This window comes from Ictidomys tridecemlineatus, chromosome 14, assembly GCF_052094955.1.
Source record: "Ictidomys tridecemlineatus isolate mIctTri1 chromosome 14, mIctTri1.hap1, whole genome shotgun sequence".
Lineage (NCBI taxonomy): Eukaryota > Metazoa > Chordata > Mammalia > Rodentia > Sciuridae > Ictidomys > Ictidomys tridecemlineatus.
This window is the reverse complement of record NC_135490.1, coordinates 13,378,856-13,522,303: the sequence shown is the minus strand read 5'-3', so window position 1 is coordinate 13,522,303 and position 143,448 is coordinate 13,378,856. Positions and strand designations below refer to the sequence as shown.

The following is a 143,448-nucleotide window of genomic DNA, read 5'->3' as shown; positions in this document are numbered from 1 at the left end:
GTCCTGGGCCTGCTCTTATGCAGAGTCACATGTCACCCTCTCAGGCCAGACTCTTGACTTTATCACAACTTTGCACTTTTGTGAAAACAGATGCAGAGTGCACTATGGGAGTCCAACCAACCCATGCTTCCTTTCCTGAGAGCCAACCTCCTTCCCACACGGTCCCCTGTAGCCATATTTATGCCAGTGACCCTGTCCCCAGCCTCTTAACTACCCCATCACTGATCATGATAGATTGGGCCTGGGCTGAGGCATTCAGAGCTCTTCTTACAAGAATTTGAACTTGGGTCAAAGAGGAACCAGCCAGACTCAGTTGGTCCCTTGAATTAACGGTGGGAAACTTTCATGCACTTTGCACGGGATAATAGCTTCACAACTCCAAGATTTTCATGAATCTGGAAGAGTAGGAGGGAGAGGAGAGTGAAAGTAAGAGGGGAAGGATTGTGAATGGAGCGGCTAACACAGAAGTGTGAGGTGAGTCCAGGAGAGGACACGTCCTGAGGGCCAGGGATGGGGGGCAGGGATGGGGCAGGAACCCTGTTCCCGGTCAGGGCACCCTAGCCTTGGGTTCCATGAGACCCTGTGTTTCTATGTGGCCTGAAAAAGAGTGTGGTATTTGGTTTCTGTTTTCTTATGGGAACACATTGGGGTTGGGTGAGGAGGATAAAACCTTACCTATCGAGCACCAAAAGATCCAAATCAAAACGTCTCTTGACTAAAGGTCTTCCTGAGTGGAGCAAGGGGCTGCACTGAAGCCTGCAAACATTCCTAAAAATGCTTTCACCCATTCATTGCCCTTTGCAGGGAAATGCCTCTCACAGGATCACCACCCACATCACTGGGCCCCTTGGTCTTTCTCTCTCCTACAAACACATCCAGATGGCAGCCCTGGGGCACTATGGCCTCTCTCTTGAGGAATCTATCCCCATCTCTGCTCACCACCAAACACTGGAGAACAAAGCCAAGTGACTCATTCATTCATCCTGCAGGAGCTGAGCAAGTGCCACTGCTCATCCCCGAGCTCCAGGGAGATACTGCTCAGTCCAACACGGTTCTCCCCATTAGATCTATGATGCAGGCCCCATTTTTTGCTGAGCTGACTTGAGTTTCCGGTAAAATCAACCAACAGGACCTTGCTCCAAGCACACCTTCAGAATGGGCACACACTTTAGTTCCCTCCTGCTTCTGGAACAGCAAAGAGGAACCTTGGACGGTTCAGAGCTGGATGGACTTGCACCTGCAGGCAACGATGCTCACATTTTCCACCGAGTGTGTTTTGCTGTCAGCTTGGGACAAGCAGCCTTTCTAGAGACAGGCAGCCTCCTTCTGCTCTGGGTTTCCTGAGAAACCCATGATGATCATTGCCGTAAAGGGGCGTTGAACTTCATCTTTTTTATTATGATTATGATCATTATAAATGGGTATTGAACTTCATCAAATGCTTTTTCTGCAACTCTTGGGATAATCATATGATTGTTTTTCTCTGATGGCTTGTGAATGTGCTCATTCTGCTGAGAAACCACCCTGCGTTCTTCCCGTAGACCCACCAACACGACTGGGTTTTTAACACCCTTCTGGATTCACTTAGTTTTATTTAGGATTGTTTTCATCTATTTTTGCAAGTGGAATGGGCCTATAATTTTTTTCTTCCCATCCTTGTCTAGTTTAAGAGTAGCAATTAAACTAGCTTCATTAAATGAATCAGATAGCCTTTTTTTTTTTCTTTTTCCATTTCCTGGAATAGAATCTATAAGATGAGGGTTATTTACTCCCTACGTGCTTGGTAAAACTCAACTGTAAATTGATGTCGACCTGAGTCTCTAAAAGGACTTCAATTCCCTTACTCATTACTGGACTGTTAGAGTCAAATTTTGAGTCTTTGTCAAAATTTGGCACTTCTTATTCTCTCAGAAAGTTCTCCAATCCATCTATTTTTTTCATATTTATTGGTATTTCATGGTATTTCTTTGTAGTATTATTTTGTTATTTAAAAAAATAAAAAACTTGGGTAGGGGATATAGCTCAATGGTAGAGTGCTCTCCTAACATGTGTGAGGTCCTGGGTTGAATTCCCAGTATTTAAAAAAAAAAAAAAAGTGTCTCATTATCTTCTTTTCATCCAGTTTTATTTTATTGCATAACTTTTTTCCCAGTCTTGCCAGCAGTTTATCTATCTTATTAATCTTTTCCAAAGACCTACTTTCAACTTTGCTAAGCTTCTGTGAATTTCTGTTATAATTTGCAATTCATTTATGTCCTGCCTTTATAGCTATTATTCCCTTCTTTTTGTTTCAGCACATTGTTGTTACTTTTCCAGCCACATGGCATCAGTGCTCAGCTTCCCAGTTTGCAGTACTCTGTGCGTATTTTCTGCTAAATGCTGTTTTATCTGTGTCCTGCAAATTTTGCCATGTGGTTTATTCATTCACTTAGTTTTAATATTTTGCAATTGTCTTTATTATTCCTTCTGTAATCTTAAAACTTAGGTTGAACATCCCTAATCTGAAAATCCAAATACTTCAGAACCCCAAACTTTTCAGCACTAACACCGCAGTAGAAGATTCCTCATCTGGCCTCATTCGACAGTTTGCAACCAAAATTCAGGTGCCCTAACAATAACGTGTAAAATACTTTAGGCAATGTGTGTGAGGCGTGTGTGAAATCTAAATAAATTTTGTATTTAGACTTTGATGCCATCTCTCAATATATCTCATTAGGCATTTGTCAATATTCTAAAATCCAAAACACTCTTGATCCCAAGCACTTCAGATAAGGGATGCTCAACTGGCAAGTCATATTTTACTTCCCAGACAAGGAATTTTTCTAATTTAGTTATTTATTCTAATTTTTTTGTACATGACAGCAGAATGCATTTCATAGTACACATACAGAGCACAATTTTTCATGTCTCCAGTTGTATACAAATTAGAGTCACAACATTCATGTCTTCATACATGTACTTCGCATTCTACCATCTTTCCTATCCCAATGCCCCCTCCCGCCCCTACCTCCTCTTTGCCCTACCTAAAGTTCCTCCATTTTCCCCATGCTCCCTCCCACTCCCATTATGGATTAGCATCCACATACTAGAGAAAACATTCAGCCTTTGGATTTTGGGGATCAGCTTACTTCACTTAGCATGATATTGTCCAACTCCATCCATTTACCTGCAAATGCCATAATTTTATTCTCTTTTAATGCTGAATAATATTCCATTGTGGATATATACCACAGTTTCTTTATCTATTCAACCTAGGGCACCTAGGTTGGTTCCACAATTTAGTTATTGTGAATTGTGCTTCTGTAAACATTGATGTGGCTGCATTACTATAGTACGCTGTTTTTAAGTCCTTTGGGTATAAACAGAGGAGTGGGATAGCTAGGTCAAATACTGATTCCATTCTAAGCTTTCCAAGGAATCTCCACACTGCTTCTCATATTGATTGCACCAATTTGCAGTCCCAACAGCAATGTATGAGTGTACCTTTCCCCCACATCCTCTCCAACACTTATTGTTGTTTGTATTCTTAATATCTATATTCTTAATATCCAGTGGAAAGAAAAGTATGGAAAATAGAATATGAAATAAGATAATAAGCACAACTCATACAACATCAATTGTAATGATATAAATGGGTGAGATAAAGTGATTTAAATGGGTGAGATAAAAATCTTAGATTTTATCAGTTTTGATTGCATTTCTCTAATTGCTAGAGATGTTGAACAATTTTTCATATATTTGTTGATTGATTGTATATACTTCTGAGAAGTATCTGTTCATTTCCTTGACCCATTATTGATTAGGTTATTTGGTTTTTGTTTGTTTGTTTGGTGTCAGATCTGAAACTCTACTACAGAGCAATAGTAACAAAAAATGGCATGGAATTGGCACAAAAAGAGACATGTAAACCAATGGTACAGAATAAAAGACACAGAGCCAAACCCACATAAATATAATTATCTCCTACTAGAAAAAGGTGCCAAAAACATATGTTGGGGAAAAGATAGCCTCTTCAACAAATGGTGCTGGGAGAACTGGAAATCCATATGCAGCAAAATGAAATTAAGCCCCCATCTCTCACTATGCACAAAGCTCAACTCAAAGTGGATCAAGGAGCTGGGAATTAAACCAGAGACCCTGAGCCTAACAGAAGAAAAAGTAGGCTCAGATCTTCATCATGTCAGATTAGGCCCTGACTTCCATAACAGGACTACTATAACACAAGAAATAAAATCAGGAATCAACAAATGGGATGGATTCAAACTGAAAAGCTTCTTATCAACAAAAGAAACAATCAGTGAGGTGAAGAGAGAGCCTCGAGAATGGGAGCCCATTTTTACCACAGGCACATCAGACAGAGCACTAATCTCTAGGACATATAAAGAACTCAAAAAACAGACATGGAATTTTGATTTGAGTTTTGGTTTTGTGGATTTGAACAGATAATAACTGTACATCTTTTTGAGACCTGGTGTGATGTTATGGTACAATATATACTATATATTGATCAACTCAGGATGATTGGGTTACCCATCATCTCCCAAAGTTATCATTACTTTGTGATGAGGATTTTGTTCAAAATCCTCTCTTCAGTTATTTCTGTTTGCATTGAGTGATGCTGATCCTTTGGAATTTATTAAGGGTGTTTTTGTGCCCATAGTTTTTTGTCATTTTGTGAATATAATCAAAAGAATGTGTATTTTCTATTTGCATGCAACTATATATCCATATTGAGGCTTATTAAGCAAATTGTTCGAATATTCTATTTACCTAATAAATTTGTCTGCTTCTAATACAAACTTACGAGATGATTATGTTTAAAATATTTAAATAAAATGGTAGATTTATCTATTTCTCCCTATGTTTCCACAGCTACTTTTTATATGTGCATGCCTATGTGTAAGTATATATGCACACATATATTTGAGACTATATTGTTAGGTTGTATGTATTTTTCATGACTTTTATAGTTTTGCTATCTTTTATTCCTTTTACCAGAATATAACATTCCTCCTTTTATTCCCTATGAATTTCCTTTTGCTTGTTATCACTTCTTCTATCCCTTACTTCCAACCCTTTATTATGTCTCTCATAGAAAGTATATTCCTAAATCTTGTGTTTTTAATCCAATTTCAGAATCTCTGAACTTTGAATTACGAATTTAACCCATTTACATCATTACAGTTGATGTTGTATGAGTTATGCTTGTTATCTTATTTTGTATTCTATTGTCCATACTTTTCTCCTCCTTTTGTTCTTTCCACTGGATAAAGTTTCCCTTCACTGATGTGAAAGCTCCGTTCTCTATTACTCGGTGCTAATTTCCTCTAGTTATTCAGGCCAAAGATTTGACATCATCCTGGACTCTTTCCTCTCTTTCTCTCATCAGTCCATAAGAATGTCCTATGGGCTCCATCTTCAGAACACATCCAGTCAGCTTTTTTGCTGCTGTGACCAAAAGACCTGACAAGAACAATTAGAGGAGGGAAAGTTTATTTGGGGGCCCATAGTTTCAGAGGTCTCAGTCCACAGGTGGCCAACTCCATTCTTTGGGGCCTCAGGTGAGGCAAAACATCATGGTGGAAGAGTATGGCAGAGAAAGGGCTTCAGGATATCATACCAGGAAGTAGACAGACAGAGACTCCACTCACCAGATCAAAATATAGACCCCAAAGGCACAGCCCCAAGGACCCACCTCCAGCAGCCACAACCTACCTGCCAACAGTTACCACCCAGTCAATTCCTATTAGTGGATTAATTCAATGATTGGGTTAAGGCTGTCATGATCTAATCATTTCACCTCTAAATCTTCTTGCATTTTTCTCACACATGAGCTTTTGGGGGACACCTCAGATCTAAACCATAACACCTTCCTTCTCACCATCTGCACTGATGCCATCATCGCTCACCTGAACTAATGTCATTGCCTCCCACCTGGTCTCCAGGCTTTCACTTAGCTGCTGAGGATCTATTCTCAACCCCAGAAGCATGCTTCTAAAACGTGAAGAGCTTGTCGCTTCTCTGCTCAACCCCTCCACCATCTACTCATGTCACTGGGAGCAAATCTGAGCCTGTGCAATGGCCTCCAGTCTCCCCTAGGCCCACTCTACTCCTGCCACTCCAGCTCCATGCTGCTGCTCACACGTGCCAGGCACCCTGCCACCTTGGGGCCTTGGTGCTGCTCCCCAAGTCAGGCAAGGTGGCACAGGCCTATCATCCCAGCTACTCAGAAGTCTGAGGCAGGAGGGTCACAAGTTCAAGGTCAACCTAGACAATCTAGCAAAACCCTGATTCAAAATAAAATAAAAAGGACTAGGGGTACAACTTGGTGTTAGAGCACTGCCTAGTATACATGAGGCCCTGGGCTCAATCTCCAATACTGCAACACACACACACACACACACACACACACACACACACACACAGAGCTGGATCTTTGCTATAAGAAGCATAATGACCAACCATCTCAGCTTGGTTCCTTGGGACTCAACCACCACATTCATGTTGAGTCTATGCTTCCCTGGGCCATTTCCAGCCAGCAGCAAGGTTATTGATGCAGGTCCATTCTGCCAGAAATGCAAGGCGTTCCAAGGGGTGACTTTGGTTCAAGGACTCCCAACTAGCCTGGCCAGACCATCCTGGAATCACACTTCAACCTGAGTCTCTTTCTACCTGAGAGATCCTCTCTTCTACAGGTGTCAGACCCGCATACCATCCAAGGCTCCCTCCCCAGGAAAACTAATCGCATCATGGCATCTTCTAAGTAGCATCTTTTGGTCACTAATGTATCCCAAGCACCTAGATTTGGAGTAGTTGTCAGTAGTATCTGAGGAATGAATGTCTAATAAAGGCTAAATGCAAACCAGTGGCATTCATGTTAGAAGCTGCCCCCTCACCTAGGGTTCCTGATAGAGAAGGTGAAGATGTGTCCTTCAAAGCCTGGTCCTTTTGACTAGTTAATTGAACAGTAAGAAGAATATGGAGATCCCAGGGTCCAACTGAACAATCCCAACCAGTACTTGCACAGTGGTTTAGAATGTTATTAAATATCTTTACAAACACTGTCATATGACACTTAGCTCAACCCAGTGAAGCACATTTTTATTTTAAATTTTAAATGTAAAATACACATATACACAGAGGTTAACTGAGTTGCTCAAGTTAATACCAGGTGACACCACAGAGCCAGGATTCCAACCCAGATGTGGGTGTCCTGGGCTCAGGCTCCCCCCACCTTATCACACAACCCACCCTGGAGTGAGTCCCAGGATCAGAGAGTGGGAAAGGGCAAAAGTTGGTGACTTCTGAAGTTTCATCAAAGACTAAAATAGGCATGTGGCTAGACCAGTGCAGGCCTGGGGACGGGCCATGGGGACGGGGTTCCCAGGTGCATGGCTCTAGGACAGGGCACTCCTGGTGCTCCCTGGAGTAGGTCCTACACAAGAAATTGCTTCCTGAGACTCAGGGGTGTACAGAAGACTTAGCTACATAAGAGAGAAATATAAAAGGGACACAAAGGGAAGGCAGACTGGGAGAGAACACAGAGACCTCTAGAATCCAAAGCTCGCCAAAGATGCCTTTCACCTCCCCTGATTAAACTGAGGCAATTTCTCTTCCCATCCTAGGACCCTGGGGTACCCTTCCTGCCCACCCACCTTGATGAGGAGGTTTTGCACCCCATACAGTGGAGCAGGGTCTGTGTGGCTGACTCCTGAAGCTGTGCTGTTGAGGAGGGGAGGGCAGACGGGAGGGGGCAGCACTTTGATGAGTCCCCTGCAGGGCATGCAGATGAAGTGCTTCACTAAGTGGCCACAGGCATCCAATCACCAACCAGCTCTGTGATCAGGAGCACAGGGGGAGGAGACTAAAACCCATGGTCATTTTGTGCCACTAACTGGACGAGGTCCCCTCTTCCTTTGAAGCCTGGAGTAGAACCCAACAGCCTTGCCTCCTGCTCCTCTGGACCAGGGCCCCGGACCCTCAGGCCTGCGTGTGCTGCCATCCAGCTTGCAGTCCCTGTGAGGATGAGCTTTCCAACAGCCTGCAGCGACACAGTGGCGGGTAACAGTGGGTTACAAGCTTGTGGATCCCAGGCCTGGCCTGTGTCTACAAGCAACCGCCCTGATTTGCCTAATGTGCCCCACAAAGGTTATCATTTTCTACACAGGCCATGAGAACGAATGGGAAGAAGGGAGCAAGAGAACAGGGAAGGCTCTGGAGCGCTGGTTGAATTCCCTCCTTCCTCACCCACCTCCAGACACTGCCCCCTCCCCATTCATTCGTCTGGGAAATGCTTTGGGCACCTGCCATGTGCCAGGAACACTTCAGTGTGTCATCTGCAGGCTACTCTTCCAATGGGCGTGGAGGGAAGGTTCTGCCACTAAAAGCTGCCTGACTGTGGCCTCCTGTCCCCACCCAGAATCTAAGGGAGCTGCATTAAGGTCTGCCTAAGTCTCTGTTGACTCCAGCCTTTACAGGTGGCAGGAGAAGATTCGGGGAGAATCCGCCACCCTCCTCCTCCTCCTCCTCCTCCTCCTCCTCCACACTGCACTCCCCTTCCCCACTCCATTCCAGCAACTCAGGCTTTGCTCACCACTGCTTCAGGGGACAGAGGGACAGGCAGGCACTGTGGGATGGAAAACCAACAGGCCCAGAGTCTCCTCTGGCCTCTGGAGTGTCAAAAGCTCCTGTCCTTGGGGGAACTGAGAGGACCCCGACTTTGCTTCAGTGACCGAGGGTCCAAGGATGCCCTTTCTAAATAATTCCTGATCGTTTTTACCCAGGCTGAGTGGAGAGAGGAGACTCATCTGCAAAAGCCAGATGGTGGGTTGCGGGATGCCCCTGTGGCAACCTGATGAACAGGGGTGACCAGATGGGGAAGATGACATCTCCGTGGATACCAGCATGGGCAGTTGGTGTCAAGGACCAGATGGGCCTTCCCCTCCCCCACCCAGACCCTACAGTTCCACAGAACATCTCACTGGCACCTGGCTTGCCCAACATGGGGGTGAACTGTGGAAGCCTGTGGGCTGAGAGGGTGGGCAGAGCAAGGGGAGCTGGAATGGCTGGGCCCTTCCTGTCACAGGCAGGACTTGCTCAGAGGGAGGGCCATGAGTGGGATGAGCCCTGTGGGACCTGTCTAAAAAGAGGCAAAGAGTGGAAAGTGCCAGGCAGTACCTCCCAGGGACATCACCAGCAGACTCGCCACCACCAGCTCCCTCGGAGGCACCTGCTGCCTGGTTGGATTTTTGCCTGGGTTCTGCGCATGAGGACCCTCACCTCCCCAGCTCACCTCTCACCCTCCCCACTCCCATCTTGGCCTCAGTCACCCTAGCTAAACCCAGTGCCCAGCCACTGTGTCTGCCAGAACACAGCCACACCAAGCCAACAGCCTGCCAATCAACCGGCACAGTATTCCTGTGGACGCTGTGAATCCAGTTACCCCAGACTCATCCTGGGGACAAGAGACAATTTCCCTTTCCAGATCTGCCACCTGCCACTGTCCAGGCTGCTTCTGCCATCGCACCCCCACTGTACCCCATCCATCCAGGTAGTCCATGTCCTGTTCTATCCTGGAGCCGGGCCAAGGCCCCAGGGGTTGCCTATCTATCTCTTGACCTTATTGTGTGGCTCTAACAACTGGAGTGCAATTACATCCCCTTCCAGGCTGCCTGGGCGGCAGTTCCCAGGGAATTCTCTCCTCCTCACCGGGAAGCGTTGCTAATAGGAAGCAGTAGATGAACAAGTGCCGGCTGGCCCCCCGCTTCGTTCCCTTAATTTACAACAAACCACCTCTGTTTATTGAGCCGGTAACATATTTGAACACTGACTCATAAGAGGCCCTTCTCACAGACACCATATATCTGGCAAATAACTCCCCTTCCACGGAGGTGTGTGCAGAATTCAGTGCAGGCAATTTACAGTGCTCTGTGGAGAGAGGCAGGAAGAGGCCACTGGAGCTTGGGGTCAGGCTGCACAGCAGCCAGGTGGCCCATCCTGTAGGATGGACTCTAAGTCTCCCCACAAGGGTAATTGCAGGGAAGGCCCCTATGTTCATTGGGGTACAAAGTGAAGGGATCAAGGGCAGGTGAGCCCACAGGTCAGAAGCCTGTGTCCCCAGGGGATCCTGACAAGGCCCCAGTGTTGGCTCTGTCCTCGTCCAGCCTCATGAAGAAGGCCACCAGGAATGGCCACCTCTGTTTTACAGAGGAGAAAATGAGGCCTGGAAAGCAGGAGGGAGTGGTCACCTAGCCCACAGCCCCAGGAGGACCGTGTGGGTCCCTTTTTTTTTTTTTTATTGATAGGGCAGGGAAAAGAAGGCCTCAGTTGTCCCCTCCCTGTGACTCCAGCTGATGAGAGGCATGACAGCATCCATAGCTGCTGCAGAGACCTTCCACAAACAGCAACCATGAGGATCCCAAAGGCTTCTGATTGTGATCAGCTCGTGACAGATTTAGATTTAAAAAAATCTAGTTTCTCTCCCCAGTTTGTCACTTTCACCGCGCTTGGAAGGAAGCTGGTAATGAGACCTCATTAGAGAAGTGAGAAGGCACGCTGCTGTCCACCCTCCACACGCATATACACACACGTGCACATACACGCACACAGACACACACACGTGCACACACACATGCACACACACCACTCTCCAGAGGAGAAGTAACAGGACGCAGAGATGGGACTGGCGGGTTGTGCTCAGGCCCAGGGTAGCCTGAAGACATGTCTCACTTACAGGTGGCCCCCAAGCCGTCCTCAGGCAACTCAAACCCATGGCAACAGAACAAAGCCAAAGAGGCAGGGCCTGAGCTCCAACTCGCTTGGTTACCTGGATTAGTTATTTTAACCCTCGGAGCCTCTGTTTCTTCATCTTTAAAATAGGAAATATAGCATAAAGATGCTTTTTTCGGGATCAGATGAAATATCGATCATCAAAAATATCAGACATCAGCGCAGTAGCTGCACACAGTAAGTGCTTAATAATTACTCAGCATCTTCTTTCCTCCTCTGTTCACTCTTCTTTCCTTGCTAATACATAATAGCCCATCATCTCCAAAAAGTTTTCCCCAAAACTCAAGCTCCCAGAACAGACCCTGATGTTCTGAGGCACAGGATTCATGAGCCAATGACTTCTTAGCGGGGTGAATAGGCTGGAGCTGGAGGCTGGGGGCTGCGGCCACCTCTGAATCAAGAATTCTCCCCCACCCCTGCCAAAAAAAAAAAAGCATTCTCAGGAGAACTGTAGGGATGAGGAGCACACACAGCAGGGTGGGGAAGAAGCTCAGATCGGCAAAGTCCTGTGTACGTGACCTCGGCCATCACCGGGGTTCGGGGGGGGGGGGGGGGCACTAAGTGTCAGTCAACCTCAGGAGTGTCCTGCCCAGAAGCTGGCTCTCACTCCGGTCCACTTCCCAGTAAGAGAGAGAGACCACGGGGCACACTGGGAGCCGGCTCTGGTGCCCCCCAGGACTGTCCTCTTAGCCATTTCAAGCAAAGGATCCTCCAGTCGGGGGACTTACAGGACAAGGAGGAGGCCCCTGGGGGACAGGGGTGGAGGGAAACCAGCTGGCAGTCAGACCCAGCTTTCCAATTGGAGTGGGCCGGGGTCACCCAGTGTAGGAGGACAAGCAGGGTGAGGCTTGGCCCCGCGAGTCCTTTCCAGGCCCTGATGCCGTCTACACAGACGTGCTCACCCTCCACAGCTGCGTTTACATGGTGGCCTTCTATAAAGTCGAGGTCCAGAGAGATGGGATGACCACCTCAGGCACAGAGCTCATTAACAGCAGCCTAATTCCAGGTTTCCGGACTCCTGGCACCAGCCTCCTTCCAGAAACAACACTGAAAGGTGCCCACATACATCCACGTCCTGTGGTAGCCATCTCTGTGAGAACTTGGCAGACTTTCAGAAGTGAGGTGTGGGCTGGAACCTCTGAGGAGCTTAAGTCCTCAAGGGCCACAAAGAAGGGTCCCACTCTCCAGGGCATGCAGTCCTCCAGGTCGGTTCACAAGCTTCGTTTGTAGGGTGGAGGTCCTCTGGGACTGAGATGTCACATGCCAATGAAGTTCCCCCATTTGTCCCACACTTCCCGATTCTGTGGAAAGATAAGTTTCGGGGTGAGGGGGAGGGACCATTTCTCTTCCTTCCAGAAGCTTTGGCTGAACCCCAAGGATAGGGTTGAGACCCTGCCACGTGTATCACACAGAGATATCATTGCTTCAATTATTTTGTCCTACACCTGACCCCAGTTCCTCCAAGGCAGGACCGGCTACCCCTGTACCACTGTTTCCTGACACACAGTAGTCACTCAACGGAGTGAAAGCTCATCTGACTTTGGGAGTAGGACTGGGTGGGTGGGGACCTCAGGAAATAGGGGGCTTATATCAGTGAGCATGAGGGATAATCATGGGGATCGAAGAGAGAAGAAAGAACTAGGAAGTTGGAAGAGGGACACAGAAAGGAAATAGGGAGGTTCCAACCACATCCTTGGACACTCAGCAGTGTCCTACAAATATTTCACTGTGTGCTGTCCCATTTGGCTTCCTCGGAGTCCTCTGGAGGACTCATAAGCATGAGAACCTTCATAACAGTTTGAGTCTCTTTGGAAGTTCCCCACAAAGCTCCACCTGCCAAGCTCCCCAGAGCTCATACTGTAGAAGGAAGGAGAAGCAGCAATGGAGGTTGAACCCAGCCCTGAACATCCCTGGGGTCTCTGGAGGCCTGAACACCCACCATGTCAGCCTGGATCTCTGCCCCCCACTCCCCTGCTTGCTTTGGCTCAGGAACCCCTGAGAAGAGCCAAGACAGGGCAGGGTGGCAGGAAGTGGGCCCGAACTCTTGAAAACCAACAGAAATAATAGAGGGGGTAAAACATCTGCTTCCAGATGGGGTGGAGGTTGGATGCACTGTGTATTCCCCCTGGGTGCAGAGGGACAAAGCCACACAATGGAGGGTGGGGCGGCCAGGCCTCCTGCTTGCTGCATTCTGCCTGGGCCTGGGACAGCCAGCATTGTCCTTGGGGGCTCCCTGTGTGGCCCCACACCCTGAATTCTGTACTTGGTGATGCAGATTAAACTGTCTGGCACAGCCAGGGAGGAGGTCCTGCAAAAGTCACTGTGCCCTCTCCACAAGGGCTGAGAGAGGCAGCCTCACTCTGGGGCTTGCTGGAGAGAGGACCAGGCAGGAATGAAAGTCCAGCTGGAACCCCTCCAGGGATGGCCTAGAGCAGCCCTCACTGTACTGGGGGGAAACTGAGGCCCTCAGAGAAGAAGGGGTCGCCCCAGGTCTCATGGCTCCTTCTCCTCCCCTGCAAGACTTTGGGGCCACAGGAGCAGCCAAGCAGCAGGGGCTGGAGGGGGTGGGGGTTGTCACAGGCAGATCCAGGCCAAGCAGAATGGAGGGGAAACGGGGAAACATGGAGCTGCTCTGGCCAACACCACCCACCAGATACCTACCGCAGGCTGGGGCTTTGCAAAATGGATCCTCCTCGCAGTTCCCAGATTCTGAGAATCCATCCAAACCCCCAAGTGTTTCCAAGACGGGCTTTCATTAGTCCTTGGGGACCTTCAAGGAGAAGCAGGAAAGAAAGAGACATTTTTTCCCCCAATACTGAAAAACAAACAAAAATAATCTGGAAAATTGAGTCAGGGGAGGGGAAGAGAAAAGGGCCAATCTTCGGTGGGCCTGCACCACCCTGAGCAGATGGCTGGCCTGGGGTCAAGCACGGCTCTCCCGCACCCTCCCCACCTTGGCTGTGGGTCAACAGAGAGCCTGGCTGGAAAGCTCTCAGCCAGGACCCTCCTGGGTCCTCCTGGCCGAATGCTCAGCCCCTAGCAATTTAAGGGGCCAGTGCTTGGGGCCAACTGTCCCACAAATACCTTCCTGAGTTGTAGATAACTACAACTAGACTATTGTCCAAAGACCAGGCTAATTTCCCCAACCTCTGCACCTCTCCCATGTCATTATTTGGGTGGCTTCTTGCAATACCCTTAAGAAAAGAGCCTATACTTCTATCTTATCTTCACCACAAATAACCCTTGATCCATTTCTTGTTTATCTTTCCAATGTTTCTTCACGCAAATACAAGTACGAAAGTTTTTACCCATTCCTATTTCTTCCCCTTCTATCATGAAAGATATGATACCATTTACCTTGCTTCCTTAACAAAATAACATGGAGACCTCTGCATATCCACATGTGGGGATTTTCCTCTTCCTTTCTTAGCCCTGTATAGTTTTCCACTAGTAAAATGTTCCAGAATACATTCATTCATCCAGTTCCCCGTTGACAGGCACTGGGTCACTTCCAGCCTTCTCCTATTAAAAACCTTGCCCCAAAGAAAAAAATCTCTCCACATTTGGCTTCTTTTTGTACAGGTGTTTCTGGAGCAGAGGTTCCCAGCAGTGAGATCCTTGAGTTAGAAAGGTAGACACATCCATGATGTCGGTAGACACTGCCAGCCTTCCTTCCTAAAGTTCTTCCATTTTCCACTCTGCCAATGATGATGGAAACCATGTGCTTCCCCACAACTTTGCCAGCACTGAATTGTGTCAAAGTTTTGGATTTTTGCCTAATGGGAGAGGTAGGAAATGGTTTTGATTTGATTTCTGTGTGGTTCTGATTTGCATTTCTCCCATTATGAATGGATTGCACATCTATTCACATGGTAAAGAACCATTTGCATTTCTTTTCTGTGAATTCAATGTTCCTGTCCTTTGCCCATTTTGCTATTGGGTTATGGATCTTCTTGATTTTTGAAGTCTTTTCATATTGGAAGGATTAGCTCTTCACGATATGAATTGCAAATACTTTTCCCTTGTCATTTGCCTTTTGACTCTGCAGTATGGCATTTTGAACATGCAGAAAATCTTTTTAATTTTTAGATAGTCAAATTCATCCATCTTTTCTTTCATGGCATCTAGACTTTGAATTATAGTTAGAAAAGCCACCCAAGGTGACCACCATGCTTCCATTAGAACTTTTTTGTTTTTAACATTTAAATCTTTGCTCCATTTGGAGATTGTCTCAATGCATGGTATGAAGCATGAAGTCAGATTTATATTTTTCCAAAAATGGCTATTGTTCCAATACCCTTCGTTAAAAATTCATGTTCACCACACTGATTTGAGTTGCCATCTGTATCCTTGACCAACTTCTTACATATATCCTGGGCCTATATTGGCTCTGCGGTTCTTCCCCACACTGCCTTAACAAGTGAGACCACACAGTGTTTTCAAATTATGTGATAGAGCTAGACTCTCCTCATTGCCCTTTTTCTTTCAAATTTTTAAGATTTCTTGCTTGCTAATATAAACTTCAAAATTACTGACCAAATTATAGTGTTCTCTTGTGGCATATACAAATATGTAACAAATCCCACCAATATGTACACTCATGCACCAATAAAAAAAAATATGGAAAAAACTTTAAAATACTTCTCTCAGTTCCAGAGGGGGGAATAGTATCAGAATTGTATTAAATGCATAAATTAACCCCACGGGGCATGGACCTCTTTATGATATTGAATCTCTCCATCCAAAAACGTGGGGGAGGGGTGGAAAGAGAATCAGATCCAGCTGCAGGGTCCTAAGACTGGGACAAATGTGTCATGGAGGATCAGTGACATGAATGTCAAGTCTGAATTCACACATTACCCAGCCATCCCTGATATAATAGCATCTGTGACAAAAGTTCACTCTGGCTGTTCCTACTTTCCTCCTATTATTTGAGACTTTTATAAGAGGACATAAGGGACATTGAGAACGTTTAGCAGGACACAATTGAACACATGATCTAATTTCATGATCCCCTGACATCCAGGCTAAAATTAGGATTGCTCAGGGTCACTAAGGCATAGGGATTTTCAGACGCCCCCAGAGCACAGAGCTGGGTTCAGCAGCTTGTGATGGTTTAATGCAGAGTGTCTTAGTCCAATCAGCTGCTATAACAAAGCATCTCAGCATGAGTAATTCATAAGCATCAGAAGTGTTCCACTTCTGGAGCCTTGGAAGTCCAAGATCAAGGTGCCGGCACACTAGGATCTGGTGAGGGTCTGCTCCTCATAGATAACATCTTCTACGTGGCCTCACAGCCCTCTGGAGCCTCTTTTATCAGGGCACTAATCCCATTCATGGGGATGGAGCTATCACGTTCTAATCACCTGTGAAGGCCCCACCTCTTCATACATTACCTTGGGGATTAGGTGCAACATATGAATTTGGGGGGGAAAATATACATTCAGACTACAGCATGGGAAAGGTGGGATCACATGACAAGGACAACAGGGAGCTTGATAACAAATTGGGCTTTCAGTTCTAAAGGCTGGAAAGAGACGTATTTGTGGACAGCAGAGGTAAGCCTCAGCGTGAAGTTGAGACCCATGAGATGAATGTCCCCTTGTCTTTGCACTCAGGCCCTATCTCTTCCTTCCAGACACGTAGTCTCTAGCTGGCTTTAGGGTCCACTGTATTCCTGCTGCACCAGGCTGCTCAGGGAGCCCAGAGGCAGCAATGGCTCTCACTTCTGCATGCTTGAAACGCTGTTTCCTCCCCTAAGATACCATTCCTCCTCTGCAGGCCTCTCTTGCTTAGTCTCCCAGGCACAGCTGCAATGCCTCATCACCACCAGGAAGCCACCTGACCCTTTTCTTCTATACTCAGCCACTATGATAGTCACTTTTATGTCTCAACTCGACTGAGCTATGGAGTGCCCAGACATCTGGTGAAACACTATTTCTGAGTCTGTGAACTTGTTTCCAGAAATGCTTAGACTCTGAATCCGTAGAATAAGTAAGGGAAATCTATGTCTAATGGGTGGGCATCATCCAGCTCTAGAAAAGGCAGCAGAAGTTGAGTGCCTTCTCTGTATCTGACTGCTGGAGATAGGACATCAGTCTCCTGCCCTTGGACTGGGACTTACACCACAAGTGCTTCTGGTTCTCAGGCCTTTGGCCTTGGACTAGGATTTACATCACTGGCTTCCCTGGGTCCCCAGCAGGCAGATGGCAGGCAGATCCTGGGATGCCTCCTCAGTCAGTCTCCATAATCACATGAGCTAATGCCTTGCAATAAATTTCATTTTACATAAATATCTTATTGCTTATTTCTCTCTGGAACCCTAATGCACAGCCTTCTTGGAGGGAGTGCCCCAGTGCTTTGTTCTATGTGCAACCCTTCACTCTATAACCACGTTGGTTTTGCATCAAAGGTCTCCTCCATTAGACTCTCAGCTTCTCCAGGGAAAGAACTTCATTTGTATTCCGCTGCTGAACATGTAAAAAACATCCGATTGTGTTTGTAGAAATGATAGAGCAATCGAATCAATAAGCAGGGAGCCCTAGGTGCAAAATTCCCTCCTCTGCCACTCCTGCTCACACTCACCACAACTAAGTGAACTTGGACAAGGTATTCGTCATTTCTCAGCCTGTTTCCATGCTTGTAGAATGGAGAGAAGGACAATAACCCCCTGGATGGATTGTTAATAGGATTTAATAATATAATGCATGTTCAAGGCCTGGTGCACTGTCTGATGCCAAAAGAGCAATCAATGGCTGGGTGTGATGGTGCAGGCCTATAATCCTAGCAGCTCAGGAGCCTAAGACAGGAGAATCGCCAGTTCAAAGCCAGCCTCAGCAAAAGCGAGGCGCTAAGCAACTCAGTGAGACCCTGTCTCTAAATAAAATACAAAATAGAGCTGGGGATGTGGCTCAGTGGTCGAGTGCCCCTGAGTTCAATCCCCAGTACCTCCCGCCCTCGCCATCCAAAAAAGAGTACCAATGTAGCCAATATCACAGCCACTAAAGAGATTTTAGTTAATGGGGTTTCTAGCTTGAGAAACAAAGGTGTCCCAGGCTGGGCTCAGGTGACAATGGCATTTCCTATAAGAAGAGTTCTAGTGTATTCTGCCCCTTCCCAATAAATTATTGGCCAGAGCCAGGTGGACCGAGCCTGCCTCTCCAGATGACTCAGAGTTCCCGGATGTGTAGCCAAGCAAGGGCCTCCCTCCCCGTGTCTGAACACATCACAGAGGCTCTGCAGTCAGGAGCCCCCGTGGGGTAGAAGCACAGTCCCTGCACCATGGACTTTCGGGAACATTCATCAGAAACGCTTGCTGAACAGCAAACCCCAACTTCACATAAGGTCCCACTGGAAAAGCGCTGTCAAAGCTCCGGTTATGTAACCGAGGCGGCAAATAATTAGCACAACTGCTCCCCAGCAGAAGTGGAAGAACACCCCCTCAGGCTCCAGCTATTCTCTAGAAGGAGACGGCGGGAAGCTGCTTACATTAACCCAAGTATCAGGAAAGGATTCGCCTCCCTAGACCAGACTAAAATGAGAATCTTCTGAGAACAGCCTGCTAACCCAAGGGAAATGGGGACAGGCCAGGGCTTGGGGATCTTCCTGGAGGGGATGCAAAGGCTTCTTCCCTCCCTGGGAAGGTGTGGGAGAAGACTGGAGTGCGAGGGATTATGGGCTAGTCTCCCAAACACCAGCGGGGGGGAAAGCCCAGGCCCTCGGCTTGGCTGCATTGAGGACTTTTAAAGGGTGTTTTGCCTTGGGAGCTCCAGGGGTTCCACACACACTAGGCTCTGGATAAGAGGTTTCTTTTCTTTCCTTTTCAGCACTGGTGGCTGAGTCTAGGGATGCTGTATCACTGAGCTACACCCCAGGCCTTTTTACTTACTTACTTACTTACTTATTTATTTTTATTTTGAGACAGGATCTTGCTAAATTGCCAAGGCTGACCTCAAATTTGCACTCCACCTATCTCAGCCTCCTCAGTAGCCGGGATCACAGGTGTGCACCACCATCTCAGCTGAATAAAAGGTTCTGAGTGGATCAATATGTTTCCCTGCATCTCAGGCTCCTGGCCAGGAGGGATTTTCAGAGGACCACAGGAGTGGGAGGGTAAAGGTTAGGCCATTAGCAAAGAGGACTGAGTGGCAGGCAGGTCACTTCAACCACTGCCAACACGTCTCCACTGCCTCCCTGATGCAGGAGCGACTCCAAGTCCTCCTTTGTCCCTCAGGCCCAGGGTCCTGAGACTGGCTCTGCTGGAGCAGGGGGAGATGGATTCCTCCTAGTTAAGGGCAAAGAGCCAGCTCTCAGCCCCGCGGAGTGAGTTAGTACCTACTCTGCAAATCGGCAAGGGCTTCAGTGGGAGCTGCTGAATGAATAGGCTGCGGTTTAAAGCCTTTGAATGGCTTTAGTTTTAATCTGGGATTCACATTTGGAAAGTCGCTAAATGCCATCCACATGTGTGTCCAGCGTCCACTCCAGGAGGCGGCAGCGTGAGTGTGGCGACAGCTGCAGAGGCAAGCCTCACCTGCTCTCTGCACACAGGCCTTCTCCAGGGCCACCATGTCCCTGCTGTCGTCTTTGCAATGCTGCCGGGTGGAGCCTTTGACTTTGACCCCAGCCCTGGAGACAAGTCAAGGCCTAAGCTGGCCCTCATCTTCCCCAATGCCATCAGGCCATGCCAGCCAAGGGCAAAGGTGGCTTCATCTGAAGACCAGGTCCCCTCAGCTTCCACAGGGCTGGGGGCTCAGGCACTGACCTTCTTCAGAGCAAACTTCAGAGATGGTGCCCACTGCCCCCACAGGGGCCCCGGCAGCATGGCCACCACCAGGCACAGGGCAGAGCGCACTGACTGGGGTCCCAGGCTGCAGTGCTGGTCCCAGTCCTGTCGCTGCCTCCCATCACTTAACCTCACTTACCCTCCCTGGCCTCCACCTGCTCACGTAGAATCCAAATCAAAAGAACTGGCTGATTTGCTTCACGTGGCCATATAGGGTGAGGAGAGATGAGCTCACAGCTCCGACACAGCACTTGGATGAGCGCCCCTGCCCACCACAGGTCAGCACTTCAGCCCCTGCTGGCCGGGCTAGGCCTTGCTGCTTTCAGGCAATACTGGAAGCCACCTGCTGGGCCAGGCCAGCAGAAGTGGAAGAACACCCCCTCAGGCTCCATGGCCGGAAGCAACAACACAGGCAGGGGGGGCATTTTTGTCTGGCCAGGAGCCCTTGCTCCAGGCCAGTAATATCACAGCACCAGCTAGATCCCCATTTCTCCTGCACAACAGGGAGCCAGCCATCTGATCTCTACAGCTCCTCCTCCATCTCTGTGCTACAAGTCTTTGAGCTAATCTGCAGGCCTGGACCTTCCCCCCAGTGATGTCCAGAAGTTTATTCCAGGATTCGAGAACCAATGTGCCCAATGCCAAAGCAGATGGTCAAGGTACCTAAGAGGAGGCACCTGGCCTCAGGGAACACACATTTACGTTCGACTGCCACTGCTCCCGGGACTCTGTCACCATCATAAAGCCTTGCTGAGCACTTAACCAGGGGCCACGCTGATCCCCGTTTGAACTTACGTGCATTTGTGCAACTTCCTCTGTCTGAGGGAAATGTCATCACGCCGTGTTACCAGAGGAACCACTGAAGGTTGAGCCGTGAAGGATTTGCCCAGGTTCCCACCGTTGTTAAATGACAGACCTCTGCATTCTCGAGCACCAGGGCTCAGTGGCTGGTGTTTCCGAAGAAGGTTTTGTGATGTTCAGGGGTTTATTTATTTCTTCATCTACTTCCACTTCCACCCCCACATGATTCCAAAAAGCTTTAAAGTCGTGTTTGTGTTAAAGGTTCGCACACACAGCCCACAGAGTAGAACGGGAAGCAGAACTGTACCTGAAGCCTGGACTCCATGCTCTCTTTAACCATTCGTCCATTCATTCACCATTCCTGGCATCTGTCCAAAGTGTTAGAAACAACTGCTCCTCACTGGAGGCCCTGGGATGAAAGACCCACACCCCCTCAAGGTATTTAAAATTGTGCATGTGCAAGTGTGTGTGTTCATGTGCGCACGCTGTGTCAATAAAAAGGGAATGGGACAAACCGCCTGAGAATCGGCCTGAGAGTGTTCTGTTGGAGGTGAGCACAGGTCATCAGAGCAAGGAAGTGGGCCTCTTTCCCACCGCGGGGTCAGAGACTTCCTGGAAGGATATGTACAAGGAGGGGTGTCCAAGTATTTCAGACGTTACAGCTCCAGAGCACAAAACTGAACTCTCGTTTGGTGCCACAGAACAAAGGGGAAAATACAGGGTTCCAACATCAAGGATGACTTTTCCTCCATTACAAGGGTCTGTCATATTTATCCATATTTAAGGGACATTGTCTTAATGGACAGTGTCTTGCAGAACGAGTTCCCAAGACAATGCAAACCTGTGAAGTGGCTGTGACTTAGAGCAAGCCCCAATAAAGCCACGCTGCAATGCAGCCCAGGCTGCCCCCTGACTCGGCTTTCCAACGGTCAAGCTTGCTTCAGCCACTGCACCAGAAGAAAGTTGAAGTGGGCAGTGAGGAAATAAATAAGAAAAAGGAAATCAGAAGAATCAAAAGGGAACCTTTTTTTTTTTTTTTTTTGTAAGAGCCTGCTATGTACCAGGCCCTGCTCATTCAATACTCCCTACTCTTAAAATCGCATGCCACTCAACCCTCTTTACCAGGGGCAAATCGAGATCTTAAAGCTAGAGCTTACAAAAGCTCCTAAAATTTGAGCTGGTCCACGTGGAGATGGCCCATCTTCATGAGTTAGCCACCCACCCCTCTCACCCACCCACGCATTAGAGGCTCTCTGGAGCTATTTACCTGGTCACCTGGTCCAATCCACTTATTTGACAGAAGAGGAACCTGAGACAAACAGAAGGCAAGTGACCTAGACCAGGACAGGGACCATAGCCCGCTTTCCTGACTCCTCGGCAGATACTTCCTCCCTCATGCCTTGTCCCCCAGGGTCCAGCAGAAGGGCTTGCCTGCAGGAGCAGCAGGTCCTGGGACCCCCACCAATGGCTACTTGTCAGTGGGAAGGAGCTTAGGAGGCCCCCTCTGCCCTTTGCCTGCCCCAAGCCTCCAGGACAAAGCCCCTGCAGTACAGCTCTGCCGGTCACCCAGTGAACTCCACAGACGGTGGGTGGATCCTGGACCCCAGCTGCAGGGAGGTGGTGATCAAAATCCCAGCTGTGTTTGGTTCTGGGGCGATGCCCACCATACGCAGCAGGGACAACCAAGAAAGGACAAAGGACCCTCCTCCCCGCCCCGCCACCTCTGAGGACCTTTCCATCCACTCTCCCTCTGAGTCCTGAGTCCATGAGCAAGTCCTTATGGACCTTTTTCAAAGCCCCAGTGAGAGACTTAGTGAAATTCTCCACTGGTTGCAAATCCTCACTGAAAGCATGCCATCATGGGGCCACTGGGGGAGATGGCCCTGGACTGGCGGGCTCTCAGCTGGAACCCGAGACAGGAAAGCAAGCAGACAGGGAGCAGCACTGTCCACACAGAGTGGTCTTCCCCCAGCCCTCTGCCAGGCCCAGTGGCCTCCATGGTCACCTTGGACCACAAACAACTGCATCAATACAGGGCCAGGCCGAGGAGGTCTGATCTCTGGGGCCTGGTCATTGTCCAGTCCTCTTTCCTCTGATCCGACAGTCACTCTGCATCCCCCAAAGAAACTCAAGGTTCGATTCAGAGAATTGCAAAGGAATCAACAATTCCACCCACCCTCTACTCTGTGCCAGTGAGAACTTCTATCTCTGTGCAAATGCGTACCCACTGACAGTGCCACCCGACCACTGTCCCCCCACTACAATATGGGAGCAGAAAAGACCCTGTGGTGGCCTTCACCCAAATGAGATGGCTTTATGCTCAAGGGCCACTTGCAGGGTCTTTTAGACTCCCCATCCCCAGGGGGACAGCACAGTGTCACACACACGAAGAATTGTTGGTCTCCTGACTGTTAGGAAATGGAGGAAATTTGAGAGCCAGGGCTTGCTGCCCGGACTTCCTCCCTTTTCCTTTGACTTTACAAGAGGCCAGGGAGCCTGAAGTGTCCTGCAGCTAGTGTCCCTTCCTCTCATCCCTGACCCTTGGCCCCCAACGGATGCCCCTGCTCCCCTCCAGCAAGGGCTGGAGAAAGGTCATTACCATAAGGAGGCCGCCCACCGGAGTCGCCTCCTCCTCAAGTGGAGTGTGTTTGCCTGGCACATTAGAATCTTTCAATTTGATCGTCCTCCAGAGATTGTATCTATTTCCTCCCCATTTTGAGAGGCAGCTGCGGATCTCAGTTCTAATGGCCTGGTGATTTCCAACAAGTTCCTCTTCCCTCTGCTGATGGCCTTTCTCAATCACATACCTGAACAAGCAAGACTGCATGTTCCCCTCTATTATCATTAGCTCCATCTTGGTAAATAAAACCCACCTGCTCCCTCCTCCCCTCCTCCCAAGGCACCACTTAACCCTTTCAGGCCCGGGGAAAGTGCTAGGTAGATATTTTTCTAGCTCACCTCGCAGTTTATGTACGCCAACAAGTGGCCGCAACGCAGGACAAGGGATTCCCTGTGCCCCCTCAGGAAGAGGCTGGTGACCTCTTGGTGGTGTTTTGGAGCTGGGACATCATGATGTCTTTTGTCGGGGGTGGGGGGGTGAGCCTGGGTAAATCAAGACTAGCAGCAGTTCAGAGGGACAGGGTGGCCAGGTGAGCTGAGAGCTGGGTTGAGAGGTGGGCTGCCGCCAAGGGACGCAGCTGAGCTACCCACACAGACGCCCGAGGCTGCAGCACAGACTCTTCCCACCCTGGAGGGTCTCATCTGAAGCGCCGGTGCTCCGCTGGCCCGTGGAAATCTCCCTTTGCTCCATCCTCAAGAAGAGCTTGCTAAGCCAATTAGTGATTCCATGTGAGGGTGCAGGGGCTGCGTGCCACTGCCTGAGAGGAGGCACCATTGCAAGGGAGGACAGAGGTGGTGGGGACTGGAAACCAGAGCCCAGGATTCTCTCTCAGCCCTGCTGTTGGTAACCTGTGTGGCCTGGGGTGAGGGGCAGGTTTGAACAGTAAGGCAAAGGCATCTGAGCCCTCACTCTTCTTTGTTGTGCTTTTGCTCTTTTGTGCTAATTCGGAATCCCCCTGTGCCTCCCCTCGCCCATTTTCCCTGAGCACTCACCTGAAACCCACTGACACTCACTCCTACTTTCGAACAGTCAATCAACAATCACTTGTTAAAATCCCCAAGCACTGCCTTCAGGACTAAGGATAAAGCCAGGGGTGGGGTGGAGACTGTCCTGCTCTCTTGGAGCTTATTTTCTAGTGGGTGGAGGTAGATCCAAAACAAATAAATACATGCACACACGGTCAACTGCAGCATAACAATGGGCCTTATATGATTGCAATGGAGCTGAAAAAGTCCTATCTCCTGGTGACGTCATAGCTGTCACAATGTGATAGAGCAATACGATGATGCTAGTGAGAACACACCTGCTCCACCTCCAGCCGTAGGAAGGTCTAACATGGCAACTACGCACAGTACCGGCCACTTGATAAGGTAGTAAATTCCCATGTTACTGGTTGATGTCTTTTCTCTACTTCATCCTTTTAAAGAGCTCGCCTTCATAAACAGTGGGCTGGAAAGCAGCCCCCGGGGGCCACCAGCAGCAGTATCACACAGCTCACGGTCCCTGCATGGAGCCATGTGGAGGGTCCACATGGACCATCTAGGTTGGTGCCAAGTGCTCTGTGACATCCACACCAGGACCAAATCGCCCAACAGTGCAGTTCTCAGAAGAAGGTGGCCCTGTCATTGAGCACCTCATGCTGCACATGAACACGTGTGCATCCGTGGTCGTGAGTGCTTTGGAAAAGTGTCAGGAAGGGGAAGTCCTGAAGTGGGGGGTAAGGAAAGGTGCCCCTGACGGGAAAGGTCTCTTTAACTAGCTGACATTGAGTGGGGACCTGAATGAAGCGAGGGAGTGGGTTTTAATGATGAAGAAGAGCATCCCAGACAGATGAGCAGCCAGAGGTGAGCCTCAGCAGGGACGTGCAGGGCCCAGCAAGGAGGCCACTGGTAGAGCAGAGTGGGCAGAGGAGGGGGCCTGGAGAAGAGGTCAGAGAGTTAACCAAGGCCAGCGCACAGAGGGCCCCACAGGCCATCATCAGGGCAGGCCTCACTTCAAAGAGATCATGCTACATTCCTTTGTTTAAGCAAAATTTTGTAACTCAAGATTTTTTTTATAAACTTTTGGAGGAATCTCACTTAGAACTTCCCAATTAATTCAAGTGAGGGGCCTTTTGCCCCAGATTGATGGAGAAGTGCAAAATGCACAGTGAATTTGGAGAGGCTAATTACTGGAACACATCTGCAATCCCTGGGCAAACCTCACGGGGGGAGCGAGGCTGCCTGACACAGTCACAGGTACCCAGGAGGCTTCTGTTCTCCACTCCATTCCGCGAAGCAGAAAGGACCCTCCCAAGCGGACTGAACCCGGGGGAGAAGGCAAGAAAGATGAGATGGAATCAGAGGAGAGTCAGCGAAGGGACTTTGGGAGGACAGTCCCCCAGCTAACCACGACGAAGAGTGACTGTGACCTGAAGCAGAACCCCTTTCCAGGCACAATGACTGCGCTAGATAGAAGGGCAAAAACCCAGCCCAGTAGAACAGATTCAAAAGCACAGAGATGAGAGAGGGAATTCTGCAAAGAGTCTATGCTGGGCCGAATTTTTAACAGGACCCAGAACCAGGGGTGCCCTAATCTGCATGCACTTGGCATACCCACATCCCATGCTGTGGCTCAGACCCTACACTTTTGTGCTTAAGCATTTGGGAGCTCTGGTCTGACAACAGTGGATAGGGATGGAAGTCAGAGGAGTGGCAGAGGACAACAGGACACTGAGGGAGTCCCCTGGGAAAGTCTCCTGTTCAGAAAGACTCTTGCTGCCAAAAACCAACCTGTCAATCAACCATGTTGATTACGGACAAGGTGGCACCCACACCCTGCACCCAGCCTTAAGTCCTGCCACTACCAAATACATTCTGAAGTCCTAGATGCCCAAGTCCTCACAGAGATGCCCAGGATCTGGGCCCTAGGTCCAGCTTTTCCCATGAAGCACCTGGAAGAGGGTAGTCCTGCTTTCTGAATAGAGTCCGTTGCCAGGCCCAGATTCAGTGAGGCAGGTAGGTCCCGCGTGGTGTGACCTTCCTAGTTCTGCCAGCTGATGGCCAAAGAACAGTGACACTCTCAGGACTAGTTCACTCCTTACCTCCCACCTGCAGCAGGTCCCCCAACAGTTGTGTCTGTCATGTGCAAACGCTGCTTGGACTCCCACGGGTTCTTTCTAGACCTGTCCTTCCTCTCCAAGGCTGCCCTGGGGCTGCACAGTGCATTGCAAGAAGGTCTGTTGGAGCATTTCAGTGGGGAGGCATCACTGTGGTGGGACAACAGTACCCAACCCTTCTCCCCTCCAGGCTGAGTGGCAGCTCCACTTGTCCTTTTTGATCGTCAATAAGGACAGGTCTCCTCTGTTAGCCCAGCATCCCCCATGGCCACCAGGCACTCAGTGAGAGATGCCCTAAGTCCCCCGCCCCAGGAGGAAGCGTTTCAGGACCGCTCCTGTTACCCTGGCCCCATTCAGCCAGCTCTCTGAGAATTAAGAGTAATTGGAGGTTGCTGGGAACCCTAGAGAAGCCCTTTCATCTTCCACTGGGGATAGAAGTGACCGATGGCCTGAGCCAGCAGGTGTCAGCCCACAGGAATTTATTTGGCCAAGCAGGCCAGACTCTAATTTTCCAATGAAATGGGGGAAAGCAGTGGCTTTTATCCTAAATTGTCAACCTCTTGGGTGGAGGGGCAGTCACTGTGCAGCCTGGGGACAAGCAAGGAATTGTCCTTGCCGGAGGCCGCAGGAGCTTCACACCCCGGCCGCTCACTACGGTGGTTGTGCAAACTCCCGCCTGCAGACCTGGTTCAGGGAAGGAATCCCTTTCTCCTGAGACTTCTCCATGACCTCTGGCTGCGGGATGGTTTCCAGGTCAAGGTGGTGTCTAATGTGCTCTCTCCTAGGAAGGGAGGACAGCTGGGACCGGTCACTGTTCCACGTGGCCCCAGGGTTGGCTTCGTCTAGAAGGAGTGAGGTGCGCAGTTGTCAGCCTTGCCCAGGGCGAGCGCCATGGCAGCCATCCAGGGCTCTGCCCAAGGCAGTGGTGAAAAATCGAAGCAACCAAGCAGGGTGGCAGTATTTGCTGAAAGAGAGATGAATTGTGTCTCTTTGCAAGTCATTTTGCAATGGACTGGTGAGTTGAGAAACTGCTGGTGACATGGACTCACAGAATCCTGCTGTGGAAGGAGCCTGAAGAGGAGGCCGCCCTGGGCCCTCTCCCTTCACAAAGGAAAATAGGGTTCAGACAGATAAGCCCAGGCCGAGCTTCCTCCCTGCACCCAACCCTTTTCCCCTCCAGCCTGAGTGGCAGCTCCACTTGTCCTTGGCCTTGGGTCCTCCACTGGCTCACATAGGAGAGTCTGTGCCAATTAGGGAACGAGGACCCCTCCTCAGGGCCGAGGCCCAGAGAAGGGGCCCAGATGGGTGAGCTGAGTGTGGCTGATTGCAACCCCATTCACTCTGCTGGCCGCTGCACAGAGCACAGCTTCACAGTGGCACACACAGCCCCCACATCCCAGCATACCCCATGGGGTCTGTCCCGCACCCCCGATACCTGGCTACCTGATTCCTTTCTTGCACCTCAGCTCCAGCCTAAGTCCATTCCTCCCAGCTTCCTCCACCACCAACTCGGCTGTGTGTTAGAATCCCTTTCCACACTGGCCAACCTGCCCTCTCTCCCTCCACTCGGAGGCTGATTTCAGCCCCATCCATCAGCACCCTTCCCTGCGGCCACCACTCCATGTTCCAACTGCCTGAGATTGACAGCTTGGACTCAAAAGAGCCGTGCATGGGCCAACTATAGGCCATGGGCCAAGCTGGCCTGCACGTGATTTTTTTGCAAATAAAGTTTTATTAGAACACAGCCTGGCCAGGACATTGAGATTTTGCCTGTGACAGCTTTTTAGTCACTGTGGCAGAGTTGGTAGTTGCAACTGAGATAATGCAGCTCACCAAAACCCGTCGTATTTCCTGTGTAGTCCTTCCTAGAAAAAGTTTGCTGATCCCTGATATACAGCAATCTTTCTGAGGTTCGGGGAAGTTCAGTGACTTAGCTAATGTCACTACCCAATAGACAGCAGAGCCAGGATTTGATCCTGGTCCCCTGACTCCTACCAGCATACCCCCAGATTTTCACTATAGGAAAAAGCACACAGAAGACAGCTCTCTTCAAAAAGCCCTGGGTGACTCAGAATTCTCCCAAAAACAGGCTCCGGATCCCTTCCTGCAGGAAGTCTCTCAGAGCCCGGAGTAGCAAAGCCCCCTCTATCTTGCCTTGGGCACCACCAAGGGCCAATGGCACACCAGTCACCCTCCCAGAGGTGCTGACATTCCCCTCAGTTCAGCTCCTGTGACTAATTGATGCTTCCTGTCCTCAGTTTTGAGCTGGTGCACTTACTCCAGTGGCACGTCCTCTGCCTTCACGCGTGGAGAGGGGACAGCCAATCAAAGGTACTCCAGAGAGCGTGACATTTGGATGTTCTGTAGCCACGGTCCCTGGGGACTCTCAGATCAAATCAACTCTGATTTACAAATAACACAAGGACATTTCCTTTTTTTGTCTCCCCACTCTTCCTGCCCTCTCAGCTCCACTTGGCGATGCTTCCAAGAGAGCAGCCCAGGGGGCTGATGACAGCCGTACTCTCTTGTCTGCCCCAAATCCACAAAAGCTTTTTAGGACCCAGAAAGGAAGGGAGAAGCTTCAAGGATGAATCTAAGAGAAGGAGCCTGTTTTGCAGAGCAGGTGCTAAGGAGTCATGGAGGCCCAGGCTAGTGGGCGCACTGGGTAAGGGAGTATCATGGCTGGGAGCCCACTGTGTGCCAGACGCTTAGTAGGATATCTCATGGGATTTCCACACCACTCCTAAGAGGTAGGACCAGTGTCATTTCACAGACGAGAAAACTGAAGCTCGCACTGGACATGACCTTCCAGTTGGTCGGGGGCAGATATGGAATTCAAATCAGGTCTCTCTCATTCCTAAATTTGTTCTCTCTCCTTTTAGTCAGGAGGTCCCCAAGATAAGAGCAGCCCGAGGTCAAGCCAGCAGGACCCCATCTGGTCAGTCTCCTTCCTGGAAAGGCTGACTCCTAGCCAAAGCCATTTCCCAACAAGGTCATCAGCCATCCCAGCAAAACCAAGGGGCAGGTGCTGAAGCAGAATGCCCCCTCCATCTTGCCCTGCCCCACCAGAAACGCCTTGAGCTGGGGGGGACCTGTCGCTGAGCAGCCTCTTCCCTCCCCTTCCTTGGCCCTTCTTCCAAGTCCACACGACTCTTGATTTCACAAAGTTGTTTACAGAACTCCTTCCCCATTGCCCTGTAGGCTCCCAAAGGTACATTCAGCCTCTTGATGGGCTGTTCCCTGGACCCTGCAAGAGGCTGGAGAGAGAGAGTGCAGAAGCACCAACGAGCCCGGGTTAACAGGACCCTCCCTACCCGCCTGGGCAGCCACAGACTAGCCCAGGCAGGGCACACACACATTCAGGGTGACAGGACATCCCAGCACAAACCCTGGAGCCAGCCCACCTGGGTGTGTGCCTGAGCACTGCCACTTCTGCTCTGCAATCTTAGGCAAGTTAGGAGCTTCGCTTTGCAGCAGTCTACCCATCATAGAAGGGGACATGGCGCCAGCTCTGAGTCCCAGTGGGGATCCAATAAATTAATATTGATACAATTTCAGAAGAGCATGTAGCCTATGGTGAGGGATGTGAGCAGGAGTTAAACCTTAAGATATACACATTTTAAAACAATTGTTTTTGGGTTTGTTTGTTTTGGTGCTGGGGATTAAACCCAGGGGCACTTAACCACTGAGCCATCTCCCCAGCCCTTATTATATTTTATTTAGAGACAGGGCCTTGCTGAGTTGCTTAGAGCCTCATTAAATTGCTGAAGCTGGCTTTGAACTTGCAATCCTCCTGCCTCAGCCTCCTGAGCCATTGGGGTTGCAGGTGTGTGCCACTGCACCTGGCCTTATTTTTGTTTGGGTTTTTTGTTTTTCAGTAAAACTATCAAAGCCCTGGCACAAAAACCCATTTCACACAAAATTGTGGGATGTGGCAAGGAACATTCTGGGCAGGTGATGCTCTGCAGGGCCCTGATTCTGTTCAGATCTTTGTGAAGGTTTCAAAGCCCTTTCTGTTTACTTACTTGCTTCAACGTATATGAGGAAGTAGCACAACTGGGTTTTTAGAAAACTCATCACAACTGAAGTATTCAAAGCCGACACCCAGCAGGCTGGCCACTCTCTCATTGTCCAGAATATTGGAGGCACACTCAAAGGGTGGTGGACACCCTGGACAGGAAAACCAGGCAGAAGGCTTAGCTCCCACCTCAGTCCATCTCAGTGACCCTCTCCTCTCTTCAGTACATGTTTAGTCAAAAAGCGCTTCAGTCATCATCTAATGCAACTTTTTAGGTGACCCGACCAAGGTCAAACAAGGTGACAAAATTTCCCACATGTGACTAGACGCCAGTCTTCCTGACATTTAGCTCCACCACAAAGAACGGGAATACCTTATTTACCAGTTTGGGTTCCAAAATGATTTTGTCTTTTCCTAAAAAAAAAATAAAATGAATCCACATTTAAAAGACGATCACCTACTCCCAAGGAGACTCAAAAGAATGGACACTGTGCTATCTATTGATTTACATTCCCTTGTATTAACATGAAGCACGTGGACAGTTCTATCCTCTGACGTCCCAGCCCCTTGGCTGATTCAAGCTCACCTCACAGATCAGAAAATGCTGGCAAAGGGTTTCTCCAACCAGGAGGCAACACTGAACCTTTGCTCTCTCCTGTGAGTAAGGAATCCATGTTTCACACAGGTATTCTGGTGGTCAGTGGCCAGAAACTAGGGACACACACACACACACACACACACACACACACACACACACACGAGACCCTTTGGCGTGAGGTTAACCATAGCAGGTGGCCCATCAGACTCCGGGAGCCAGTTAGCAGGCCCATCCCTGAGGAGCGTAAAGCAGGGCTGCCAGGTGGGTACCTCAGTGAAGAGGTGAACAGGGACAGGAGTCTGGGAATGGTGACCATCCTGGTAGGTCCGGAGTTGGTTGACCTCAGGAAGGTCTGGTGGAGGGGATAGCAGAGCCCAGCGAGGGACTGAGAATCCCAAGCAGGGCTGATTTCCCAGAATGGCCGGAAAGAGCAGGACCTGGCCCGGGTCTGGGACACGCACATTAGAAAGGGCCCAGGGTGCCAGGAACTAAGATGATCCCCGGTGACTAGTCTTAATACACAGCAGAGGCTTGGTTATGGGAACCACTGGCAGGTCACCGAGGGGACAGCGACCCTGCTCCCTTCATGTCCAGAACTCTGAAGTCCTCCATGGACCTCCCCAGGCCTCCCACTGCAGATCTCCCTGGCCCGGCCTGAGTGGCCCCCATGAATTAAGAGGAGGGCCATGGGGGCAAGGGCCAGCAGAAAGCTGTCTATGCTCCTGCCTGGGCATAACTGCCCGTGCTGGACGTTTCCCCCGACAAAGAGAGGAACACTCCTTTGTGGCTTCTGACTTGGCAACGTACTGGGGCCAGAGCACAAGCTAAGATGGCCTTGCAGACAGATGCACGCCCCAGATGAGCCGTGGCAGCGAAGGAAGCGAGCCTACACCCCTTGCTGACTGAGCTCGGTGCACAGAGTCTGTACTGCACATGGGTGTGTTCTGCCCAAAATAACTACCAATTAAAATCTGTCCCTGGTGGTCCCTGCCAATTTGCTCCTGGTCCCACTCCTGTTTCTCTGCCCTTGTCTGTTCCCCAACCCCAGTCTCAACTTCTAAGCCCAAATGTCCTAAGGTCACTAAGAGTCACTTTCACCATTAAGTCAATTAACATTAAGATAGGGACATTAGACTCTTCCCAGACTTATTTACATATTTTTAGAGGAACACAAAAATCGGCAATCTTCTCAAGCAAAGGAATGATTGCTTAATAATAAACTGTCAGCTGTGGGCTGCATGGATGAGGAAATGTTGTCAGCCATAGTAAAGCTGCCCAGTGTCCATTCCTCCGTCATGATGGTGCCTCGATTTCCTTGTGGGGTACCTGCCCACTTACTAAGCCCAAGGGCTTATTTCCTATTAGGAACATCAGTCATGACACATCCCCCATCTCCCCGCCAAGAATAGAGGGAGGAAGGCATAAGGCCCCATCCAGCCAGTAGGACAACAGTGGCTGGCCACTGGTCCCTGACTCTGTAGATCCTGCCTTCTAACCCTTCAGCTGTCCCCTGGTCCTTCTCTTTGTGGGCCTCCTCCCAAACCTCCCAATAAGTCCCTGTTTGAACTAGCCAGTCTCTCCTATTTGCAAGGAACACAAATTCCAGGTGGACATCAGTCATCCTGTCCTGCAGTAAGGCCAGCAGAGGCTGGGAAGAGAGACGGTTGCTCACTGTCCTCCCTCCAGGCAGAGGCTAGAACACAATCTGCTGCAGCGTGACCACCATGAGCAGATGTTTCTGACACATGTGCAACCAGAAACCAAAGCTGTTTGATTGGACCCAGGGTCAGGAGGCTGGAAAATGACATCCCAGCACCAGGAGTGACAAGACGGGATCACAGGAAGCCCTGAAGGCACAGGCCAGCCTTCCCCTCTCCCTCCTGCCACCTTGTGCGGGCACACACAGACATTTGTGCACACCAGTACACCCTCCTCCTGCTGCTCTCCAGGGAGAATCTCCGGAAGATGCAGGCCCAGTGTCTTGGAAGACTGGGTGGCAAATAGAAGGATGGATGGATTGTTCTCTTGGACTCAAACACTGAGAGTGGTCTTCCTTCTCTGATGGGAACCAGGAGGCCAGGTCCCTGCCTTCTCCATGACACACCTGGATCAGCCCAGGGGTCCCAGGGAGAGACGCCCTCCACTCTACACAAGGCAAACCATACCCAAGGTGACAACAAGCCACCACTCCCTCCCACCGGCCACCTCTCCTTTCCCTGTCGGGGAGCAACAAGCACTCCAACTAACCGGGAAGGCGAGGTAGGAGAGAACAAGACCCCACAACAGCCTAGCTGAGACCTCAAACCTGCAAGTATGAAATCACTGCATGGGATCATCATCCACCCACCCTGGGACACACGGGCAAGACCTGTTGGGGTCCAAGTGGACACACACATGCACATACACATGAACGTCCCAGCCCCACCAGGAACACCCAGCAGGCGGCAGGGGCCAGGAACGCAGGGGGGCGAAGGCACAGAGCAGTGAGGCACGAGGCAACTTTGCTTCCTAGTATTTTATTGGAGCCTTGGTTAAGCGTGATGCGCATCAGGAGTCCCGGCCACGGCCCGCGAGCCCAACTGCAGCGGGGCTCCCAGGTCGATTTCCTGTTTTTCCTTTATAGACAACATTATTAAAAAAAATAAACTTTACAATAATACATTTTCGCTCATCTGTGGGGTATTATTTCGATAGTTTTGTTTCTTAAAAAAAGGAAAGAAAAAGGAAAGCACAGGATATAGGTACGTGGACATGTATATACACACGTGGAGAGAAGGGACAGTGCTGACGATGTCTCGGGAATGAGGAAAGAGGGTGGAAATGGAGGGGCAGGAGAGAGGAGCAGCGAGCTCGAGACCACGTCCAACTGTGGCCTCTTCTGCCCCCTTCAGCGGTCCCCAAGGGGAAGGCCCGCCAAATGGACCCACAAGAAACCGAGAAGCCACCGAAGCATCATTTCTCTTTGACTTCAAAATTCCTGCCACCAAGGAGGAAGCGGCTTCCTGGTGCCCAGGGTTTGCTCCCTCCCTGCAGGGGAACTCCCAGGCAGGCCGAGAGGCCCAGGCCCTACAGCCAGGAGGACCCAGCGCGGCCACGGGGCTCCACGCACACACAGACCCACCCTGAGGGCAGTGGGGGAGGACAGGCCATCTCCATCCTTGAAGCCAAGGGGAGGGCTGACAGGGCCCAACTGGAGGCATGTGGCCAGCTCCATTTCCCCCTGACAGATGCCCTCGGCTGGTCCCCCAGCAGGTCCCCAGAGTGGGCAGCTCCAGAGCAGTTGCCACTGTCCTGTCCCCAGCCTGCATTGGGCACAGCACAAGTCCCTTCGGCAGTGGGGGTCTCAGCTTGGTCTCTTACTGCAGAAGGGTCCAGAGAGAAAAACACCGGGAGACAGTGAAGGGCATGTCTAGAGCCTTGTGCCCCTCAGGGCCGAGTGTCCCTGAAGCCAGGGGACCTCTGGGCAGCCCTCAGGCTCCCCACCTGCTGGTCTGTTTGGTTTAGAAAAACTTCTCCAGAGAAGGAACCTGGGAGGAGACAGGTTCAGAGACAAGGTGGGGGGATTTTTTGCAAGGGGTGTGTGTGTGTCTGGGAGCGGTTCCACTTTGCCCGGCGGGAGCTCTCCTCTGTGCCGTTGGTGGAGATCTTGAGACGCATCCCCAGGGCCTACAAGGCCCACTTCAGCAAGAGGAGCAGGAGCGCGGTCAAGGCTGCCGACGGCCTGGCTCTGCAGGGGCCTGAGTTAGGTCTGATCACCTTGTTGCTCCCTGGGATGATGTTGGTCGTGAGCTGAGTCCACGGCAGAAGGGAAGACAGAGAAAACAACAAAAATCCCGTCAGCGGCCTCGGCTCCAGCCTCCTCCAGCCCTGCCCTCCCTGGCCACCCGAGACCCTCTCTTGCACTCTGAAGGCACAGCCAGGCTTCGAAGGGAAGGGCAGGAACAAAGTGATGCTCTGTCCCCTCTGGGCTCCCAGCCCTCAGGTCAGGGCAAGTGGGCAGAAGTCCCCAGAGAACAGGCTGCACCTCCCTGCTTCAGGGCGGAGGATGATGTACATCCTGTGGGAGGGAGACGGCATAAAGACCCCAAGGAGAAGCTCCAAGGTCCACAAGGACTTGCCTCTGGAGAGGAGACGAAAGGGAAGCCACTTTCTCCCCATTTCTGAAACTCCTCCTCCACGAATCCTTCCCTACGAGTCTCTGACTGAGCCACTCGCTCCCTCTGCAGTCTTTCGCCATCTCCTCACCTAAGCTACCATGGTGGCATATGCACTCCTATGTGTGTGGGGGGGAGTTCTTCAAGGAAGGGACCGTGTCCTTTTTCATTTCTGTATCTAATAAATATCACAGGACCAGTGCTGAGCAGGTGCTCAATATGTTTGTCTTTAAAGATAAGGAAAGTATGGGAGGGTCTCTGCTTGGAAGGCTCCTCCCCCAAGGAGGTGGCCACAGGTCCTGACTAAAGCCTTTGCACTCCCCAGGCCCACCCCAGAAAAGGGAGTGCCCACTCAGTCCAGGAGGGGCCAGAAGATCAGCTGGCCCAGCAACTGGATTCTAGAGTTCTAAGTTCAAGGCTCACCTAGAAAACAACCCCCAGTTTCCTGCACCTACCCACCCCCTTCCTGCCCCTACTCACCTCTGTGAAGCACATGCTTAACTCTTTGGAGTTATTGGCCTTCAGTCCCTGCTCCTGTGGGAGAGAAGCACTAGTTAGGAGAAGGCACCATGCTTTTTCTGGCCTGGCTTCGACTAGCGACTCCAATAACATTGTTATAGCCCTGCTATAACAATGCCATCACTGTTAGCACTGCAAAGCTGAAGGTGCATAATAAAGACCTCTACTGAGCCCCTGCACCCCTGAAGTCCTCATCAATTAACTCCTGCCTTCTCAGGGCTCCTGGGAAACTGAGCTCTAAACCTTGCTATCCAGTTTGCAGCATTCTGTAAGAACTAGCTGTCTGCATGTCTGTCTGCCTACTCAGAGCTCCTCAAAGGCAGGGACCAGATCTCCTTTCCTTGCACTGAGCTGTGATTTGGCTCACAACTCAATTAGTGTTTTAGTAGACACATGCATGCATGAATGAATAAATGAATGAATGCATCAGACCAGAGATGGCATCTGAGAGCCAGCTCCTGTAATTTGCCATCACTCCAGGAAGGCTCTATGGACAAAGATCATGAGCCCGCATCTGGGCTCAGGAGAGAAAGAAAACTGTGATTGATTAGTGATGTCTGCCACTGGTACATGTTAGGTGGACAGCTAGCAAATGTGCCAGGCCATTTTCACTCCCAAACAGATGTGCAGCACCTGGGAACTCTGTAGACAAGATGAAGAATGAGAAGGGAAGGTTGGCGTTGTGGTCATTCCAGGATTCTCTGCCCTGGCATAACTACTTGCAGGACCACAGAGCGTGCATGAAGAACAGTGCTTTGTTACCACCATCGTGAGAGAGACCAATGGGAACCAGCTGGGGGATATGGCCCTTCAGATGGCTTAGTTCCCAAGGCACTTGTGGGGAAGCTCCGGCTGCCAGGAGCAACTGGGAAGCCCAAGAAATTATGCCTAAATCACGACTCTTGGCCAAAAGTATCCATAATTCTTTGGACATCGTAGGCAATCGACCACCCATGCATCTGGTCAGCTAAACAAGGCCCCAGCTGTCACACAGAGACCCTGGCCAAAAGCAGTCACTGCCAGTGGTGGAGACAGAAATATGGTGATTAGCACAGCAGGAATGGAACCAGACCTAACCCAAGAGGATCCTATTCAAGACCAGGTACCAGTGTCTCCAGGTGCCAAGAGGTGGTACCAACTGCTTCCCTCCATGGGACATATTCCCTTCGGTCCTTCCAGGCCAACCACTAGATTCTCCTCCTTGGAGCGTTATACCACTCCAGGGAGACCACTGCAGGGACAGAACACCGCTTGCCCCAGCTTGGAGTCTGTGCTGTTATCATGTGTCCCACCTGTCCTCCCCGGCCCCTGCACCAATCCTCAGTCGGTTATATCCATCCCCACCTGTGATACATGTGGTCCAGCAGCTACTTATACCCAATATGGCTTCCTCTGTAAGTGTCAGGGGTGGCTGTTCTGTCCTATCCCCTTTGAGGGACCCTGGTTTGTCCCTGTGTCCCAGTCCCTGGGTCCATGTGGGAATCACAGAGGCAGACAGCCCCACTCCCAATCAAAGCTGCTGTTACTTGTCTTATGTACTATAGTGACATGCAAAATTATATTTTAAGTCTATTGCTTTAAAGCTGGGGCCTTGTTTAGCTGACCAGATGCCCAGGTGGTCGATTGCCTATGATGTCCTTTAAGGTGAAGCCAGTACAACATTCTGTGATGATGGACATCAGCTCTGAGGCAGGCCCAAGGTCAAAGGTGGACCCAGATAATGTCAGTTCCGCAGGTTTCTATGCCAAGGTCAACCTGCACAGAGAAGCCAGAAAAGCCTCTGAGCCCCAAGCCCATCCAGGTGTGTGAGACAAAATCTGAATGGTAACGCCCTCTGGAGCACTGGCCTGGGCTTGGATCTTGCTCCCCAGAATGAGCAGGCCCCGTCAGGTCCCCCAATGACAGGAGAGGGGAGTGGGGATCGACAAATACCACACAGGAAAAATGAGAGCGAGAGTCCTTCTGAACCTATGGATGTCCAGTTCTGTAGGCCCCCAGGGCTGACCACCACACCCAGGAAGCTCAGGGTACCGGCAGGCTTCCCCTCACTGCCCTGAACAGCTTCACCAAGTACTGTGACCTCTAGTTTATAGAATTTCCTCAGTGCAGGGTCCTAGACCTTGGACCCACAGATCAACCCCTTGATCCAAGGCAGCCCGGAAACCGAATGAGAGAGGCCAGAGCCCTGCACCCAAGTTCCAGTCCTGCCAGTCGCCCGGGGAAGTCTATCGTGCCTCAGTTTCCTCAGCTAGACAAGACAGGAGGCACGCGTGGCTCACTAACCCAGAGAAAGGGCATATAGGACAACAAGGCTCCCCACAAATCCAAGGCTCACTGTTCACTACACAAAGCAAAAAGTGAGCCAAGCACAGCTTTCACCCCAAGGCAGGGCCCAGGAGCAACACAACCAAGGGGGCAGGGGATAAGGCGAGACCCAGGCAAGCCGGCAGCCTGGGGCCTGCCAGTGAGGAGCGGTGACAGAGCAGCCTCCTGCCTTCTCCCCCCCCCACCCCCGCTTCCCCCAGCCTCTTTGCAGCAGGTGACAGTGGGGGAAGCAAAGGGCCTTAGGAGTCCCCACCCCACCTGACTCCAGGAAACAGCAGACATGAAGGCTGTGTTAACCTCCCCCACAGCCAACCGGAGACCCCGGCCACTCCTAGACATGGAACAGTAGGGGCGTCCAGCCAGCAACTGACTTTTCTGAAAGTGGAACGTGGGTGGGGAGGTGCAGAAAGAAAGTCTGCCATTTAATGCCCCAACACCAGATGCTCAGACCTGTGCCTCCCTCCCTCACCAGTTGGGGATGCCCTTCTCACCAGCAGGTCTCAGCCCTGCCCTTGAGGGGTTTACACCAAACAGAAAAATAAACCTCCCTGTAGTCACCTCCAGGCCAATTAAATACCCAGGAAGAGGAGAGAAGGCTGCCATCCTTCCCCCAGCCCCAGGCCGGGGGCAGTCTTCTGGGGCCACGGCCCCTGTCAAGGTCGCCCCAGTGCCCAGCTCTCCCTGTGCCGCTGTGCGTGGGTAACTCTAGTCCCTGACCCTGTGTTGAGCCACTCATACCTCTGAGACAGACTCGGGGTGTGTGAATGACGGGGTTCCAAAGGCAACAGGCCCAGGCTGCTGGGACGGCAGCACACAGGGCTTCTAACAGCAATCCTGTGACACAGAGCCCAGTAGAGGGACAGTGTGGGAAGAGCTGGCCCCAGTGGGCTGCACTGTGGGGCATCAGAAGCATGAAAGAAGAGACAGGAGCAGTTAGCACTAGGGAAGGGGCCCGGCCATGAACCAGGATGGCACAAGGCAAGCTTCATCCTTCTAGAAGCTTCTCCCAGAAAGGTCCTGAACCAGGAAGTTTGAAAGAAGCAGTCTTCCTCCTCTGCCCTGCCCACCTCTTTCCCCATGCTGGTGTGGCAGTCCTAGAATCTCACTGGCCTGGCGCAGGTGCTCTTAAGTCCAGCAGTGCTATCCTGCTGCACAGACAGCACTGGCCAGATCTCTCCTGAGTACCCTGCTTCTGTCCCTGACCCCACCCACAAACCTTGGCCTCTGCCCTCATCTATACCCTGTGAGCCTGTCCCTAGCCCATCTCTCCTGTACATGCCCACCCCCAGTGACTGTCACCTCTTCCTCCCCCTCCACTTCCACTGCCCGTCCCCACCTTCAAATCCAAAAATCAAATATTTTTCAATTTTTGAAATCGGGACCCTTATTCTCCAGTGGCTCTCCCTGGCCAGCCAGCCCCCACCTGCTCTAGGTGACTCTTCCACAGAGGGCTCTGCCGTCTGCCTCCAGGCACTAGCTCCTGCTGGCCCTCCTCCTGGGACACCCTCACCCACTCCAACCCCAGCTCCACCTACACATAGTCAAGGCGATTCTCCCAGGTCTGGCAGCAGGTTCCGTTGCCCATCAGCCCTTGATGTCTGCTCCCCGCTGAAGCCACCCCATCCTCCCCGAGCCCCACTTTATTCATTCTTTTGGTGCCAATCTCCTTCACCCTCACCATCACTTGAGCAGGGCCTCCTGGCACAAGGATGGAACTGGCTGATTGAGCTTATTGACCTCAGTGCCCAGGATAGAGTGACACGCAGTTAGAATGCATGCACTATCGGCCACTCGGTCCCCTGCTCTGGCATCCACAGGTCTGTGTACTGGGTAAGAGGCCTTTGCAGGCAGCAGAGGATGGAGGAGAGAACTGGCTTCTGGCTGCTAAGTCTGCTTCAGTGTGAGGCAATCCCTAGGGCAACCCCTCAAACTCGCTTCTATTGTCCCAAGATGACTGGCAGCATCAAGGGAAAGAGTGGAGAGTGGCTGGCAGAGACCAGCAGAGCAAAGAGGACTCATGTCGCTAGCCCTCCCCAGCCCTTGGAAAGGGGAGAGTCCAGCAAATCTGATGAGACCGTCATTCTGGGCCCAAAGCAACCCAGGGGAATGTCAGGGATGGTGGAATGGGCCACAGCCAGGCAGAGCCCCAACCCTCCGCCAGCCTTCCCCAGGCCCCACCACACTGCTCTGGTCCCCAAGAACGAACAGCCTCATGACCAATCTTCTTACACCCTGGACTGCAAACCACCTTGCTCCTCCACCCCTCCACCTGAAGGCACCTGGAGGCACCCTGTGGGTGGAGCTCAGCATGAAGCATAAAGCCCCAGACCCTCCACCCGAGACAGCAGCAAGCCCAGCAAACCAAATGCACTGCGGACTCCTCCAGACTATGTGGAGCCCCTTCTCCGCACCATTTCCTGTGCACTCCTTGTTCAAGGTGGCACAAAAGGGGATGGCAAGGCCATCAAGGCCTCCAGGGACACTGGTCCAACAGGAGAGAGGGAAATACATCTTCTGCTGAGGCAAAGCTGGAGTCCAAAGTAAGGTAGAGGGCAACTTTGCATGGACAGAATCAGGGATGACAACCCCGAGAGGGAACATGTGACCAGGACTCACCGGGCAAAGGGGTGGAGCAGGGAAGGAGTGTGTCACTCAGAGGAGCTAGAAGGTGCCCAGGGTCAGCGTCTTGCTCATTCATATCTGGGCCTATTCCTTGGGAAGCGTCCAAGGCTTCAGAAACAAAGGCCTTGGACAAGTGTCCGAGACTGGCCTGCCTGCCAGGTGCCCTGCTCCACAAGCCAGTGGGGTGAAGGGCAAGGCAAGGACATTACACACGGTACAGGCATGGCAGGGTCAGAGGCTCAATTTTATACTACAGCCGTGGGCAGTTTGGCTGGTCAGGGCTGTGCCGCCTGTCACGTGACCATGCTCTGGTTGTGGTCCTCCTGTTCCTCTGGGCCTTACCAGGGTCCTAGTAGGGCATCCTCTAGGAAGATGCTGACACAGCTGACCTTGCCCTCACTCTCATTATGATTCTTTGTGGACACAGACATGAAGCCATGGCACTGTGCCCCCACCCTTCAGTGCCCGATCACTCTGAATCCCCTTCCACCCCCTGCCTTGCCTTAGCAGTTGGCTACACAGGCACTGATTGTTTCTTCTACCTTCTGTTTTTCTGCAGGCTATGATCTGGGGGCTTGTCTTGATTTTGGTTTGGATCCAGGGGTGATGCTGGACCATTCACACGGGGAACAGAGATGCTGTGTGTGGAAGTGCTTTGCACGGAGCAATGATGCCCAAATGTTAGCTGCTGTCAACCGGGAAGCCGGGGATGCTGCCTGGCAGGTGGCTCCTGCAGGCCTGGCTCCAGGAACTGTCCTCCTTGGGCCTGTTGGCTAAGTTACTCTGGGCAGGACAGCTGGGGACAGCCATCTCAGAAGGAAAATGAGAGAAGCAGATCCTCAAAAGAGGCTCCACCCACTATCACTTCTTAGGTTCCTTCTCAGAAACAGAAGGGGAAAGGCCACTGATTCTGTCTCCCTGCGGTCTCTTTTATGATCATGCCAGGCTGGGGTTACAGTGTGACTCAGCCCTCAACCCTGTCCCTGGCTCAGCGGGAGACTGGCATGGCTGCACCCAGCCTGCACCTCGGTCCTGTCCATCAGCTTTGCTAACTTGGATCACCTCTGATTGAATGGCTCTGTGGTGGCCCTGCTGGGGTTCTTGGGAACCATGGGAACCCATAACTATAAAGGGGTCCCTGAATGTGGACAAGAAGCTGCAGCCTGGTGGGGAGGAGGCTGTGTGCTCTACGTACATCCTCGAGAGAAGAGAGTTTTCCTTATTTCTGCCCTCCTCGCTCTCCTCTTTCCACGGGGAAGCCTTCGCTCCCAGAGATGGCAGCCTACTGGGGATGCACACAGGTGTCTGGACGGGAAGTATGTTCCAAGATCTCCTTCCCAAACCTAAGGGACGAGAGGCCTGGAGTGGGCGAGAACTTGTCCAGGGCCCTGCAACGTGTTGGTGGCTGAGCAGGGCCAGGAACAGAGCCCCGGCGACCTTGTGCTGACTCCCTCTCAGATCTGCTCCCCACCAGGGTTTTCCCATGGCGGAGTGGATGTGGGAACGAGGAGCTTTCATTCCTGTTGTAGGGCTGGGGGCGGAGACGTGGGTGTCAGGGACACTGTGGAGGAGCCTGGGGTGGTGAGGCCCTGACACTCTGTCCAGTTTTGACACAACTTCGGGTCCTGTTCTCCGAACTTCTCCCTCTGGCTTCGGCCCTCTCTCTGGTGGTCTCGTCCATATGGGGTTCCCTGGAAGTTGGAGAGGGCTGGCAAAGTCGGAGGTGGTCTTTTCTGGGCCTCTGACCAGGATGGGCACCAGCACACATGTCCCGGTGTGGTGGGTGGGTACCCAGGAGGGGGCCAGCTCAAGTCCTCCTCCCAGCACTGTGAATGCCAGGTGCTGGTGATCCCAGGAGACTGCGACCCCATTCAGAGGGTGTCCCCACCCTTCCCACCAAGTCTCGCTCCTCCTGCACCTTCATTTGGGCTGTGCTGCTGCCAGTGTTCCCCACCAACCTCTTGGCCAACCAGAGCCAACTCCTGCCTGAGACATCCCTCGTTCCCACCAGCCACACCCTCACCATTCCCTCCCTCCTCTGTCCTCCCTAGTATTTTGCACTAGGTTCTCTTCTAAATCCTTTGTTCTCAGGGTGTGTGTGTGTGTGTGGTGTGTGTGTGTGTGTGTGTGTTTCTATCCTGTCTAGAACCGACCCCTTCAGCAAAGAGCCTCCTGGAGTGAAGGGTGCAGTGGTACGAGGGTAGCTCAGCAGAGATGCTGAGTGATGGCACCTCCAGAGTGCCACGTGTCCCCTGTTGTGACACTGCCTGCAGTCTACATCTGATGCTGGTTTCATTGTTTGATCCTCAATAAGGCCATGGGACCAAAAAATAAGACTGTCACCTCATTTATCCATGTATCCCTAGCAAGTAACCACACAGGTGAGAGGATACATGACTGGATGGATGGATGGATGGATAGACGGATGGACAGACGGATGGACAAGTGAACACATGAGCTCTGGAGTCGGATGTGGGTTTGGCCATCCTCCACACCAATCAGCTACGTGATCTTGGGAGCCCTCTCGTCAGCTTCCCACATGTGAAGCAAGAACGCCGACACCTGACTGTGTGAGAATTCAATAAGGAAAGCAGAGACTCCCCCAGCACACAGCCTGGTGATTAGCAGAAGGCTGATAAATGGTGACTGCTACATTTCTCTTGTGCCTGCAGACGTCTGGTGTGACACTGTGATGAACAGGTGTCCCGCATTTGCTAGAGGAAGGCCTAGGAACGAACAGGTGAAAACACTTCCCAGCTCCTCCCTGCTCTTGGGCCCCTGACCTACAGGAAGGACCTTCAGTGCTCCTCACTGGCCCCAGATGAGTGGTCTCCCACACCGAGGTGACACCATGCTGCTCCCCCCGCCCCCTCCCCAGTCCCTGAGTGGCAGGGCCACGCCCTCACCTGGACAGAGGTGCAGGTGGTGATGACGCTGGTCCCCAGGCTGGTGCTATCACTGAGATCATCTGGCAAAGAAGGAGTCTTCTCCACCTTTGGGGCCTGGGTGGCCGGGAGTAAGGGACTCTTGGGGGACACGTTCACATCTGTGCCGTTGCCGAAGGCCTGAATGGCGTTCCCTGGGGGGTGGGGGTCAGGTAGGTGCATAGAAATCAGGATCACTTCCATCGCTTCGCCCCACCCTGACCACTGCCCTCCCTGGAAGAGCCCAAAGCTGGGGACGAAGGGTAACAGAGGGATTCAACTCAGCTCAGGTTCTTTCAGACCTACGAAGTCACACTGAGAGAAGAAATCAGCCGGAGGGAGACAGAGAAGCCAGAATGGAAGGAAACGCACGCGATGGCCAGGACGGCTCAGAGCAGAGGAGGAGGAGGAAGTGGGCATGTGGGAGCCGAGGAGGAGAGCCGTGCCAAGGTGGCCCCACCACAGATACCTAGACACAGGCTCCGGGGCTCCGCTGCCACTGAGATGCTCCAGCCCTGCTGCTGGCATTCCAAGGGCCCAGATCAGCCCTCCTCCCTCTCCACACCTGACACTCCCACGGGCGGCCTCCCACCCACACTGCTAACCAGCTCTAATTCCCTGGGGACCGACCCATCAGAGCTCCTAGGCAGGACTCCGTCCCCAAGACTCAAGCCCATAGCCAAGCGCCCAGGAAAATGGTACCCCACTGCCCCAAATGCACCTCCAAGGCCTCACGTCTAAGCCCACACCAGGCAACTCTTCCTACCACTGCCAACACTCCTCGCCCCCCACCCCGTGTCACCTGTCATGAAGGTGTCACCTCTATGTCCCCAAGTCCCCCAAGATAGAAACCCATACAGGAACCCTGTGGTGCCTCCCTACTGGCCCACTGGCAGCCAGCTGAGCAGACCCCTAAAGACCTCTCCACTCCATCTCTTGTCACTGTCCCCCTCCCATCGCTCTAGTTAGCTGTCACTGTCCTGTCTGTACTGCCTCACCCAGCAGAATCATGTCCCCACCCCCCATGACCTCCACATCACGACCAAGTGGATCCTCTCTCTATCCTACCTCCTTCAACCACCCACGCCACCACCATGCCACCTGCAGGCTAAGAAACCCAAGGCCTCAGGTCTGCAGGACCCTCCATGAGGAGGATGCTCTCGCCTGGCAGACAGCCTACTGTGGTCACCTCCAATGCTTCAGGCCAGGCTGTGCAGCTCCCTAACAAACTGGGGTCTTCTGGGGAGCCTGGGGCCCCTGCCAGGGTGGACAGCAGGTGGCTTCTGCTCCTCAACTATCCACCAAGGGAGACACCTCTGAGAACCCTCAGGGCCTCCCTCCTCCTGGGTGACACATGTCCCCACCCCGGGCTCCTGCAACACCCTGTGCAAAACTCTACCCTAGGACCGTTCACCCTGCACCTTGGCCTCTCAGTTCACCTCCATGTGGCTGCACGCTCCTGAATGACAGGCACTGGGATCTCTACTTCTGAATTCCCAGGACCATACAGAAAGGAAGAGAACAGATGGACGGACAGACACATGGAAGGAAGAAAGGAAAGAGGGAGGAGACTGCAGGTGGTGGTCAGCAACAGGTTTCACAGTGCAAAGATCAAAGGCAGACTGAGCTTGATGGTGGCTCTCCTCTCTGTGGCCTCTGGATTAGGAGTTAGGTGACTCAAAGTCACAGTTCCAATGGGGAAACACTCTTTAAAGGAGGAAATGACAGAGGCCTGGGATGATAGGGGTCTGTCCCAGAGCAACCTGCCTGAAGCAGTCAGGATAACAGACCAGAAACCTTCAGCCTTGACCCGACACAAGTTCAAGGTCACTGGTGGTCACTGAGGCTGACCCACTGGCAGCTCTGATTGTCAAGAGCTCGGGGTCTCTGCAGGCCGCACTATGGCAGAGAAGCCCCATGTGTGTCGCTGGCCACCCCACAGGGAGGAGATACCAGAGGCCCAGGCAGGCCCCTGGTCCCCGGGGCAAGGGGCAGGCAGGGAGCCAGGGATGTGGGGGAGGGAAGGACACGCCAGACTCACGGAGGCACGGGTTCTCGGTGAAGTCCCTGAGGAACTTCTCACACTCCTCCTCCATGTTCCCGCTGCCTCGACAGCTGCACCAGGGGGACACCACAATGCCCGTGGGGCTGGAGTCCACGTAGTTGGGGGTCATGTCAAACCCTGGGCAGGGAGAAAGGAGGGAAGGGGAGATTAGCAGTCAGGCCTTCCCTTGGGCCCCCAGGCCCCAGGTATGGCAGGGCACATACACCCCACCTCGCAATCCCAACTCTGTGACCATGGGGTCAGCAGGGGCCAGAGGCACAGAGGACACCAAGCTCCCAATCACCAGAACAGCAGGGAAGAGCCAAGCAGCTCTGTCCAAGACTGGGTCCCTTGTTTTCTCCCTCACCAATGAGCAGAGCCTCTTTTCTAGAACCAGAAAAACGAAGGCCCACTTCCTGGGTTGGTTCCTGGTGACGACGTTTGCCAGCCGGGTGAGCCTATGCTGGTCACCCAACTTTTAACCTCAGTTTCCTCATCTGTAGGATGGGGATGCCAATGCCTCCCTAGTAAGAGCTATAGAGAGGCCCAAGAAGACCTAGAATGTCAGAACGTGCAATAAACCGTTCTTTCACCTTTTCTTCTTGCTTCCAAAGCCATATAGGTGCCTGGGGCCCTCCCCGCATGATAAAGAACCAGGGCTCTCCTCCATAAAGAGCTGGATCCCCTCTGGCTCCCCTCAAAGTTCTATCTGAATCTGTCCCAGAGAAGCCCTGACCTGGGTAGTAGCCCCTGACCCACAAGGCTGGGGCAGCAAGGAGCCACCATGAGCCCAAGAAATGCAAGAAAACTTACCAATCATGCCAGCATAGGATCCCAGACACGCCTGGTAATTGTCGGCAGGGCAGCTGGTAAGGGTCCGGTAGGAGGCTCGACAGTTGGTGTGGAAGTCCGCCAGCCGGGACCTGGTGTCAGGAGAAGGCCCAACGGAGACGGTTTAGTCTGGCGTTCTGGCCTCCTCTGGCCAGCACGTCACAGCAGCTCCTCCCTGTAGCTCCCCAGGGCCAGAAGTCAGGAGGAGGGAGGGGGGAAGAGCGGGGAACCAAGACTGGGGCCTCAAGCTGGGGGCAACTTGGGGACAGATTTCCTAGAGAGCAGGGCACGTAATACAGCTTAAGGAAAGGCCAGTGATCGAGTGGCCAGCTCAGAACCACGGGTCGCAGCGCTCTCAATGACTCCGTCCACCAGAAGAATGCAGAGAGGACACAGGCTGGGTGCACAGAGGTGGCCCAGAGACTTGGGCCCCGCCTTCTGCTCAACCACACACCTGAACGATCTTACCCAAGTCCTTCAACACGTCAATCTTTCCACCTGCAAAATGAGTCCAATAACCCCTGTCCCAGACACTCATAGGATCTGACTGAAGCTCAAAGAGCCAGTCCCCACCAAGGGGAAAGACGTCTTAGGGCAGAACATTCCTGCCTGGGCTTCTCTGCATCATGTCACAAGTATCCCCACCCACTGTCACCCCCACTGCCACCCCAGTCCCACCAGCAGAAGCAGCCTTTTCTTCCCCTGAGGACATAACACGTCATCACCCATTCGTCTCTGATGCTTCTTCAACACTGCTGAAGCACAGCCCTGTGCCCCACACTCAGACCCGAGCTGTGTAAAGGTGGGCACTGTCTGACCAGGTCCAGCCTCAGCCCCAGCCCCAGCCCCAAAGGTAGCATTCTGGGGAGGCACAGATCAGAGGCACCCACATCTAACACACACAGCAACCCCCACTACGTCTTCCTTCTGCTCCAGTGGCCACAGGTTACCATCAGCCTGGGCTGGGGAGCACATTTCCCTGCCCACCATGGCAGGTGGGAGCTCCTGGCCAGGTCGTCTCAGACATCACTCATCCAAGTCTCATAGCAGTCCTTAGAAGCAGTGAGGAGGCCTTGTTCCATGGCATTTTCCCCATGATGAGCACAGAACAGGACCTCAGGAAGCAGGTGCCCAGCCAGGATTCCCTGGGGACTCCAATAGCCAGCTACAGAAAAGGCTAAAACGCATGTCACCTTGCTCCTTGGCCATGCTTTGGCACACTACGAAGGCCCTGGCATAGACATACCCAGGTGCACCCCAAATTTAGCTGCCCTGGTTCTCCCCTGGAACTTTGTCCCATTGGAGAAAAGGACAGGAAGAGGGAGGGGGAGGCAAGAGAGGCAGAGCCAGCCTGAGGGAGGAGAGACGCCTTCCAAGGAGGGCTCCTGCCACGCAGGTCCAGGAGTATCAGAGGAAGGTGGCTGAGAGCGCCCCGCTTCCACACAAATTCCTGTCTGCCTGGAGGGGCCCGAAAGATGTTTTTGAGAGGTAAGAAGCCCTCTGGAGAGATGAGGCCCCTGAAGCTGTTAGAGGGTCATGATTTTTCAAAAGGTACATTCATATCAGTCCTTTCCTATTTCATCCTCAAAGAAACTCTGTGAGGTATGACAAGCAGTTATTATTATTCCATTTGACAAATGAGCAAGCGGAGCCTCAGAGAAGCTAAATAAGCCCAAGACTGCAGAATTACTGAGCGGCGGAGCCAGGACTCAAACCCAGAACTCTGAAAGCAAGTGGCTGCCCTTTCTGGTGGGTCCCAGTGCAGGATGGGTGAGTCCTTAGGAGTCCTTCCGGAGCCTGCACCCTGCATCTCTATAAAAGTAACATCATCTTCCAGAGGAAGACCTCTTATCCACCAGTATACCTCTATTTCCTCACCACCACCCCCAAAACAGGGAAAGCAGCATTCCCAACCACGCCCTTACCCTCTGCAAGATGAGGCTTGGCCTTACATGTCAAGATAGCATCTGTCCCACTCTGCAAGCCAGCAATTCAGAGAGGGGGCAGTGGAGAAAGATGGGAGGTGGGGCCTCCGCACACACCCTGCACCTCCAGAGACCTGAGAGGTTGGTGGAGGGGTCAGAAGCTCTAACTTGTAGATGGGATTTGGAGACAAATCAAACCAAACCAAAACAAGTCAGTTTGGAGTTGAATTGTGTCCCCTCCAAAAATATGTTGAAGTCCTCATCTCCAGTAGCTGAATGCAACTGTTCAGAAATAGGGTCTGTGCAGATGTAATCAAGTTCAGAAGAGGTCACGGTGGATTAGAGCAGGTCCTAAATCTGAATAAGAAGAGCAGAGACACAGACGTGCCGGGGACCTTACCACAGAGGGGAGACCAGAGTGACGCACCTATGAGCCAAGGATGGCTGGGAACACCAGGAGCTAAGAGAGAGCAGATTCTTTGGGCTAATCATAGAGCAGGTTCTTTGAGCATTTAGAAAGAACACAGACCACTGACTACTTGACTTCAGACTGCTGGCCTTCAGAACCCTGAGAATACATTGCTGTTTTAAGCCACTCAGATTCTGCTACTTGGTTACAAACTCCAGGAAACAATGCAGCACTTGCAAAGATTCTTCCCTCTGCTTGCTCTGGCCAAATCCAAAGAAGCCAAGGGGACAGGATCGGGCTGCATCACAGGGCTGCAGATGGGCAAGAGAAAGCCCACAGGGTGTGGATCAAGGAGACTGCTACGCCCCAAACAAAGTCTCTAGTTACCATCTTCCTCATGCCAAAGAGGTACCCAAGCAACATCTCTTAGCTAAAAGACAAGAGTCCATTCCAATGCCATCAGACCATACACCTCCCATCTCCCCAAGGCCACCTCCTGTCCCTCCCCAGGAAGCCAAGAGACTTCCTCCCATTTCTGCATTTCAATCACAACATTCAGGCAGCTTAATGGCACAGGGACTGAATGGTATGGCCTTGCTTGGTCTCTGCAACTGGAGCACACATCTCCAGAGTGGCAGACGCTACAGCTTTCCTCATCCATACCCTCCAGGGTCCCTACCACCCTGGGGTGGTAGGAAGCCATTCACCCTTGCTCCAAATATGTACAGACACCTGCCATGTGACTGGCAGACTAAAGACAGGGACAGCACACGTGTCAACACAAGTCAGGAGGGAGATCCCAGCAATGGGGCCAGGGCACCGTGCCCACAGGCTGGGGCCCAAGGCTGGGGCGGGAAGTCACTGTCAGCCTCCTTCCTGAGGACAATGGCAGCCATAGAAGACCTCAGGGCTCCAGCTCGACTTCCCAGACAGCTCCAACCCCTAGCAGTGCGCGGGGGGGGTGCCTTGTGCTCTCTGACAAGGTCAGCTGTGCAGTCCACTGACACTGGGAACCCTGGGGCTCATGGCTGGCCTTGACATCCACGGGGCCTCTCAAAATGTCACTGGCTCCACAGACTGGAGAAGGAGCTGAAGCATGAATGGGTGGACCATGGCAAAGGCCCCCTGGGGAAACAGAATGTCTCCCTGAGTGGCCATGGAGAGGCCAGGCATCAGGAGGAGGGGAGGGAGTGAAGGAAGCCAGCCAAGGAACACCAGGCCAGGAGCGCAAAGCCCAGGTGGGCCAGCCAGGGGCTCCAGTGAGCTCAAAGGGGCCTACCCAGCTGCTAGGAGGAGGAGGAGCATCGTTGTGGCCTTGACTGGCCCCCTACTTTGGCTGTGTGACCTTGGGCTGAGCAGCCCATCTCTGACGCTCAATGTCCCCAGTTAACAAGCAGGGAGAGCTGTGCCTGCGTGTCTCGCTCACAGGGATGGGACCGTCAATAAGACAGCACCTGAGAGAACCTGGAAAGAGCATGCACCTGGGGTAGTCAGGAGGCACCGCCCTCGTCTCCCTTCTTTATGCAGGTCTGAGCCCCAGCTCTGCACCTGCTGCTGGCAAGTACAAACAGAAAGCAGTTTGTCCTGGTGTCTTGCATGGAAGGAAAGAAAGATACCTGTTTATCCTGTGCTGGAGCATGTCTGGGTCTTGTGCGGGGCCATGGGAGCACCTCTGGGGGGGCGGGGGGACAGCTCCTTCCTCCCTCTATCACCATCAGGAATCTGAGGCAGCCTGCCAGCCTCCAGGCAAACCCTGGTCTCCAGACATCACTATGCTTCTCCACACCACACTGAGGACACAGGACGAGGCACACCAGATACCAGGCAATGTGCACGAAGCCCCTTCTGCAGGTACCAGGGTGACTTACGGGGACAGCTCCCCCAGGTCCCCTGTGGCTGCAGCCTACTTCCTTTACAGCAGGCCAACGGCTGGTGCCCAGGGCCTCGGAGACAAGGCTCAGAGCAAAGGGAGGAAAGGGCGGGAGCGTGGGCCAGCAGAGAGCAAGGGGAAGGCGAAGGAAAGGGAAACGAAGCAGCTGGGCCATCTGTCCGTCCATTTCTCCATTCTCAGTGTCAAGTCAACCTTGGCAAGCAGAGGTGACAAATGGGGGCATTTAGGAGCTGGCCACGTCCAAGGCTCCAGGAGGCCTCTGATGGCTCAAGTTTCCTGTCACCTCTCAATGCAGATAGAGTCGACTCAACGGCAGTGGGTTCTTCTGCCAGCATCTGAGATCAAGAGGTGTCAACTTCCTTTGGCCCACAACACATTCCAACTCCCACCATGACAGAATGAGCCCCGTGAACACATCAGCCCAGCCCTGTAGCCAACACTGTCCAAGGTCAACGTGAGCCTTTCATGACGCATGAGCCAGCTGGTCATGCTGCACCATCTCGAGGCCAGATGTCACTCTCCCCCGTACTCCAGGAGGTCAATGGTCTCTTGGACTCCACTCCTGAAGCCGAGCACAGACCTTCCCTGGACCAGCCCCATCTCCACGCAGATCTCTGCCTTTTAAAGGCCCCAGAAAAGAGACGGCATGAAGAATGCATGAGAGGGAGAGAGCAACCAACAAATGGAGGGAGAAAAGCAGAAATCCAGCAAGAGAACCCTAATGCGCACAGCTACGCCCATCACAGCCAAGGCAGAGAGAAGACCCCCACCCCAGTGCCCGGCAGAGGCGGATCAGTCCGAGAAACACAAACCCTCTTCAGGCGTATTCCATCAGCAGCCGCAGCCTATTCAATCACAGGAACGAGAGAGACACTTGACCCCCAATTTGATGAAAAAATTGCCATATTAAATTCACAGCATCCAGTTAATCTGAATCTCAGATAAACAATGATTTTTTTTTAGCTTAAGTATACTTTTTTAGTATAAGTAGGACATACTTATACTAAACAGTTTTCTAAATCTGGAATTCAGATTTAACTGGGCATCCTATTTTTTGTGGTATCTCTGGCAATACTATTTGATGAGCACTGGTGGCCCCCAGCAAAGGGGGAAAGATCGGGGCTGGACATGCAAAGAGCCACCACCCGAGCAGAACCCATCCAGAGGGGAGGAGGCACTTCCTGTAAAAGCTAATGGTTCCCAAAGTGAGGTCTGCGTCAGCATCAAAGGGAACTTCTTAGGAATATAAGTTCCCTAGGCCTCAGCTCAGACGTATAAGATCTGAAATTCTAGAAGCAAGGCCAGCAATCTGCTTTAACAAGCCTCCAGATGATTCAGAGGCAGGCAAAAGATTGAGGGAACCTGCCAAGGTTTCAGAGCTGACTTGGGGGGTACCCCATCCCCTGGTCTCAGCTTTAAACACCCCCCACTATATTACAGCCACCCATGGAAGAAAGGAATGCTTCACCTGCGGTCCCAGAAGATCTGTGGTTACATGTAAGAGTACATGTGAACACACACACACACACACACACACACACACACACACACGATCCTGTCCCCACAGAGACACTCAGTCTTGGACATTCCTTTCTTTTTTAGAAAATATTTTTATTAGTTGTTCATGGACTTTTATTTTATTTACTTATTTATATGCAGTGCTGAGAATCGAACCCAGCGCCTCACATGTGCTAGACAAGCGCTCTACCACTGAGCCACAACCCCAGCCCCGGGCATTCCCTTCTTGATTCGGTACTTTGACCTTAGCCAAGAGAAAGCACACAGGTACCGGTTATCAATGGAACCCTCCTTGCCCAGGCTATGAACACCTTCCTAGACAGACTTTCCCAAATTTGTTCAGCCTGGAGTAACACTGGAGTGAAATACTCCCACAAGATGCCAAAACTTTCCAAACCTGGCAAATATGTGGCTTTTTGGCCTGAAGTTCTTGCCACTTTCCCAAATTCCCACTTATCTGGTTGTGCTTTGTGGCTGCCATGGAAACCAACGAGTCTCTCTACTGGTTCTAGCAGAAGCAAAAGCAGAGAAAAAGGAGTTCACATCTATTGAGGACCTACTATATGTGTCCAATTCTGTTATCTCATTTAATTTTCTGAACAATCCCAAAGAGACACACTTCACCATCAGGACATGGAGCTCAGGCTAGCTGGTGTGGTTACACATCCTAGAGCTAGCACACCATGACAGACACCTCTCAACAAGAGCTGGAAGCCATCAGCACTGACCAGGGAAAAGGCATGGGGCACTTGAACATTTCATGGAGGAGAAAAAGGGTCCCAGGAAGTGTAACTAACGGATGACAGGTTGCAAGAACAGTTTGTGGGAACACAGAAAGTGACTCCAGTATTCCCTAGTGTCTCTAGATTAGTTTTCTTTTTTCTTTCTACAATATTTATTGGTGCATTATAGTTGTACATGACGAGATTTGTTTTGTTACATATCCATACCTGCACGTATTATTACAATATAATCTGGCCAATAACACTCCCTAGCACTTCCTGTGGATTGACTTTCTGAGGTCTTCTCGGTGGTCCAGGGATTGGTTAAGTGGGTTCAATGTGACATGACACTGAGAAAGAAGAGCATGGATTTCACCCACAGGACTGCTTTCTGACACCCACAGGGATCATGGTGGACAACCTGATCCTCCCGTGCCACCTCTTGGACACTACCACCCTCATTTTCATAAAATCAAGGATCAACCAGCTTCTGTCCTTTCTGTTTATTCTGTAACCACCTAGTGGAGATTTATCCTTTCTGCCCAGAACAACAGTTCCCCTGGCGATGGCTGACTTCCTCCTCAGGTCAGGCAGCTCTAATAATGGCTGCAAACCACATCCTGAGCCCAGGTGGACACCTGACGCAGGCAGGGCCAACCATGGAGCTCCTTCCTTCTGGCCACCATGCTCTAGCAATGAACTTCACCTAATGGATCAGGCAAGGAAGAGCATTCTTTTTTTTTTTCTGGTTATGATACACCCAGGTGTGATTATGGATATGCTGGGACCATAGTTCTGGCCTTGTGGTTGCAATAAGAATAAACACATCTCACCTTCACTGAGAAACAGCAAAACAGAACAAGAGACAAGGAGAGAAAGAAAGACACACAGACAGACAGAAACCTCTTTGTACTTTAGTCCCTGGAATATATCCCTGCCTTTCCCATATTATATAAACCAATCAATTCTTCTCTTCTTCTTAAGCTAGTTGGGCCTCTATCATTTAAAACAAAAGCAAAATATTGTCTACTACTTAGTTTCCCTTTCTGATATTGTATTACCTTCTCTGTCCACGTTCTAAGCAACCAGAAGAAAAAAAAAAAAAGCACACTGTGAAAAGGCCACAGGCCCCAAAATCAAATCCATAGAGCAGGATGGAGGAGCACTTCCAGAAGAGCAACTGTGAAAACAGTCGACGGTCAAATTCCTGCAGGAAGACAGCCTTGCCTGCGCCTGTCTCCAGCTTACCTGGGGAGGAACAGCCAGATGGCTGTTGACGCCAGGGAAAGCCACATAGCTATCAAAGATGACAAGGATGTAGATTGTGTCAATATATGAAAATTTAAACATGGAGTCATGTTAAGGGATTAAAAATCAGAAGCCAGTACAGCGTATGCCCCCTGGTCACAAACAAGGAAAAATGTTAAGCTATGAACCAAGGAGATTCAGGAGGAAATTTCAAAAGATGCTAACAGAAGACACTGTTGATTAGGTTCTCTTTCAATAAAGTTGCTTGAAGGTTGTAATTATTTCTTGAAGTTTAATTGAACAAGGCCTCAGGAATCCTGAGTTATAAACAACGATTTTTCTAAGTCTTTGGTTAGAGAAAATGTCACTGGTTCTAGAAGCATCATCAAGTGCAACTGACTCTGTTCTGAGACACAGAGGTTGGGTGAGGAAAGGCCTCGTCTCAGGGGATTTGGCTCCTCACTCCTGGGGAGTCCAGTTCCTGGGAGCATCAGGCTGGGGAACTGAGCACCAAACCCTCTGGACACAGGCCTCAGGGCTCTGCTGCAAGTAGAAATGTCTAACCTCCCACCACAGAGGACCCGAGTTCTCCAGAACCCCCCACCTCCCTCCCTGCTCCTCCACAGAAGCACGCCAGTCACTGACATCCAACAGCTGACATGCCCCCTGCATTTGAACCTTGGCTTAGCTACTCACCAGCTGTGTGGCCTTGAGTAGGTCATTAAGAGAGGCCTCCATTTCCTCACCTGCAAAATGGAAGTAACAGTGGTACTCCCCTCATGTGGTCCTTATGAGGACAGAATGAGATATCCAACAAGGGAAGGGACCTAGTGTCTGGACAGTGCCCAACACGGTGGGTGCTCTGCCAAGGTGTGATGTTGGGATTAATATTGGAAGCCCTGCTAAGCACTCCTCAGCACGACGTCCTGGAAGGCAGGAGCTCTGTCCCTTCAAGCCAACAGCACCTAATACCATTAACCTAACAAGCACCTCTCACATTAGCACAGGGTCCTACAAAGTTCCCTCACCTACATCGCCATGGTATTCTGACAATTCTCCAACGTCAGTACCTTGCCCTACTTTACAGATGAGGAGGCAGAGGCTTAGAGAGGCTAATTAACCCACTGGATCCCACAAACACAAGACCAGAAGACAGGTTCAAATCCCAGCTTCCTCACCAGTGGGTTTTCCCTTCCACCATGTGGTTCCCAGCCCCCACTTTCTCTGGCCTGCTACTCCCCACCCCTCTCCCAGCATCCTAGAGCCCAGGGGAGGCTTATCTCTCTTCTGAAGCCATCCAAGGAATCACTGGGTGCACCTTCCTCCTGGACATGTCCTCCACCAGACTGCAGTTCACCCAGCACCCTCTCACTCCTCCAGGTGAGCCATGAAGGTGAACATGGAAATAACAACCTGGAAGAGCACTGTGGCTTGAGCCACTCGACCCCAGCTGACCAGAAGCCATCAATCAGACCAGTCCACAACCACAAGCTTGACAGCGAACCACAGTGCTGGGCCCACACCTGCTCCGGGAGAGGTTCAGGGAGGCTTGGATGGGCCAACCCAAGTCCACCCGGATCTCCCCACAGAAACCAGAGATGAGAGCCAAGGCCATTTCCTTCTCTAAGAGTCCATCACCGAATACGCTCCTTCATGTCCTCCCCAAACAGATCCCCTGTCTCCACCTTTCCCATCCCTCCACCTACGTTCCAAACCTATTATTACCAGTAAGAGGAGAAAAGAATTAAACGTATGCATCATTTGATTTTAATTGAAGGACTGTTCTATTTCATTGAACTGCTAAGTAAGCTGAACAAGAGATTGTGTTTACATAAGCAAACCCCAAGTCACTATAGACTTGCTGTCACATTAAGTCAATACTTATGAAGGCTCTCTATTTAATTATTCAGTGAGGATTGACTTATTATTGTGTTAAGAGTGTGGTTAGCCTTGAGCTAGGTAGCCAGCCAGCTGAAAGATTTCTTTCAACTTTCTCTGAATGCTGATATGGTTCTTGCTGCTGGTGTGAGGTTAGGCTTCCTCTCTCCTTCCCCTCTTCTCCCTCCCGACTGCTGCAGAGCAAAATGCTCCAGCTCAGTTTCCCTCTGGTGGAGGGCAGTAGGTGACTCTGAGTGGGTGACCTCTCCAAAGGTCTTCTTAAGGTCAGCCTTTCATCCCAAGACCCTGACACCTCTCTCTCACCTGGTTAGTTCTTCTGTCTGTGGAGCAACAATTTCAGCTTAGCTTCCCATCCTGACTGAGGGCCTCCTGCTCAAAGACCCTTCTCCAGTTTTGTTATTGTAGCATTTCTGCTCCCACCAGCCTCTGCAGAACATGTTTCCCCATCTTTGCAATCTATGAAAACCATTTTATTCCACAACATACAGTTACCAGGACAAACTGTTACAATATACTGTTACAAAGACACAAAGACAGATACTTTCTTACATCAAATCACATAACTCTGCAAAGAAATATCCAGAGGTGGGTGTTTTGCCTTAACTGCAGACCAAGTGGAGAAGCACTGGTTAAGAGCAAAATCCCAGGCACTAAATCACCTAGGTCCAAACCTCAGCTCTGTCAATCACAACCTTGGACAATGTACTGACCCTTCTTTGAGCATCCTCATCCATAGTCGATAGCTAATAGATTCTGGGAAGAGTAACTGAGATTGCCACAGAGTGCCCAGGACCGTACTGGGCATGTTAGACCTGTCTTTCATGAGGGAACTGCTATATCTCTAGACTAAGTCCTCCAAAGGAGAATTCCATGGGATTCTATAGCCCATCATTTGCCACCTTGAGCCCCACCCATAATTGCTCCTGTGCTGCTCCAATTGCCAAGAATGACTTCCCCCAACCATGACCTCCTCAAAACCTCTTCCATTTCCAAACTATCTAAACTCAATTCACATGACAGAAAACCTTCCCTGAATGCCTTGCCCCTAACTGCGAAAACATTTCACAGAGTCCAATCACTGTGCCTGCATGATCGCATCATCAGTGATATCTGTTTCTCCCCCTAAACCGTAAATTCTTTCAGAACAGAAACTATCTTACTCTCTTTTGACTCTTCAGAGCTAAAAGAAGTGCTGGACACAATAGGGACTCAGTCCACTGGATGGAGGAGAGATGGAGAGAAGAATGGATGGATAAGTAGGTACATGGGTGCATGGATAAATGGATAGGAAGGAAGGAAGGAAGAAGGAAGGAAGGAAGGAAGGAAGGAAGGAAGGAAGGAAGGAAGGAAGGAAGGAAGGAAGGAAGGAAGGAAAGAAGGAAGGAGGGTAGATTAGAGGGTTAATTAGATGGATAGGTGGATGGATGGAAAGTTGGATAGATGGGTAGACCAATGAATCAATGGATGGATCAGTAAATAAGGACTGCCTTGGAAGCAAGGAGGATTTTCCCCTAAGAAACAGGGAATCTGAGAACTCTAATAACACCTGCACTTGAAAAATAAATCACAAGCAGATCTCCAGCCGAAGGCACAGCAAATTGTGTCAATGCTGCATTTACTTGGGCACCAAGATAGCTCAGCCAAAAAAAAAAAAATGCCCTCTGGTGGGTGTGTCTTTCTGCCTTCCTCTGATACTGCCTGGTTGTTAGGACCTTGGAAAAGTCTCTCTGCCATCACTGGTAATAGCCATTCACTAAAGGAGGCCCCAGTGGCCTAAAAGAATTAACACACATCCTTAAGCACCACTCTTAGCATGAAGAAGTGCCTTGGGGACCTAGAGCGGAGAAGCCAATATGTCCCCATGGAGAAAGGCTGGTTAAAGTGTCCATTCTCCAACAAGTAGAGGGCTAATGGGGCCAGTGACAAGGCAGAGCATTGGGGTCAAAACTCCTGCTGCTTACATGTCGGGAACCCTGGAGACATTACCACACCCCTCAGTGCCTAGGTGGCTCTGACACACACAGAGACAGTAGACTGTTTGGGGGACTCAATGTAACCACACATGCTAAAGTACTTCTGAAAATCAGAAGGTTCTATATTTGTGTTTATTATTTTTCTTCTTAGAAATAATAAAGAGTGTATAGCAGTTCAATTGCACCCTAATTCTCCCCTTTGCCTGGCTTGACAGACAATCTCCAGGTGCAGGAGCTGAAGCAAGGTGAGAAGACAGGTGTGGGCAGAGCACACTGCAGCCTGGACTCACCAGGAAGCAGAAAGGAGCAGGTGTGGTTGGGGGCTGCTCTGAGAAAGTACAGGGCCCTTGGGCCACCTGACCCCTCCCCATGGGCCTCTGTTCCAGGCCTCGGAAACAAACTGCGTGGACAAATATTTTTCCTATCAGGCAAATATCGGAGCAGCTCTGCCACCACTAGGAGTCTTTCTCATTATATAGACTAATGAGAACGCTGTGCTTCTCAGGAGCAATTTATCAAGGCAACATCCATTATAAATGACATTTTTCCTGAACTAACAAAGGATATGAGGCTGGGGAACCTGGTTAAAAGGAAATGTTTAGCTGATTCCAGAAACCATCCAGAAGTTAATTACCCACCCCCTTGCCGGCCGGCGCTTTCTCTGTTCTGTTCTCCTCCTCCCCCTGGGGTCCCTGTGCTGCCCACACACCTACCAGCCCAGAGCCCAGGAAGGGGAGCGCGGCCAGCTCCGGGGAATGTGCTGCCTTGGGGGGGGGGGGGGGGGCGGGTGGCAAAGTCTTAAGCGGCAGCGTCACTGGAGCATACAAGACCAGATTATTTGTGGTCCCAACTTGCTGATGCAAGATGAAAAATACAGCAAACTGCAGCTGCTGAACTCAGCTTTTTTCTTTTTCTTCCTTCTTTCTCCTTCGCTGAGGTTAGTGTTTTACAAAAAGAGCTTAAAAAAATAAAATCTATAAACTGGGGGGTTCCAACCTGTCAGCATCACGTCAGGCACAAGGAGTGCAGTGTCCAGGCCCCTCCTCTCACCTGCAGGCATGAGCTCCCCACATGCACACCCGCAGGAAGGTGCCACCACCCTGACAGACACACAAGAGGCCACACACTGTGCCTCAGGTTCAAAGTCCTCTTCCCTGAGTCCCTTTCCCTGAATCTTGGGTCCTGTCTCTCTCTGTCTCTACCCTTCAACTCAACAAGCAACAATGCTACATCTCTCGACGTCAGGAGGCTGCACACCCAGATGGCAGGCAAGAGTCTCCACCATGGGCAGTGCGAGACAGTGCTGGCTACCTGGAGTGACAGTCTGGCAGTGGGCCAGCTCCTGTCAGTGCCTCCCCATGTGGGGTGGGCTACATGCAAATCAGAGGGGACGCTGCAGACAATTCAGGCCAGGAGAGTAGGTGGTCACTGGGCCCCAGAAGATTAAAGCAAACTGCATGGACAATTTCAGAAACTTCCAGAAAACTCTGCTACAGAGAGGTGACCTCTACTATTCAGCAGGAACATGCAGTCTCTCAGAATTTGCACTGAAGCCTCTAGCTTCAACCAAGAGGAAGGGAAAGTTTCCAGGTGGATATTCCCATGGAGCAGAAGAAAGACGGTGACAGCTTATCATGACATAACACCAAGCAAGAAGGAGCGAGGAAGCTCTTAGCTCATTACATATTTGCATGTAGGTCTCAACGCCAGCAGAGTTGGACACCAGGCAAAGTTCACTGCTTCCACTGGAGCGCCTCACACATGCCCTGCAGGATTCTGCCGAGGGTGAGGTTCAGGGGATGAGGAACAAGACACTGAAGTACAAGGTCCAGAAGGAGGAAAATTCTGAGTCAAAATCGAGACACAGTGAAGGTGGGTCCAGGAAGAGGGGGCAGGCCAGCCAAGCCTGTGGTGCCCCAGAGAGCAGGAAGGGGAGCCAGGAAGGGGAAAGCACAAATGAGAAGGTTCCAGAGGCAGGATCGGGAGACGGCTCAGAAGCTGGGGGTGCAGGAACAAAACCTTTCCAGGGCCCCTTACTATCCTAGAGCAGAAGGAAGTTTCTGAGGGGCTCACCACCAGCCTCCCACTCTCTCCAGGGGGCCTAAAGGGCAACTCTGAAGCAGAATCTAGGTCCCCAAGGCTGCTCACTCCGTCTTCTTCCCAGTAGCTGGAAAGTGGGTTAGCCTTAATACCATAGGACATCCAGCCTTCCAGGGGAGAGGGGGTTGGGGACTTCCAGTTCCTTAATCCCACTTCTCTGGTAGTCATCCAGGGAACAAAGTAGGAAACAGCATCTTAGTGTGGGTATTATTGGAGCTGAGGATACTGGAAAGCAAGAGTAGATTCCACCTATCATCACTGTGCATGGAGTGCAATGAGTTTTGATTTATGTGAATCTGCAGCAATAAGGAAGGTAGACCAGTTGTACAGCTGATAAGAAAGTTGTTCTTTGAATATCCAAATGATACCTTTCTCTGCAGCAGCAGGTATGCAATTATTGGGCTGACAAATATACTATTGGAAGTCCTTTAGAAAAAAAAAAGAGCCATTCTAAAGCAGGAGACAAACTAAGAACAGCAATTTGGCATCAGGTGGCTGGTGGTCTAGAAAGGATCTGAAGGGGTAAAGACTGATGTTTTAATGAAGGACCCCAAGACCATGATGGTAAGTCCTTATACACAGAATGGAACACAAATTCAATCAAGAATAATCTCATATCATGGGAATCCAGAGTTGGCAGAGAATGCAATAGCTCCCTTAGGTTACCCCCCATTCCTGGCTCTCACTCCAAACTCAAACACAGGTGGACATTCAGAGCTGACCTCCTGGTCAGCTCCCATGGTCACTGCAATGGAGGACTGCCCACGCACAATTCCAGGCACTACTCTTTCCAGGCTGGTGCTTGTTCCCACTCATCTCCACACCCCAGTCCTGGAAACCCATCCTTCCTGACTGATCCTGCTCTGAAAAGGAGCAGATGCGGATAGCAACAGATGCGGAGTACAGGCTGCCACCCAAGCATCCAACCTCCAAGGACAGCCAGTCAGTCTGAAGAGGTTAAAGAGCTAAAGACTAATACCAGTTCATCTCCAAGAAGATTCTAGAGTTCTCGCCGAAACCGAGACCTCAGACAAGGAGTAAGGCCTGCAGACCAGCTCCATCTGCAAGGCGAGGGGCTGCTTTGGTCAATGACAGGACATTCAAGGAGCTGAGTGGCTTCAAGAGAGCAAGGGGGCCAGGGCCAGAGCTTTCACAGAAGCCCATACCCAGGCCAGACAGGGGACAGCCACCAGGACGCTGAGCCAGCCCAGACACTTGGGCTGAAAACTGTACTTTGCAAACCAGTATTTTTATGCTGTTTATGTTTTCTATAATTATTTCCTTTTAGCCCTGCCTTTGCATTTACTAAGAGACCTACCAAACTAATAATAAATAATCATAGCTAACAATTTTGAGTGTTTACTCTGTATCTGCTAAGCACTTCTGAAAGCATTAATGCATTTAATCCTTGAAAGCACCCTGAGACAGACAGGTAGAACAAAATTCCCCACTTGATGGAGAAGGAAGCAGAAGCTTAGAGGAGCTAAATGACTTGTGGCACAGCTGGGAAGGAAGAAGCTGGACCTGAACTCAGGCCTGTTGATGGAAAAGGCCATGATTGCCAGTCCTCTCAGAGGGATGGGTGGGTTTGGACCTCTGTTACAACGTGTGCTGGACATCACCCTCTGGTGATGATAGACATAGGTTGCTGGCAGCAGAGTCCAAGACAGGGGTGATGGTCACAAGCACAGAGCCAGGGCTGCCTGGCCTCCAATGCAGCAGCCTCTCCCTTTAAGAGTCACCTCCAGGCTGCACCCAGCAGTAAATGGGCTTTGGTGCCTTGGAGAAAGTTGACACCATTAGGGTGACAGTCCACTTTATCTCTACCTTCAAACCCGTGGTTTTTCTCCAGCTCCTCCCTCTTCCCAGCAGCCCTTCACCCCCCTCCTCCAGCACCGCTTTCCCTGAAAGCCCTCCTTAGCCCTTCCCAGCCTTCTTCCGCCACACCTGTCCATCCGAGCCCTGCCTATCCGCCTCTCAGAGACATATGAATTGTCATCACATTTGCCAAGTCCTGCTGGCCTTGGAGCAGCACAGTGACAACAAGTCAGCCCTTCTGTGCCCTGGAGAAGTGCATGAGACCCTGCCTTTAAGTATTAGTTTCCTAGAGTGGCCCTAACACATTACCACAACCTAGGTGGCTTTAAATGACAGGGACTTGGGGCTGGGCTGTGGCTCAGCGGCAGAGCGCTCGCCTCGCACGTGTGAGACCCTAGGTTCAATCCTCAGCACCTAATAAAAATAAATAAACAAAATTAAGATATTGTGACCATGTATAAGTAAAAAAATATTTTTTAAAAAGTGAGAGGTATTTTTCCCTCCCTGTTTTGGAGCTAGAAGTCCAAGATCATGACGTTGGCAGAGCCAGGCTCCCTTTGAAAGCCCCAGGGAGGGTCCTTCCTGCCTCTTCCAGCTTCCGGCGGTGCCAGCATCTCTTAGCCTACGGCAGCATCACTCCACTCCCTATGTCCATGTCACACGGCCTTCCTCCCCGTGTGCCTCTGCATCTTCCCTTCTCCTTACAAGGACACGGGTCACTAGATTCGAGGCCCATCCTAAGGCAGATGATCTCACCTGATTCTCTACAAAGACCACATTCTCAAACAAGGCCAGATTCTGAGATTCCAGGTAGACGTGAACTTGGGGAGACATCATCTTCCCGCCCCCCTTATCCACGTCCTCCTAATTCCCGGAGGTTTCACTTCTCCCACCTCCACTTGAATCAGATGCAAGCTGAACCCTCTGGGTATCCAGCCTGGGTGGTCACCCTGCCAAGAACAGGGTTTCAACTCTCCAGGGTCCCAGTCTCTGCCGCCCCCCTGGGCTGGGTCCCCACTCCACATGGGGGTCAGAAAAAGCCTCACTTGCCTCTCCCTAAGGAGCTGCCCCAGGAAGAGGTGAAGGCCTCACTGAACCAGGTCCTCCCACGGAACCCCTGTACCCTCCAGCAAGGTCCTAGGGAAGCCCATTGGCCCATTCTCCCCCTCTTCCCTGCGCTCTGCCAGGCAGGACGCTGGACAGCCTGGGCCCAGCGCTCCACACCTGGATGCCGCCGCACCCCATTGCAGCCACCTGCAGGAGGAGATGGAAAAGAATCATGTTGTACTTCTCAGGTTTTCAGACTGCCACCCTCCCTCCCCAGGCCAGGGAGCTCCGTGCCCACAGTTACAGAGACCACGCAGGACACTGCATGTGGCAGATAACTCCCTGTAACAGTGGTCAGTCAGAATTGTGGGGGGAGCAGCACTTGTCTGGCCACAGATAACAGCCTCCATCCTGGGCCTTCCTCCGTCTCCATGGCTTGTGTTATGATTTGGATGTGAGGTGTCCCCCAAAAGCTCACCTGTGAGACAGTGCAAGAAGATGCAGAGGAGAAATGATTGGGTTGTGAGTCTTACCCAATCCCTCATAGGGACTAACAGTGGTAACTGAATGGTAGGCTGTGGTTGGGGCAGGTGGGCACTGGGGACATGGCTTTGGGTATACATTTGTATCTGGCCAGTGGACTCTCTCTCTCTGCTCCCTGCTCACTGTGGGAGCTGGTTCCTTCTGCCACACTCTTCTACCACAATGTTCAGCCTCACCTTGAGCCCCGTGGAATGGAGCCGGCCTTCTATGGACTAAGACATCTGAAACCGTGAGCCCTCAAATAAGCTTTTTCTCCTCTACAATCCTCCTGGCCGGGTCCTTTAGTCACAGCAGCGAGATAGCTGACTAAAACAGCTGGTGCCAACCCATCTGTTCTGTTCATGCCACAGTGGTCTCCTGCAATGACAGCCCATTTCCAGTAACTGCCTGGACTCAGGGAGAAACACTTGAATTAATTCCCCAAGAATAAACAGGGTGATTTTAATAGCAAAAATGTAGATTGCTACATTTTTAATAGCAAAAATGTAGATTGCTACATTTCTGGGCTAGATGATAGGACAAGTTGGTCGTTGTTAAAGGCAGGTAGGTGGTAGGTGAGCCTGGGCGACTCTCCAGGCCAGGCATACCCCATCTACAATTGGCCTAGTTCTAGGAGATACAGAGACCGTGGAGATACTGGCAGACCATGGAAAGGAATGAGTTCCCTGGGATCCCCCACCCCCAGGCCACCTTCCAGCACTGACTCCTGGACATAGAATCCTTGGCTGGACAGGGTGTCCCTATCTGCAGCAGATCTTAGCCCTCCCCCAGAAAATCACCCAGGGAACTAAGAAAAAAATGGATTCCTGGGTCCCACTCCCAGGGATTCCCATAGGTTTCAGGGACTCAGGAACCAGCAATTTATACCATAATTGTTTGAGGTGGAAGGTCCACAGAGACTATCTGGAGACAGAAGGCAGGATAGGGTGAGAAGCACCGCCCTGGGGCCCACACTGGTTCAGGTTTCTGCTACACCTTATTAGTGTGTGACCCTGGGTGGGGCTCTTAACGTATCTGGTTCTCAGTTTCCTTACTGAACAGAGATCATAAGAATGCCCACCTCCAAGGCCTGGAGGAGTCAGAGAGCCTAACACAGTGACACGGCTCCTAACCCACAAGCACTCAATCGGCGACACCTCAGAACTGTACATCTGGGCAGGTTCCCTCTGGCAGCCCGCTGTCCGGGGTCTGGAAAGCAGAGTCTATGGCCAGGTGGCAGATTCCACAATGGTGCCCACCACATGGGGCAGGATGAGACCAAAGAACAGAACTTGGCAGCCTCAGAAAATAAGCCAGACCTGTAACAGGAGTCATCCCAGACACACAGGATGCTCTCTGCGCCTATCTCCTCGTCTCCCCTGAGTCTACCTAGCGATAATAATCCTCTCGGCTGGTCTCGGCTATGCTGAGGAGCATTAGAGGGAACAGGCATTGCCCCTGGAGCCTGAGAGCTAAAGGGGAGCAGGGGTTCTCCTTCAGGCCCGTGGGGACTGACATGGTCATCTTGAGCAATCCCAAGAGGAAAAGGGCTCCAGAAGATGAAACTGGGGTCTAGGAGTCCACTACCCCTCCTGCCTGCAGATTTCCCTCTGATTTTCTCTTTTAACAACCATAAGGAGAATCAGCTCTCCTTATAGTCACGTGTTACATGACAACGTTTCAGCCAACAATGGATCTCCTGTGTGATCCCCTAAGGTTCTGTCACCTAGTGACATCATAGCTGTCTTAGTCTGGGTAAGTACACTCTCTGATGCTCACATGACCATGAAATCGCCTAGTGACGCAGCTCTCAGAACACATGATGGGTACTATTAGAGAGAGCAATTTCCTTACAGAAGTGGCACCTACAGTTCAGAGTCACTTTAGGGAGGCATGTTGACAAATCCACAGACACACACGTACACGCTCATGTGGAAAATCCCTCTTGCTAGCTACACACCCTGGCTCACCCAGGATCACTCCCATGAATACACACTCACAGCTCAAGGCATGAGCTTGCTGATGCTGCCCTTCCCCCCACAGCCACAGCAACACACTTTGTGACTCTGGGTGGAGCCACCAGGGAATGACTCTCCTCTCTGCTTTCCTGCCTATGAGTGTTATGAGAAGACGTCTCTGTGACCTCACGTTTCTGGCCCTACACAGGAGAGGCAGCGGGCCTGAGGACCTGCCGTTGGACCTGCAAGACCTAGAATTAGCGCAGCAGGGCCCAGGATGCTCTAGAGAGATGACCTCTTATCGGAGTCAAGCCTCCCCAACAACTCCAAGGAAGAGGTGGAGCTTCAGGGTGCACTCTTGCAGGAGGAAGGGGTATTATGAAGTGATTTTCCTGGGTTCTTGGTGCTACAACACAAGAAAGGACCTTAGAGACCAGCTAGCCCAGACTCTCGTTCTGGAAATGAAGCAGGTGCTGCCTGGAGGGAAAGGTAACCTGGTCAAGGTCTGCTTTTCAGCGCCTGTCTGCATTCCAGAGTGAGCAAGGGTTTGCGTCTTGCATTGCAAAGCCAGGTGCCCTCTCCAACAGCTCAGCCCTCCGTCGTCTCCGTCGTCTCCGTCTCCGTGCCTGCACCTCCCTCGGCATTTCTCACTCACACACGTATGCACAGCACTCATGAATGCACATGGTCTGCATTTGCTCATGAAAACCTTCTAGAATTACAAGACGTGCAGAATAGCAGCAAAACCCTTGGCTCTTCTACCTTTGCCGAATGGTGAGAACTTTATTATTAATGCCCTAAGCACGTAGTTCTCCTTAGATCATATACTCTGCTCCCCAAATTCCAGAAATAAGGCAAAGTATAGTGCGTGAAACACAAAACTTGAGATGGGGATATTTAAATCCAATCCCTTTGTTGTCAGATAAAGAAGCAAACACAGAGGTGACACGCACTCCCTGAGGTTTTCATGGTGAGACGGGCCTGATTAAGAGGCAGGACACTGGGATTTGGGCCAGGGCTCTTCCCCTTCCTTCCTGTTGACACTAACTTGGTTTACACTTCCTCCTTCCGCAGGGTGAAGCTCACAGGGCATCATTCCTACCTGACTCCCAGTTGGGTTGGGCTTCACTGTCCATCACCAAAGGTCTCAGTGTCGCATGGTGAGGTAGTCACAGCTCCAGCATGACAGCCTCACCCTCTAAGTCACCTTCAGTGCTGATGCCACAATCCCACTCACGGAGACCAAAACCATCCTCCTCCCAGTCTGTGACAATAAAATTAATTTGGGGCCGCTCATTCAGGGAAACTGAAGACAAGGAGGGTGTGGTCGCTCTGCAGAGAAACAAGAGGACTCTCTGGAGGTCCATATCCCGATCCATCTCAATGGCCAAGCCTAACTCCAAAAGGCCTTCCCATGCTTTCTTGTCCCTTTTCCAAAGTCATCTTAAAATATATTTTTTAATCGAAAAGGGCTCTGCCATAACAGCACCTTTGTAGGTCACTCATCTGGCAGCCTGCCAAGAACAAGGAAGTCGCCCAGATAGGCAGCATAGGGTCTGTGCACTAAAGCAGGTCTTTTACACCAGGAAAATTCATTCTCTCTCCACTTACAGCCTCCTGGTGCATCTGTAATTCAAATACCCTCCGTCGTTTGGTTTTCTGTTCCTCTGAAAACCAGCAAAGGTGAGAGGTGACAAAAAGAAGCTCACAGGGCCAGACAACCTTCAGCAAGAAGTGACAGCAAACACAGAGGAGGAGACAGAAACACCAGACAAGCAAACTGCAACCACTCAAAAGCCACAGTATCTGCGACTAATTAGTGTAGGGGTGAACAAACCCAGAGAAGTCAGTAGACCTGAAGGCACCCAAGCACCATCTGCGACATTACCGGGCCGTCAGGATTGACTCAGAGTCATCAAGAAAAGGTTAAGGCACCTGCCACAACCTCTGGTTTAGGAGAGAAAGAGCACTCAGGCACTCCCCACATACTGACTGCACCTCTGCACGACATCAGGCTCAGGGCCAGGTGCAGGGGTGAGTGAACACCCGGAGGCCACGGTGTCTCCACTGGGAGAGCAGATGTGGTGGAGAAGCAGCTGGTCCTGCCTTCCTGAGGGCACAGCAGAGAGAGAAGAAAGAAAAACAATGAGATGTGCTTGCCCTTCATCCATCCGCCATGTACCCCTTTACAAGGGGCAGACAGGATTTTGAAGCTGGGAGACCTACTGTCCCTGAAACCGGGAAGAGGCATCATTTTCAGAAGTCTCAAGAAGGCAGTCCAAGAGCTGGGAGTGCCCAGGGTTTACTGAGTGGGGTGGTCACTAGAGCAGAGAGAAGGCCCAAGATCTTGGTGACCTGGGCTCTTTTGCCCTAGGACCCAAATGACAGAGGCTGAGAGCTGAAGCCCAGGGAGCCCCTGGCCTTGGGGAGTACCTTTGGGCAGGAGGGGGGTCTCTGTGCGTGAGTCTGGGGTCAGTGGAATTCACAGTTAAGGGGCAACTGGGGCCACCCAGAGCAGTGCTAAACGGCCCAACTGAGGAGAGACTGGAAGGAAGATCTAAACTACAAACTGACCAACCAGCTGGACCAACAGAGTCCTGAAGGCCAGACAGGCAGCTCAGGCAGATAGGGACTCATTCCTGCTGGCCAGGTCAAGGAGGGGAACTTGTAGCTGATTTAGACAATCCGGAAATGTGAACTGACCCCAGAGCACTGTGAAGCAAAATCCACACACTCAACAACTGAGAGGCGTCCTAAGAATAGCTCTGACTGGGGCTGGAACCAAGCGGAACCCGAGCACAGGAAACAGAAAAGGCAACTTTCTGGAAAAGACCAAGATACCACAAAGAGGTGACCACAGAGCTCTTCTAATGTGATTGGGCACTTCCCCAGACCCCAGAGGCAAGACGAGCAGAAGCAAGTCACCCATTCAGGGAGGTGGCTGCAGATGTGAGAGCCAAGGCAGGGAGGGGGTCTCAGAGCCCAGATTCTTCTGGAACAAGAGTCAGGGAGGTCCTGAGGTTTGAGTGCTTTGAAAAGTCCATTCTTACCTGCTGGCTGCTCACTGCCAGGCCGTTGGGCTGCAAAATCCATTTCCAAATGGGCTGAGGAGCCACGAGCTGTTGAGGAGCTACAAGCATGGTGTACTGGGAACAGTTATCGTCCCAACTTTCTGCCTCCCAGTGCCAGCTTCTTGACTCTGAGGCAGCTTGAGGTCCACATGGCCCAGCCCACAGGCCCTGACCTCCCTCAACCCTCAAACTCCCCACAGATCAGCAGGCACTCCCCTGAGCCTTGCCCCTGGCCTTCCCAAAGCCCAGGATCAGGCAGAGGAGGACGATTTCTCGTTAGAATGAGCCCATCCCAATGCATCATATCTACCCACAGTATCTGATCAGCATGAAAATTGAAACCACAGCACCACCACCGAGGTCTCCGCTCAGCACCCCAAGTCTAAGGTCTGTCCACTCAGTTCTCCAGGAGAGAGGGGACCAAGGGAGAAGAAGCCCCAGCCACACCTCCATTTTAACCACCAGGCAGGTTATCCCGGGCCCAGCAGGGCCCGCATCTGAGCTGGGGGGTGCTGGAAACCCTGCTCTAGTTAAAATACATCTATCTGCTGCATTCAGAAAATAGCTATCTACAGTATTGCTTTCAGCTATAATGGAAAACTGATGGCTTTTATCTCCCCAACTTTATGACTATTGATGGGATAGAGGCTGAGGTTTGATGACCATTTAATAGCCGACCCTGCGCAGTTAGAGTAGCATCAGAAAGCAATGAAAGCGCCGAGATGATTGTCTGGCAGAGAATTCTCTGCTGAGGTCCAGGAAGCAAAACAACCACCCTCCCCAGGCTCCAACAGAAGAAAGAAAAAAATCAAAGTCATCATCATTTCTGTTTCTCCCCGTCCCTTCGGCCATTGACCTCTGGGAGGTTGATCCAAAGGGGAGAGAGGGGTGTGGGGATGACAGTGATGCAGACCTGAGCCTACACGGAGAAAGGGAAGGGGCTGTGGGCTGGGGACCCCATAGCCTGGGCTCCTCCACTGCCCCACCCCTCCCCACCCAGGCTTCAGCACCCTGTGGACTGGTGGGCTTCTGGCAAGGGTTTGGGACAGTCGGTCAAGCACTCTGGGACAGAGCTGGAGGAAAGAGAAGGAAGCAGAAATGATGTCCCTTTTGCCAAGTCTGGGCTGGAGCAAGGTCCAATTGGTCTTAGACCTTCTGCCCATTGCTAGAAGCCAACAGCCATCTCCAGGGCTCTGTGCATGTCCAAGCACTAAGTCTTACCTGCCATTCTGCCCCTGCCCCCTCCTGGGAGGATCTGCCCAGCAGCCCCATCACTGCCCTCCCTTGCTCCCGCAGGAACAGAGCCAGGTCTGCAGGCCAGCACATGGGTTGAGAGACAGCCCAGGTTTAAACTTTGCAGCATTCCAGTGCAGGTGAGCCTCCCTAACCCAAACATCCAAAATCAGAAATGCTCTCAAATCTGAAACTTTTTGAGTCCTTGACATGACACCATATGCAAAAAAGACCACCTATGAAACTTTGTTTTATGCATAAAATTGGGTGAAATATTATATAAAATTGGACTGGGGAGGTAGCTCAGTGGTGGAGTGTTTGGCACAAGCAAGGCCCTATGGTCGACTCCCCAGCACTGTAAAAACATGTAAGATTACCTTCAGGCTATGTGCGTAAAGCACAAATAAAACACAAATGAATTTCACGTTCAGACTCAGGTCCCATCCTCAAGATACCTCACTGAGTATATGCAAATATTCCGACATGCAAAAAAATCCATAATTGGAAACACTTCTGGTCCCCAACAACCGGGATAAGCAAGTTCAATAACTGTGAACTACCCTTCACAGCTGTTCTCTCTGTCTACAATCATGAGATGGATAGCATGGGCTTCCATTTTTTCAATGAGGAAAACTGAGGCTCAGAAATGTTATATCTCATAAACTGTGGGGCCCAGGTGTTTGACCCTGTGCAAGCTCACCCTCTGCCACGCCAAGTGCTTCCCAGAGCAGGGCACTGCCCAGCAAGGGGAACCTGACCCTTCACCTGGCTCCTGTCACACTGTAGCTGTGTGACTTCAGGTAATAACTTTATTTCTCTGGGCTTCAGCTTATTCACCTGCAAAATGGAAATTTCGTTGGGATGATCTGTTAGGTCTCCTCTACCTCTATTTTAAGGTGTGGTCATGGTTCCTTGGGGCTTTATCAGTCATGTTCTCAAGCACAACAGTGGCCTCCTTGGCACCCCACCTGCCACCTTTCCATCCAGCACACAGCTCTATCCTGCCGTGAAAAAGACTGAGTAACTGCCACAGCCCTTGTGTCTTCTGAGATCCTAAGTTGTCACTTGGTAGATTTTTTTAGGGATTTCAAATTGTCCCTGAAGGAACCAGGGAAGAATTAGCTAGAAGCAGGCCACGACCTTTGTTTGGTTTATTTAAAATGCCCCCCCTCACCCCCGAGAAACTAAACCCGGAGGGAAACAGTGGAGAAAGTGAACCACCTCAGACCTCCAAAGGCCCCGCCTGGCCAACAGTCTCCAGCCCTCTCCATGTGTCCCTCAGACCCCACTCTCAACATCACCAGCCAGCTTATGCTTTAGTGATGCCAACACACATGCTGACTCCTAAAAGCTTCTGCTTTTGGTAGTATGGCCATTTTGACAAGATTAATTTTGCCTATCCAGGAGTGACGAGGTTGTGGTGAAAAAGGTACACTCATACACTGCTGGTGGGACTGCAAATTGGTGCAACCACTATGGAAAGCAGAATAAAGATTCCTCAGAAAACTGGGAATGGAACCCACATTTGACCCAGCTATCCCACTCCTTGGTTTATACCCAAAGAACTTAAAATCAACATACCACAGGGACATAGCCACATCAATGTTTATAGGAGCTCAATTCACAATAGATGAACTATGGAACAAACCTAGGTGTCCCTCAACAGATGAATGGATAAAGAAAATGTGGTATATAGACTCAATGGAATGTTACTCAGTTTTAAAGAAGAGTGGAATTATGGCATTTGCCAGTAAATGGTTATGAGTTGGAGAACATCATGCTAAGGGAAATAAGCTAATCCCAAAAAACCAAAGGCCAAGTGTTTTCTCTAATATGTGGATACTAATTCACAATAAGGGGAGGGCACTAGAGAAGAATAGGTAGAGGGAAGGGATGGGAGGGGAGGGGAGGGGATGTGGGAACAGGAAAGATAGTAGAAGGAAACAGACATTATTACTGTATGTATATATATGACTACATGACCAATATGATTCTGCAACATGTACACTCAGAAAATGAGAAATTATATCCCATCTATGTAGGATCTATCAACGTGCATAAATGCATTCTACTGTCATTATAACTAATTAAAGCAAATAAAATTTTTTTAAAAAATTGCTTCTGCTTTAGGTATCATCTCTCCTTTAGTCTCAGGATGGTGGCTGAAAAGGCCTTTACATATTCCTAAACCCACTGGCTGGTGGAGTCCTCACCCTGAGCACCACCTTCAGTTACAGGGAACCAGACCATTCTCCTTAATGGCCACCCAGCAGAGCACAGCCAAACCACAGCTGTGAACGACCCAGAAACTCCCCTCCCCCCTTGAAGAAGGCCACTCATTCCAGCTTCCTGTCCTCCCCTTCATCTGGGGACTCTCCCACCCACCCTCCCAGGAAAGTCCCAAGAAAAGTCCGAGGGTCAGTTCCCTGAGTGTCCCCTCTCCCCAGAAAGCCTAGAATGTGGCTGTCACCCATCATCAGGCAGCTGGGACCAAGACACTTTTCTCAGATAAGAGTGGACAGACAGGTGCACAGAGACAAGCCACATGGACCATTCACAGGGACAGAGCCCACAGAGGGACACAGATGACCATTAAAACCAGCACACCTGCACGTGCCGAGACGGGTGATCGCTGACCATGTATTTAGAGAAAAAGGGCAGCTTACCAAATAGCACGCCCTGCAAGATGTCATTTTGTTAAAATATGTGACTGCACAATTTTTAAAAAGTCTGAAAGTATGTATTCTCCAAAGCACTCAGAGGAGTTATTCCAGGGCATCTGGGTTGGGATGTTTTCCCAAAAAAGTACACATTTCTGTCTTGCCTGAATTATTTCTTCTAATGAGCACATACCACTTTCATAATCAGTAAAAACCGTAAAGCAAAATTCATTTCGAGAATTAGGGGGGAAAAAAGAGGGAAAAAGAAGGAGGGCAAAAGAAGAGAGGACAGAAGGAAGGGACACGGGGTCTACTCCCCCTCTTGCCTGGAGACAGGAAGCCCCAGCTTCACACGCTCATAAGGGGTCTGAGCAGGCCTCATCCCATGCAGCCAGGGTCCCTGCCTCTGCTCCTGCACCACCCACGGCCGCCTGTGCTAATTTCCACAAAGATCACAGGGGCATACAGTCCTCGCTTGGTACCCTCACAGACTGGCTCCAGGACTCCCACAGACACCAAGCTCCAAGGGTGCTCAAGTTCTTTCTGTAAAAGGTATAGATATTGTGCATGATCTACGCAATCCCTCCGCATAGAGCAGGTCATCTCTGGGAGACTTCGAATACCTAACAACACGCATGCTATGTAAATAGTTATTAGACTTTATTTTTATTTGTACTGTTTTTATGGTTATGTTGTCTTTTATGGTGGTTTTTCTTTGTAATATTTCCAATCTATGGTTGATTAAACCCATGAATGTGGAACCTGTGGATACAGTGGGCCAAATGTATTAATTAGGACTAGGTAAATCCCTAACTAGGGCCTGTCCTGCCTGTCCACTTTGTCTTCTTATTAAACAACATGTTGAGGGACCCCAGAGCCTGCTGGAACTGGACGCTGAAAGGCAGAGGCCTGGCAGGAGATCTCCTCTTCTCAGGGTCTCCCTTGTGCCACCCCACATGCGCAAACTTTCCCCTGTCAGCTGGCACCTTCCGATCTGAGCGTGACAGTCCCTCCCTTTGGGGACAAGTCACTGCTCAGTCCAGCTTCCTCCTCCACCCCCTTCTTCCCAGAAGCTTCTGCCCCAAGGACATTCTCCCTCCTTCCTGCCCCAGCTGCAGGACCCTGGCTCTCCCAGCCTCCCCAGATGAGTCTGCCGCTCCTTGTTTTCCACACGTTGCCTTAACCCCATCATCTCTAGCCCAAGTCCTGCCTGTCTCCGGAACTCCCAGATAACAAATCCTTCTCCTATTTGACATTTCCACTGGCCTGTTCCAAAGGCTTTCAAATAACAAGTTTGAAGTCCAAACATCTTCGCCCATACCCAGCCCTCCATCTCCTTCTCTCAAACAATGGTGTTGCCACCAGCTGGTCACCAGGCCAGAGACCTTGACATTGTCCTGGATATTCCCTGACCGTCTACCTGCATGAAGTCCCCAGGAACTGGCCTCTGCAGTTCTCTGCCTCTGATCAGGCCTCTTCACTGTGCTCTGTGTTGGCCTTATCTCAGTGTCCATCACAAATGTGGCCTCCCAGAGGGCCTCCCTATCTAGCCTCCTCTCTTCCAACCCCTGTGTACACAGTGGCCAAAGGGGTCTCTCTAAAATAGCAGCTGGACAGTTCACCATCTTGCTAAAAATGGCTTCCCACTGTCTGTGGAGAAAATCAAAGTCCTTGACAAAAGGTACCAGGGCTTTGTGAGCCGATGCCCCTCCTCTCCCTGGTCACACCCGTCACACAGACCTACTCCTCCTCCAGAGCCAGCACAGACAGTGCCTTCAGCAGGCCTTCCCCTACCAAACCCACAGGGCTAGCCTCCACCTCACAGCCAGGGCTAGCCTGGGACACCGCAGGGCACGTCGGAGGCCTATCTCAGCCTTCTGGGAGAGCTCAGCTTCCAGGAAGAAAGCTCCACACGTCCTCCCGAATGGGCTACCAAGCGTCCATCCTTATCTTAATGAAGAAAACAGAGGATGTGCCCAGGCTCATCAACCTGCCCTCTGAAACCAGGCTGTCCTTAGCTCTCTTCCTGAGCATGTCATGGTACCCAGAATACAGTCCCCAAGAAAGGACAGGAGAACTGGCAGCTCAGGAGGCCCCTGGCCAGGCAGGGTAGAAGCAGCTATCCCACAGTTCCCCTGCCACTCTCAACAAGCGGCAAGTGTTTCCTGTTCCTTTGAGCATAACTCAATGTCCCCACTCTTCTACAGGAGGGAAGGTACCTGTGGGGGCCTGAGGTGCTGCCCGTAGGAGGCCTCTGAGTCTTGTGAGAAAGGCCCCGGAAGGACCCAGAAGCCAGCAGCTGGCTTGAGGGGACCACAGCCCATGCTGCTCCACCAGAAAGCAAGCAGGGCTGCCTCCTCTCCAGGGATGCTGAGGGAGAAGGCCAAGCACCCTGAGGCTGGCTACAGGAGAGCCCCACCCAACCCTGAAACACCATGGAGGGGCCCCATCACGGGAGCCGGGGACTCCCCTCAGCCACCCCTCAGCACTGCTTTAAGTGCCTCCTGGCTGCTCACCTGTGCACGGTGGCCTGGAGCACAGGCTCCTCTCACATGCCAAGGACTCAGGGCGGGAGCCGGAGCAGCTGAGTCCGAGGCAAGCCTGTGGCGCACGGGGGTCTGTATCACTGCACAGAGGCTCCTCTACTTATGATGCAGTTCTGCGCGAGACCCATCATAAATTGAAAATGTCTTAAGCTGGAAACACGTTTAATGCCGCTAACCTACCAAACAGCAGAGCTTAGCCCAGCCTGTCTTAAACATGCTGGAAACACATTCACCTACCGCTGGCAAAATCATCTAACACAAATTCTGTTTATAATGAAGTCTTAACACCCCACGCAATTTATTGAATACAGACACTGCAGAGATCAGCTGTTCCCCCTCGTGGTTCCGGGGTGACTGGGAGCTTCAGCTCTGCTGCCAGTGCCCTGCATCACCAGATAGGATCCTACACACATCCCCCAGCCCCGGACAAAATCCAAGGTACAGTTTCTACTGAATGCATGTCACTTTTTTTGGGCCACTAGAGAGTCAAAAACTCATATAGCTATCCCAAAGCTAAGAGATCACAGACTAACTTTGGCCAAAGCCATGGTCCTGGGAGCTACAGAGTGCCAGGGAAGAGGACCTGGGATTGTCCCCAGTGTCATGGACACCCTCTCACCTGCCTGCCTCCACTTCCACCCCACACTTGCCAAAGTCACGCGAGTGCTAGGCTGTCCTTAGCCACTCCTCTGCTGATGGACGAACATCTTCCCTCTCCTTTGTCATCTTCCCCACCAAACTCTGACCAACCCACTGATCCGCCTTTCCTTAGCACTTGTCAGGTTTCTGGAATCACCAGTTCATCCAAACTACTGTGGAAGAGGCACCAGGGCCCTCCACATCTCCAGCCTAGTGATTCCCTGGACCCCTCAACAGTAGTTGGCAGTCCTCCCTCTTTTCAGAACACATCCTTCTGACTCCTGGGCCCTCCATGGCAGACTGGCCTGTTCTCAGTCCTCTCCTGCCGGACCCTCCCTAGGAAACCCGTCACAGCCCCTAGCTTTCATTACCATAGCCATGCCGGTGACCCCCAGAACACAGAGCCCCAGTCAAGCCCCAGATGCGAGAGTCTCGAAGGCACGAACACTAACTTGCCCAATGTGGGATTCCGGGTCTCTCTCCTTACCCAAGTCTTCAGCACCTCAGAAAATGACACCATCGATTACGGAACTGCTTGAGCCAGGAGCTTGTGAGTCATCACCGAGTCCCTCCTTCCCCCAACTCCCACCTTCAAGGTAGATGGCTGCCATCTCCAGAGTCTCTCCAGTTCATCCATTCCTCTCTCTCCACACAACCACCACCCAGGCTGAGCTGCTGTCATCTCTGATCTAGTGATACGACAATAACTTCCCTCATCTCGTGCCATTGCTCCGGCCTCTGCCCTCCACCCCAACACAGTAGAGGATGTCATCTCTTCCTATGGGGCTTAATAACATCACTGCTCAGTTCCACCATGCTCAGAGGCAGTCCAAACCCTCGCCAGGCACACAGGCCCTGTGGGATCTGGCCCTGCCTGCCGTGTCCTGTGCCTCTGTTCCTGACCTCCTCTGTTCCAGCCACTCGCCTCCTTTCAGCAACGCCAAGTCTTTCCCTCTGGCCGCACATGCCCATGCTGGACCCTCTGGTGAAATGTCCCCTCTCCCATCTGGCTCACACAGGCTCCTCCGTCTTCAGGTCTCAGTGCAAATGTCACCTCCTTAGATGAACTTTTCCTGATTCTTGTGCAAATACATGCCCCGCTATTATTCTTGATTTCTATAGCCTGCTCATTTCAGCCCTTTTAATTAAGATCGAGTGTCCTTTATCTAAAATTCTTGAGACCAGAAGAGCTTCTAATTTGGGAATTTTTTTTCCGATTTTGGAATATTTGCATGTACATAATGAGGTATCCTGGGGATGTGGCCCAAGTCTAAACACAAAATTCACTGATGTTATTCATATACACTTTAAACCCATCTCTAGGAGATAATTTTATGCAATACTTCTGGTGCACCTTAATTTTGACCATGACTCATTACATGAGGTCAGGTGTAGAATTTTCCATTTGTGTTATTGTTACTACTCAAAAAGTTTCTGATTTTGGAGCATCCGCAGATGTCAGACTTTCAGATCAGAGATGCTCAACCTGGATAAACTTATCTGCTGATTAGTCTACCGTCTATGTCCTTCATCAGATTGTGAGCTCCGAGGGGGTAAGGACCAGCTCCACTGTGTCTCTGAGATTCATCTAATGTTTAACATAGTACCTGGCAAGGAATGCACACACAGTAAAAAACTGTTAAATCAATAAAAAAAGACCCAGTATAATATAAGAATAAAAAGCAGAAACCTAATCAGGTAGAAAAATATTACGTGCCTTACACAAACAAGCTCTAGCGAGCATCTGTGTGAAGAGTCTCCAGGAGACAGGTTTAGGGGCAGACTTGATAAAGGACAAGAGCAAGTTCTATGGACAGAATGTTGAAATCTTAATCCCCAATGTGACGGTATCGGGAGATGGAGCCTTTGGGAGGTGACTGGGATTAGGTGAGATCATGACTGTGGGGCCCCCATGATGGGTGACTGAAGGCTTGTCCGCCCTGTGTGAGCAAACACACAGGCCAGCCACAGGTGAAGGCTGCTAGGAAACAGACTGTGTGGGCTCTAATCCCCACACTCTGAACAAATGGCATCTCACTGAAGGGATCACTCTTATCCATCCCCTAAGGACAAGATGGGTCCTTAACCACAGCCCCACCTCACTAGGAAGGGCTGTGCCTCATCTGCAAGGGCAATGCCTGGAGAGCAGGCAAGGCGCAGCAAGACGCACCAGCCCTCTCTTGCAAAGTAGGTATCTAGGTTGGGGCTTCCTTCTGAGCTTATTTCCCCAGAGCCTTCAGGAAAGTAATATTCCACCCGCCAGCCTTGTCTCAAGACGCACAGAACTTCCAGGAAGAGCCATTTGGATGCCCTTGGCCCAGAGTGAAAGGTGGGAGCAGCAACAGGGGCCAGCGCGGGGCGCACGGGGAAGGCAGTTCTCATCTCCAACAGGGCTGAGGAGCCTGCACGGGCAGAGCTCCCGGGGAGAGCCCTTGGTCAGCATGGCAGCTCCAGGGAACAGCTCTGCTCTGAGGCTGGCCTTGAGCAGAGGCCACCAAGGCCTCTCAGAGACTTATCTGCTTCAGGCTCATTGCCCCCAAGAAAGGAATGCCCTCCAAGGCCACCACCGTGGACCTAGGAGGTGGCAGAGTAGAAGTGGGATTTTAAGAGAAGCTAAGCCAACATGCTCTCTAACTATAATGTAGCTCTTCTTGCACCACAGAGGTGATAAACACAGTGTCCTGTCACTAGACTCTAACACCCAGGAGGACAAGGACCTCCAGATCCTTCTCCATTAACTCTTCAACCCTAACACAATGCCAGACCCAATGCCAGGGACCAGAAAACCACCGAGAGATTAAGAGGAATCATCATGAGACCCACAGTCTCCCACTCTAGGCAACCCACTGCACCCAGGAATGACAGACGGGACCCCTGCTGAGGATCCACCCTGCCTTTCCGGGTGCCTGGGGCAGGCAGCACTAATCAATCACAGTCCTCTTTGCTTACAGAGCCAGGAGGCAGATTCGACATCATTCTCTAGGGATCCCGTCCAAGTCCATCTTTCAGAGAAAGCAGAGGTTCTCCAACGTTAGGAGACCAAGGAATCCTTGGAGAAGCTAATGGATGCAACAAGGTTCTCTCTAAAAGATATACCCAAAACTCAGTGTACAATTTCAAGGTATTCAAGAATTCTCCCTTAAAAGAGATGAACGTCTGGATGCTTCTAAGTCACCCACCAGTATGTAAATGATGACTTAAAGCCAGATAGAAATGATCTGCTACAAACCCCAGCCAACAAATCCTACAGAGTCAAAAAGAAACTGAATGACAGGCCCAAGGAGCCAAAAATCAAATCCCAGACTTGTTCATCCCCTATCAGGCAAGAGGAGAGCCGGCTGGAGGTACTTCTCTACACCCCAAGACAGCCCCCAGGGAGGGGCCAACTCCCTCTGCATCCCAATGATCCTTGCAGACAAGGACAGCATCACTGCACAAAGGGGCTGGACTGCTGGGGTAGCTCCAGGCTGGAGTCTATTTATACACATCCCCAGAACCCAGAGGTTAAATTACAGCCCCACAGATGGCACAGGGCCAGCAAGGAGATATTTATATCCTCCTGGCAGATGAAGAAGAACAGGACATTGAAGAGGGCTGTTTCCAAATGTGGCCTATAAGGGACACAGTTTACAGGGCAACAGAATCCTCCTCCTCACGGCCACCACTTCTCTCTCCTCTCTCTCTCTCACACACACACAAACACACACCACTCTCTAAGAACATCTTTGCAAAGAGCCCAGCTGAGAGAATAGAAATTGAAAGGTCGTGCTTTAAAAAAAAAAAAAAATTGCAGATCATGGCCCACTGGGGAACCAAACAGAATCCAGCCAAACTCCACAGATTCATTCCAACAAGTTCCAGGGCTTTCCTGGCTCCATATCCCAACGTCTTGAAGGAAATGCCTATCCTGTCTTCCTAGATCTCTGGTTAACTGAAGTCTACAGCCCAGGGCTCAGAGGGTGTGGTGTGAACTGGGCAAAGCACAAGGCAGAGCTGGGGCTCCTGGCCTGCTACTGCTAAGCCAGCTGGAACTGGGGGTGGAGCAGCAAGCACCCCTCCCAAAGGCGCTCTGACCCTGCTCCAAAGGACGTGGGAGAATTCAGAAGTGCTTCCAATAACCCCAAGGCCCAGCGAACAGATATCCTTGTTTAAACAAGGTTTCTTCAAACCCAGATCAAGGAAAACCTCCAACACTTTATCAGTAGTGACATTTAATAAGACAGCACAGCAGAGTCTGTAGCACATCACACAGGTGACATCATACAGGGCTGCCACAAGGTGCGCCTCACAGCACATCAGTGGACTGGCTTTAATGAGGTGCCAGGTAGGCTTTGGCAGAGCTGCCCCAAGACTCCTGGGTCAGGACTTGTTCCATGAGAAGCTTGGCCATAACTAAGCAGAAGGAACGGCCAGAGGGGCCAGGCAGGCCTGGCTATGTCAGGACCAGAACCACAGCCCTTCAGCATGGGAAATATTCTGGGAGATGCCTAAAGATAGGGCCTCATTTCAGAACTCTCCGTCCCAAAGAGGCTTTCCTGGACCCCATCAAGCCAGCTTTGCTCATTAAATTTTCCAACAACTGGAGGGGTCTCTAGTTCCTGCTCCAAGTGCCCAACATTATGCTTTCCCGAGATTTCTAGCCGCGGAGCCCACCTGGAGGGCAGAAATGTGAAGGAGGCCAAGTCCAGGAAAGGAAGGAAGAGAACAGCACCCCTTCCCATGCACAAGGCAGAGCCAAGCCCACTTCCCACCCTGCAGAGGCTCCTCTCCAGCCACCTGGAACCTCCCAGTGCCATCTGGTCATCTCCATGGTTGCTGGGGTGAGCGAGGCAAGGGTCAACAGGTCAGGCCTGCAAAAGCTGGAAAGATGTCGCATCTCCTCCCAGGCCCACTCCTGGGAAAACACTGGTAAAAAGGGCCTTTCCAACCCACCCTTCCACACCACGTACCCTGGGGAGGGCTTGGAATTTCCTCTTAAGCCAAGCTCATGTCTCCAGGAGCATGACCCCAGGCACAGGAAAGCCACGCGGACAGAATCAAAGCAGGCAGCCTGGAAATCCACGTGGACAGAATCAAAGCCGCAGACTGCAAGACACAGAGGGTCCTCAGAGATGCCTTGGTTAAGCATCCTTGTCTGATCAGTGACAAAACTGTGGGCACAGGAGTGAAATGGTCCATTCAGGGCACCGAGGAGGCCATAGGCATAGTAAGGAAAAGAGGCAGGTTTCTACCTGTCACCTCCATCCACCCTCTGCCTGTCATCTCTGCATCTCATCTCTGGTTCTCCCTAACATAAGTCTCCCAGCTCTGAGCCATGAGTAAAGTCCTCTAGAGGGCACTTTGCTGGGTACAACATCCCCCAGGTCCCTGCCAGACTCGTCCTAAACGCGGGGTCTGTCCTCATTCTTCCCCTCCCTCCTCTGGGCGGGAACTTTCAATCTGCATGTGTGTGGGCACCACAGTGGGTGGGAGTTAGGCAGACGTGGGTTGGAGGAATGCCCTGGTTCAAGACATGAGCCCACCACACCTAGGCAACCCGAATTTCCTACTTCAGCGAGCTGAGTCCCTGAAACAACAGTGTAGGTACAACACTGTCCAGGAGCCCTGGGGTGCTGCTGTTGAAATCCACATGCCTACACAAGTGCCAGCATGCCTGGCTCAGCCCTCAGAACCTGTCCACACACTGCTCCTGGGAGTCCTCAGCAGCAACCCTCCCAATGCGTAGCCATGTTTAAACACCCGTTCTGGTTCCATGATGTGACACTTATCACCCGATTCTCCTGTTCCCAGCTTCCCCATCTCTGGAAATACAAACAAAAAACCCTTTTAGGGGCTGGGGTTGGGACACAGCAGTAGAGCGCTCGCCTAGCACATGTGAGACCCTGGGTTCGATCCTCAGCACCACATAAAAATAATAAATAAAATAAAGGTATGTGTCCAACTACAACTAAAAAATAAATATTTTTTTAAAAAAAAACTTTTTGTTGTTTAAACAGACGCAGACCAAGCCACCAGATTCTCCCTGCTCCAAATTCCCCCTAGCCCACACAGGGCACAGACCCCACAGGAACTGCACAGTCCATCGTCCACCTTTCCTCAAAATGTGACAATCAGCAAGTGCCAAGATCCTGCTCTCTGCCTGAGACTCCTTGTTCAGACATCCCAGTGGCTGAACCTTGGGCTCCCGTCACAGGGCCCCTGCAGCTCCTGGCTTCCTGGGCTCCCCTGGCCTGCCCTCTGGCAAGGGATCCTGAGCTGGGGTCACGCTGGTCCTTACCAGCCCCTTCAAGCCTGGTTCCCACATGCTCTGTCACTGTGCATCGCTGTGTATGACACAGCCTGGTAAGCTTACTCCTGCATTTAGCCCAGGGAGAGGAAGAGACCGGATGTAAGAATCAGGGCACCCACTATATCATGTCGCAGGACTCATGTGGCCCATCCAGCTTCCCCTCAATCCAGGGACCATGAAGCTCAAAGCCTCAGATCAACAGCACTCCACCAGTGGAGGCCCTTGCTAGCTCCTGCCTTTGAGGGCCTCCATTTCTGCTAACCCTCCTGGGTTGTAGGCACAGGTATATTTCAAATCACCTCCATCAGTCTGCATATAAGGTGCAGCATTTTAATTAAGCAGAAAAGCCCATCATCTCTCCAGGGCTTTCCTGAGCCTGTAGCTAACCCCTGCTCCATCTTGGAACCCCAACAGAGCCTGTTTCCCAGCCAAAGGGGCATTTCCCCTTTAGCGCGCAAGCAGTCCAGCTCCCACAGATTGGAAAGCAGCAGTGCCTGCCCCCAGTCCATCTCCAGGCCCCGGCCCCAGCCCTGCTTCCTTCTGAAGAAGGTAGTTTGCACCCAATACCTACACTTCTGCCTCTCTGCCACGCCTCAGCCACAGCAACCTGGCTTTCACTACATACACACACACACACACACACACACATACACACACACACACATACACACACACATACACACACACACACACACACACACACACACACACATAAGCGTAGTCTTCAAGACACAGAGGCTTGGCCACTCCCTCCCTCTGAAGTCCCCTTCTCTTTGGTTTCTGGTTGTCCTCCACCCTCCCTGGCCTCCCGGCTCATGCTGCATCTCCTCTACCCCTCTCTTACGCAAGCACTAGTGTTTCCAGTAAGTCTCTGCCCTGGCCGCCCACACCAACAGCTGCATTCCTCACCTGAGCACTGAAAATCCCCAAACCTGCAGGCATGTCCAGCCTGGACCCCTAGAGTGTTCCACCAACCTGCCTACACCACCCCCTGCTGCAGCTCCCATCACCAACAAGCTGCCCGAGATCCTACTCCTCAGCCATCCCTCCTCCAGCCTTAGGACTGAGTTCCAGACCCATGAGTCCCCCAGATGTTGCTGTGGGGATGTCAACAGTCCACAGGATCCTCTAATGCTAGGAGTCTAAAGCCATGAAAGGCTCCATCACTCCATAGTTATTCACCCAGGAAACCCTGCAGAGGCCACCCACTGATCCCCTCAAGAAATGTGAATGGAGGGCTCACCAGGCACCAGGGTCCAGGTGCAGGAGGAGGTGGAGAGTAAACAGAGCAGAACTGGATCTTGCCTCCAGGGGACTATCATTCAGTCACCCAGTTCTTTCAAGTCTACCTGCCACCCTCCTCTGAAACACTTGACTTTTCTCCACCCCCATGGTCACTGCCCGAGTCCAGGACAGTATGCCACAGGGGCAAGAAAGCAGTACCACAGGAATGCCAGCTCTGAAATGTGCGCTGAGGGGCCTTGGGAAGACACTTTCTCTGTTTTCTCAGCTGACAGATAAAGATAATAGCAATGCCAACCTCACAGCCTTGTTGCAAGATTAAATGAGACACGAAGCCTTTAGAGCACTGTCCAGAACACAGCCAACAATCTCTAAACACCTGCAACTATTGCAATCCCTGCCAATCCAGCCTCCCGGTATGGCCCACTCCAAAGCACCCACCCCTCCCGTCCCCACGAGCCACTCCCTGTCTCCAGCCCTTTCTGACTGACTCGCCCCTAAACGTCTTTTCTCCATCTCATTTCCCAAGCCTCAATTTAAGGCCAGTGCCCCTCTCTTGTGCTCCCTCCTCTAGAAGACCCCAGCCTCATCCCTATGAACTAGGACCACTTCTCTCCTTGAGCTTCCCTACTCCTTGGAGAGCACTGTGCTCGCCTCTGTATGCCCAGGCCTTAGAATCATTTTGTCCACAACAGGGGGCTGGAGAAACACTTCATAACAAACAAGAAAAACATAAGAATTGCCAAGAGGCAAATTTCAAGTCACTATATCAACAACAGAAAAGCACTTCCTAATAGTTGAGCCACACTTATTAAGCATGTACTGTGTGCCAGTTTCTGAGTTAAGCTTTGGACACATGTAATCCAATGATCATGTCAGATGTGGGTATTTGTATTCCTGTTTCACAGGTAAAGGGACGGAAGCTGAGGAAATCCTTAAAACTTGCTCAGAGTCACGCAGCTAGGAGGTGGTGCCGTCAGAATTTGAACCCAGCATTATTAGACTTCAGAACCCATTTCTCACCCAGCATTAGCCCAGCTCAGATTGCAGTCCACCAGGAGTGGCCTCTTGGGTCCACAAGAGCACCCTCCTCTGCTGGGCCATTAGGTGGGGCTTTCTTTAGAAGTAGAACTAAATTCTCTGAAGGTCCTTCCTTCCAAGACTCTAGGATTCTAGGATTTTAAATCATTAGCTCCTGGGTGGTTCATCTTGGCTTCCTCTGAGGCTGAGCTCAGAGTAGGCAAACAAGAAACCCATGTTGAAGCCGGGCATGCATGGTGGCACACGCCTGTCATCCCCACAGCTCAGGAGGCTGAGGCAGGAGGATCGAGAGTTCAAAGCCAGCCTCAGCAAAAGCAGGGTGCTAAGCAACTCAGTGAGACCCTGTCTCTAAATGAAATACAAAATAGGGCTCAGTGGTTGAGTGCCCCTGAGTTCAATCCCTGACACCAAAAACAGAAACCCATGTTGAATGAATGAACCAATGAGTGAACGGGGGAGTGGATGACGGATGATGAATGAATCTGTGGATGAACAGAGAAATGAGGGAAGGGAAAGAATGCACGGCAACGTGTTCTGCACATGTCCACATGGGCTTTAACCTCAGCCCCTGTCAGTGGACCCCAAGGAATGCAGAGAAGGGGAAAAACCAGGCGGCGACACAGCACCCTCAAGCCAGCGCCCCAGAGGCGCTGAGCGCTCCTACCGGCACAGGTGGTCCGTCCGGCACAGGCTGCGGAGGTCCAGGCAGTTGGGCTTCTCCTTGTCCTCGTAGGAGCAGCTGGGCAGGATGGTTTGCCGGCGGCGCTCGGCACACGCCTGGTCTTGGCAGGAGCAGAAGAGCATGCGGTAGGTGTACTCGCTGGGCACCCGGTCGAAGAACTGGCGCAGGGCCTTGTGGCACTTGCGGCGGTTGCAGCGCTCGGTGGGTGAGATCTCGCGGTTGCAGATGGAGATGTAGGAGGAGCGCAGCTTCTTGCAGTTGTCGTTCAGGTTGCAGGCCTTGGCAGCGTCCAGGCAATGGTTGCTCTTGGCGCTGACCGCCGGGTCTGCCCCCGTCCCTGGAGGGGAAAGCACAGCACAGGTCAGAGGCCCCGAGATCAGCATGGCTTCCCAAGCCCCCTCTGCCTCAGTTTCCTGTGAAACCTCCTGAGGTCGTGGTGAGAATTGAAGGCGTTAATATCACATCCAGAAATGACTCAGGACAGTGCTGGGCACAGGGCGTGCTGGGCAGCTATTAGGATGACTTAGTCCAAAGTCCCATCTCGTGCATAAAAGGCAAGCAAAATGAAGTGTGCATGGCCATGTTCACCAACGCAGGAATCAGGGTGAGTGGCTCAAGGTCACACAACTAAGGGGACCCTGACCGCCCTCGGCAGCACACCTGAGCAGTGCCTCAGGGAAAGGGCACCACTTAGAGGGGCACAGTGCTGGTTAAGGGTCTTCAGCAGCCAGGGCACAAGCAGCCTCCCAACCCCACCAACTGTGACCACAGAAACTGCCCCTAGACATTCAAATGCTCCCTCTTATCCAGGGAAATGTGGCTGCTACTGCCACCTAAAAAGGAAGCCCTGAGCTGGGAGTCCTGCAGATGTGAGGAGCTCGTGCACCACCAGCCACGGGGCAGGTGTGCTGGACTCCACCTCAGTATAATGACCTCTGAGATTTGTGCCACTGCCCAAATGTCTTGGCACAAAGCAGGAATCGCTATGCTGCCTCTGCGGTCCTGCCCCTCCTTACAAGGCTCAGTTGTTCCGAGGAGGCTCATGGCTCAGGACCACCAGACCCTTTCCCACCAACCAGTTGCCTCCTACAGACCACCTCCCATCTGGCCTGTGGACAGGCAGACGGAGAGGGTGGGACTCAAGACAGCACATGCCCTCCCGAGAGCCAGGGCACAGATCCTCCATCCCAACCTCTTTATCTTATAGACAAGGAAACTGAAGCCCTGATGGGCAAGGGGCCATCAGGTCACGCAGCACACGAGCAGCAAGACAGAGAGGGAACTCGATCACCACCTTCACCAGGAAGAGCCGCTGGCTTAGGGCTGCAGATTAGCACCCATGTATGGTCCAGCAATGGCCAAAGGAGGCTGAGCATTTGCAGCAGACAGTCTCGTGTCAGCTGCTTGGTCATTCCCACTGAGTGCTGTGTGGCCCAGGCTCACCCGTCCAACTCCTCCCGACAACTCTGCCTGAAAGCCCAACACCCACACCTCAAACCCAGACCCCCAAGGCTACCCCTACCCTGACAGTCTCCCTCATCCTGCTTGGAACAGCTGCACCCTCCAGTAGCCAGGGCCAAAGCTCTTGACTCGCCCTGGACTCTTATTCACACACACCAGAAAACCCAGAGGCCCAGCTGCAAGTGTCCAGCGTCCTCCCCTTAACCCACCACTACTGTGACCACAGTCCAAGCTGCCATCACTCTGTGCCTGCAAAAGCCTCCTGCAGGTCCCCTCTCTGCCCTCTGCCCCACCCAGAATAGCCTTCTCTCATCACAGCAGCTGGAAATGACAACCTTCCGGAACCTACAGCAGACAGGTATTATTCCTGGGGCTCCGAGCCTCCGATGGCTTCCCCATCTCAGACCTCAGCATGACCTGTGAGATTCCATACTTGTGCTGTCCACAAGCACAAGCCACAGAGGGCACTGAACTTGAAATGTAGCTGGCACATTTTGAATGTGTACACAAGATTTCAAAATACGAAATTATGAAAAATTAATAAGGAAAAAAGTATCTCACTATTTTTTTTTGAGAGAGAGAGAGAGAGAGAGAATATTTTCTTTTATATGGTGCTGAGAATCTAACCTGGGTCTTGCTCGTGTAGGCAAGCGCCCTACCGCTGAGCCACAATCCCAGCCCTTTTTCTTTTTTTACTTTTGATTACACATTGGAGGGATATATGTTTTGGAGATATGTTAGACAAACGTGGTATTAAAGTTAATCTTGCCCATCTCCCTTCACTTTTTAACCTGGTACTGAACACTCAGAATTCCTTGTCCGCAATGCATATTAGATCTCTTCACCTGCACTGCTTTATGGAATCTGGCCTCCTACTCCCTTCACCCAGCTCAACACTGGCTTCTGTGATCTTCCTGGAACATGTCACTGTGTCCTGGCCTCAGGGCCTTTGCATTTGCTGTTCCCCAGATCTGGAAGGTTCTTCCCTCCTCCCTGTGACCACACAGCAATTTCCCCCATTTGGCTCAGGTGTCTGCTCAAATGTTACCTCATGGGGGAGTCTTCCTTGACCACACTGCACGTGAAAACCACCCCACGCTGCATTCGCTCCCACTCGGATCTATCTTCCCATGGCACTCAGCACCACCTGCTGCAGTACATACTCACTCATTTGCTTGTCTGAATCAAATGCAAGCTCCATGAAGGCAGGAGCTGGGTGGGCATGCTGTGCTCGTACACCATGTGTCCGACACAGGGGTGCTGATCAAGTATTCAATCAGCAAAAGGATAAATGTACTTAGAACAATGTCTACTTTATAGCAAGTACTCAAAAAAATAGAAGTTTCCAATAGCATTAAGGAAGCAAAACTGACTCAGAGCAGGCAACAGCGGTCACTACAAGACCCTGTGTGATCAAGTATTAACGTGGGGCCAGAAGCGGCTCAGAAGTGAAAGCTGGGGGATGATTGATGGAAGGAGACTGAGTCACTCTCCCCAACACCTGGCTGGCCAGCAGCCCTACAAAGACAGGAAAGGAAAAGTCCCTCTACCTTGTTGGAAAAATAAAAGGGGCAGTGGTGCATCCAGACAATAGAACATTATTCAGTGATAAAAGGAAATGAGCTACCAAGCCATGAAAAGACATGGAGGCGGCTCACAGGCAATAAGCCAAACATGTGATTCCAACTATATGACATTTTGGAAAAGGGAACACACCAGAGTCAGAAAAAAAAAAAAAAAGTGGTCATTAGGACTCAGGGGAAAGAAGAAGAGGATGAACATGTGAAGAACACAGGCTTTTTTGTTTTTTGTTTTGGGGAGCTTTTTGGCATCAAGGATTGAACTCCGGGGGGCTTGCCCACTGGGCCATACCCCCAGCCGTTTTTTATATTTTATTTAGAGACAAGTTCTCGCTGAGTTGCTAAGGGCCTTGCTAAGTTGCTGAGGCTGGCTTTGAACCTGTGATCTTCCTGCCCCAGCCTGGCAGCACAGAGCATTTTTAAGGCAATAAAACAACACTGTAATGGTGGGTACATGTCATTGTGCATTTGTCCCAAGCCATGGGACGGACACCACCAAGTGTGAACCCAATGTCAGCTATGGGCTGCTGGTGGTAACGGCGTGGGGCCGTGGGGTCATCAGCTCTAACAGACACCCTGGGGATGTGGATCATGGAGAGGCTGTGTGCACTTAGGGGCAGGAAGCAAATGGGAACTCTCTTTACCCGCTCTCAATTTTGCTAAGAACCAAAAACACTCCAAAAAAGAGTTGAGGGAAATTCAGACCAAAAAGGAGTCAATGATTGTTTTCTTAATTCTAAAATCATATATCTTTATTGAAGACTTACTATGTGCTAGACACGGCCATAGCCAGGGGGCCTGAAACCCTGCACGAAATCCAGCTGGGGACAGAGGAGCAGCTGGAGCCAATACTAATGCTAAGCTGTGCGTTGAAGAAGTCGGGGTACAGGGCAGAAAGCACCCACCTGGATCTGGGGAGTGGTGGACAGAGCAATGCTTCTGCTCAGAAAGAGTCAGAGAGCAGGAAGGGCCCTGGCAGAGGGGACCCAGGGGCAGAGGCTGGGAGGAGCAGAAAGCATTCATTATGCCTGGCAACGGAAGCCCAGAGGGAAACGACAAGAGGCAATGCTGGAGAGCCGGGCAAGAGACTCATGGCCACACTGGGGCATTTGGCCTCCCCAGCAATACCCTGAGCTGCCATCAAACCATTCCGTGTCGCCAGGCAAGGACCCAAGGACGCCTGTCAACACCAAGCCCTCTGTGCAGGGTTCTCCCAGACCAGCGGCTCCATGCACCTGTCACATGTCGGCTGGTGGTGGGGAGGGAAGAGCACAGAGGCCTGGGGCCGAGGTGGAGGAAAGACAAGGAGGGACTCCGCGGAGGATCAGGCGACAACCGCAAGCAGAACAGCAGCTAATTTAGGCCTGTGGCTGCTTCTGGGCTCCCCAGGTGCTCTGTTCCCGCTCCTCTCAGCATGTTCCTGAGCTAATGCCAGTGTAATTATAGCCTCAGTGGCTTCCATTTGGAGCCTGAATAGTGAAAGCATTTGCTAGGGGGGTGGGAAATGTAAACCCCTGGGCCCGAACTTGGTAAATTTCCTAGAAAAAAAAGAAAGAAAGAAAGAAAGAAATGTGGCAACACCGACAGCTACCAGGAAAGATGGCCCTCTGCTCCTGCAGGTAAGAACCCCAGGATGGGGCCGTGCTGCACCATGGAGAAAGACCCCACCTCCGCCAGCTTCTCTCCAAGCAAGACGCCCATCCAGCTTCGCCAGGAGCCTGTCAGTCAGGACAGGGCTCAGCACGCACAGGTGCACACACACCGTGGAGAGCTCGTCCACAGCACAGCCTCCCCCGCTCCCCAGCCCACCCACTGCCTTTCCACCCACCCGAAGGCTCCTGGCCCTCACTGGGCAGAAAGGAGTGGGAGATCCCAAGCCAGCTCACCCTCCAGGACCCCTGCTGCGCCTCAGCCAGCTGCTTCAGACTCAGCTCGAAGCCAAAAGGTGCTGAGGGCAGGGATGAGGATGCCAGAACCTTAGGCCTCTCTCGTTCCCCACCCCTTCCCACTGCAGAGAACTGAGGGACTTGGGAGCTGGAAATACACGCCAGGCCTGGCTGACCTAGGACAGCCTGTCCCCGGCACATGTGCCACTTGGCCCTGGTGGGTCACCCAGGCCTGCAGAGAAGAGCAGAGATGGGCCAAGTTCTAAATGGCAACAGCTGCCCAAGAGAGGGGACATGGGATTTAATGACCCTTGGCACTTTCCAAACCTCAGCAAATTCATCCTGCCAGCCGCAGCCCCTGGGACATGTCCTAGCTTCTTTATCCCCTTCTTTTCTCATCCCTCTGTGAAAGCCAGGCGAGGGGACCACAACCACTTGCAGAGGGGCAGGAGGAGCTTCACAATAGAGGCTCCCAGTCAGCCTCCTGGCACCCCTCTCCGCATCCCTGCCCACACCCTGGCTGGCCAAGTCCATCTCATCTCTTCTCCCTGGGGGTACTGCTCTGAGCCAATCATCAGCAGCACTGGGCTGTCCCCAGACAGTGGGGCATCCAGGCCAGTGGTCCTGTGAGCATCCTTCAGATTGATATTCTCTAAAGAGCTGTTGGACATGTATAAAGCCGGGCTGATCAAACCTCAGTTACCCAGTATCACCAATATAATTTGGGACCTATTAACAGTACCACCTGTGTGAATATTGAATTGATTTTCTTTAAATCCCTGAATTCTTAAATGAATTTTTAAAAATTTCCCTGACTCGCTTGTTAAATTTTAGATTTACCCTAAATGATAACATCACCATTTGCTCTGGATTCTTCTAGCACATTAAAAGGCACTGCTCTTGAAATTAAAAATGTTTTTTCCACACGCATCTCCAGCAGCCACTGTGTGTGCTCAAAGAGAATGGCTCACCTAGAGAGAGGAGCTCAAACTCTGGTGCACCTGTGACTCATTGGCCCTAAGCAGGACCTGCCGCATCAGGCACTTTGTGGCTGGCACCCAGGCATGGGATTTCACAAGCTCCCCATTATTTGGAAGCCACCTTCCAAAGCATAAGAACCAGCGCCTAGAGGTGAGGCTGAGCCACCCGTGGCCCATTTGTGGACATACCCACCCACCCATCCAGCACACAGTTTACTAGACCCACCCCCAACAGAAGGTGGCCTGTGACCCTCTGCTGTCATCTAGCATGTTCTCTGTGGGATTTTCATTCCCCCTGCCCATCTCTCTGTTCCCAACTCATCCAGATAGACTTTCCAGCCACAAAGGAGCCTCTGCCTGCAGGAATGAGAGCAAGAGGGTCACTGTTCTATAATACTCCCAAGCCAACGGGGAACCCATATGTCTCACCGACCCTTCTTGCCCTTCCAGGAAACTGCCAGCTGGTCCCTTGCTCCTAGACTCTATTTGCAGCTCTGCCATGTCTGCCCCTGAGCCCTTCCTGAATCCTTGGGCCAAGCTGTATGGCTCTGCTACTCAAGTGGGGGTCAGAGAACCTGGGTCCTAACCCTGTATCCACCTCTCCTGGTTATTCAAGACTCCAGGGAAACCCCTACCTCTCTCAAGGTCTGGGTCTCATTTCTTCTCATGAAAATTGATGGGTTTTGATCATATGATCTTTCACATTTGGTGACTCTCCTGCCTACCCATCTGACACACCAGGGTGAGATGCTGAGGAGTGGAGGGCCTGGGAGAGCACCCCTGTCCCACACGTCAACCACAGCAGACTCAAAGGAATCTACCTGCTCCTGTGCAAACACCACTGTATGTATGTGAGTGTGTGTGCACGCGCGTGCACATGCGCCCACACACACATACACACACACACAGAGGCTCCTGACCACACCACAAACAGCCATGGCCCTGCAGTTAGCAGTCGGTCCAGCAGCTGTCAGTCACCACATATTTCCATGACGATATGCCAGGCCCTAGAAATTCAGCTGTGAACAAGAAAGACAGAATCCCTACTCTACAGGGGCTTTTCTTCCTGTGTGAGTCTGGTAATAAACACACAAATAAATGAAATAATTTAAGGTTGATAAGTGCAATGAATAGGATAAGGAAATTCACAAAGAGAGGAAGTGATGTTGAACTGAGATACAATGATGGGCAGGAGTGACACACACACATGAAAAAAGTCAAATATGCCTGGCACAGAGGCACATACCTGTAATTCCAGCACCTCAGAAGGCTAAGGCAGGAGGATTACAAGTTCAAGGCCAGCCTCAGCATCTTAGCAAGGCCCTAAGCAACTTAGCAAGAATCTGTCTCTAAATAAAGTATTTTTAAAAGGGCTGGGGATGTGGCACAGTGGTTAAGCACCCTTGGTTTTGATCCCCAGTAACAACAACAACAACAACAAAAATCCAATGTAAGGAAATTCCCAGCAGAAAGAAGAACAAGTGCATAAGAGACAGGAATGAGTTTGGCACGTTCCCTGTTAAAAAAAAAAAAAAAAAAAAAAAACTATGATGGCTGAAATTTCCCAAACAAGGCAAAAGTTAGAAAAGAAGTCAGAGGCACCATCAGGGGACAGCCACAACACCTTGCAGGACAGGGTAAGAGCTTTAGGTTTTGCTCTAAAATAATAAGCACTTGGAGAGCATGAAGGAGGCAACCACAGGAGCTCATTTGCCAGCAGAGAGAAGACAGAATATCCACGGAGCGGTGGGGAGAGGGGTAAGGAGAAGATGAGGAACGGGCTGCTGCAGTAACAGGTGCAGAGGTGGAGGTTTGGGTGGGGTGGTCACCCCACAGAGATGGCAAGAAATGAGGCCATTCTGCATGTAACTTAGGAATAACACTAATGAGATTGGCTAGATGCTGAGCGGGAGGAGAGAGGAAAATTCCTGGGTTGGGCACTAAGCACCAGATGGATGGTGATAGCATTTCATGAAACAGGAAAACCTCTGAAGGACGGGAAGAACCAAACGGACAGTTCTGATCTGAATTTGGTAAGTGCACCAGGCCCAAAGGTGTCCGGGTGAGATGGTGACAAGGCCAAGGATCTGCAGGCTGGAGTTAGGAGATGACCTGGGCTAGAGATACCAGACCGGCTAACTGACATGAGAGGCTCCTTAAAGCCACTTAACAAAGTCACCTAGATTGAGGTGAAAATAAAGAAAAGAACCCAAGACAGATCCCTGAGGTGCCGATGTTTAGTAGTGACCAGGAAGAGTGGACCTTGAGTTGGAGGAAAATCAAGAGGTGTTGGTTTCATGGAACTGAAGACAAAGAGTTTCCCAAAGGAAGAAGGATGATGGTCAACTGAAGCCAAATAACTGGGGGTGTATTGGCAGTGAAATGTAGACTAAGCCAACTCCCCCAGGGTGGAATGGAAGGCAGGAAGAACAGGAAGAGGGAGAGGCCAGAAGAGACCTCCAGGCCCAGCCTTCCCTGTGGGGTTGCAACCACCCAGGCACCACCCCGATACATCTCACCCTCAGGGACCTTCGAACCTCGGATGCACTCTTACAAGCAGCACTTACTGAGCTCCCCCCATGGGTCAGGCGCTGATGGAGAGATGAGCAAAAGCAGCAGGCTCCTGCCTGCCCAGAGCTTACAGTCCAGTGAAGGGAGAGCCCAGAACCAAGCAAGCAAATGCCCAGATCACCCTGCAGCTGGGGCTACTGGTTAAGAGTGCAGACTCTGTCCCAGCAGTGGCTTGGGATATGGAGGACCATCAGGGGCTGGGCCACTGACTGGCAGAGCAAGAGCCCACAGGTTATGTATGTAACTTCTTGAGCCTCATTTGCAAACTGGGACATGACACCAACCCGCCTGCACACAGGGCTACACAAGGATTGGACAGGTCGATGTGGATGAAAACACCAGCCTTGGCCTGGGTGTAATGGGTGTCCCCAGAAGGCCCATATGCTAAAGGCTTGGTCCCCAGGGTGGCACTACTGGGAGGTCTGGGAAGCTTAAGAGGTGGGGCTTTGTGGGAGGTCATAGGTCATTAGGGTTATGCTCTTGGAAGGTAGTTCTCAAGAGAGAATAGTCACCAAAGCCTGAGTCTGGCCCACCCACTCCTGGTTCAGATTCAAGATGTTAGCTCCCATACCTACTCCCTCCATGATGGGTGACCAATGGGGCTGCCTGATCTTTCACTAAATTTCCAAAACTGTGAGCTAAATAAGCCTTTTATCTTTGTAAATTAGCTCTCAGGTCATTCACTGTGTCCATGAACAGATAACTAACACAGTGTCTCTCAAAGATTCCACATCATGGTGCATATGCAATAAAAACTTGTTTTAAAAAGTCCCCTGGTTAGAAAGATCCTTCCTCCCATCTCTCCATTCCTGCCCTGCTCCTACAAAGGGCCAGACCCTGAGCTCCAGCTTCCGCACACCATGCCCTTGGGAGAAAAGAGTTCGAAGTCTCTCCCTTCACGACCTCGTCTTTTCCATCCCAGAAGCCTCGTTAAACAGGACTACAGCACCTTCTCAATTCTGGGCTCTGCTCTCGTGGGAGTGGTGGGCCGGATCCTTTAGCAACTAGCCAGAAGTGGTATGTACCTCAGCTTCTCCAAGATGACAGGACCAATCCCACTGCCTCAGCCCCCTGTCCTCTCAGCTAAGTCCAGAGACCCAGAGGGAGTAAACTCCCATCCCCGGCTGCTCTGTGTCCCGGGCTCTAGGCTCCTCAAACCTGCCCTGGAAATCCCAGTGCAAACCCCAGCCCTTTCTAGCTCCACCCTCTCTCTGAACTTCCCCTCACCTCAACAGCCCCATGGCAACATCGCAGTCACCCCAAGCATTCTCCAAGGGAAGCTGAATTTTTGGAAGCAAGCCAAACCACCAAAAATCAATTTGATGAATGGAAAACTCACTGAAAATCAATGAAAAAATCAATTTTGATGCTTTTGAATATTTTTTTATATTTCGTCAACTTTCAACCATGTTTAAAATTCTTTCTCCAATTCTTCAAAAAGGCAGATGAGTCTTAATCTTCTGGTTCTCACAATTAAAAATTTAAGTGCCATTCTTTTGCAGTTGAAGGGACATTTTCAGCCATATTTGAATCCCCTCTTTCTTTGACATATAGTTTTGGGGTTGGAGGGACTGATTTAGGGACTTCACCATTCTCACACCAGTCCCCACAATGGCGTGTCAGTTTTAATTTTGTATTTGGTAACAAGTAAAAACCAACATTGAGGCATATCAAATTGATGTGACTAACCTAAATCTTTCCTTGACATTTTTCATTTTTTGGTGAGTGATTGTAGGATTTGGGACAACAATCAGAAGAGAAAATTTTGTTACCGACTATGAAATACACTTTTCTCATAAGAAGTCTATATTAACTCATGACACTTAGATTTAAAAAAAAAAAACTCAATATATCTTAAAACACAGTCACAAAGTCCATCTGCAAAAACCTTCCAAAGACACGAAACCCATTCAGTATGAATTTCTAAAAACTTTTTAAATAATTCCAAGAAATGGAGTTGAGTAAATTGATGTATTTGGTAAAATTAGCAACTGATCATTTAACACACCAATGACTTAAAGGGCCACTGGGAGCTCCTGCATAGCCGACCTCCAAGCCCATAAGGTAAGAGAGCGTCCCTTCTCCTCCCCACTTCTGTGCCATCTGTCTTGATGCGAAGGTCATGCCAGCAGTCCACTGCCCCACTCCCCTGTGGGGCTATCTGTACCAACCCACCATTCCTGTGGGGAGCAGTCTCACACCTGGCTCACCCTACCCTTGCTCCCACCCACCATGGCCTTCCTGCTCATCTGTCTCCCACTTCTGGTGATCTCCTCCTAGCCCTGGCTCCTCAGGGCTGTGGTGGTCATGTCCTTGGCCTTCATAACATCCATACCAAACGTCTCAACCTCAGACCACCATCTCTCTCCTTACCGCCCGATCCGTCTCTGGAACTCCTACTCCAGCAATTTCTCAGCCTCCCCAGACCCTGACCCACTGACCCAGCACTTGTTCTCCCTCAACCATCCCATACCCCGTCCTTACGCCCTCCTCCCCCAGCCCAGACTTCCTGGCCTCCAGGAAAACACCTGCCCTCCAACAACCTTGGGAAAGCCTAACCACCCTTCCAGCAGCTGACTGTCACCCGGAAACACACACGAACAGAATGAGTGGTGTCATCTTAAATTCCTGCCCTCAAGCCTCAAATGCTTTAAAATGACCATTTATACTTCTCCTGCCTCAGTCTCCCTAGACTGTCTCTCCCACCCCAATGACACTGCCTTAGTATCTGCAGGCTGCTGTAACAAAACACCACAGATAGGGTGGCTTGTAAATAACAGAAGTTTACTTCTTACTTCTTTTTCAGCCTCCAGAACTACAGATTCTGTGTCCGGTGAGGGCTCAATTTCTGGCTCATGGACAGCCCTCTTTTCTGCATCCTCTGTGGTCAGACAGGGCAAGGAAGCCCTCAGGGCCTCTTTCATAAGGGGCATTAATCCCATTCATGAGAGCTCTGCCCTCATGACCTGATCAGCTTCCAAAGATTCCCTCTCCTAATGCCCTCACATCAGGGGTTAAGATTTCAAAATAATGAATTTGGGGGCAAGTTGCCGGAGACAGAAGAGTTCTAGAGAAATCCCCTCACCTTCCCACCCAGCATCAACCAAACCATCTCAAATATGGTCCAGAAAGAGGAGCTGATGCTCCACGCCAGGTGCGGCTGAATGGCCAAGAACGAGAAGCTTGGGTCCTGCCTTCTCTCTGTCATTAGGGGGTGAGGTGTGCCCTGCCTCTTGTACTCCAGTGCACCACGGGACCGGCCCCCTCCACTGCTCAAGGACATCCCTCCTAACGCCACTCCTCCCCTCTTATGCCCTTCAATTTCTCCCTCTCTCCCGGAAGTGTGCCGCCATTACTGCCCACCACAAAACAGAGCAAAACCAAAACCAAGACCACTCCCCCTAGACCGCTAACCCCCAGCCCCTACTTGGCTGCTCTCATTCATATTAAAGCTTGAGAGGGCATGTCTGGTGGCTCTTGTAACCTGCTCACCTCACGTTCTCTCCTGCAAACTCCCCAGACTGGCCTTTCACCCCGCCCTCCTCAAGGTCGAGGTCCCCAGACCAGCACAGCCCCACGGGCCCAGTCAGATGGCAGCTCCTCCAAGCTTCTCCCACTGGGCACCGGGCATGGACGGTCACTTCCTTTTTCTTGAAATTCGGGCCCCGTCTCAGCTTCCCAGATGTTCCCCTCTCACCCTCCTCTTAGCCCCTCTTCTTGGAAAGCCCCAGCCTCCCTCTGGTCTCTGGCCAGACACTGCCCCTCGGTGACCTCGTGCTTCCACGCCTTAAAATGCCATCTATATGCTAATGACTCTCTGCACGTCAACCCTGACCTTGGCATTTCCAGGTGGAGGTCTATTTTGACATCTCAACCCGAACAGGGCCTAAACCAAACTCCTGATTTCTACCTGCTCCACCCCGACTCTGTCCCTCGCCTCATCTTCTCCCTCCTAGTAAGTGGCCATTGTTGTTGGAGCCAGAAATCAGAGTTACCCATCATTCCAGCTCAGCATCCTCTCAGCTCTGCTTCCAGAACATATCCCAAGCCCACACATTCTCTCCATCTCTTCCCTGACCACCCTCACCTGGGCCCCGCAATGGCCTCTTAACGGGGTTTTGGTCTTCCCGGAGATCCATTCTCCCATAGCATGGATCCTCCAAAGGCATAAATCACACTGTGCTGCCCAAATGTCTTGAATCTCCCAATGGTTTCTGATCACTCTTAAAATCCAAACTCCTGCCTTGGCCTGCAGCAGCTCGGTGGTCCAGCCCCACCTACCTCGACGTCCACCTCCAATGCTGCTCCCTGAATCCCACCATGGCCCCCTCATCTCCCACCTCCATGCACGGGTCCCCACCTGGGGTCTTTCCCTAGCTGTTCCAACTCAGCCACTCCCCTGATCTTCCCAAGGCTGGACCCTCTTGTGCATCAGAGTTTGCATTCCCAGGCCCCTCATCCCATCACCTAGTTTCATCTCTGCTTGGTGTCCCTCACCATCTCACATTTTCTTTGGGAATCTGTCCACTGGCTCATGTTCTATTCTGTCTCCAGCTCATAGAACACTGGCCCCATAAGAGCAACAGACTCCTTTGTTTTGGTCACCCATATGTCCTCAGCACCTGGAATAGGGCATGGCCACCAAGGATGCTTGGTGGCTGGAGATGAGTTCTCACACTCAGTCCTCCTGCAGCGAGGGCACCAAGCCCCCGGAGTTCACGGATACAGCCTCTAGACAAGGACGCCCCACACTGCACACACAAAGTCAAGTGTGCTCACTATTTCTGTGGGTCAGGCTGCAATGGCCTTCTACCCTCTGACACTCCTCAGTATCCATGTCTGGACCACTCCTCCCAGAACAAGAAGGACACAAGAAGAGGGACTAGGGGAATGAACATGGTAGGGGACCAGTTGTTTCCCTGGGGGGTCACAATGAAGATTCTGTTCCAACCAGGGGGGCAAATGGCTTCTCCCTCTGTCTTTCCACTCGGGACTTCCCCTTTCTTTCTTCTCTTCCTTTCCTTTTATGGGAAGGGAAAGAATGGCAGACAGAGGCCACTGCCCAAAACCTACAGTCACTCACACACACACACACGTCACATGCACACACACACTGACACACACCATCCCATACACAAACCATCACACCTCCACAAACCATCTCACACACACCACCCCGCAAGCACACTGACACACAGGCTCCACGTACACTCACACCTATAGCACACACACACTGCCCCCCACACCACTATGCACACACACCTCCCACACACACTCCACCTAGTGCACACACCTATGCACACACACCATCCACACATCGCCCATTACACACTACCCTCTACACACATGCACACTTTCACACTGAGCCCTCTCCCGGCTGTGGTCCCTTCTCTGCACACCCCTGGGGTTAGAGGAGTGTGCGGACAGAGGCCTCCCATCCTGTGCTTCCTGCAGGACTCACGAGAGGGAGGGCAGTGAGCAGCTGAGCGTGCTCAGGAGCACAGAATCCTGCCGGCCCAGGAGCTGGGGAGACAGCCAGCACAGCCAGGAAGCGCTGGCCAGCACCCGGCCGGACCCCATCACCCACAGAGGGGGAAGCCACAGGGGGCAACCTGGACGATGCTATTGAAGGGACCCAGGAAATCCCCTCACCCCAAAATCTCACCCCACTCCTTGCACCTGGAATTCTACCATGAGAAAGGCTCTCTTTGGGGTTAAACCTGTTTTCCAGGGGTCCTACAACATCACAATTTCTTCCTTGGACACAAAGGCAACTAAAGGTGAAGTCATCAACACTGCTCACACTGCGGTGTGAGCAGACCCTGCTGCCCACTGACGGGAGCCCAAGGTCCTGCTTTTAAGGGGAGAGAAAGAACAGAAATGGTAGAGGGGAGGTGAAGAGCTGCTCAGCTCCTCGGCTCCCGGGGCGGGGGGCGGGGGGAGGGAGCTGACTCCCTCCCCATCTCCATCAGGGTGGCCACAGCGGCTTGGACTTCCCCTGGCCCCAGTCCCCCCAGACAGCCCATAGCCCCTCCCTGCCTGCCTCCCCCTGGCCAGCGGAGGAGTCCTCCCCAAAAGGGGAGGTGCAGGAGGTGGCCCAGCTGCAGCTAAAGCCCAATTGTGGTTGACACTCAGAGTGTCTGACAGCTGTTAGGAGAAGAATGTGATTTTGAAATTTAAATAACACACTTCTGCATTCGGCTCAGGGAACAACCTGAGGATAAGCAGTTTATCACCTGAGCCACCGTGAAGGGGGACAGGAGAAGGGCTGCCTGCTCCTCCAGCTCCTCCTGCTGCTTCCCGCTTAGCTGCCTCACAAGGGCCTCCGACAGGCACAGCCCAGCCTCCTGGACACTGAAGCCCACTCTCTCCAACCCTCGGCACAGTCCTGGGGGGGTTGGGCAGAGGCAAAGCCGGGGCCCCTGCCTCAGTGGGACCAGGGGCTCCGAGGGCAGGCCAAGGAGAGCAAGGGGCTTCCCTAAGCATCCAGGAGCCAAGCCGGGCCCAAGCCTCTCCCCAGCCCCAGAAGGCCACTGAGTAGCTTTCCCAGGACACTGACTCTTGAGTCCAAGGGCACGTCCCTCCCTGCTCCAAGGCAGCCCAGCCTCTCCCTGGGCCCAAGCCCCTCACCCAAGCACTCACCTTGAGCTCTGACGGGAATAAGTCCTGGGAGGGAGCCACAAAAGAGGAACCCCCCCAGAGGCCACCCCCCTGCCTGCCACAAGAGTCACTATTCACTGTCCCTGAGCTCACCAGGCTCAGAAGACTGGGGTCCCCTCATCACCCCAAGCTCAGCCAGGCCTCCCAGCGGTGATGCCACCTAGAACATGCTCTCCAGCTCCTACTTCCTTCTCTCCCCCAGCAATGCTGGATGCCACCTGCCCTGCACTCTTAGGGTGTCACCTGGTCTACAATAAACCACCTCAGTGCATCCTGATGTGGGTCTGATGCTTCACAGCAATGGCCGGCGCCATCTCCAGAACACTCCATGGGAATTAAACAAAGCACTCTTCCCAGCCCCACCCGGCCTCCCGCAGGAGCACTTCCTGCACCCCAGCAGAGTCCACCACGCCCCAGAGCACACATGCACCTCACAGCGGCAAGGACTTCACAGTTACTTCTTCCTACGAAGGTCAAACACTCCCACGAAGCCATTCGCTCCCTCTAGTCCCCAGACGGTGACCCCAGTTACCACCACTTAGGGAGCTCCTAGGCACCGGTACCATGTGCGCAGCTGCCCCTGTGTCACTGCCCGTCCCTGCTGGGCAGCTGAACTGCTGCATTTCACTGGGAGAGAATGAGGTTCAGTGATGCTGAGGTCACACAGTCAGGACGGCAAGGCCGGGATTCAAGACAAGGACTAGCTGGCCTCAAAGTCCACCACCATCTGCAGCTCTAGGACCCTCTGTGCACATGTGTGAGGTTCAAAGGACAGTGTGGGACACTCAGGAGATACAGAGAAGACTGCACACCCCAGACAGAGCCACACCACAGTCACACACATGCCACAACCCCCAGGAGGGAACACCAGGAGGGAGGACACCAAACCATGGCACGGGACAGAGGGTGGTGCTCACTTCTTAGAGGACCATGTGCAAGTCTCCTTGGCAAGGGGCAGGACTGAAGGACTAGTTCCCTCCTCTCTTGAACCCCCAAAAAAGAGATCACTGGAGCCTCCACTCCCTTGACTCCATCCAAGCAACATGGCCCAACTCAGGTTTGCTGGCCAGTCAAGGTAGACCTTGCCCTGTCTTCCAGCTCAATCTACAAAAGGCCACCAAGCTCAAGCCTCACACTAGCCTCTGTCCACACCCAGTCACAACAAGGTTATCCCTGCTTGAGATTCCCCCAGACCCTGGAGGACTACTGTCCTCTAAAAATCACCCAGTCACCTCCACCAAGAACTAACCTGAAGTTGAAGTCAGCATATGTCACCAAGAAGCTTGCAGCCATTTCCCAAATGCCAGGTTCCAGGCCAGCCCTGCCACCATCTGCCCCTGACTTTGGAGAAATCCTTCTATGATAACGTTTAAGTAGCTAACATACCTTTCCTGCAAATGCCCAGCACTGGGTCAAGCACTTACCCACATTATCTCATTTAGTCCTCACCTAAACCCTCAAAGACAGGTGTTTCTGCCACCCCTGTGCTGGGCAAGAGGAAAGTGGGGCACAGAGGTGAATCACTTACCTAAGGTACGCACCAAGCAATCGGGTATTAAACCTCACCTACATCTGTCCCATCTCTCTGGGCTTCAGTTTACCATCAGGTGAAGGGTTGGGCCTACCTGATCCCTCAGTTCCCTTCCAACTACAGAAAGAAAACAAAAAGGTACTCCATCCATGTGCTCCACACCTGAGCCTTGAGCAAGGTTGGGATCATAATGCATAATGCCCACCTGACAGGCCCTGGGTTCAGCCATGGGTTAGCTAGTCCTGAGACCAAGGTCAGGAAGGACATCTGGCTGTGTCCTGACTCACAGTGACAGTGATGTTGGAAGCAAACTCATGTCCTGCCCTCAACTTAAACATGGGAAGGGAGATTTCATGGACAAGAAGTGCCGAGGCACTGGACACCCCCAGCCCGGCACCCCTCAGAGGTCCACACCCCCTGCTGGCTCCAGGTCACCTTTGCAGGACTTCTCCCAGGGTGACCCCCTCTGCCTGAGGATCTCTTATTTTTTCTCTGCCTTGTTCCACCCTCTCCTGCCTCTCCAGCCATATGCAAAGGGTCAGTCACAGGGTCAGCCTGAGGACAGGAGGGTCACTCAACTCCCACCTCTACGGCCCCTGTGCAGCTGAAAGCATGACCGCTGTGGAGCCCAGTTCAGATTCCAACACACAGCGGGCTCGTTGCCACATCCATTCTCAGTGGGCGCCCTCTACCAGCCCTGTCCCTAGGGAGGGGCACACGCCCATCACACAGTGTAGGCACCCCCGGTGAGAAAGGCCACAGCAAGGCCCAAGAGCACATGTCCTGCCACAGTATGGATCTTAAATGTCCTCCCAAGGCTCAAATGTTGAAGGCTTGGTCACCAGCCTGTGGCACTATTAGGAAGTCATGGAACCTTTAGGAGAAGGAGCCTCGTGGAAGGAAGTGAGGCCACTGGGGGTGCCCTTGAAGGGGACATCAGGACCCCAGCCCTTTCCTCTTTTTTTGCTACCCAGCCACCATGGGGTGGGCACGTCTGATCTACCACACAACTCCACTGTGACACTCTGCCTCACCACAAGCCCCAAAGCAAAGGGGCCAGGAGATCATGGACTAAAACCTCTGGGAGCCAAAATGAACTTTCCCTTCACACAAGTTGTTTATCTCAGGTATTTTGTCATAGCAACAGAAAGCTGACTAACATACCCCTAAGTGGCCAAGTCAGGGTTCACACGCAGGACTGTCTAGCTCCTGTTCCCATGTACCAGGCGCCACATTTAACGCTCTAGATCATGTTCTCAAGAACCTCACTTCTTGTCCATGAAATCTCCCTTCCCATGTTTAAGTTGAGGGCAGGACATGAGTTTGCTTCCAACATCACTGTCACTGTGAGTCAGGACACAGCCAGACTGTCCTTCCTGACCTTGGCCTCAGGACTAGCTAACCCATGGCTGAACCCAGGGCCTGCCAGGTGGGCATTAGGCAGAGAGGAGGGGAAGGCCCTGGGTGTCTGGTAGCAAAGGGCATTGCAGGAATCCTGGCAATTCCTTACCAAAAGAATCCCAGTAGGACTTTCCAAGAATCCCCAAAGAGAAAGAAGGTGAGAGATGAAGAAGGACATACTCCAGGAGGCCCCCAAACATAGCCCCAAATTGAAGATAGGAGAAGATGAAGAGATATAGGTAACTGGGCCCCAAAGAGACAACAGCCCCCATCCCTGGTACCCAGCTGCGGGTAACAGAGCCCAGAGGAGACCACAGACTCCACCTTGCCTCCCCCAATCTCTCCATACAGAAACAGTAGGGGGCAGTACTCAGTCGAATACAGGCAGCAGGAGCTTCCTGATGGTCCCCTGCAATCCCACGGGTGTAGCTTCACACACCCAAAGCAGCAGTACAAGGTCTTAGGTCACCCAGGCAAGACCCCCGTCTGTGTGTTCCATGTCCAGATACTGATCTCTCGGCCCAGAGGGAGCCAGACAGGGGCCATGAGGGCCGGAGCTCTGAGCTGGTCTGCACACCCAACCACTCTGCCATTTTCTTTATGCCTTCAAGGGACAAAGGGTGGAAAGCACTGCTCTAAGCTCAGGTCTCCATCACCGGAAAGGAAACGTGAGGTCTAGAGCCAGGAAGTGACGTGCCCAAGGCTGCCCAGGTGAGGTGGGGCAGAGACTAAGCTGCAGTCCAGCCTCCTGGCACCTGATCCCCCTTCTCTGTGCTCCCCACAACGGGCTGCTTAGTTACCCAGTGGCAGGGCCTCCCCTCCCAGCTGTACCCAAGTCTCCCCACACAGAGCCACCCACAGACCCAACTCTAGGGCTGCTATGGGTCCCGAAGAATCAACAGGGGCAGAGAGCAGGGATCATCACCGTTCCCAAAACCTGGGCCTCGTGGTGGGGAGTGGTCCCAGAGCACAGAGGCCCAGAGCTTGTGTGGGGGGCCATTATCTCTGGGCAACAAGTGCCAGGAAGCTGAGTCCGTGAGTGCACATCCCTCGCTTGTCCGGGCAGCACCCTCATCCAAGAGCGTCACCCTCACTCCAGGAAGCCTTCCTTCGCCAGGAAGACACTGCAGTGTTGAGTCGGGAAGCCGCAGGGGCCGGGGTGAGGTTGAGGACCCCGAGCTCCTGTACTCCGGGAGCCAAAGCTGTTTACTTACAGGAGTAAACCCAACGGCACCTGCCCACACGGTGGTATTCAGCTGGCACCTGAGCAACAGGTAAGGGGAACCTGGGAGCCTTTGGGGAAACCAGGGTGTCCCCACCACAGCATATATTTGCCAACCATCCCCAAAGGACCAACCCAAGGTGGATTCCTATTCAAAGCTAATCAGGAGACTCAGAATGTCACACAGAAGGACCTCCGTCAGTCCATCATGGAGGATGGGCAAGACTTAGCACAGAGCTATCACAGTACCCACAGGCAGACCAAGATGGCAGCCGATGCTGGGACCCCACTGGGAGGCTATGATGGTGGGAGTCGAGGGCAGGGCGCTCCGTGTAACTGACCAGCTTTGAGGTCTCCATTCCATTCCCCACTACGTCCCAGCACTGCCAAGGCCCACTCTCCGGCTGCTCTAGTTTGAATTTCGAATGTCACCAAAGGCCCATGTGTAGAAGGCTGGGTCCCAAGCTTGACACTAGTGGGAGGCAGTGGAAACTTAGGAGGGACATCTTTAGGTCTTTAGGGCCCTGGGGGTATGCCCTGGGAGGAGACTGTGGGAATCCAGGCACTTCCTCGATTTTACCTCCTGTCACAAAGTGAGTAGCTTTGTTCTGCCACATACTCCTGCCATGATGTGCCACCACAGGCTCAACGCAACAGGGCTAACCAACCATGGAATGGAAACTCTCAGGCAAAGTAAACCTTTTCTCTTTATAAGCTGATTATCTCAGGTATTCGATACAGCAATGGAGAGCTGACTAACATAGAGGCCAGTGCCTCACTTCTCACATGGGTCCAGAGTTTCTCCCAAGGACATGCATACCCTCCCCATCTCTATCATTCTCAGTGACCAGGCATTCTCAGTGGGAGAGGCTGTCACCTCAAGGGAGCAAGGTTTGTTCTTGGGTAGACAAAAAAAAAAAAAAAGTAGATATTATAGTAGTTTGTGGTCATCCAAAACTCAAATCTTCTGTGACAAAATTTTGCTTCTTGGTACTTAATTTCTCTAGCTAGGGAGAATCTGCTTTTCTCCTTAGGGAAGTCATATGTGGGAAGGGGGTTGAGAAACATTATCCTAGAAAGTTCTTCATTTGAAGGGTTTAGGATCCCAGTGTACAGTCAGTCCTCTGCTCACAGTGTGGAGCAGTAACTGGTCCCCACCTCAGGACATTTGCAATGTCTGGAGATGTTTCTGGTTGCCACAACTTGAGGATATTACTGTATTGAGTGAGTAGAGACCAGGGAAGATGCTAGACATCCAGCACACAGGACAGAAGTCAGGCCAAAGTGTTGACTGTGCTACTGTTGAGAACCCTGGTTTAGAGACATAAGAACCTCAGAAGACTTCAAAGACAGCTGCAGAAGCTCCTGTGAGACCTGAGGCCTGCAGCTCCCAGAGACCCTCAGAAACCCCTGAGAACAAGCCCTGCGCTGGCCACCAGGCACAATGGCTCTTGGAAGACGCACCTCCCCCAAAAGCAGCTCCAAAACGGAAGTCCCCTCTCAGTGCCTGAGCAGGGCAGGCTGCCCTGGGCCCAGGTCTCTAACATGACAGGTGTTCACAAGGCCAAGAAGGAACCCTGAAGCTCATCCGGTTCTGGGCCTGGGATTGGGATGCAAAGCTAGAGCCCAACACGGGCTCTCACTCCCCAGGGCAGCATCGGGTGGGGGACAGCCCAGGGCCACAGAGGCCTCAGGGAGGGAAAACCCAGAACAGACCAGACAGCAGTAACCTCAATAATATGGGTGAGTCTCCCTTATCTGAAATGCGTAGCGCCAGAAGTGCTTGGCTTTCAGATCCTTGTTTGGATTCTGGGATATTTTCATCTATGTAATGAGATGTCTTGGGAATGGGACCCAAACACAAAATTCCCTTTCGTTTCATACGTATCCATACACACAGCCTGAGAGTAACTGTACGCACTGTTTGTAGTGTGCTTGTACTTTGAGACCCAGCCCGAGAGGACAGGTGTGGAATTTCCACAGTGGTATCATGTCAGTCCTCAAAAAATTCTGGATTGGGGAGCATTTCAGATTTGGGATTTGGGATTTGGGGATTAAGGATGCTTAACTTGTACCAACCCAACAGCTCCTAAATGCTCACACAAGCCCTGCAGCACGTGAGCACTTTCCAATCCTCACTCACTCAGACGTCAACACGGTCCAACCAGGTAGGAGACCGAGGCACAGAGACGTGTAGCAACTTGACCAAGGAGAAGAGCTCCAAAGCAGAAAATTGGAGTGAAGGAACCAAGGCGCAACAGGTGACAAAATAGGAGAGTGACATCAGGATTCAGGTTCAGGACCTGCCCGTGGCAGCCACCATGCTAGGCAAGATCCTCAAATCTCCCCTCCAGACCACCAGCGAGGGAGGTGAGCCTTCTTTACGGACCAGGAATCCAGGCTCAGGGACAGTCAGGGACATGCTGGTGAGGAACACAGCCAGGGGAGCCCAGGACTCCTACATCCAGGCCCAGAGCTCCAGGGCCACCTCCCGGCAAGGGCCACTTACCTGAGAAGATTGAAGCAAGCCTGAAGATGTCCGAGAGGCGGGAGGTCACTGGCTCGTAGGGTGAGGCTTCGTAGAACTCCTCACCTGGAAGAGAGAGCAGCATCAGACCCAGGCGCTCCTGGCCACAGCACTTCCGGTGCCTAAACCCTGTCCAAGCACATTCCACCACGAGGGCTAGTGGAACTGGGGAGACGGGCAGCCCTCCCTGAGTGAAAAGGGCCGTGCAGGCCAGTTAGAAATGAAGCCTTCAACGTGTCAGTGGGCACATTATTTCTCTGCAAGGGTGGACCCTCCCCCAGAGCAGGCAGGCAGCACTGCCCGGCACTTCTCTCCTGTGATCTCCCCTCACAGCCAGCCCTCTCTGAAGGACTTCCAGAAGCACTGGAAAGAAGGACAGAGGAAGTCAGACAATGACCCCCAGAAGGCCAAGCACAAATCATAAAATCTGAAGCCAATGGTTCAGGACCACTTCCTCACTTCACAAGAGAGGGTTCTGGGGTGGCCCAGAGAGGCAAAACCAACTGCCTGAGGTCACACAGCTTCTTACGGCAGAGCTACAACTAGAATCCAGTCTCTTGGCCCTCACTGTGGTTCTGCCCACGTCACTCAGGAGGACAGAATTTCCTCTTTGCTTCCTCTGAGGTCATCAGAAGCATCTGGCTGGAGGGGCTGAAGGTTGTTAGGTGGGAGGCCTGACTCCCTGCTCCTGTCAGCTCGATTCCCCCTCCCCACCACCACCTGCCTCCTCCTCAGACCTTTCCTGAGGCTTCAGGGTGCAGAGAGCTCAGGAGGAAGACATGCCAGGGCTGCCCCAGAGACCCCACCACCTCACGGGAATCCTGCAGCCTCTGCCAGTGCCTCACAGGAAAGCAAAACCCTCAGGAGGCCTGGGCAGGGAGGAGAAATCGATGCACACTCATTCAGACTGTGCGTGCGGTGAGGGGCAGCAGGTAGGGGCAGCCCACAGCTCACACACTGCCCTCCGACCTGGCCCAGTGCCACAGGCAGGCACCCCCTGCCCATGGAGAGCCCAGGTGGGGCAGCATCCAGGGGCCACCTACAGGGAGGCATACCCACCCAGAAGAGGGGCCTGGGAATGGTCTTCTAGGAGGAGGCCATTCTGAGGCCAGGACTGGAGGCACAGCTCGCCCCGTGTAGAGAGCCACTGCAGAGCCCCCAGGCTCCCAGGAGAGGGCACAGGGCCAGCACAAGGAGGAAGCACCCACCCCCCAGCTCTGGTGAAGCAGCCTCTGCCCTACAGCTCAACCCAGAGGAGCACCCCGCATGCTGGACAACACTAGCACGCACAGTGGGTTTCCTCTGGAATCACTGCCTGACCCTATCCAGTCAGCTTGCTCTCCATGGACCCTGTCCAGTCCCCACCCGCTGGGCTTTCAGCCTATCAGCAGTCTGCATGATCTCCATGTCCTCCCCGACCCAGGGAACTCCCAGTGGAGGGGCCGGCAGCCATGGTTGTGTACTGAGCCAACAAGAGCTCAGGAGTCCCTTTTATAATTAAAGTCACTGTGCCTCCCACGTGCCACTCCCCAGAATGTGCTTTCCACACCTTCACTCACTCCCTCCTCTTCACTACTCTGTGAGCTAGGCACTATTGTCCCCTCTATTGCACTGACAAGGAACAAGGGACACAGGCATCCAGCAACTTGCCCAAGGTTGCTAATGCCATGCAGCTGGTAAGCAGCAGATCCAGGCTTCAAACCCAGGTAGGTGACTCCAGGAGCCAAGGGCATCGCCACCATGCACACAGCCTCCAAATGACAGTGTTACTGAGACCAGCGGCTCTTAACTAGCACTGATGGTGCACTCTCTGTATCGGGGACGGGTCAACCAGCAGCCTTGACTAAAGGGCATCCCTGAGAGAAACGGCCTCCCCAGGTCCAGTTTGGAGGGCCATCTTCTTCAAGTCCATTCATTTAAGTCGCCTGTTCCCACAGCAGAATGCACCAGTGGGAAATCCCAGGCCTGGGCCACCGACGTCAGATCGTGGGAACAGACACATGGAAGAGCCCTCTGCTCTTCACGATCAAAGGATCCGACACCTTGGATCTCAGTATCGCCTTTGGAAAAGGCAAGAACCTGGTTTCAAACTCCCACGCCACCAACAGGGACAGCCCCATTGTGTAAATACTGGAGGTGGTAATGACAGAGAGGAAAGAGGCAGCAGGCCATGCCATCTCCCCCAGGGCAGTGGGAAAAGACCTGGAGAAGGGCCAGGGACCCTGGGTCCAAACCTGGGTTCCCCGCCCACCTCACTGTGGCTGCCAATCAAGGGGTGGCCCAAGCCATGTCCAGGTCCTCTGCAGTTCAGACTCCGGGAGCTCTGAGGCCATCCCTTCAGAGGCCACATGCCTGCCACAACCTGCTCCCCTTCCTCCACTGCCACTGCCAGCTGTCCCCACAGGCTGAGGGCCTTGGCCAGGTACCGTGAGCTCAGCCCAGGTAGAGGGAAAAGGCAGAGCAAAGGCCTGGGGCTCCACCCATCCACACGGCCCAGAAGCCCGGAATCCACTGGAATCAGAAGGGAATTCAACCTACACACACACCTCCCCTCTCTCTGGAGAGTCTTGCCCTCCCCTTGGCCCAGGCCCAAGCAAGCAGGCGACTAAGTGTTCCTAAGGAGCAGGGAGGAGGTTCCTGAAGCTTCCCCAGGGAGACCTCTCTACCCCAGCTGGGAACAGTTGACTTTCAGGTAGATTCTGTCACTCAGAGGGACATGTGAATGACATATTCAAAGGCCCCTTGGCTTCCCCTGTCAACCTCGCCCAGAATGATATCTAGCCCGGAGACCCAAAAGGAGGTGACACCCCCTGGGGAGAGGAGGCAGGCTTCTGAGGAAGGGGACAAGTTGGAGGTGCTTTTCTGAATGGGTCCAAAGGAAAATCTGTCAGGGTGGACACAGGACAGGAGCCTCGGCTCTTGCAGGGCCACCATCCTCTGAGGCACACACTAGGTACTTGACAGACGGTCATTGAGTAAATGAACAAAATCACTACCTCAAGGTCCAGAACCAGAGACGGCCACCTGCAGTGAGGCATTCCCAGGTCTAAAGGGTCCTGAAGACCCCACAGCAGCACCAAGCCAGTGCACCAGCATCGCGCCCACCGCTCTCACGACACGAGGAATGCCTCACTCTCCAGGCTCCAAAAGCACCGGCCTCCAAAGCCTGTGAAGGCGTTGAAGTCCAAGAGAGCCACTGAGACGAGCAGGGCCGTTTGTGCTAAAAGCACCAGGAGGTCCCCATGCTCTTCCGGCAGCCGGGCTTCCGTCCCCTCCTCTGTCCACTCTGCGACCCCAGCACGTCCACCCAACCAGCTGCCCACTGTCCTCTAGGTTGAAAGTCAAGGCTGCCAGCAAGAAAACAAGAAGCAAAGCCAGTCTACTATTCCAGAACCAGGAGTCTTCCTTCCAGAGTCGGGCTCTGGGCAAACAGTTCCTTGTCTCGTGCACAAAGGGGACGTGCCATAGGTCAGCAGTCCCTCTTTGCTTCCTCTAGTTCCAGGGATGGAGGTTGCTAGGGAGAAGTGGCCGCTGATGCATGAGGAATTATTCTGCTGTTAATGACAGTGATATTATTCATAGCTGTATGCACTTCCTATTCCAGTGTTCGGAGTACACCTGAGCCCTCTTAGAGGCCACTCAGGGATCCCTTTTTCTCCAGCCACCATACCTGAACCTGGAATCCTCCTTCTCTTCCTGCACCCAGAGGGAGCTCCTTCCAGAGCTAAGGCTAATTCCTGGCCCTGGGCCGACCCCCTGCGCCCTTCGGGAGACCCTCCTGTCTCCACAACTACAGTCTTACCCAAAATTTAAATTCCACCCTCTCCACCTATCTTTAAAATGTGTGTACTTGTATATGTACACATACACAGGTACAGAGGTATAAATACACCAAAAACACACACCAAAAATCTGAAAAAGGTTGTCCACCCCTGTTCCCATCCATGCGCTAACCGGGCTCCTGCCTGCAGCATCCACCTAAGAAGCCTACCCCAAGGGTGGCAGAGACAATGTTCCCACCTGACCTAAAGTGTGTGCCACCGTTGACAGTCCTTCCTTCTGACAATGAGCCCCTGCATGCCTTCCCACTGGTCCTCTGACTTCTCCCCTGAGCCTCCTCAATTGCCCTTGAAGAGTTCCCTTCTTTGAAAGTCAGTGGGCCAACGGCCTCAGGACCCTGCCCTCCTCCCACCATGCTTGCCCCTACTCCCTGGGTTCCAGTGAGTGCCGGAGGCTGGTGCCCCCTCCGAAGTTTCTCTCCAGCCCCACCGCCTCTGCACTCCAGATCTGCCTGTGAGGGGGATGGCCAAAGAGAGAGACACGCGCCCCAAATAATCTCACCACCCCACCGCCCTCCTCTCCCTCAAGTCCTTTGCTTCTGAGGAGCCCATCACCCACCCAGATGCCCAAGGCAGGAAACCAGGTGCCCTCCTTGAGTCCTCTTCCCGCCCCCTCTCCAGGGCGATCGGTCGTCAGCCTGTTGATCCTATCTTCTGAAGAGCTCTGCCTCCCTCCTCCCCTGTCTTGCCGCCGTGGCGCTCCCCTCACATTATTCCTGGCCTGTGTCTCCCATGGCTCCTGAACAACCCTTACCAAACCTTTGGTGACTCTCCAAAACCACAGAAGCACACACCTGGTCATCCAGCCGTCCTCCAAACCTTGTGGGAGGTCAGATCTCGTGCTCCCTGCCCCTCCTTCTCCCCACCCTCCCCACGCCCCCCTCTACCTTGTCCCATCACGTCAGTTCTGCATGGGGTGCAGACTCTCATCCGGGTCCTGCTGCTCCCTCCACCCACCCACCCCACTCCTCCTACACCTGCCCCTTTGTAACCCTGACGCACTCTTCATTCTCCGCTTAGAGGCTGTCTCTCCCAGGAGGCCCTTTAGATTTTGTAATAGAGATGGCCTCCAAGGTGCTACCACTGCACCCTGTGACTTCCAGAAACAGAAGCCCCCCACCCCTGACCATGAGCTCGGTGAAGGCGGAGGCCACACCAGCTGTCTCCATGATTCCCACACCCAGCAGGCAGTAGCTCTCCAGTGTTCTCCAGTGTTCCGTATACTGCTGAATCAATAAATTAAGTTCCAGTCAAACCCGCCCCTAAAACACACGCAACTTCCTCACATTCAAGTATGGAGCAAATAAGGGGTGTCACTGAGGGGGGGCTCTCAGCTTCTGCCTCCAGCAGTCTTGCCAAGGAACGTAGGGCCTGCTGCCCACGCCTGCCTGGAGACCTGGAGAAGGTGTGCAAGTGGCCATGAGGTCCAGAAGCCCCATGAAGGCCAAACCTCCTGGGAGCAAGGCTCTGGGCCTAGCAGCAGGGGAGGTGACTGGGAAGTGGCAGGCCAGCAACATGTGACTCACCGTGCCCCTCTCCTGGCTGTCACTTCTTCATCTTGGCACCTCTTGCCTCAACTTCTCACTAAAAAGGGGCCACTGCACACTGTCCTTGCTTGAGTCCCCCGTCCTGCCCTTCCTCTGTCCCTCCAGCTCCCGGTTCTCTTCCACCTCCTCCTCCGCTGGCACCCTTGCCCTCCTAAGTGGGGTGCCTACTTCCTCTGAGGTCTCCGCTCTGCTGGTGGGCAGACAGAGGGTGGGCCCACTGGTCCTTCACCAAGCCCCCAAGTCCCTGGCCCACCACACGCCCTCCCTGGGGCCCAGGGCCTCACCTTCGGTCAGCCCCAGGTGGATGCTCCAGTAGATCTGCAGGCACTGCAGCTCCTTCTTCATGCCGCGCTTGCAGCGGCAGTCATAGAGCGGGCTCTCCTGCAAGACCTCCAGGGCCGCCTGGCACTCCCGGTTGGCCAGCATGGTGTTGCGGTCCCGGCCGGCCAGGCACTGCCGCAGCGTGCGGTAGCGGGAGCTGCAGTTGGATTCCGCCGCACACAGCTCATTGGCCCGGACACAGTCCACTGGGGGGCGCCAGCCGTGGAGCTCGGGGCCCTGCAGGGAGGAAGGGCTGGCCAAAGAGCGGAGGGTCTCGTCTGGTTGGTGGGGAGGGAAGACAAGCATGAATGAAGGCCACCACAATCTCTGACTCGACATGCAGGCCTGGACTTGGGCCCTCCTGGGGACCACTGGCCCATCTACACCAAAGCACACCAAGGCCAACTCAGCGCAACAGCCCTCCTCAGACCCAAGGGTTTCAGGCCATCATGCTCCCTGGCTCCAGGATGGGCACTGTGTTCGTCCTCAGCACAGGCCCTGGGCCTGGGAGCCAGGCTCAGGACCAAAGGCAGTCCAAGACGCCACAGGTCCAGAGAGACTGTCACCACCTGGGCTTTTTGGGGTGCAGAGGAATTTCACCTGAACTTCACCCAGGACCCCTACAAACTTCTAGCCACAGGCCCATCCAAGCACTGTGCTAAGCCTGGCAAGTACCAGAAAGTCATGACTCTCAGAAGAACCTCTCGGGGCCTTATCCACACTCTGTGGTTCACCACCCCCATCTTACTCTAGGGAAACTGAGGCCCAAGAAGGGAAACGCCAACTCCAGATCACACATAGAGGTAGGAACAGCCCCTCTGATACTAGTCTCCTCACTCTGAGTTGCTAGACTTTGTGAGAAGCGAGAATAGACCAGCCTAACTAACCCTGTGGTGGAGGCTGTCCAAGGAAGAGCACCCCCTTTGGACCCAGCGCCCCAAGGCTTCTAGTCCAACTTCCAACCAGACAGAGGTCTGAAAACCTCCCTGACACTATCAATATCCACCCCACCCCTCCAAAAGAACAGGCTAGGTGAGCCAAGAAGCAACCACCCCTCCGTTCCCCGGCCCTGCACCTGCCTCTCCCACCTCCATCTCTGCTTCTCTCGCTCTCTGCCTCCTCGCAGCTCATCACCTTCTCTCTTGGAGTACCTGGCTTTCTCACCTCCTTCTCTCTCTCTTGCCTTTCTTCTCTCCTCTCCTCACTTCCCTGAAGCCCTCTCCACTTTTTTTTTTTTTTGGTCTTCCTTTCAAAAACCAAATAATAAATCAATTGAAAAAAGGATGGAACGTCCCTCCTTCAGGCCCTGACTGGCAGATTGAGCCTTGCTTCTCCAAAACTGAACCGCCACCCATCAGCCCACCCTCTGTCCCTATCCCCAGTGCCCTCATATGGGAGGAAACTGGGCAAGAAGATTTAGAGGTAACAGGCAGGGAGAGGCTGGCCTGTCCCTTTCAAAGCCAAGCTTCCAAAATGGTTCCCTCCATTTGTGGACATCTTCCCACCTCCCTGTCCTTGCTAAGCCCCTAACTCCAGACTCTGCCCCAGAAAAGCCCTATACCATGGTCAGAGCCACCACTGCTTTTTCCAAGGCCCAAAGAATAATTTTGGAGGCTTCTCCACTCCTTTCCACCCCAAAATATAATAAAATCCTGGGTCATTACCCCCCCCCCAGAATACTGCAGAATCCCCCCTCCCTGCCCAAAGCAGCCACTCTCCCAGCCTTCCCCCTAGGAGGCCCTGCTCAGGGGGGAGCTATTGCAGGGGGACAGCGACACCTAGAGGCAGATCACTGCACAGCAAGCCTGTCACTCCCCAGAGCCAAGAGGGAAAAGGAATCACTCCCAGAGGACCAGGATCAGGAGGCCCACCCCATAAGGAGACAGTGGAGGAGAGGAACAGGGGCAGGCAGGGCTGCAGAAGGCCTCAGGGACCCGAGCAAAAGATGCTTCCTTCTCACACTGACCACACCTCAGCCCCAGAAACGGAAGAGCTGTGGCCACACTGAGACAAGAACCTAACAGAAGCCTGTGCAGAGTGGGAGGTACAGCAGCGGGATCAGCCCAGGCACCAGCTGGAGACGTGTCCTCCACACCAGCTGAGGTGGCATCTTTCCTTCTCAGCTTCAGTAGATTCCTACATCCTTGAGTGGGACCCGGGTGCCTCTGGGCCACCAGGAGCAGCTGAGCCAACCCCACCACCACCACCTGCACCTGCTGCCCCCTCCTGGCCTGGGATCTCCACTGACTTTTCCCCAGTGTTCCAGTGGGTCATCTTTCACCTGACTACACCACCCCAGGGTACTAAGAAAGGGGCGTCCTGGTATCCTCAGCCTTCAGTCAGCTCAGAATCCACAGCAGGCTTAAAAATCAGTATATTAGTCTCAGGAACTGGGCCACTAAGAACACGCACCCCACCTGTCCTGCATGTGGGGCCACAAGCCACAGTGAATGGTCTCTACACAGTCCTAGAGAGGTTCCCATTCCAAAAGCAAGGGCCCCTGGGATGGGGCAGGGGCACATTCTGCAAAGGACTGATCCTTTCACCAACTGTCCCTTATTCTTCACCACCCCCAGAACCAACCAAGCCCAGCCAGAGAAGGGAATTGGGGCCACCCAGAACCTTCCACCAGGAATCTTGGGAGAAGAAGGGACAGAGGTATCCTGGGGATGTCTCTAAACCCTTGATGGGGGAAAGTGGGATCCATGAAGAGACATGTGGAGCAGCTTCCAGAAACATGGGGGGATCAAAAGACCACACAACTGACCTCCTAAATTCAGTGTCCCCCAAAAGAGCCAGATATGTGCTGAATGCCACTCAGGAGTGAGCCTCTGGCCACCCCTCCCCAACCACCCTCCTTATCACACTGTCTCCCTCTACACCAGCACAGGAGGTCAGCATGGCTGGGCAAAAAAGGCCTCTCTCTCCACCACAGGCCTCTGCCCCAGACCTCACTCAGATCCTTGGGAAGGATCCCAGGGCCCTTGCTCCAGGAGCACCCTTCACCACATCCTCAGCCTAAACTGCCTACTAAGTCAAGTTTCTGAAAACCCTCTGCCCTGAGCACAGTTTCCAACCAATCCCCAACTACAGTCTTCTTGCCAGGAAAAGGACCCTAAGGCTAAAGTGTCCTTACCACCACCCCAGCCCGTCCTTTTGGGAGCCCCTCAATATCCTGAGGCTACTCAGCTAAGCTCTCAGCCCAGCTTTGGAAGAGGACTCCTCAAGGGATAGAAAACTGAAGGGCTGTGACCCAGGGAGATGGTGACCACCTTCTCCCCTCCTGGTCTTGAACCCTCCCACTCAGTGCCTAGGTTGCAGACACCTGCTGGGCACCTCTGCCGATAAACCACACATACCTTCACACGCACACACCCCCACTGTGAGCAGGATCCCTAATGCCACTTCTGGAAAGGAGACTGAGAGCTGACTCTTCAGCTTCCTCAGCTGGGGACACACGAAGGGATTTGGGCCTGGAGAGGGTTGCTCTCCTCCACCACCAGCCTTCAGAAGGTGCCCACACCTGGGAGCTCTGTGGCCTGGGGGTGCACAGCTCAGCAGCAGGCAATCTGGCTGTTTTGACCGAAATACAATTTTCTTTTCTTCTTCGCCCTGATCATTCCAAGCCCCAGAAAGCTGTGTTTTCAAACCAGTAATGGGAGAAAAGGTCAGGTTTTATAACAGTCCCTTCAGAATGAGAGTCCACTTCCAAAGGATTGCCAGGAAGGGCTGCAGGATGGCAATGGGCACCTTCCCCGCTTCCTTGCTCTGCCCCTCCCACCCCAGAGAGAAGTCACCACAGGCTTAGGGAGGCAGACAGTAAGGGCCACACCCCAGGGCAGTGCCAGGCCCCCTGGGGAACTCCTACCTTGACCCAGCCAACATTACTTCCATTGACTCCAAAGCCCAATCCCAATTTATAAGGCACTTCTTGGGCCTCACACATCTCTCTGTAACCAGCATCTACCTTCCGATCTGGGCCTTCCCAGAGCCCTCGTGCTAGAGGGAAAGGGCACACCCATGACCCCACCAAGGCAGCCAGGCTCACACTCCCACACAGCAAGCAGCGTGGCTGGAACAACACATAGGGGCCGAAATGTGCCCCTATGTCCACACACACACACTCTCTCACTCTCTCTCTCTCTCTCTCTCTCTCTCTCTCTCTCTCTCTCTCTCTCTCTCTCTCACACACACACACACACACACACACACACACACACACACACACACACACCAGGCTCTCTATGGAGCACACATCCCTGACCGCAGCCCTGCCTAGGACTCCTGATGAGCACTTGGCCTTGCAAACACCTTCTTTTCCTCCACTGCACCCAGAAATGGCCTTCTTTAGACCAGTTACCCCAGCAGCTGAGATTTCACATGGCATAAAAGGAGCAGAGATGTGGGAAAGAAACTGCTGGGATTGGGGTGGGGATCACAGGCAGTCTGTCCTCCTGTTCTGGAGGAATGAGGCTTACAAAATAAACAGTGGTCTTTGTTCAGGTGCCTTTTCTTCCCTCCCCCACATCCCCACCCCTTACCTTCTTCATCTGAAGAAGCAAACTTTGGCCTCCTCCCTCCCTCCCTCCCTCTCTCCCCAGCCACTGGGCCCTGAGCCCCAGAGGTGCAGCAGGGGAGGCCTTAGGGCTCTCACTATCCTCTGCTCCCACCCACCCTTCTGACTGGGGTCTGGGCAAAGGATAAAGAGAAACTTGCAAAGTGTTTCAGGGCTGAGGAGGTAGGGTGCATTTGCAGAGCTTGATTGGCAGGTGGGGAGTGACTGCCAGGGCTCCCCATAGATGTCCAACTGGGAGCTCCAGCAGAAACCCTGACCCTCCACTTTGGGAGCAGATCTGAAAAGGTGAAACTGGCATTTCTGTCTCTTTCTCTCAGCCACCAGCCTCTCCTCTCCCTGCTCTCTTCCAGATCAAGAGTTGGAATTTTTTTTTCTTAAGTTGCTGCAATTTGAACCCATTATTGTAAGGGAAATGAGTGCCATCACGGCACGCAAGAGTGTGTATGGATGGGGATGGTTTGGATGTTCTAAGTCTCCTTCCCAATCCCCCCCCCCCCCCCGTGCAGTCAGCGGTGGCTGGGGTCCCTCTGCCCGCGTCCACGCCGCCCAGCCTGCCGGTTCGCTGGTGCCCGGGCCCGGCTCGCCCCGCGGCGCGCTCTCTCCGCCAGTCTCCCGCGGCGCCCCGCTCGCCCGCCCCCCTCCCCGGCTTCTCTCCGGCGCCCGAACGCGCGGCCCCGCGCTGCCCCCCAGGCTCGCCGCCCGCAGGTACTCACCTAAAAAGAAGAAGAGGCAGAAGGCGTTTGCCAAGATCATGTTAAATAAATCCCACAGTTTTTTTTTTTTTTTTTTTGGTCTTTCTCCCTTGGATGGAAAAAAAACAAAAATAAAATAAAATAATACTAGCCAAGCAGTGATAATCAGCCCCAAATCCAATGCGGAGATCCCAGCTAGTCCGCCCGATGAGGATCCAGAGTCTTGCGATTCTCGCCTCTGGCTGGAGGGGGTGGGGTGGGAGGCGGGCGGTGGGCTGCCTCTTGACGCCCCCTTTGCCCACCGAAATCAAACACACACGTAGCAATGAGTCTGGCCGCTTTATAAGCCAACAGCCCGGTCCTGAGGTCAGCCCTCCCCTCCGCTCGTCCGGGAAGGCGCGAGTCCCCGCGGGTCCAATTCCCCTGTGCTTCCCAAGAGGGGACTGGAGAGGTGGGGGCGAGGCGATTCGCGAGTGGAGGGCTGGAAGGAAGCGGCGAGGGAGGGAGTCAGAATAAATGCAAATAGGAAAGAAATCCACCGACGGGTGTGAGTGCCCAGGAACGATCCAGTCGGAGCTTCGAGGACAGAAGAGCCGAGTCGCTTCTTTCGCACCAAGACGAAGAAAAGATTCAAAAAAATCTTCTCCCGCTACCCCTTTCTCGGCTCACTTTTTTTCTAATGGAATTCCAGTGGCCGTGTGTCTCTGCGTGCGTGTGTCTTTCCTTTCCCTCCCTCTCCTCTCCCTCGCTCTCGCTCTTTGCTCTCGCTCTCTCCAGCTCTCCCTCGCTCTCCTCTCTCCCTCCCTTCTCCCTCTCTCCCTGCTCCTCCCTCCGCCCGCCCCCTCCCCCTTCTCGGCTCCCTCGCCGCGGCTCTCGCGCCCGCGCCCCTCTCCTCCGCCCGGGGCTCGGCGCTTGGGCTCCCAGGCGGCTGGCGGCGCTGGGCGCGGGAGCGCGGCGGAGCAGCGACACTCTGCAGCGGCGGCGGCGACACGGCGGTGGCGTTGGCGCCGAGGAACGCTGACCGAGGGGAGAGCTCCGCCGCTGTCTCCCTTTGCTCAGCCGCCCGCCCTTCCCCGGACTGACCTGCTGCCTTGGCCGGAAACTGGCCGGCTCCCTGGGCGACAGCTCCTGCTCAAACCCACCAAAGCTCCAAGCCCTCCTCTTCTACCCGCAGAGCCCCCTCCCGCAGCGGGCGGGCTCGCCCTCCAACTGCCACTGCCACTGCCACTGTCCCCGGACCCTCGGCCGCCGGGTCGCGGAGGCCTGTGGAGGCTGAGCGAAGTGGGAGGGCGCGGGTCCGGGGCGCCGAGCCATCCCGGAGGCCTGGGGGCAGGGCGCCAGAAAAACCCCGGCCAAGCGGTCTGGTCGGGAAGGGGGCTCCTCCCTCCGCGGGCTGATGTGTCCCTCTATGCGGGCAGCCAAAGCGGAGCGTCTACCAGGTGGTGCAAAGAAACAGAAGGACGCCCTCCGGCGCCAGCGCCCCAAGCCGGGGAGCCCCGGTGCAGCGTGCCTACCCAGCCTAGCCCCGCGCGCCCATACACGTGTGCTTTCCATGCGGAGCTCGAGAACTTTCCCCGCACACCGCGGCGCTTGTACCCCGCACGCCCCAGCTTCGCAGCCCTTCGAGACGTCCCTTTCCCCATTGATCTCCCCTCCCCCGGAACCGGGAAAAGGCTGCGGTGCCTGGGCGCCCTGGCCGCCTCCACCGAGGCCTGAGAACCTGCCCAAACGGCGCCGAAAGAATCGGGCGGGGATTCGCATCCCACCGCAGCGGGAGCGCCCGGAGACCAACCCGGGCAGGGGCTCCGCTCCAGGTTCCGTGGCCACCGCCCCCCGCACTCGGCGGCCCGCCGGACTCCCGGGAGCTGGTCCCGAAACGGCTGGCAGCTCGCGGCTCCCGAGGCTCCGGGCGGGGACCCCATCCCCCAGCCGGGAAGGGGCCAACTGATTAATCCATCTATCGGTGGACCGGGCTCACCGGCGTGTTTTAGTCACGGAATTTACAATAAACGCCCAGAAGCACCGAAAAGAAAGCGTCTGGCTGGGAAAGGGTTGAAGAAGTGAGGCTGCTGACACGTTCCGGCAAGACCAGACGGGGAGAGGCGGCGGGGCTGCAGACACACGGTGCACACGCCGCGGCGCGCACGGGAGCACACACCCACGCACCCCGGGCACCCCAGTTTCACACTCCCTCCTGACACACCCCCAGCTGTGTTAGAGCTGCCCCGAGTCCCTGGGCTTCCGCGCGCACATTCCTTGCTAGCAGCTCCATGCGCGCAGAAGCGAGATGCTGGGGTGGGGTATGTGTAGTGCCTCGTAAACTTTCTGCGCTGCCCAAAACCGGATCTGGACTGCATCTAAGGTGTATTTGGGAGTGCCAGTGAAGGCATATTTAAAAAAAAAAAATGCTAGACTCGACTTTGCGCGAAGGGAGGGGTCACCCACGAAAGCAGCAGCCTTAGCTAGTGGGAAAGCTAGAGGGAGCAACTTCCATCTTGTGGATTTAGGCGGGAATGCGGCTTCCCCGAGCCCTCGGAGCGCAGGGTGCTGGTCTCCTCTGAATGCCCCTTTCATTTGGCCTATTGTGGAGCAATGGCCCTCGACCTTGCATCGTCTCCCTTGCCAGTGAGTAGTGTCTCCTACAGACGCCTCTCTAGCCGGGTAGTGGAGGGTACAGGCAGAGGGCCTCCGGAACTGGAGCCCTAAGATTCCCCGTCAATCCTGAGCTGCTCAAGTTCTAGGAAACGACTTAGCACCTGACAAGGTCTCCTAGCTTCCTTCCAAAACATCAGGGAACTTAAGGAACTGGTTTCAGACAAGTGCAGGTAAAATGATGAAATGTGACAGGAGTCACAGGACCAGAGGCTGGGAACTAAAAAAATACTTCCTCCCATCCCTACTTTCTGGAGTTCCAGTCACCGCCTCCAACATCCATTTGTATGCCACACCGGCATTTCTTAGACACCCTCCAGACTCCAAAATTACAGTTTAGCATCTCTCTCTCTCTGTTTCCCCCTTGGATGGGGGAAAACTATATATTTAAAAGAAAGTAAAATCATCTACACATATGTGTGTGTTTGTATGTATGTGTGTGCATGCGTTTATGTGTCTCCCAGCTAAGTATAAGGAGGAAAACTCTGAAGGACATGAGGGTTCTGCCCGCCACTTCCAGTGAAGTGGGCTGAGACAGCAGCAATGGACACCCAGGGGTGGTGTCCAGAGTTCCTATGGGGACAGACACAGGGGGACCCTTCAGGAACTCAGGACCACTCTGTCTGTGGCACTCTGACCTTGGACCCCCTCCTCCCTTCTGACTGCTCAGGGGTCTCACACCCTCTGCCAACCCCAGTCCTCAACCTGAGCTGCTTTTAGATATGGCATAGTCCGTGTATCACACCATTATTTCCTGAGCATCTCCTATGTGTGAGAGCCACCTCCTGAACTTTTCTGAACCTCAGTTATCTCATCTACAAAATGGGTTTTTTAAAAACAACAACCTTGGGCTGGGGTTGTGGGTCAGTGGTAGAGAGATCGCCTAGCACGTGCGAGGCCCTGGGTTTGATCCTCAGCACCACATAAAAAAATAAAGAAATAGAATAAAGGTATTGTGTCCAACTACAACTAAAAAATAAAGATTTTTTTTAAAAAGTACACCAACCTTGATGAAATCAAAAGAGACACTGAACACAAAGCAGCTAGTAGAATTCTTCACAGACGTTCATTCACCCTTTCTTCAGGGGGTCTGGGAGAATGAGGGACCTTTGACAGGCAATAAAAAACAGCCAGGGTTCAAGAAAAATTTTTTTAAAAAAAGAAGTTTCTAGAAGAAGATAGAAGGAGCTCTTACAAGAAGGAGTCATGGGGGAAGGACATTGTTCCTCAGGAGATGACAACACAAGCCCTGAGGATACCTCACACACCCTCCTTACCTGCATCCCTCCTTCAGCAAGTATAAGCCCATCCCAGCCGCTCCACTCCGGGGAAAGGGTATAGCCCACCCCTGAACACCCACACATGTGTAGACATGTGTTGACCTTACAGTGTAGCCACCTGCTCAGTGACCGGAATCTCATCACTGTATTTACTTTATTGGAAAGAAGAAGGCTGTGAGTTCCCTTGCCCCAGAGATAAAATTCAAGAAGGAAAAGAAAACAGTGTCTTACCGTCCTGAGAAGCCATCAGGAACCACAAAGCTGGTAAGGGAGAGGTGTCCATAGCCATGGGACAGCAGCCCGACCCAGGGCATCCCACCACCAGTCAACTAGCACAAATTTATTGAACGTCTTCTCTGTGCTCAGCATGCCGCCAAAGGCTGTAGGGAATAGGGACAGGGTGCCCTTGTCACGGAAGCATCTATTGATGGAGTTAAATCATGCACCCACGAAAAGAAAGTGAGCAACCCAGAACTTGCTGCTGTGGGAAGTGGGTTCACTCTGGACCTGGAAGCATGAGTGGAATTTAGCAGAGCATGAGGACATTCCAGGCAAGGGTACTGCCTCACCAAGGCAACCGTGGGGAGGAAGGTTTGAGGAACATCCCATAGTTGGGAAGAGCCAAGGGCACATGTAGGAAAAGCCCAGTGGGAGAACATCTGGAAGGTCCACCTGAGATGCACAGTGGGGGACCAAGCACTGCAGGCTTCAGACTTGGGCCACCAGGAGTCAAGGAAGGTGCTTTGAGCAGATGAGTGAAATGGTTTTGCCAAGATGAGTCTGACCTTCTTGTGAAGGATGGAGACCAGAGATCAGTTGGGAGTTGATTGTACCTCCGAGCCTGAGGTAATGAGGCCCCCAAACAGGAGGCAGCAATGAGCATGGACAGGAAGAGATGCCTGTTAGAGGCACTGCATTGAAAGATGACCCAGCAGGGTGTCGCTAACGACTGAACATGGAGAAGAGGGGAGGAAAACGGCCCTTCAGTTCATATAAGGACCAGGCCAGGATAGAAAGACCAGCCCTGACAGTTGAGGCTTTGCCACTGGGAAAAATAAATAGCCAAAACTGTGGCAAAATACTTGTAGATCCTCCTTTTATTTTTATAACAAGATGAGAACTAGGTATGACATACCCATTTTATACATGAGAAAACAGAGTCAAGAGGAGTGATTTAACTCACCTAAGGTCATATTCTAAACAGTCAAATTAGGATTCAAACTCAGGCAGTCGAGATGGAACCTCGTGCACTGGTCAGTTCCGCACTAATGTAAATAAGCAAAGTGACAGCTCTCCAGGCCTGTCCATTTCACATCTGCCTTAAGAACCTCTGAGATGACCCCTGCCTTCCAGCCCTGTCTAGCAACAGTGTGAAAACCTCCTGAGAATCAAAATTCCTTTCTTTCTCTCTCCTTTTGGCTTTTTCTGGCCTCATCCTTGGAGTTCAAGTCTGGAGACCAGAAGGGGTCCTGTGTGCCTGGCCCGGCTTCACACTGCCCAGCTCTGCAGCCCAGGCCTGCAGCATCCTGGACTTTCCCAGCCCATTTCCAGGCTCCTGTCTCCCTCTGATGGCTCTCTTGCCATCATTTCCTTGACACAGGACCACCTTTAATCCTTGAGGCCAGTTCAGAAAGAGCAAGCTGGTGTGGGAATGGAGATCAGCAAGGATTTAACTAAACTATCTGATTCCCAAAGAGTGAGCAGAGCTGCTGGGGTGGGGCAGGGGGTGAGACAGGGTGAGAAGGGAAGAAGTGCATGCGGCACTCAGGGGCATTGATTTCTCTAATTGATTTTGGTCAATGTTCTCAGTGCTTCAGCATCCCCTTTAGATGGAGGCACAGGCAGGAGGTGGGGTATCTGGCTTTACTAAGCCTCTCCCCAGGGCCCCAGAGACATCTCTGCAGCCCCACCCATCCTGGGGAGCCCCCAAACTCCAGGGTAGCCCATTAGAAGAGGAGGAAGCAGCTTAGAGGGGAGGAGAGGGATACAGATGGGAAGCAGCTGGACAGAAAGCCATCAATACCACCTGAGGTGAGGACAGCACCCCACAGCTGCACAAAGCTCACCTTCACCGTCTCGTGTCCTCGCAATATCCCCGGAAGGAAGTTGTGACCACAGTAGCTTCCCTTCTAAGTGAACAAACTCAGGCTCAAAGATGGCCACGGTCGTGTTAGGACCAGCAAATGACAGAGCCAGGACTCAAAAAGGATCCTCACTGGGCCAGTGAGCTTCCTGCACCCCTCCTGGAAGTGGAAAGGGAAGACGAAGAGGGCAGGAAGCATCCACCCTGCTGCAGTGCCCACGCCAGGGAGCTGTGGTGGGCAGGGAGAAGGCACCCAAGGTTGTTTGGGGCATGGGAAGAGGTATTGCTCTGAATCTCTCTTTCACCAGACATCCCAGACTTCTGGAGAGGACCACAATCCCAGACCTCACCTGTCCCTTCACACCTCCTCACAGCAGCAGGGTTGAGCTGCTAAATGGCCCTTCTGTCACACTATTGTAAGCCTACACTAGCTCAGCTCATGGCCTAGCCTCCCCCACTGCCTGACCACATTGCTCCATCTGTGGTTGGCACCGTTCTGACCACGCCCAGCCTTGTCCTGGTGCCAGTGTGTGCTTGGCAGCCCCCAGCTGCCTGGTACAACCCCACGGCCTCTCTCCTGAGCCCACACACCCTCCCCAGCTCTTGGCACTGGCCATCTGCCAGGTTACTCAAGGTCAAGAAGAACCAAGGGAGAGGGGCAGGGACTACTTCTGCCAAGCTGCAGGGAGAAGGCTCCCGCTGCCTGGCACCTCCCAGGAGAGCTCTCAGGCCCAGCAGCCCCCCACTGAGGCCATGTCTTTATTTAGCCGGCCCTGGAAGGTGGGTGGAGTATCAGTGCCTGGTCTGAGATGGACTGTCCATCTCCAGGCCTGGAAGGCTGCTCATGAGGGGTTTTGAACAGAAAAAGGGACCCGTGTGCCTTCCCTGGGCCCAAGGTGGAGTTGGCCAAATGAGCACACTTACCTGCAATGCCTGCCCCATCACCCTGACCTCTTGCTCTGGAGTCTTCCTTTCCCATCATTCTGAACTTTCTCTCCTTACCCTGTGGTCTCTGGGTCCGAGCGCTTTCCTGCTGTCTTGTCACTCTCATCAGAGTAGGAAATCCGGGGGAGGGGCAAAGTTTAACCCGAAAGAATGAATCACTAATGGTAGAATTTTGACCATCATCTGCCCTAGACTCTTAGGGTTGGAAGGAATCTCCCATGGAGACAATAACAAACACCTCCAAAAAATCTGTCACGGGGGTGAGTATCCCAGAATTTCCTCAGATTGCATGCACCCTGGGGCAGACAGCTATCCGCCAACCTCCCCAGGTGCTGGCCGGGTGTGGATGCCATCTGCTTTCAGCAGGGCAGACAGAGGCCTGCTCCTATCCCCTCCCACTCCCAGTCCAAGTCACTGTATTCACATGGTGGGCCCCAGGTGGGCATCCATGGGGGAAAGGCACCTGCTGCTCCCTACTCCAAAATGGGGGAGTCTCCTCTCCCTATGAGGGAAGGGGTTCCTGCACTCCTCGTTCTGCAGTCCTCCCAGCCACCCCAAGAAAATAAGCCTTTGCTCTGGAGTGACTCCGTCCTTTTATATTCTCGCTGCCTGGCTCCTAAGACAACACCCCAACCAGCAAGTGTGGCATTGTGGCGAGAGGCCCAGACGAGGGCTTGAGTTCCAGCTTTGCTCTGGGCTTGCTGCCAAGCCAGGGAAGAGCTTGGTACCGTTTGGGGGTAGCACAGTGCCATGATCTGCCCTTAGTAAGGATTTCCTAGTTGCAAGAAGAGGTGGTGGGGAGGGAAAGAGCAGGGAGGGAGAAAGAGATGTGTACTATTGGAATCTCTGTCCTCTGTGCTCCATCCAAACTCCTGCGATTCATCTTCCATCCAATTCGTTCCACGGAATGAGCCAGGAAAGTAGACTTGGGTTCTAGCTGCCAGCTCCGCCACCAGCCAACCATGTGACCTTAGGTCTCCGAGAGAGTAATTCTCTACCCTTCCAACCTCACCCCGGAACAGGGTGATCAAATGAGATACTGAACATGACAGCACTTTGAAGTGTCTGAGATTCCCCACTGTGCCAATGACTGTTGTGGGTTTCTTAGGCAGCCCACAGCTCAGGGTGAGTTCTGGAGACCACCCCTCACCATCTGTTTTGGGAATGAGTGCCCCGGGCCCACTAAACTACTTGGCATATCCGCCTTAGTGATTTGCAGCTGCATGGTAAAGAGGAACATGGAACATTCCCTCTTCATGGGCGAGACCCCTTAGCACTCCTCATATCCCATACCCCTCACTCAACCCAAAGCTCTAGAAGATGGAACCCACATCTTCATCATCATCATGTACTTGGAGGCTGCGACCTAAGTGCTCAGTAAGTGTTCGATGAGTGAAAAAAGCAAGCCATGCCTCTCACCCAATATGACATTAGCAGAGGGACGAGGGCCCGGGACCCCTGGCCTAGTTCCCATTACTCATCCCCTTCTCCTGGACTTCCTGGGGTCCTACTGACCCTGATAATAAATAGTTTCACCTTCGCCCATTCTATTCCTCTTAGGAAAAACTGATAAATCTGACCAGAGGATTTTTTTTTTTTTTTTGCCATTTAAGTTCTTTTAATTCAAACTAGATTGGCTTATGCTCTTAACTTTAAAGTCTAATTCTATAAAGATTTAGCACATTAATGGGAGTCAGACTCTTTAGAATTCCTGAGTGACACAATGAACTGCCTCGTTCTTACTTGTTAGCAGTGTAATCCCCGACCCCCACCCCACTATGGCCCAGTGACCCCGATAATATTTTAGTCTGAAGAGGCAACAAAGGAGCATCAAGCTCAGTTCTACCCCCAGGCCACCAGATGAAGTGGGTGAGGGAGGGACAGCCCATGGATAACTGGCCACAGGGCGAGAACATGGGGCCCTCCCACCCCAACAAGGAGCCGCCCTTCTCTACGGACAGAATGACCACAGCACTGGACAGAGGTGGGGACCGAGGGCTGTTTACAAACAGAGGAAGGAGTAGAGCTGATCTGGTGCCCGTCACAGAGGTCAGCACCTCCATACTCCCTGGTCCCCCCAGAGTCCCCATGGCAGGGGACACTTTGGTGGTTGGGGGAGGCTACCTCAAGTTTCCCACTGACCTTCCACCACATGGATCGCTCTCCCGTCTCCTCTGGGTCAGCTGCAGCCTTGGAAGACGATCTGGCAAACAGACCCCGAGTGAAATAATAATCTCGTTTGACTTGCCAGTGCACTGTGTACTCCAGAACCAGAAAAACTGATAATGGTCTCTTTTTGGTAATCAATCTCCATCAATTATTGAATTCTTCAGTACCTTCTTATGACTTCTCTCTGACACATCCGCGTTTTAAGGAGACATGGGCCTTAATGCAAGATAATGGTTTCCTAACGGGGGAAATCAGGCACCAGGAGAAAGGGATTCAAATGAGGTCTGAGAAGCCTCATCTGTGGCACTCACGTGCCACCCCCACCCCTACCCAAGGCACAGATGGCTCATTGATCGCAGCTAGGACCTCTCAGTGACGAGCCCCGGGCAGCCACAGCCAGTCACTTGGAGTGGGCGTGCAAGTTCATCTGATCCATTTCCAGGGGCTGGTTCCATGAATCCCCAGTCCCCTCCAGGTCTGGGATCTCTGCTTCTGTGAGAGAAAAGCAGGCTTTTCTTTCCAAGATGTCACTCACTGCCCTCGCCACACCTTCCACACCAGATACTCCATCCCATCCACCTCAGACCCAGAGGAGGAGAAAAGTCTCCCACCCAGCCCCCAGGGTCAGCCAGGAGTGGGGAGCAGGAGAGCACGCTGATGCTGCGCTTGCTGACAGGGGTTCTGGGAGGTTCCCACCCCAGGAGCCCCCTTCAGAGTCCCATCCTTTCAGAGTTCAAGTTCAACCTTCCTTCCCTTCTCCCCTGTCCTTCGGCTCCTTCCCTTTGTTTGAAGGAGCAGTGTATTGAACACTTACTAGGCTCTAGGCTCTGAAATAGAGACACGACACCTGCGAGACATTGCCCCTGTCTTCAGTAAGACAGGAGGGAGGTGCTACAGCTTGGCAGGGGACACAAATACGTGAGCAAATAAGTGCAATGGAGTTTGTAAGTTACCGTGATTGAATTAGGGTGTGGTGGGGGAGAGGGACAGACTATATAATGGGTAGATGTAAAAATGAGGATTTGAGATGTCATTTCATAAAGAAAGAACACGGGCCCATGTCCATTTATCAGGGGCCATTTCCATATACATAATTCTCTAAGGATGAAAAAAGGTGAGGATTGTGAACCTACTCTATGCTAAGCTGTGGCAAGCTATGCAATACAAGGTATGCATGTAAAATGTTAGACTCTGGCCAACCAAAATGGGCTGTGTTAGTTAAGCTAGGCTAAGTTGGGTTTCTTGCTACAGCAACAAACAACTGCAAAGTCTCAGAGGATAAATTCTGCAATTTTTTCTTTCTTCTTCATGCACCATGTTCAGTGTAATTGGCAGGGGCCTCTGATCCATACAGTCACTCGGGTATCAAGGCTGACTTGTGCAGCAGCATCTTGAAGCTCCTGCACCTGGAACACCAGCCTCCTCAGTTGTTGAACCAAAAATAGAGAAAGCTGGAAGACAGAGAGTTGGCCAAAAGTGATATGGGTCATCTTCACCCACAACCCATTGGTGTGAACCAATCACATTGTCCTGTCTGAAAACAGCAGGACTGGCCGATGTGGGGAAACAGATGGACTGTCTGGTGAGTCTCAACTTCTCTGTCACAGGGACCAAAGAAGGACTCTGCATCCTGAAAAACTTGGGCATTTGACTAATTAGAGGGTCCATTAGGGGACTCTGCATCTGGCTCCCTCAAGATCAAGCAAACTCTGTAGCGCAGGACTGGACATGCATTCTCCCTAACTCCAAAGTCACTGGCCATAGAAGAGAACTGAGGAAAACCACAGTCTCAAGTTGTTTCTGAGACTCCAATGAGCATAGAATTAACACAAAAATAATAATAATCAACATTAACTGAACATGGACTATGTACTAGACCCACACCACCCATAATATCTCATTTAAACCTTGCAATAGCCCAGGGAGATAAAGAAAAGGTGAAATGGTTTTTCATATTCTTCAATAAGTAAAATAGTAGAGCAGAAGATTGAAGATACATCTTACCCCATCTCCAAAAAACCATTCACTTTACCACCAAGCTATACTGCTTCCCAGAGCGGAATGGGCCCACTAATCAATCAATCTCTCTCTTCTCTCTCTCTCTCTCTCTCTCTCTCTCTCTCTCTCTCTCTCTCTCTCTCTCTCACACACACACACACACACACACACACACACACACACACACATCTCTCTCACACACATACACATGCACGCGCACACACACACACACTCACAATTTACAGTCCCAAGGTCTGTATTCTCAGCCTTACTTTGTCACTTTGACTCCTTGAACCTCAACTTCTCATCTCTAAGACACAGATCTAGAAATACCTATTCTCTCCTTTCATGATCCTACACAACAGAGCTTTGGTCAGCTAAAACTCCTCTGCTATTATATGACCAAAAATATAGATGTGGATCCAACGCTCCCCAGGGATGAGACAAGGGTCTGAAGGGAGGTCACACCTGCTGGTTGGGGGACAAAACAGGACACGATCCCTGGTCACCTGAGGTCTTGCTAACACACCTGACATGGTCCCCGCCAACAACTAGAAGGGGGCCCTGTTGGCCTCCTCCGTTGCCACGCTCTCTTTGGGAACTCTGCCACAGCCTCACGTTCCTTTTTCCTGCGGAGGCTTCTGCAGTGTCTCTCCTAAGTGGGACATCTACAGCAGGACGTTCTGTTGCGTCACGGGTGTTATTGAAGAGTGGAGGGTCTGGCTGGCTGGCTGGACTTTGGGGCTCAGCCCCTCCCTCCACCCCCTTCCACTCCTGCTGTCTAGCCTCGGCTTCCCCTCCCAGCCCTTTCCCCTCTATGCCAGCCTCCATCCATTATGCTCAGGGAGCCTGGCTCCAGTCTTCCCAGTCCACGCATCTGTCCCCCAGAGCACCCGTCACACATCCTCCCCCCCCCCCCCCGCAGACCCTTCACCCATGGCTTTTCCTCCACCTGGAACAGCCTCCGCGGTCTCTCTGCCTGTCAAAACCCCTCCAGATGCACATGAAAATGCCAACAGCAGCTATCTGAGGGTGATGAGATGATGGATTAGCTTTCCCTTCTCCTTCCCAATTCCCTCTACTTGCAGATCTGGGGGAAGGAGCACGTGTGATTTTTATAGTCAGAAAAACACAATGAAGTCATGCTGTAAGTCCCTGCCTTCCTATGAGACCCCTCCCCTTTATCCCAGTAGACGCTTCTCTTTCTCCCGTGAAATTTTATAGTTCTCAGCCCTACTCTAAATTGCTGTGCGCTCTAGTTAGTTTGCTGCGTGTGAACATCTGATATCCTCAACCAAATCGTAAGTTCCATGAGAGCAGGGGACACATCACCACATCTTCCCCGCACTGCACAGGATCCAGGTGTACCTGAGGTACTGTATGCATACAGTTGTCCCTCGATATCTGAAAAGAATTGGGTCCAGGACCCCTGTGGATACCAAAAGTCCAAGGATGCTCAAGGGCCTTATAGAATATGGCACGTTTGCCTAGAACCTATACAGCTCCCTCCGCATGCTTGAAGTCAGCTCTAGATGACTTACAACGCCTAATGCCATGCAAATGCCGTGTAAGGAGTTGTGACACTGTATTGCTAAGGAATAATGACAAGAAAAATGCACAAATTCACAGATACATGGGTTTTTTCAAATAATTTTTTTTTTTTTTTTAAATTCTGGGTTGGGTGACACTGCAGACGCAGAACCGGTGGATTCGGAGGGTCGACTGTACTGACCAATTAGGGCATGATGGTGGCATCATCACGGCACGCAGTGGCTTGAGGAGCAGTCGTGAAAGTTAGGACAAAGCAGCCTTAGGGTTTATATAATCCAATGCCCTACATTCATGCAGACGGTTTCTGACACTTAATTTGCCCACTAATTGGGTTTTATTACCCCCACTTCATGAGTAGTGAAATAAGGCCTGGAGAGGGAAAGCAACTTGGCCCTCAAGTCCAGAGCCCACATCTCCTGTCACTCTGCCCAGCACCTTAACCACTAAACCACAGCTGCCACTCCAAGACCTTATTAATAGCCATTTCTCCCTCCAGTCGGTGGCTGGACATGGCTTGCCAGGTTAATAATTTGTTCATTAGGCGCCTAATGAATTACTTGTTAATTGCTAACTTGATGAACAGCCAGCAGTCCCCATCTGCCTGGAGAAATGGCAGAAAATAACCGCAGAAGGGCCGGCCAAGCCCCAGTGGCTCTAGAGCAAGAGCGAGAGGGTGGCAGCTCCCTTTGGGGGGAAGCCTGTCAGGGCTGGTCCCCTGGAGCACAGCTGGGCCCCCAGGGAATGGTCACCTTCCATGCAGCCCTCTCTTCGTGCTGGACCTAAACTGCCCTGCAGCCCGGATCTTCATCCCCTCTGATCTGTTCCACTCTTCAAACCCGTCTCTTTCGTTTCCTCCTATTTTTCATTTTTCTCAGACCTTCCACCACGTGAAGTCAGCACTAATCAATTTAATATGAAGTTATCTCACATTATGTATGACATATAATGTGATGCCACCCTATTTTCTCAGAGTGTTGGTCCCATCTCCCCATCACAAAGGCAGCTGTCCCCATCAGACTTTAAGCTTCCTGAGAGCAGAAACTACATCTTTGTCATTTACCTTGAGTCTCCTATACTAACATAGTGCCCAGCTCATAAGTAGTTATAAATGGAATTAAGGAATAACTCCACCTCTCTCTATAAATTTGTATGAGTTTGCTCGAGCTGCCATAACAAAATATCACAAGCCTGAAGGCTTAAACAACAGAAATTTATTTTCTCACAGTCTGGAAGATTGAGATCAGGGTATCAGCTGGATTGGTGTCTCCTGAGGCCTCTTTTCTTAGCTAGCAGATGCTGCCTCTTCGTTGTGTCCTCACATGGTCTTTCGTCTGCATGTGTATCCCCGGTGTCTGTGTGTGTCCACATTTCCTCTTCTTATAAGGACACCAGTCACATTGATTTAGGGTCCACCCTAACCATTTCATTTTAACTGAATCACTTCTTTAAAGACCTTATCTCCAAATATAGTGGGTCACATCTTGACCTACCTAGTTTAAGCCCTGTGAATCTGAGGTACGTGATTCAGCCCACAACAACCTTTCACCCTACAACGCTGATCTCTGTGCTGGGCACATATTTCATAGTCAATAAATGCTCTGGAGTTGACAGGAACTCCATTTCCTCTGTTAGAATGGCGCCTCTTGGTGGCCTGGGCTCCCAGTTCTGCATAGACCCCTGAAAAACTCTGTGGAGTATTTAAGGCAAACCCTCTTGGTCATATCTGCTTCCCAATCCTAATGGCTCTGTTATTTTTGAAATCACTTTCGAGCTGCACTGAATAGAGATGATGATTTCTTGCATTTGCATAGCAATTTTTCCTATCAGAGCACAGTCTCATTTTATCCTCTCAGGATTGCTGTGAGGGAGGAAGAGGAGGTGTCTTAATGTCCAGCTTACGGACCAAGAATTGAAATAAGAAGGAGTTAGTCGACTCTCCAAGTCAAGCTAACCAGATACAGGTCTTAGCCTCCTAGGACCCTCCTTGGGATCCCCTGTAGGAGAGACTCCGAGGTTTTCCTCATTCAGCATGGGCCAGGCAGAGAGGAGACAGTCACCAGGAAGTTGGACGTTACTTATCAGGGAGAATCCAGAGCCTCTACCCAGGGCAGCCTGAGAGTCAGGACTGAGCCACCCAAATCCTCTGAGACAAAACCAGCCCGAGGGCCCAGTGAAGGGCCAACCTCAGGTCCTGACGTCCCCTACCAGGTCAGCTGTTCAGTTAGGGCCCCGAAGGCCAAGATTAAGCTGAAGATACATCTGGAAATATATTTCCCACACCTTTATGAGTGACAATAAGAAAAATGTTCCTAGAGTACAATTGCAAAATCATTTCACATAGTATTTATTTTTATCTTTTTATTTTTAGAACCTGTCTCAAATACACTGTGGAACGAAGCAGGGTGTGAACTGTTAGAATACACTATCTCACTTCACCCTCAGGGCAAGGCTTCACCGTTGATAAGGAGAACCTTATACCCATTTGGCAGATGAGTAAAGGAAGAGAGGAAGATCCAGCTTCTGTCCAGCATGGGGCAAGGGTGCTCAGCGTCCTCCACCCCACACTCTGTCCTCTTTGTTTCCAGATTCAGTGGGCGGGGGAGGAGGTACCCTGAGGAACTGAGCCAGGAAAGACCCCTTCTGAGAGCAGGAGGAAAAGAAACACCGATTCCACTGCAGCTGCGCCTCCTTCAGCAGACAATGATATTTTGAACAATTTTAATCAATGATTTCAAGTGAGAGACGCACTCCCCCCGAGTGGGCCCTACCATGCCCCCTTCTTCATTTCCCTGTTGGTTACCCAGATGTTGACATGGCTTTCTGGTCACAAATGGCTCTTGAGCTTTTCATCCCTGTGAACAGCTGCTTTGCAGTGTCTTCTAGGGAAGTCCAGAGACACCCATGGGAGAGAGAAAGGACCAGCAAATGTGGCCCTCCTGCATTCCTCAGCCAGCAGCTTCACGTTGCACGAGGGGACAGCGTGCTGCTTCCCCTGAGTCCTGGGCACAACTGGGCCACATCTGTTACCCTATCTGATCATCCCCCAGTAGGATCAGAAAAAGGCTGCAGAACAAACAAGTCACAGTTTCTCACCAGTTTGATGCAATGAGAATTCGTGATGGTTCCCACCCCTCCCACATCTGTACCACCACTGCCTCATTTCTGTGCTCTCCTCTGATGAACACAGGTGTCCCAGAGCCAGACACATCCTCAGACACATCCACGTCAATGGACGTGGGGAGTGGAAGTGACCCACTGCATATAATCCTCCTCCCCACCCTCCCTGCCAAGTCTCCAGCTGGGGCGTGGTCCACCCCCTCCTCCCTAATTGAGGCTCCAGCTCCCTACGATTCCCCAATCTCTTCAAGTCCTTCGGCTCCCTTCCTGCATATTTGCTTCAGATTATATCAAACTCTACAACTACTTGGCACCAGCTGCTTGTCCTGCCCAGGGTGCAAAAGAACTGGTCCCTAGGAGAGCAGGAACATGGCAGGTCCCAGCTAGGATGAAGGAAACGAAGGTGTCGAAGGAGCCATCACTCAGAGACTTGTTCTGAGCAGGACGGAGGCAGCAGCTAAGGTCCAGATGAACGCCTTTGCAGCGGTGGACTGTGCCACTGGACCAAGCCAGTGGCTGTTGCAGCGATGTCAGATGCACAGCTTGAGTTCTCAGGGACTCTGAAAGAGGAGAAGGGAGCTTCAGGAGAGGGAGCCCCTGGGAGTGAGATGAGAGGTGCACTGAGGCACAAGTGAATCCCATGTCCTGGAGCCAGGGCTGAGGGGACCCGGCCAAGACCTCCTGCAACCCTGAGAGAAAAGAAACTTGGAAAACTGGCTGGCTTCCGGTCCGCACATCTGGAAAGGAACCACCTCCCCATTGCCTTGTGAAAACACTTGACCCTTCTGTGCTGGCCACAAAATCCAGTCTCACGTTGCACTGGTTTTGGAAACAGGCCCATGGCTGGCCCCTGGGGAACCCAGGAAATGCAGAGAGAAGAGCACCACTGGCTGAGCCAGAGCATGGCAGGCGGGCACTGCCACCCCCTTGGAGTGCCACAGGGCCCCTCTAGGGGCCCATCTGGCAGTGTCCCTCAATGCTTTCTGCCTCACGCCTCCCACCTCTGAAAAGAAGCAAGAACTGGCCTCCCTGTGAGGCACAAGGCCGGTCCCACCAGCATGCTGCATGAGCTCAGGCTTAGAGTTGCAGGGAGGGTCTTCTTGCTAAGTTCCCAAACCAAGAGATCTTAAGAGTTTGCTTTACCAGCTCTTAGGGAAAATTGGGAGGGTTTTCCCAGGCTGAATCAGGTGACTTCCCAGGATTCAAGCTGGGGAATGTGTGTGTCCCTGTTCTTCCTCCACTGGGGGTCCTCGAGGTCAACTTGGGAAGAGCTCTTGTCTTCCTCTTGCTTAATCTTTTTTTTTAATATGCAGTGCCAAGAATCGAACGCAGTGCCTCACATATGCCAGGCAAGTGCTCCACCACTGAGTCACCACCCCAGCCCTCTTGCTTAATCTTCATAGCTCCCAATGTCTTAGACCTTTTGTCACATGCTCTTCAAAAACTGGGACCCTGCCTACAAATCCTCTCCCTCTCCCTCCCGCAGGCTGTCCTAACAGCTGGTGTTCCCCAGAAGTAAAAAGAGATCTGCCCCCACACCACACTCATTGCAGAGGAGGCCTTAGCTTTGTTTTGTTTTTAATTAAACTTTAAAATATATACAGATTCAAAGGAAGTTATAAAAATAGCCCAGAGCGCCTCATAGACCCTTTGATCAGATTCCCCGAATAGTTACAATTTATGTAACTATACTATAGTAGAAAACAGGAAATCCATGCTACACATGGGTATGTAGTTCTGCCATTTCCGCCTGTACAGACTCATGTAACCTCCACTGAAATCAAGATCCCAAAGGGCTCCATCACCACAAAGGCCCCCCTCCACCTCTTCACCATCCTTTACCCCCAGCTGTCACTCATCTGTTCCCCACCTCTATCGTGCTGCTATTTCTGGTCTCTGACCCACTGAGCTTTGGCCCTTAAGAACCAGCTTACAGACTAGGCAGATGCCAGTTGAGAAATGACCAAAGCAGGCAGCCTGGGACAGAGTGACCCAGCCTGGCCCAGCCTCCCGTGGATGCCGACAACCCACATACCTGGCATGTGCCATGACTCAGTCCTCATCTGCCCATTTTGGCACCCCCCCCCCAAACTCTTCAGTGTCTCCTTCAGACCCCAAGACCTCTGCTGCCCACCTGCCTGGTCCACTGCCCTCCTGCATCGGACAAAGCAGTTTGCTCTCTGCTTCCCCCATCAGGCAGTCGAGGCTCCGCGCAACCCGACGCAGAATTTTAATTTGAAATTCTTCCAAGTCATGTTTCCCCCATCCTGAACCTACATAATTCATTTTTATTACCTAAATATAGGGCGTAATATTGGTCCCTGTTAAATTTCATCTTGTTTGTTATAGGCATCATCTCAGCTTGTCAGGATGTTTTCGAACCCTCAGCTATCTCTCTGGACCTCAATTATCCCTTCTAACTGTCATCTTAAAATTTAATAATCCTGCTCTCTGTGTCTTCATCCACGTCATGGATGCAATTGCCGAACAGGGTGAGGACAGAGTTCTGTGGCACACTATGGGGGTTCCTTCTCAATGGTAACGACTGAGGGGTGGGAGGTGAGTTTCCCCCTTTAGAGAGAACAATTTCAGTGGCTCTTAGTCCACCCGGGTACACTGCCAGCTGGACTTCATTTTTCCATTTATTCACAAGGCTGCCAAGAGTGGTTTTACCCGGCCTGCTCATGACTGGCCAACCCCAATCACCAGGTCTCATCAGCCTCTAAGTATAAAGAGGTCACCTTTCCTCATATCCGAGCTACAGTGGCTTTGAGTCCCCACGCACTTCGCTAAGGATCTAATTCCCAGATATCCCTAAGAATCCAGAGATTGTACTCACTCATTTAAACCTCAACCCTCCCTGGAGCTGGCTGGTTACTCCCTGCAGAGGAAGCAGAAACTCAGAAGCCAGCTTTGCTGATGGGCCTTGCCACAGAGTGCTTGCCCTTTAATCAAAAGTTTGTAGCACCCGGGCACAGTGGCACATGCGTGTAATCCCAGCAGCTGCAGAGGCTCAGGCAGGAGGATTGCGAGTTTGAAGCCAGCCTCAGCAACTTAGTGAGGTACTCAGCCACTCAGTTGAGACCTTGTCTCTAGATAAAATATTACAAAAAGGCTGGGGATGTGGTTCAGTGTTTACATGCTCCTGGGTTCAGTCCCCGGTACCAAAAAACAATTTTTTTTTTTTTTTTTGCTGGGCACAGTGGCATATACCTGTTATCCCAGCAGCTCAGAGTTTGAGGCAAGAGGTTTGAGAGTTCAAAGGCAGCCTCAGCAACTCAGCAAGACCCTGTCTCTAAATAAAATACAAAAAATGACTAAGGATGTGGCCAAAAAAAGAAAAAGAAATAAAAGTTTATAACATTTCCCCTAAGGCTAGGTGGCTAACACCTAGAACTGGGTGGCACCCCTACTGGCCTGGCCCTTGTGATGACTCCCCTTCTCTGCAGACAGGAGCATGCTGTCCCTTCCTGCCTGCTGCCCTCTGCTGCAGTCATCCAGGGCCGTTATGAATGAACGTGAGGATGGGGACCAGTCCCTAGACTCACGGGACCCCCTTCTCCTGTGCTAGAATAAAAACAGAGACCTTAGGAAGGGATGCTCAGCCACGCTGCCCCGTGGTGCCTGATTCCCACGTGCAGGTGAATCATAGCAGGAGAAGGGTCACCACCCCCAGCAGCCCTGCTGAGCAGAAGTGCCCAGTTACACTGATTTACCAATCAAAGAGTTATCAAAAAGACAAAAGGGGGGTCAGTTGATCTGCTTTGTTCTAAGTGATCTCATGCTGGCTTCTAGCAATCACCTTTCTTTTCCAAGAACTCGCAAATCATCAGTTTCAGTCATCTGCGTTGGCACTTTGCCAAGAATCGACACAGAAGTTCCTGGGTAATCACTTCCAGACTCGGGGTGGTACCAGGCTTGCAGTGATGTGTGGACAAGAGTCTTAAGTGGAGGGCAGGCTTCCCTAGGCCCTGCCAGCTGTCCTCTTACTCACCATCATAATCTCACACACACACACACACACCCTGGCACCCCCAGAGAGGGCCCTCAGAAGCCCCCCTAACACGGACGCGCTACCCAGCACAAGGACAGCCAAAGGCACCATCCCTGGCTCTTTCCCGTCCTTTTTTGCCTCTCTCAGAATTGGTGTCCCCTCTCTCCCCACCACTCCACCCTCTCCCTAGAGATAACAGACATCTTCATGGCTCTGTCCCTGTGACTATGCTGGGTCTGCAGGACAAGGGGAGCCGGGCACGTGGGCAGGGTGTTGGCCAGCTCTGACCTGCGCAGCCAACTCACCTCCATCTGTCAGCGCAGCCCTCCCTACATGGCAAGTGACGGAGCGCTGACGGCCAGCTTACTAATGTCCTTGTCTGCGGACACTGCAGAGACACCATGTTCCACAGAGGACTCCCAGGCTTAGACGTGGGTCTTCCCAGAATTACAGTAATTAAGCTGAGGAGAGCCACATGCCAGGGCTCCTCCCCACCCATCTCTGGGCTGATGACCGGCTCCAGCTCCAAGGTCCTTCTGCCCTCCCCCGAAGGGGCCTTCCCCCTTTCCTTCCTGCCCCTCTCTCCTGTCCACGCCAGGCCTCAGGCAGCCCAGGGCTCATCCTTCCCTAGCCACAAATAAGAGACCCCTGGGAAGGCAGGCATCTTGGAAATCCAGCTCTTGGAATTTCAAGTTGAGCCCCACAGGGTTGGTCTCCAGCAGGGAAGCATTTCCTCCAGGACTTATGAGACTGGGGACTAGGTCAGAGACAATATTGGAACTGGGAGGACTCACTGCCATCCAGACCTGTCTGTCAATTCCACGCAGGCGGAAACTGAGACTCCAAAAACCCAGGAGTAACTTGCTCAAGTTCAGCCAAACTGTCCCACAGCCAGGTTCCACTGGCCCTTCCACTTTCTGCCATGAGATGAAGCACAGGAGGCCTTCACCAGAACTGAGCACACACTGGCACCAGACTGTTGACTGTTGGCCAAAATAAGCCTCTTTTTTTTATATATATATATAAATTGCCTAGTGTTGGGTGTCCTGTTATAGCAATGGAAGATGAACCAAGACAGAAAGTCACAGGATTATTTTGCTTCTGAGCACTAGCTCCATACCCCACACTCCTACTCAGCTCTTGAAAAGGCAAAAGGCTTTGGCAGCAACAAGTCAAGGTACAGGAAATGTGCACAAGGAGAAGAAGATGGCCATACTAGCGGGAAAGACTCAGCCCTACACAAGGTGGCAATAGGGGTGCTATGGTAAGGATATGGCTTGAATGTCCCCCAAGGGACTATGTGTTAAAGGCTTGGTCCCCGGAGTGGCAGTATTGAGAAGTGGTAGAAACTTTAAGAGGTGGGGCTTAGTGGAAGACCCTTGGGTCATTGGGGCCATGCACCCCCCAAAATGGATTAAGGCTCTTGTTAGTGCTCAAGAGAGAGTGATTATCAAAGGAGCAAGACTTTCTATACACAGGGTTACACACCTAAAATCCCAACAGTTTGGGAGGCTGAGACAGGAGGATTGCAAGTTCAAGAACAGTCTGGGCTTAGTAGTAAAGCACTTGTCTAGCATGCACCAGACCCTGGGTCCGACCCCAGTGTCAAAAAAAAAAAAAAAAAGAAGAAGAAGAAGAAGAAGAAGCAAGTCTGGCCTCTCCTCTTCCCTCTGTTTCCTAGTTCAAGGAATGCCCATACTCCACCCCACCACCTTCACCACCCTCACCAAAAGCCCATCTTGAACTTTTTATTTTCCTTTTCCTTTTTTTTTTTTTTTTTTTTTTTTGAGATGTGACCTTGCTGTGCTGCACAGATTGATCTCAAACTCCTGGGCTGGAGTGATCCTCCCACCTCAGCCTCCCAGGCATCTAGGATTACAAATGCACCCCCACAGTGCCCAGCTCAGATCTTGAACTTTGAATATCCAAAATTGTAAGCTAAATAAACCTCTTTTCTTCATAAGTATCCTGTGTCAGGTATTTCATTATAGTAATGAAAAGCTGATAATACAGGGGAAGAAGAAGGGCTAGTCTCATAATGCCTTGCCTTTGTGGACTTGGAAACAGCACGACAGTGTTTGTGAGGAGGAGTGGCATTGCTTTCTTATAGGCTGTAATGGTAGCTCTCTCCATGTGGTAGAACAATTGGAATGTCATTGTCAGTTGAGTTATACCAACTTCCCTCATTGTTTTTCTTTGCAAAAGAGGATGATAATAGGATGCACTACACGGGATGGCTGTGAGAATTAAATGAGATGCAAAGTACCTAGTACAGCTTCTGGTATATAATCAGCATACAATAAATGTTAGATTTTTATTATTGTTTTTATTTCTCTCTTGATGAAAAATGTATTATTTTTATACTGTCGTAAAACTAAGAAAACCCAAGTTAAGTTCTACAAATTTCATTGCTGAAATCATGACTTTGGACATTTCTATTACATTTGTGTTATTTAAACAACAACAAAAATATCCTTTCTCAGGAAAATTGGGAGGAAAGTGCTCTCTACAGCCCCCCAAGACTGTGCTTAGGCCCATAAAACACTCTCCACGTCCCGGGCCATTGCTCCTGCTCCTCAGCATATGCTCACAGTTGAATCCCCAGGGTGGTAGGTGTTGTGATTCCTCCTTTATTTGATTTTGAAACTCCTGGTACAGGCAGGTTGTGGAGCTGAACCCATGCCCCTCTTGCCCCTGGTCTGATTGCGCTGGGCATAGATGGCTGGGCAGGCTGTCGTCTGCCTGAGCAACCCCTCCTGCACAGTGGGTCTCTGTGCTGAGTCCTGCCACTCTCCCGGGCTTCAGCCTGCAGGACCCTGGGCATGAGCAGCGCAGAGTCTTGGGGGGGTGGAATTACAGTGATGCGTGGCTTACCAACAGGGACACGTCTGACGAGTGAGTGCGTCGTTGGGCCATTTCATCCCCGCCTGAGCACCGTAGAGTGTGCTCCCACAAACCCACGTGCCCGAGTCAGTCACTGTACCTGATGCAATCACAAGATGTGATAAACAGGAGACCCGCGAGGCTGCTGCTGGCGTCACATGACATTATTTTACAGTAAAGTTTTTTTTTTTTTAATAAGTAGGCGTACACTCCAAATAACCATAAAAATCATAGAGTAGTAAATACACAAGCCAGTCACATAGTCATTTATTATCATTATCAAATACATGCACTGTGTCTAATCGTGATTGCAGTCCTCCTATAGGACTGGCAGCCCAGGTTTGTTGGCACCAGTGTCACCACTAGCACAAGAGTCATGCACTGTGCAGCAGGGATGTGGCAGCAGGGATGCCTCTAGGTAACAAGTTTTCAGCTCTATTACAACCTTACCAGACCATCGGCGTCCTATATGCAGCCCGTCATTGACCCTGAAGTGATTATGCAGCCCCCACGGGATATGCAAAGACTGCACGGCTGCTCTTTTCAAAGGAGCATGAGGCAGAGTAATCTTTTCATTTTTGCGGGAACTTCCGGTACCCAAGCCTGCCACTCCCAGCTCCACCCCTCCCTGCTCATATTCAAACCCCTCCACTTACCTTTCCCCTTTCCAAGATGATGGTCAGCCTGATACTGGTAGCATCACTCCTGGGAGCAGGGTGCATGTTCTGGTTGGTCAGAGTCCATACCGTTCCCAGCATGAGAGCCACACCACGAGCCAGCCTGTTTCCACATTCCCCATCAAATCCCCCACTTGTTCTCCCAACAGAGAGGCTGACCGTACCCCTCAACCTCTAGGCTTGTCCTCCACAGCCTTTCCTTTACTGATCCAGCCCCTACCCCTCCTCCAGGAGGGTGTTCAAGAGCCTTTTCCTCCTGGAAGCCTCCTTAGACCATCTAAAGCCCATGATATTTACTTCTGCTCTCTAATTCCTGAATGTCCCTCTTGTCCACGTGGGTCGTTTTCAAACTGCAGGTTGTGTATCACTAGAAGGTCACGGAAATCAATTTGGTGGGTCATGATGAACATTCTTTAATAAAATGGAATATAAAATATTGGAATATATCACCAGTGATAAATATTGATTCTAAGCAGCACATATACATATCCATGTGTTGCATACTGATGGGATATAAAACATATTCCTAACTGAGTTGGAAAACACTGCATATTAGTGCCTCTGTCCCAAACAGTACCATGAACCTATAAACTGCCTAGTGTCTCCACCAAAGAGAGGCCGGTGGGAGCCCAGCTGCCTGGGGGAGAAAGCTGGAGTTGGAGACACCTTGTCAGAATACCCACAATTTGGCAGGGGAAAGGAGTCAGTAAGTGAACAAGGGCAGGGCCTGGGCTTCTCTGCATACCTCAGTCCCTGGCACATGGAACCAAATAGCAAGCGTTTGATGCTTAGCACCACATAAAAATGAAGCCAATAAAATAAAGGCATGCAGTCCATCTACAACTACAAAAATAATTTTTTTAATTAAGTATTGGGCTGGGACTGTAGCTCAGTGGCACTTGCCTAGCATGTGTGAAGCACTGAGTTCGATCCTTAGCACCACCAAAAAATAAATGAATAAAATAAAGGTATGCTATCCATTTACAATGACAAAAAAAATTTAAATGTAAGTATTGATGAACGGGTGGTGCGGATTAGGCTACAATAATGAAAGAGAAATTAAATTTTGTTATTTGTGCAATAACAAAAGAGAAATCAAACTCTCCCTGGCTCCCCAATGGTTTACTTCTCACATCTGCTGTGGGTCTGATGACTCTCCAGGGCTTCTGTCCTCCACGCAGTGGATCAGAAATCTGGACTACTTGCACCATGTCGCACTCCCCGCTGCGTGCATGCATGGGTGACATATGCCGCTTCAAGGTGGTCAGCCCAGTCACATAGCTGCCACTAACTGCAAGGAGGATGGCAACTGCAGAGGCTCATCTTGCTGTTTAGTGAGTAGTAAGCATCTCCACCACAGCACGGCCTTGTACTTATCTCTGCCTGACTCTGAGCATGAACCTCGCCTCTCCACTGGTCCTTCCACAGGACTTCCGGTGGCCTGCTCTACAGCAAGGACCCTCTGATCTCTAGAGCCCACCATGGACCCAACAGTGATTATGCAGCCCCCAGGGGATATGCAAGGACCCCAAGGCTGCTCTTTTCAAAGGAGCATGAGGCAGAGCAACCTTTCCATTTTGCAGCAACTTCTGGTACCCAAGCCTGCCATTCCCAGCTCCACCCCTCCCTGCTCATATTCTAACCCCTCCACTTACCTTTCCCCTTTCAGAGATGATGGTCAGCCTGATACTGGTACCATCACTCCAGGGAGGCCCTGCCCCAGGTTAGGTGTCCCTAGAAGCAGATCCTCAGAGCCAGAGTGCATGGGGCTGCAGGGAACGCCAGCATGGCAGACAGGCAGGGGCCCAGGAGGTGTGCTTTGTCAAACTAGCTACCGTCAGAGGATACTGAATCCACAGAGCCACTCTGGGATAAAGCACACCACAAAAAGAGCTCCACCTCAGGGTTGGGGAGCTGAGGGGCTTATGAACCAGCTCCCGTCAGCACTGGGGGAGGCTGCTCCTGAGGGATTCATCCCTCTGCCCTTCCAGCCTGCTGCACTGGCTCATGAAGGCAGAGAAACTTCCAGAAAATCCCTCAGGGACAGAGATACAAAAGGTGGCAGCGAAGCTCCCAGAGCACAGTTTTCAGTGAGGGTCAGGTTTCAGGGAACAGGACAGAGAGCTACTGTCTCAGCCTCGGCCACTAGGGGCTGTCCCTGTCCTTCCCATGCCAAGGTAAGGAGGTCCCAATTGAAGAAGCAACAGAATGTCCTAGGACATTGGGGAGGTCAGCCCAGCTACCTAGGAGACCCCAAAATGCTCCCTAGGTGTGGCCCAATTGGGGCCAGATGCTGAAGGCAAGCAGGAGTTTTAGGATGGACAAGAAATACACTGGAGACTGTCCCTTGCCTCTCATGACCCGCATCACCCCTCTCTTCCCTGCTGACCATTCAGGTCACTTCTTACCCGGTGCTCAGCCAGGTGATCCTCCAGGACTGGTCTGTGCCAGTTATGAAACCCTATGCCCACGCACCACCACGCAGGTTTCCCCACCTCTCCTGTGCCTGACAGCGGGCAGGTCCCCACCCAGGGGAGTAAGAGGACACGTGCTGAAGGCGGGGCTCTGGAGCAGCATTTGCTCCCTGAGCAGACGAGCAGGTGGATTTGCTACCGTCCTCCCTTTGATCCTGTTTGAGGGCAGCTATGATGCCCAGAGCTGGACCAGCCATCCTGTGGCCATTAGGGGTGGAGCACAAGAACAGGAAGCCAACAAGCTAAGCTCAGCAGAGAGGGTGGAATCGGGTGCA

The 143,448-nt window shown here is 51.9% G+C and overlaps 1 protein-coding gene across 4 annotated transcripts; it reads right to left on the bottom strand.

Annotated features, from left to right (window-relative positions):
- Window positions 1–33,204: 33,204 nt before the first annotated feature.
- Window positions 33,205–121,580, bottom strand: Gfra2 (GDNF family receptor alpha 2). 4 transcript variants are annotated; one of them, XM_078030924.1, is made up of 9 exons: window positions 121,514–121,580; window positions 112,046–112,360; window positions 106,358–106,441; window positions 84,539–84,893; window positions 46,106–46,215; window positions 45,290–45,430; window positions 43,231–43,403; window positions 35,339–35,392; window positions 33,205–34,493 (listed from the first exon to the last, which is right to left on the bottom strand). In XM_078030924.1, exons 1-9 carry the CDS (start codon window positions 121,569–121,571, stop codon window positions 34,371–34,373), a joined length of 1,413 nt encoding a protein of 470 aa, XP_077887050.1. In that variant the 5' UTR covers window positions 121,572–121,580; the 3' UTR covers window positions 33,205–34,370. The 4 variants fall into 4 exon arrangements, with proteins under 4 accessions (XP_077887050.1, XP_077887051.1, XP_005329348.2 ...); XM_078030925.1 differs by lacking the exon at window positions 121,514–121,580 and adding an exon at window positions 117,372–117,470; XM_005329291.5 differs by lacking the exon at window positions 121,514–121,580 and having other exon boundaries at window positions 112,046–113,096.
- Window positions 121,581–143,448: the final 21,868 nt, after the last annotated feature.

Bases quoted from the DNA above. Each gene is read 5' to 3' on its own strand.
- Gfra2 (XM_005329291.5), bottom strand. From the start codon at position 112,421: ATGTCGAGTCAGAGATTGTGGTGGCCTTCATTCATGCTTGTCTTCCCT. The intron at 46,216-84,538 runs GTAGGAGCGCTC...TCCTGACACCAG, and splicing joins CGGACGGACCACCTGTGCCG to GTCCCGGCTGGCGGACTTCC. The intron at 45,431-46,105 runs GTAAGTTTTCTT...CTCCCTGCCCAG, and splicing joins ATCCTATGCTGGCATGATTG to GGTTTGACATGACCCCCAAC.